The sequence below is a fragment of the Podarcis vaucheri genome (genome assembly GCF_965113315.1).
Source record: "Podarcis vaucheri genome assembly, chromosome: 13".
NCBI classification, from domain to species: Eukaryota; Metazoa; Chordata; class Lepidosauria; order Squamata; family Lacertidae; genus Podarcis; species Podarcis vaucheri.
Window position 1 is genome coordinate 36,871,110 of NC_138751.1, and position 121,857 is coordinate 36,992,966.

The 121,857-nt window shown below is 47.1% G+C and overlaps 2 protein-coding genes across 5 annotated transcripts; one reads left to right on the forward strand and one right to left on the reverse strand.

The window, feature by feature from the left end:
• Positions 1 to 12,339: 12,339 nt before the first annotated feature.
• On the forward strand, positions 12,340 to 27,234 carry TMEM92 (transmembrane protein 92). The gene is made up of 5 exons (XM_082194568.1): positions 12,340 to 13,669; positions 22,610 to 22,650; positions 23,634 to 23,687; positions 25,342 to 25,549; positions 26,802 to 27,234. The coding sequence occupies exons 1-5, from the start codon at positions 13,607 to 13,609 to the stop codon at positions 26,907 to 26,909; spliced, it is 474 nt and encodes a 157-aa protein (XP_082050694.1). The 5' UTR covers positions 12,340 to 13,606; the 3' UTR covers positions 26,910 to 27,234.
• A 7,822-nt stretch (positions 27,235 to 35,056) lies between these two features.
• On the reverse strand, positions 35,057 to 118,132 carry MPP2 (MAGUK p55 scaffold protein 2). 4 transcript variants are annotated; one of them, XR_014212741.1, is made up of 14 exons: positions 117,864 to 118,132; positions 102,062 to 102,170; positions 80,303 to 80,421; positions 73,210 to 73,362; positions 70,184 to 70,333; positions 68,951 to 69,178; positions 52,444 to 52,575; positions 51,911 to 52,016; positions 50,961 to 51,029; positions 50,703 to 50,864; positions 48,931 to 49,133; positions 48,164 to 48,292; positions 42,839 to 45,912; positions 35,057 to 42,766 (listed from the first exon to the last, which is right to left on the reverse strand). XR_014212741.1 is itself a non-coding variant. In XM_082194401.1 (13 exons), exons 2-13 carry the CDS (start codon positions 102,090 to 102,092, stop codon positions 45,736 to 45,738), a joined length of 1,659 nt encoding a protein of 552 aa, XP_082050527.1. In that variant the 5' UTR covers positions 102,093 to 102,170; positions 117,864 to 118,132; the 3' UTR covers positions 35,057 to 45,735. The 4 variants fall into 4 exon arrangements, 3 of the variants coding, with proteins under 3 accessions (XP_082050527.1, XP_082050529.1, XP_082050528.1); XM_082194401.1 differs by having other exon boundaries at positions 35,057 to 45,912; XM_082194403.1 differs by having other exon boundaries at positions 35,057 to 45,912; positions 80,321 to 80,421; positions 117,864 to 118,039.
• Between the last annotated feature and the right edge of the window lie 3,725 nt (positions 118,133 to 121,857).

Consider the following 121,857-nt stretch of genomic DNA (forward strand, 5'->3'; position numbering starts at 1 on the left):
CTGGGTTAGCAGAGTCTGTAACCTGAAGCGTATGTAACCCAAGGTATCACTGTATATGCTTTTTGTGCTGGTTCCTTGGCTGGAGAACTACATTGCAAAATTCAGAGAAATGCAAATTTCAGAAGACAGCTATGTTTCGGTTCACAATCTGTTTCAGAAAGTCAGTTTGCCTTTGAATGAGAACTGAGAAAGTTCGCCCCCAACCCTACATGGAGGCATCTAACACTGAATCGCCTTCTCCAAGGGCGGACCTTTCTCTTCACTGCTGGAGAAGAAGATCCAGGAAATCATGCACAGCCTTTGACACCTTTTGCCGTGACCATAATATTGTAGCCTTGATTCATTTAATTCATCGCAATTTACTAAGGTTGCAATCAATGACCATTTAACTAAAAGCAAGTCCCATTGAATTCACTTGGACCTAGTTTTGAATTAAGGTGCTGGAGGAGACTCTTGAGAGTCCCATGGACTGCAAGAAGATCAAACCTATCCATTCTGAAAGAAATCAACCCTGAGTGCTCACTGGAAGGACAGATCCTGAAACTGAGGCTCCAATACTTTGGCCACCTCATGAGAAGAGAAGACTCCCTGGAAAAGACCCTGATTTTGGGAAAGATGGAGGGCACAAGGAGAAGGGGACGACAGAGGACAAGATGGTTTGACAGTGTTCTTGAAGCTACCACCATGAGTTTGACCAAACTGCGGGAGGCAGTGGAAGACAGGAGTGCCTGGCGTGCTCTGGTCCATGGGGTCACGAAGAGTCAGACAAGACTAAATGACTAAACAGCAACAACTTCTGAGCAGGGGTGGAGGAGAAATGCAATTCAGTTTGCATCTAAAGGTGAACCAACATAACCTTCACTTTCCAAAAGACTACAAGAAAGCAAGCAGAGCCATCTTTCACAATTCACATTTCTCTGAATTTTGTGACATGGTTCTCCAAGCAAGTAAAATAAAAATGCGTATTTAGGAGTAAAGTGGGCCTAAACAGGCAAATATTAGTAAAATAAAACCATACAAAAACACTTTACATTAGGGGGAATCGTTCTACAGAAATGTGTAAATTAGGCAGAATTGCATGCAAGGATGTGTATATCAGGAACAGGTCACTGGTCAATTTTCATGATGACTTAAAAAAAAAACAGTGAACAGATGTGGAAAAGCTGAGACGTGAACTCAAGATTGGGGAAAATGTGGATCAATAAAAATAGTTTCAGTTCAGCAGACCAAACGAAGGCAAAACAAAAATATTTTAAAGGACCCATCGGCGCTTGCTGAATTTGCTGGTACTGCTAACTATTGATGGAAAACTTTAAGGCCTCTCCTACTCTCTCCCTTCTTTAGGAGTATCTTAAAAACTGTCCTCTGAAAACCAGGACACACATGGTCACCCTAGGTGGGGTGTGGAGAAGAGCACCGTCAACAGATCTTAATGAGAAGACAAATTCATATGGAAGAAAATGATCCTTTAACTATCCTGCTCCTTAAGCTATACCTACCTACCTATCAATTGATCTATTGATCTATCCGTATTCCAGTTCCATCCATTCCTATACATGCATGGAGAACTCATTCTGTGAATTTGGATCCTGCTGTAGCTAAACTGTATCTAAGCATCTGAAGTCCTCGTGAAAATTCAAGCAGAATTTTAGTGCAGATTTCTTCTAATGCACACATTTTGATAGCAGTTTCCCCTGATATACAATTTTTGCACAGCAATTCAACCTAATCGAATGTACTTCTGTATGTTATTTTCAATAAAATACACATTTTGTACAGATTAGTTGGCTGGAAAACTACTGCGTGAGATCTGGAGAATTTTCCAGGATAGCTGGGTTTTGGTTTTTTGCATTGCTTCCCAAAAAGGTACAAATTAGGTACATTTGCCTTTAAATGAAAATGAATAGAAATTCTCAACCATCCTTAGCCTCTGGCACCGCTGAACAGGAACATCAGAAGTAAACAAGATTGCTACCTATGGCTGTCCATGACTCTATCTTACTAAGAGGCATCAACTATGTTTTAGATGCCCATTAAAACCTTATTTGCCCTAATATTTTTTCAATTGAATTGTTCAGTATTTTGGTTTTGGGATTTTGGTTCATAATTTTTATCCAATGAAACTTGATTTGTATTTTGTTTGGATTCCAGTGTTGATTTTCTGGTTTTTACTTCATAAACATGTGTGTGTGTGTGTGTGTGTGTGTGTGTGTGTATACATGTACGTACAATTTTAAAAATGTCAGGACCAGGTGTGCCAAATTGAATAAAACATTAGAGGGGCCAGGTAAGCCCCACCCCACATAACTGATCACATGGCTTTGCTCACACACACCATTTGAATGACAATGCCCATCAACTTTGCAGGGCCCTGGTCCACTCAAGTATTGTGGGGGGCTGAAGGGACCTCAGACCCCAGGAAATGGCTCCTATGGTCAGGGCTGGTTTCAACTACCTGGTTCCACTAGTGGAAACCCGTACAAGACCTCCCAGTATAGCAACAGGACTCTCCCACACCTTCCTCCACACGCTCACCCCACACCAACCCCAAATCTGCCTTGGAGGGTCAGGAGAACCCCCAGAACAGCCCTCGGGGGGTGGGCAGAGAGAAGGGAGATTGTTCTACTGGGCTTACCCTAACACAACAGTCTCCTAAATACTACATTAAATTCCACCCTCAGCTTCATGGATTCCAAACATTAATGGAACAGGTCCATGCCCTTACAGCACAATCTCACACAGGTCTACTTAGAAGCAAGCCCCACTGAGTTCCATGGTGCAGCCGATGTTCATTAGGGAGATTTCTGATGGCTGAGGGTACTATAGATCCCAGACCCTGTTGATAGCTGGACCCCTTGAAGGCAGGGGCATAGCGTGGGTTGCTGGTGCCCGGGGCAGGGCAAATGTTGCACGCACGCACACACGGTGGACTGGGCAATGGCCAGTCCCTTCTCTGGCCAGAATCTAACCAAGGGAGTCTCCTCTTGCAAACTAGCCCTAACATGGAAGCAGAAATAAGGCAAGAAATGTGGAAGCCAGGGGCACCGCCGTGTTGCCCTGCCGTCCTGTCCTTGCAGTGATGTGCTCTGGGTTGTGGCAATGCTTTCCAACCTTCTCCTTCTTCCTCCCTCTTTGGTGGGCGGTGGCAACACCCACCCCTACCCCTCCCTCTTGGCTGGTTCAGGGGTGGAGCGCAAACAGGTGACCCTTCGCTGGCCACAAGGAGACAGAGGTGTCGATGCCGCCACAGGTCTGAAGGCCCAGCCCGGGTGTGATGGCCTGGGATTCGGACTCGGATTCGGACCTGAGGGATCACAGCCTGCACAGGATTCCCCGCCTCCAGAACCCGCTGAGCCGGGGCTGGGGCATGAGCCTGAAGGGTCCTCACCTGTGCTGGGTCCTCAGCTGCAGGCACCAGCTGAGTCTGCTCTGGCCCCTGAGGTGATGGAGGACCCATTGCCTGCAGGTGCTCCACTCTCAGCCCCGTCAGGGGAAGCTGCGGTTGCCTCTGGGTCTGGTAACCCTCCAGCCTCTCCTGAGCTGCAGAGGCTGAGGGCAGAGAGGCAGAGGGAACCAAGATCCCACAGGAGGAGTGCTCACCTCCAGGCCAGGAGAGGCAAGTCACCAGAGGATCGGGGCCACCCTATGCCTTGGGGCAGATAAAAGCCAGCCAGCCCCAGTCCCAAATTGCAGGAGCAACATTGTTGGTTGCTAGTTCTTGCCTGAACCCTGTCCTGTTTTTCTGTCAGAGCACCTGACCTGCCCTGGCTCCCTGCTTGCATGCCTGTTCCTGACTTCACCCAACTCCCTGAGGGAGCCTGCCTGGGGGCCCCTGGGGGCGTCCCCTCAGAAATTTGCACCCGGGACCATGCCCCTTCCCCACACTACACCACTGCTTGAAGGCCCTGTGCGGTTTTCTCTTGTGCATGGGAGCTGGAAATGGACTTCACTTCAGTCAGGTTTCGGTGGGTTCCAGCACCTGAAGATCTAGACCAGGCATGGCCAAACCTGGCCCTCCAGATGTTTTGGGACTACAACTCCCATCATCCCTACCTAACAGGACCAGTGGTCAGGGATGGTGGGAATTGTTTGGCCATGCCTGATCTGGAGGAAACAATTCCAGGTCAGAGGAAGGTGTGGCTTCCAGGAGGGGATGAGTTCCAGCAGAATGGGGAAGGGGGAGGCCAACCAAAAATCTGCTGCGACAGAGCTGGAACCAATTTTATGATTGTCCCTTTGACACTTCTCAGATTGTGCTGCCGTCTGATTCAGACTCTTTCTACGTTCAAAGCAGGGTTTGCTGTCTCCCGACCACAGAAAGTGTGTATTTTGGGGGGTGCGGGGAGAGAAAGAGCAAGGAACGCCCTCCTAAACCAAGCCTTTTCCAGGGGCCTCTCCATGGAAAAGCCAGCTTGCCAGCGGCCACAGCGGGGTGGGAAATAAATAAATAAATACATATCCCAGCTGCCACCAGCCTGGGAAAGCCATCAGCTTAGCCTCTTCCAGACTCCCAACCACTGGTGTACGTGGCAGCTGCAACTTCATGAGGTTTTTTTTATTATTATTATTTAAAAAAAGAAAAAGAAGCTGAGGCGGAGGAGATCCCTGCCGTTGTTATATTCCAGAAAGGAGAAAGGAATGGGGGCAAGTCAGGCCAGATGGAGTTTTGTGGAAATATTTTTTTTTAAAAAAGAATCTTCCCTTTGCTGTAAAATTTCAGGAGAGAGAAAGAGGGGGGGATGGACAATTTTAATATACATTGGTACCTCGGGTTAAGAATTTAATTTGTTCTGGAGGTCCGTTCTTAACCTGAAACTGTTATTGATCTGAGGTACCATTTTAGCTAATGAGGCCTCCCGCTGCCGCCGCGCAATTTCTGTTCTCATCCTGAATCAAAGTTAACCTGAGGTACTATTTCTGGGTTAGCGGAGTCTGTAACCTGAAGCGTCTGTAACCTGAAGCATCTGAAACCCGAGGTATCGCTGTATTTTTTGAAGACAGAAAGCAAAGGTTTGTTTTCAAAGCACTGTTGCATGCACCTCAGTCTCTGAGCTTTGAAAGACTTCCGGGGCGTCCCAACACTTACCCAGGGGTTGGCTTCCCCGGAATGAAGGTAAACAAAGACTGTGATGTCTTTGGGATACAGTCGTACCTCGGCGGTTGAATGGAATCCATTCTGGAAGTCCATTCTACCTCCAAAACATTTGGAAACCAAGGTATGGTTTCCGATTGGCTGCAGGAAACTCCTGCAGCCAATTGGAAGCTACGCCGGACATTCCGGTTCCAAACCAGAACACTCACTTCCGGGTTTGCAGCGTTTAGGAGCCAAAACGTTTGACTCACAAGGCATTTGACTTCCAGGGTATGACTGTTTATGAATTTATCTGCACATATGCGCTGTGGGTTAAACCACAGAGCCTAGGGCTTGCCGATCAGAAGGTCGGCAGTTCTAATCCCCGCAGCGGGGTGAGCTCCCGTTGCTCGGTCCCTGCTCCTGCCAACCTAGCAGTTCGAAAGCAAGTCAAAGTGCAAGTAGATAAATAAGTACTGCTCCAGCAGGAAGGTAAACGGTGTTTCCGTGCGCTGCTCTAGTTCGCCAGAAGCGGCTTAGTCATGCTGGCCACATGACCTGGAAGCTTTATGCTTGCTCCCTTGGCCAATAAAGCGAGATGAGCGCCGCAACCCCAGATTCGGCCACGAATGGACCTAATGGTCAGGGGTCCCTTTACCTTTACCTTATGTGCAACCTAAGGGCAGGGTGGAAGGGCTTGTGGCCTCCTTGATAGAGAAGCCCCAGACTCGGTTTTGGGTTCAGTGCAGAGAAGACATGTCTCTTTGTCTCCTGCTTCCGCATCAGCCAAAACTCACACACATGAAGTCCGCTCCTTGACCTACTGCTCCCCATCTTATGATGCCGTGGTGTCCATCCAGGAGGGGTGTGAAAAGGCCCTCTCATTTGTATCAGTGGCAACCTGATAGCATAGGTAAATAGCAATACTTAACTAGTGTTGCCATACACCTGGAATCTCCCAGATACACCTGCTATTCGGCCCTCATAAACAGCATCTGTTCGAAAACTGCTAAAAGCATCTGGGAAAATCCGGACGTCTGGCAGCCCACCATAGCTCAGAAACTCATTTTTGTTTGAGATTCTGCAGGAAAAGGCTCAACAGTTTTGGGCAAAAGCTCAACAACTTTTGTGTCCAGGTTTTCACCTTTTAAAATAGGAAAAAGGTAAAGGACCCCTGGATGGTTAAGTCTAGTCAAAGGCGACTATGGGGTTGCGGCGCTCATCTTGCTTTCAGGCTGAGAGAGCCGGCGTTTGTCCACAGACAGCTTTCCGGGGCGTGTGGCCAGCATGACTAAAGCACTTCTGGCGCAACAGAACACCGTGACGGAAACCAGAGCGCATGGAAACACCGTTTACCTTCCTGCCACAGAGGTACTTATTTATCTACTTGGACTGGTGAGCTTTCAAACTGCTGGGTTGGCAGGAGCTGGGACAGAGCAACAGGAGCTCACTCCGTCACGGGGATTCGAACCGCCGACCTTCTGATTGGCAAGCCCAAGAGGCTCAGTGGTTTAAACCACAGCGCCACCTGCATCCCTTACCTTAACTATTGAAATATGGGAACCCTAACATAACTGACCTGCTAAGGTGACAGGAGCAAAAACAGGATCTGCACAGGAAAGTCAGGCCTAATGAGCACAGCAACTCTGGTTTGGTAGGTCTTGCCCCTATGAGGCAGTTGTAGGGATTGACAGTTCCTGCTTTCCCACAGCTGCCTAAATCCACTCTTCTCAAAGATTTTTTCCCAAGGCAACCCGAGAAAAGAGAATAAAGGGGGGGGGGCAAAAAGTTTAAAAGAAAAAAGAGGCTTCCACTTCTCTATCTGCCAATCATTTATATATCAATTATTCGAAACATTTACCACATACACTCCAGAAATATCCAGCTTTTTTCCTATTCTGCTAGATGGTAATCCCAAATTTTCTTCCCAATCATCCATAATTTATAAAAAAAAATTGTCACTCAGGATGTCCAATGTAGCCCATCATTTATGTATTGTTATCTTGGCTGCTTGGCCTGCTTTAAATGGCTGTGCAAATCACCTTCAAGTGCAGAAACATATTGGCACTCACAATCTGTTAGCCTTATAAAGGTTTTTAATGAAGTGGCCCAGTCCATCCTCACTTTGTGTCTTCTTGGATATCCTTGGTGCAATTGCACACACACACACACACAAATGGAAAGCAGAATTCCTGGATTTAATAATAATAATAATAATAATAATAATAATAATATTTATACCCTTCCCATCTGACTAGGTTTGCCCAGCCACTTTTATATTCCAGCAGAATATAAAAACATAATACAATGTCAAACGTTTAAAACTTCCCTAAACAGGATGCTTTCAGATATCTTCTAAAAGTCAGATAGTTGTTTATTTCCTTGACATCTGATGGGATGGCGTTCCACAGGGCAGGCGCCACTACTGAGAAGGCCCTCAGAGCTGGACCTCAGTTTCCAGGCTGAATGATGGGGGTGGAGACACTCCTTCAGATATAAAGGTCAGCACCAACGCTTTAAAGGTCAGCACCAACACTTGGAATTGTGCTCGGAAACATACAAGTGCCACAGACATCCATCCTTAGATGTGAATGGCAAAGTTGGCCTTGAAGTGTCTGTCCTTCTGTAGCCCAAATGGCACTATCTATGCATAAGAGAGAAGTATCAGCAAGCTCAGGGGAATGCTAAGGTTTGCAGGAGTACAAACAAACACAAATCTTTAGGAGAAATTACCCAAGAGAGGAAGGGACGCAGGTGGCACTGTGGGTTAAACCACAGAGCCTAGGACTTGCCAATCAGAAGGTCGGCGGTTTGAATCCCCGTGATGGGGTGAGCTCCCGTTGTTCGGTCCCTGCTCCTGCCAACCTAGCAGTTCAAAAGCACGTCAAAGTGCAAGTAGATAAATAGGTACCGCTCTGGCGGGAAGGTAAATGGCGTTTTCGTGCGCTGCTCTGGTTCGCCATAAGCGGCTTAGTCCTGCTGGCCACATGACCTGGAAGCTGTAAACCTGCTCCCTCGGCCAATAAAGCGAGATGAGCGCCACAACCCCAGAGTCAGTTACGACTGGATCTAATGGTCAGGGGTCCCTTCACCATTACCTTTACTCCCAGTTAAATGTATATAGGATTTCAGCTGCTATCAATTGTCCTGTGTCACTTCATTTTTTCTAGATGCTTGCATTTTTTTATTATTATTTATTACATTTCTATCACCTGAAGATCACAGGGTGCTTTACAATATAAATTGTGTAACCAGCTGATCCCTGATTTGCCTGTCACCTCAATGCAATGACTCATCCTTTGCCATGGCAGGAGCCACTCAAAATACTGGTGTGTCCTTCAGCGTCATGGAAACGGCTTGAGGCGTCAGGTGCTTCGTGATAGTGAACTTTAGAAGGGGAATCCCGTGTAGTTCGATATCTTGCTGGTGACACGGGTACCTGTGGAGAAAACTGCTCGTCTTCCTGAAATGTGAGATTACTTCCTGTTTTAGAGGGAAACTGAGGCAGGAGGGGGAAGGCAAATCAACTCTTCTCTCCAGAACATGACTCTTACCATAGGAGCCAATTTCTAGGAGGCGAGGTTCCTTCAGGCCCCCACCTGAATAAAATATTTGAGGGGGCCAGACCCCTCACCAAATCCATGGGCTTTGCCATTCACTTGGTATCCGTGTGTCTCATCTTACAATTGATTATGTGGAATAAAATATTTTATTCAAGTTGGCACCCCTGACTGCTATCTTGAGCAGGAGGCAGCTGAATTCATAAGGAATGGGCTGAGTTAATTTTTTTTATTTTTTTTTTTAAAAAAAACCATTTTAAAGACTCAGTGCTATTTGGTTACTCTCAACTTTCAAGGCAAGCATTCAAATGTATATTCTTTTAAGGGGAGACAATATCTTAACACCCAGGAAGATCTGTAGGGAAGGAGGTAGTTTTTCATATACCTGAGGCCCAAATCATGTAGGGCTTATACATGGGCAATAAAATGCGCCAATAAAATGGAATGCTGACTGTTACAAGTGAATGGAAAACTGGGATGGGGGAATGGAATGGAATATCCTGAAATAGGGCATAGGAACCCTGAACAGGAGCCGAACTCCACACTGCAACATCCTGTTGCACCGCCATGTGAAACTTCCTGTGATGTCGATGCCATTTTGCAAATGTTGTGCAGAATATTCCAGAACCTATGGATTCTTTTGCTGGAGGCAAAGCCTATATAGGAATGCTCAGCTAGTCTCTCTCTCTCTCTCTCTCTCTCTCTTGTTCCTTTTAAAGGATGAGGTGCAAGCCATTACATGCCCAGGTTGAAAAGCTTCTATAGTATAGTGTTGAAAACTAGGAGCACTGAGCTGGGGATTTTTCCTCTTCCAGCTTCAGGACAGGCATGTATTAAAATTAAGCAAGCCATTATCTCTTGGTATCACACCCCAGCATTTATAATGTGTGTGGTGGGTGGGTGGGTGGGAGTAATAATATCTGCCCAGTATATCATGCTGTAATCGGGATTGTGGAATGAACAGGTGCGAAATGCTTTTAGTACCAAAGGGGGGATACATAGATCGTAAGGATCCAAAGGGACACAGGTGGCGCTGTGGTCTAAACCACAGAGCCTAGGACTTGCCGATCAGAAGGTCGGCAGTTCGAATCCCTGTGACGGGGTGAGCTCCTGTTGCTCAGTCCCTGCTCCTGCCAACCTAGCAGTTCGAAAGCATGTCAAAGTACAAGTAGATAAATAGGTACCACTCTGGCGGGAAGGTAAACGGTGTTCCCATGCGCTGCTCTGGTTCGCCAGAAGCGGCTTAGTCATGCTGGCCACATGACCTGGAAGCTGTACGCTGGCTCCTTCGGCCAGTAAAGCGAGATGAGCGCCCCACTGCCTGCGACTGGACCTAATGGTCAGGGGTCCCTTTACCTTTAAGAATCCAAAAGTTATGTGCTGTGCTTGGCATTGAAAAGAGGCTGGCAGAAGACCTGCACGACAGCACTGAACTCAGGTGGGTCACATTCTTAGCATCTTCGTTAACCATCAGGAAAGACCATTAACAGCCAAGGTGACCTTCCGTCGCCAGGCTTGGACTGACACCTTGTGGCTGAAACCCATAATAACCGCTGTCTATTTGGTGGGCTCTGCTTTACATCAGGGTGAGTGAATCTGTCCATTTTGGTTTCTCCCACTTTCACATTTTTCCACCCTTGAATTCAGTTCTCCGTATCTTCTTCTTTGGCGATCACTCGTAGCCGAATAAGATTGTCTTCCATAAATGCAGTTTTAACAGTGAGTCCGTAAGTGGCTGCGGAGGCCAATTCTGGGTCAACACGTCCTTCCACAGTGGGGACATAAATTTCTGGGTGGGAGTTGATCATGGTGTGGATTTGCCAAGCATGCTTTCCTCTCAGCACATTTCTCCCTTGTGTCCTGAGTTTGTGCGTCTTGAAAGCCCATTTACAGATAGGTAGCCGTGTTGGTCTGCCATAGTCAAAATAAAAAAATTCCTTCCAGTAGCACCTTAAAGACCAACTAAGTTAGTTCTTGGTATGAGCTTTTGTGTGCATGCACACTTCTTCAGGTATGCAGGTATCTGAAGAAGTGTGCATGCACACGAAAGCTCATACCAAGAACTAACTTAGTTGGTCTTTAAGGTGCTACTGGAAGGAATTTTTTTTATTTTGAAAGCCCATGACACCTTCGGTAAAGGCTGTTCTCCAATTGGAGCTCTCACAGGGCAGTGTTTCCCAGTTGTCGGTGTTTATACTACATTTTAAAAGATTTGCCTTGAGAGAATCTTTGAACCTCTTTTTTTGGCCACCTGCATTACATTTTCCATTTTTAAGTTTGGAATAGAGTAGTTGCTTTGGAAGACAATCATCAAGCACCCACACAACATGACCAGTTCAACAAGGTTGATGTTGAAGAATCATTGCTTTGACACTGGTGATATTTGCTTTTTCCAGTACACTGGTATTAGTTCACCTGTCTTCCTCAGTGATATGTAAAAAGTTTTGGAGACATGGGAGACACGGTTGATGGAATCCTTCAAGGAGTTGGAGATGGTGTTTATAAGTGGTCCACATTTCACAAGCATACAGTAAGGTTGGTAGTACAATAGTTTTGTAAACAAGCATTTTGGTTCCCCTGCAAATGTCCTGGTACTCAAACACTCTGCACTTCATTCGAGAGAAAGCTGCACTCACAGAGCTCAGGCGATGCTGGATTTTGGCATCAATGTCTGCCCTTGTATAAGCCCTACATGACTTAGGCCTCAGATATCTGAAAGACCGCCTCCTTCCCTACAGATTTTCCCGGGTGTTAAGATATTGTATCTCCTTAAAAGAATATACATTTGAATGCTTGCCTTGAAAGTTGAGAATAACCAAATAGCACTGAGTCTTTAAAATGGTTTTTTTAAAAAAAAAAATTAAAAAAATTAACTCAGCCCATTCCTTATGAATTCAGCTGCCTCCTGCTCAAGATAGCAGTCAGGGGTGCCAACTTGAATAAAATATTTTATTCCACATAATCAATTGTAAGATGAGACACACGGATACCAAGTGAATGGCAAAGCCCATGGATTTGGTGAGGGGTCTGGCCCCCTCAAATATTTTATTCAGGTGGGGGCCTGAAGGAACCTCGCCTCCTAGAAATTGGCTCCTATGGTGAGAGTCATGTTCTGGAGAGAAGAGTTGATTTGCCTTCCCCCTCCTGCCTCAGTTTCCCTCTAAAACAGGAAGTAATCTCACATTTCAGGAAGACGAGCAGTTTTCTCCACAGGTACCCGTGTCACCAGCAAGATATCGAACTACACGGGATTCCCCTTCTAAAGTTCACTATCACGAAGCACCTGACGCCTCAAGCCGTTTCCATGACGCTGAAGGACACACCAGTATTTTGAGTGGCTCCTGCCATGGCAAAGGATGAGTCATTGCATTGAGGTGACAGGCAAATCAGGGATCAGCTGGTTACACAATTTATATTGTAAAGCATCCTGTGATCTTCAGGTGATAGAAATGTAATAAAGGGGGAAAGGAAGAGCGGGAAAGAAGTCAAATAACAACAACAACAACAACAACAACAAAAATAAAAATGCAAGCATCTAGGAAAAAATTAAGTGGCACAGGATGATTGATAGCAGCTGAAACCCTATATACACTTAACTGGGAGTAAAGGTAAAGGGACCCCTGACCATTAGGTCCAGTCGTGACCAACTCTGGGGTTGCGGCGCTCATCTTACTTTATTGGCCGAGGGAGCCGGCATACAGCTTCCAGGTCATGTGGCCAGCATGACTAAGCCACTTCTGGAGAAACCAGAGCAGCGCACTGAAAAGCCGTTTACCTTCCCGCCAGAGCGGTACCTATTTATCTACTTGCACTTTGAGGTGCTTTCCAACTGCTAGGTTGGCAGGAGCAGGGACCAAGCAACGGGAGCTCACCCCGTCGCGGGGATTCGAACCACCGACCTTCTGATCAGCAAGTCCTAGGCTCTGTGGTTTAACCCACAGTGCCGCCCGAGTCCCTTAACTGGGAGTAAGTTCTGTTAAAAACAATGGTGCTTACCCCTAAACAACAACAACAATTCTTCCCCAGCCACTCTGGCTGGCTTAAAGCACATACAAAAACATAGTAAAACATCAAGCATTAAAAACTTCCCGATACAATCGCAGTAAAGGAAGAATGGATACAAAAACTTATGCAGAAACGGCGAAACTTACCAGAAGACTAAGAAATCAAGATAACAAACTTTTTATAAAAGAATGGAAATGGTTTATTGAATATTTACAGATAAATTGTAAACAAAAACATGAGCAGGATCATTGTAATAACCTGCAGTTTTATAGGAGTGTGTATTTACAGTAGACAATTAAACGAGCAAATGTAAAATGAATTTGAATATGCAGAAGATCTTAAAAACTAGCCGCCTGAGAAACAGTTTCTATCCAAATGCGATTTTGGTTTTAAACGCAGTGTAAGGAGTCTCTATGGGAGTGTATTTTTAAAATGGGGTATCAGAGTTTTTAGGGAGCTAACCAGGTTGGGATAGCTGGGATAGCAGGCTTGTTGGTTTTGAATGTCTTACGTAGATATTTCCACACCCCCCCCAAATTTCGTTGTTCTATATGGGACAATGACAATAAAGATTATTGCATCGTATCGTAATACCCCACGTCCAGTGGGTTGTAAACTCCTGCCTTGCTGTTTCACATGGAATCCATGCTCCTCCTAACATAGGAGATGCAAGACGCACAATTCTCTTATGCCTCACCTGATCGCCTTGGATATTCCATACAAAGTTTCAGAAATGGTAGCCCTGGTGGGGCGGGGAAACCCTCTGCTGGTCTGGGGAGCCCTGGCAAATGCCTGATCTCCTTCTCCACACCTTGCTGTGTGCTCAGCACAGCACATGACGGTGTCTTGCACCTGGTGGCAATGACCCTGTTCCCCACCCTCAAGCAAAGTCCACAGGGCGGCGAACGAGATAAGACTTTGTCTGAGCGATCCGAGTCGTGCACAGGGCACTGGACTGCAAGGCAAGAGGATGGCAACATGGCGAAACCAAGCAGCAAGGCTCTTGACTTGCCTCTTCGCTGTTTACCGGGAGGTGAGTTTGCCGGATGCCGTGGGACTCATAGGACAGAGCTGGGAACATTGCTGGAAGAGGCAACCCCAAGGAGCTGTGGAAGGGAGGGAACCTTATCCATGAGGAAAGGCTCCGACTTTGGTTGCCGAGAGGTGAGACATGCCATAGAGAGAAGTTGTTATTCTTCTCCTCCAGTATTGCTGTGTGTCTCCCCCAATGGAACCGATGGGCAGTCAAATTTGGAACAAAAGAAAAGCAGTACCTCTTTCCCTGGCACATTAAGTGGTTTACGGAACTCCTTGCTACAAGATACAGTGGTGCCTCTTAGTTTAGATGGCCATGAAGGGGTTTTTTTTTTTGCAAATCCGGTCTGATTCAGCACTGCTGTTTTTATATTTCTGCGAATTAATTGTGTGAAGAGTGTAAGGTGGTGAGAGCTCTTTGACTGTTAAAGGCAGGGAAATAGATTTCCCCTTCCTAACCTGTCCTTTTAACATTCAGAAAGAAGTATGAAAAAGAAAAGGGGCATTGGTTTGTGTCAGGGAACTGACCTCAGAGGGAAAGGAGGTGATAGGGCTCCCAGAGACTGGGAGAGACTCAACAGCCAAAGCAGGGACCAGCAGGGGGAGCGCGGGGTCTCTGGAGGAGGATCTCAGGGATACTGAGAGAGATGCAGCAGCGCAGGCAGGAAGCAGGGGGGAGAAAGGGGTGAGAGACACGTCCAGTGAAAATAGTGGGGAGGTGTCAGAAGCAATTGCAGGGAGACCCATGCTTCGTCGGAAGCTGTCACGTCGTGAGTCCAGGAGACGTGTTTCCGTTAAGGAACTTCTTTGTTGGAGGCGTTTCCGCAAACAGCCACTGTCGGACTCTAACAGTGACTAGAGCAGACATGTCTGAGGAGCTCTGTCACACACAGAGGTTTGTGGGGCCGCACAAACTCTGAAGGGGCACCATTTTAAGCACAAGCAGCTAATCATCCCCTAATAGCAGTCCGACAGTCTCTGTACGCTGCCTGTGCAGGAGAAAGCATCATGAGCGACCCAGCCGGAGCAGGGGGAGGAGCTGATCCAAGCTTGGAAGAAAGATGCCGAGCATTGGAGGTCCAACTGGCGCTGCAGACGGCGAGGCTCGAGGAGAGGAGGGCTCAAGATGCAGACAAGAAGGGGAGAACCACTCAGTTCCCCAGAAAGGTACCAGGATTGGTGCAGAAGTTTGGGGGGGACCCCAAGGATTACCATGCCTTTAGGACTGAAATGCAATATGCCCTGAATGTCCAGTTTGATGAGTTCCCTGATGAGGAATCTCGAGTTGCTTTTGTAATTGGGCATCTTGAGAAGGGCGCGCGAGACTGGGTTCGACCCCTGATGGCAACGCACAACGATATCCTAAAGGACACTATGAAATTTTTTCGTGCAATGGATATCATGTTTTCCAGCGACGTTGAGGAAGGGGCGGTGCGCAGACAGTTAATGGCTTGCAAGCAGGGAAGCAGATCTGTCCGTGAGTACTGGACTGAATTTACCATGCTGATTCACAGATTGGGGTGGGATTTATCGGCAGCACCCATTCAGATGCTATTTGAAGAAGGTCTTTCTTCAGCTGTGAAAGACGAGCTGGCCAGGAGCCCCAGGGCGGTGTCTATGGATCAGCTGACCAAATCTGCGCTGACCATTGGAGCGCGCCAGGAGGCAAGAGCCTTGGAGAGGCGGGAAGGGAGAGGGGAACGTTGGAAGGAGTTACGCATTCCAGACATTCCTGAGCCAGCTTTCCCGCCGGCAGAGCCGATGGAAATCGGAACAGCCCGCGCGCGCGCAGTTTCAAAGCCCAGTGAGGGGGCGAAGAAGGAGGGAAAGGGAGCCCGGAAATGCTATCTCTGCCAACAGCCAGGCCACTTTGCCAGAGTCTGCCCCCAGAGGAAGGAATGGCAAGGGATGGTGGGAACTGTTGAGGGGGAAGAGCAGGGAGAAACGGAGCAGGTAAAAGCCAACGCCTGGTTGCCATCAGGGCACTGCAGCCAGGCCAAAGAGCAGTGAAAGTGCCCCTTCCCCAAGTGCCAGTGCCAGAAGCTCCTCGACCGGCTCTAGTGATTGAAGTGTCGCTAGAGCTGCAAAATGGACACCCCTTAAAAATAAAGGCACTGTTGGACTCAGGCAGCTCCTGCAATTTTATGAGCAAGGAGTTTGCTGCTGAACACCAGATACAGACTATCCCTTTAAGCAACCCCCTGCAGGTGACCACGATCGATGGCAGGGAACTGTTGGGAGGAGGAGTCAGCTTGCAGACCATCCCAATGATAATGAGGGTGGCAAGGCACACAGAACTGATAGCGTTTAATGTGGCCACCTTGGGAGGTGCTCCCATTATTTTGGGAATGAGCTGGCTAGCCCTACATGATCCGCTGGTGGGCTGGCATCAAAGAGTGGTTTCCTTCGGTTCCGCACATTGCTTAGAACACTGCAGGGGGGAAAAGGGGTCAGCAGGGGCCCAAGCCACCCTGGCAGGGACTGAAGTAGTGGAGAAGGGGAAGGTGCCACCACAGTATGCTGATCTCAGCGACGTGTTCAGCGAGAAGGAAGCTGACCAACTACCTCCGCATAGACCCTTTGATTGCCAGATCAATTTACTCCCTGGAGCACAGCTTCCTGTAGGCAAGTTGTATGCCATGTCAGACAGGGAAATGCAGGAGTTGCGAGCGTTCATTGACAAGAACCTGAAGAGGGGCTTCATCAGAGAGTCCAAGGCAGCGGGGGGTAGCCCAGTGTTTTTTGTGGACAAAAAAAACACGGACAAGCCGAGGCTGGTATGTGACTTTCGGGCCTTAAATGCAGTGACAGAGCCGGCGGCTTTTCCTATGCCCAGGATTGATGATATTTTGACCAGGGTGCGGAAGGGAAAGATTTTTACAAAGCTGGACCTAAGGGGGGCGTACAACCTGATACGTATAAGGAAAGGGGATGAATGGAAGACCACCATGTTCACCCCTTTGGGGGCATTTGAATACTTAGTTATGCCTTTTGGATTACAAACAGGCTCCGCGTGTTTTCAAGCTTTCATGAACCACGTACTGGGGCCTTTGCTCTACAAGAATTGCGTGGCCTTCTTAGATGACGTGTTGGTGTATTCGGAGAATGAGGAGCAACATGTGAGAGACGTCAGAGAAGTGTTGAGCAGGCTGCAAGCCAACCGACTGTGGGTGAAACTGGAGAAGTGTCAGTTTCATACCAAGGAGGTGGAATTCCTGGGGTACCGCTTGTCAGACAAAGGGTTGGCCATGGACCCCGGCAAGGTTCAAGCGGTGCTGGAATGGAAAACACCCAAGACCAAGAAGGATGTGCAGAGGTTCCTAGGGTTTGGAAACTTTTATCGTAAGTTCATCCGCAACTTCGCCCACCTGACGGCGCCCATCACGGACTGTCTCAGCAGCAAAAAGAAGTTTGTTTGGACGGGGGAGGCGGAGCGAGCGTTTGAGGAACTGAAAAGGGCCTTCGCCTCTGGCGAACAACTTCTACATGTGGATTTACAAAAAAAGCTGAGGGTCGAAACAGACGCGTCGGACCGAGCCATAGGGGCGGTGCTTCTTCTGCAGCCGGGGAAGGAGGGGTCGGAGTGGCGACCGTGTGCCTTCTTTTCGCGGAAGCTGAACAAGTCTGAGAGGAACTACACGGTGTACGACCGGGAACTTCTTGCAATTTATGAGGCCTTCCGGAGATGGAGGCACCTACTAATTGGTGCACAACAGAAGGTGCAAGTGTGCACGGACCATAAGAATCTAGAGTATTGGAGAACTGCGCGAGTGCTCAACCAACGGCAGTTGAGATGGGCCCAGGAGTTCTCCAAATTTAACTTTGAGATTTGTTACGTACCAGGCCCGGAGAACGTTAGGGCGGACGCTCTCTCACGCAAACCTGAATATTTGGAGGGAGAGGGTGTACCCGAAGAGACCCATGTCATTCCCGAGGACCGCTGGGTGTGTGGGGCGGCATTGGTGGGGCAAAGGGAACTGGTAGAGGGAACGGGGCAGGATGTATACGCCCAGGACAAACTCAGGAGTCTTAGGAGGGAGGGAGACAAACCCGGGGGTTTTGAGGAGAGAAATGGGGCGTTGTACTACAAGGGAGCGTTATACATACCTGAAGGGGAATTGAGGGAAAAGGTACTCAAGCAACTGCACGATAACCCCACAGCAGGGCATTTTGGGCAACACAAAACCATGTGGCTGGTTACCAGGGAATTCTGGTGGCCCAAGGTCAGGGAAGATGTGCGTGAATATGTGAGAGGGTGTGACCGTTGCCAACGAGCCAAGGGGGAGAGGCGGGCACCGGCAGGTTTATTAGAACCACTACCCACGCCGGAAAGACCGTGGGAGGCAGTGGCAATAGATTTTATGACTGATTTGCCCAGGTCCAAAGGGAAAACAGCCATTATGGTGGTGGTAGATCTGTTAACCAAGATGGCACACTTTATAGCCTGCTCACATGCGGTCACAGCAGAAGAAACCGCCAAATTGTTTGTGGAAAATGTGTTTAGGTTGCATGGCGCCCCCTTGAGGGTGGTTTCGGACCGAGGGAAACAATTTACTTCCAGGTTCTGGAGGAAGCTCATGAGCTTACTGCATGTAGAGGTTAATTTCTCTACTGCCCGTCATCCAGAAACCAACGGGCAGGCGGAAAGAGCTAATGGTGTCCTCCAGCAATATTTGAGGTGTTATGTTAATGACAGAGAGAATGATTGGGTGGAGAAGCTGGCGTTGGCAGAATTTGCCTACAACAATGCAGAGAACGTGTCCACGGGAATGAGCCCTTTTTTGGCCAATCACGGGTGTCATCCCCGAGCCTTCCCAGGGGGGGAGGGGGAGAACTGGAGCGTTCCAGCAGCAGAACAGTTCGTTGAAGAAATGGAAGCGATCCATCGCCAACTCCAACTTAATTTAAACCGGGCGAAGGAGGAATATAAGAGGCAGGCAGACAAAACCAGAAGGGAAGGGGAAAGCCTTAGGGTGGGAGACCAGGTGTGGCTGTCCACCCAAGGGTTACCATTTAAAGGAGGTTGTAAGAAGTTAAGACCCAAAAGACTGGGCCCATTTGAAGTCACGCAACAGGTCAACCCAGTGGCTTTCAGACTCCGGTTACCGAACCACATGAAGTTGCACCCAGTGTTCCACAGATCGTTGCTGTCACCGTATATAGGGGACAGAGAGGGGAGGGTCAATAGGGGACCAGCGATGGAGGAAAAAGAACACAGCTACCATGCAGCGGAGATCCTAGATTCCAGGTGGAAAGGAGAGCAAGTAGAGTATTTGGTAATGTGGGAAGGGGAACCGGAGTCGGAAAACACCTGGGTCAGAGCAGAGGATGTAGATGACGAGGTTCTAATTGAAACTTTTCATCAGAGATTCCCTCGAAAACCCCAGCCAGTGGCGAGGTTCCGGAGGGAATACTTCGCCACCACAGACGAAGAAGAGGAGTTGGAGGGGTTCTCTGATTCCGAGGTGGAGGAGGATTCAGCGAGTCGGAACAAAGACCGATGGAGGGAGATGTTCGAGACGTCGGAAGATGAAGAGGATTCGTTTCGGGGTTTCAGCTCCTCACCGCCCAGAGGAGAGGGAGGGGGCGGGGGGGAAGGGGGCCCTGGAGGGGAGGTGGATGTCAGGGAACTGACCTCAGAGGGAAAGGAGGTGATAGGGCTCCCAGAGACTGGGAGAGACTCAACAGCCAAAGCAGGGACCAGCAGGGGGAGCGCGGGGTCTCTGGAGGAGGATCTCAGGGATACTGAGAGAGATGCAGCAGCGCAGGCAGGAAGCAGGGGGGAGAAAGGGGTGAGAGACACGTCCAGTGAAAATAGTGGGGAGGTGTCAGAAGCAATTGCAGGGAGACCCATGCTTCGTCGGAAGCTGTCACGTCGTGAGTCCAGGAGACGTGTTTCCGTTAAGGAACTTCTTTGTTGGAGGCGTTTCCGCAAACAGCCACTGTCGGACTCTAACAGTGACTAGAGCAGACATGTCTGAGGAGCTCTGTCACACACAGAGGTTTGTGGGGCCGCACAAACTCTGAAGGGGCACCATTTTAAGCACAAGCAGCTAATCATCCCCTAATAGTTTGCAATACATGATTGAATGGCAGTCTGCAACTGAGGGAGGGTAGGGAATCTCCATCCTTAGAAATAGTTCAGAAGGGGATAGGCAAGTTTTACTGATGCTGAAATGAATACTTTCCCTATTTGCCCTGTATTTTTTTTCTGTGAGAAAGTTTGAATTAATTATTTAAATTTGGCAGGGGGTGTTGGATGGCAAATGCTGGCTTCAAAATTTAGGCTCATGTTCCCTCACAATACTTTTGATTTTGTCAGGTTTCAAATATGAAATCTCGTGGGCTGTCAAATACTAAGTATTATCATTGCATGTGATCTATCAATTACTGAGAGGGGGCAGTCTTGTCGCCTGGGCAGCCAGACCCTCCAAGTGCCCTGATTTCACAGGAATAGCCCCCGAATTACAGAAACTGTTCCGGTTTCTGATTTGTTTCCAGATTGTCCTTTTTGAAGCATGTTCCCATTTTCCTTTGAGAAATATTGGAGGGGATGCAATACAATGGCCATTGTCTCTCATGACAGACAGATGCCAACAAGAATGAACCAATTACAGATATAAAACTAGTGGAAATAATTGCATCTATACAAACAAGGGAAAAAATACATGTAAAATGATTAATTTTATCAATTTACATACGCTCAACAACGTTGCGAAAGAGACTAGATGGCTCAACAACTAATCCGATTAAACATGTGCAAGTGTCAGCACTTGGTCTGAAGGAATTGGTGTCAAAATTTGCGACGGAAAAGGAGATGGGCCCCAAACTGAAACTTTTAAGACACTTACATTTTTTAATTACAATTCACAAGGTTGTTCAAAATAATTAGTGAGCTGTAAAACATTTTCTTTTCTATTTGAGAAAGGTGACCAAAGATGGTCGTATTCCTTATCCTCGCAATTAAAATAAAGTTAGCAGTTTTGAGTCCTTTTCCATTTCCCCCCTAAAAGGAACCTGTTTTTGAATATGGAAGTTAGCAATTTTCCTTTTTTCTTTTTGCGGGGAGTGCAAGCAGTGCACAGGGCACAGAATAGCCTGCCACCATCACTCAGGGGCATAGAAAGGGAGGTGGTCCGCTCTGAGTGTCATCTGGGGGGTGACAAAATCCCCCCATGGCAGATCGCGCCACTGCACCATGATCAGACCCCCCACTAGGAGGATCATGCTGCCGCGCAGAAATCGGATCCCTGCCGAAAGGATCGCCCCGCCCCTTGGGCGGATCGCCCCGCCCCCGGGTGCACATCATGTGACCACTCTGGGTACCCAAGCAGCTAGCTCTGCCACTGCCATCACTTACTAACCTCCCATCTTCCCATGCCATTTGCCAGGGCTGATGGGAGCTGTGTAATAACTGCTGCCAGGCCATGGGCTCCCCATCTCTGGCATTCCTGCTTCCCCTCCCATGTTTAATCTACACAACAACCCTGTGAGGTAGGTTAGGCAGAGAGAGGGTGACTAAATCACCCAGTGGCTGAGTGGGTATGTGAACCTGGTTCTGCCCAGGGCATCACTCTAAGCCAGGGGTCAACAAACTTTTTCAGCAGGGGGCCCTGGGGATTGGACTATATTTTGAAGGGAAAAAAGAATGAATTCCTATGTCCCACAAATAACCCAGAGATGCGTTTTAAATAGAAGCACACATTCTACTCATGTAAAAACACACTGATTCCCGGACCGTCCGTGGGCCAGATTGAGAAGGCGATTGGGCCGGATCCAGCCCCCGGGCCTTAGTTTGCCTACCCATCCTCTAAGCACTACACCCCTCCAGTGTCTCATGAACATTTAGTCAGACTCTCACCGAGACTGTTTGGTGCACAAAGCATCCCTGAACTCTTGGTCCCATGGTCCCCTAAGCTTCTTGCAGTATGGCAGGCATTCACACCAAGACTTCCAGTTCCTCTTTGGAATAAACCAGGAGTGGCTTCTGAGCATGGCATTGACCCTAGGTGGGAAATTTGTAAGCAAATATTTTGTCACTCGGCCTCATTTCTTCCTTGCTTGCCAACTAAAGGTGTGTTTATCAAGCAGATGGATAGAAAAGCAACATATTTTCCATTAATATTCCATCATTAGAGGAAGACAAGGGAAGCAGAAGTGGATTTGCTGCGAGACCAGCTGATTATAAGAACTTCACAACTTTGGAAACTACCGTATTTTTCTGTGTATAAGACTATGCTTTTTGCTAAAAAAAAAGTTAGGCAAAAATTGGGTGTTGTCTCACACAAGGATAGTGAATGCAGAGGGGGGACGTGCGATTAGTGGCAGCAGCATCAGAAGATTGGCAGCGGTGATTGGGCGGTTGATTGGTGGCTGCGGCAAGGCCTGCTGGTGATTGGATGTGGCTGCGGCAATTGGGCAGGCGATTGGCAGCTGTGAAAAGTGAGCGGGTGGGCTGTTGGTGGAGGTGAGCAGGCAGACAATTGGCGGCTGCAGTGAGGTGTGCAATCGGCAGTGGCTGTGGCAAGCGATCGGCAGTGGTGGGCAGGCGGGTGAGCGATTGACGGAAGTGACCTCCCCCACCCCCACCCAAAGCTAAACAACTTAATTTCTTAATTTTGGGTTAAAAAAAATAGGAGTCGTCTTATACGTGGGGGCACCTTATACACAGAAAAATACGGTAGTGCCCAAATTTGCTTTTTCCTCCTCCGTCCCCAACCCTCTTCCTTTCGTGTTGTGTTTTTAGCTCAAGATAGGGAACTTGGTTTTTTAAATAATTGGTCCACAACCTTCACTGGCAACTCTTTCTTTTGGTGAAGATCAAGATAAAAATATCTCACTGAAGGAAGGGTGGGATATAAACTAAATAAATAAATGCACTTTAAATAAAGACATATTTCTTTCCAGTCGTTCACTTCCAGATTCGTTCTCTTTCTAGGTTTCGACGTTCAAAGGAGAAGGAGACTGTTTGGATTACTCGTAAGTTACAGCTCCAGCTTCTTCCTCTGGCCTGTTCTCCTGTACTGAATATGCTAGAAGGACTTGCTCAGACCTTAAATGGACGAGCGTCCAACCTGGACGTGGGAAAATTGGGTAGATAAAAAAATTGGGTAGAAATTGGTGCAACGCGGGTGGCGCTGTGGGTTAAACCACAGAGCCTAGGGCTTGACGATCAGAAGGTCGGCGGTTCGAATCCCCACAATGGGGTGAGCTCCCGTTGCTCGGTCCCTGCTCCTGCCAACCTAGCAGTTCGAAAGCACGTCAAAGTGCAAGTAGATAAATAGGTACCGCTCCAGAGGGAAGGTAAGCAGCATTTCTGTGTGCTGCTCTGGTTCACCAGAAGCGGCTTAGTCATGCTGGCCACATGACCCGGAAGCTGTACGCCGGCTCCCTCAGCCAATAAAGCGAGGTGAGCGCCGCAACCCCAGAGTTGGTCACGACTGGACCTAATGGTCAGGGGTCCCTTTACCTTTAAGACAACAGGGGTGGAGGTGAGGAAAACCCAAGCCAAAAAAACTAGGCTTGAGAAGAAATCCAGACCCTCTCCAGGGTTTCCTTCCCCAGCTCTCGCTGCTGAGAGCTAGAAACTTGCATGCAAAGTTTGAGCCTGGAAACGTGCATGCAAAACACATGTTGTGCCACTGAGATGCAGCCTCTACCCACAAAGTTAGGGAAAATCCAGGCGCAGCTGGTAGGGAGGAGTGGTGGGCAAAGCGAGAGCGGCCTTTTCCTGTTTTATTATTATTTATTACTAACGTTCTACAATGTGGTTTTAATGGGGTACACCGCCCTGGGATCTATTGATAAAGGGTGGTATATTAAACAGAAATAATAATAATAATAATAATAATAATAATAATAATAATAATAATAACAACAACAACAACAACAACAACAACAACAACAACAACAACAACAACAGCTTTTGTTTTTCTAAACCTTTGCCTCTCTCCTTCTTCAAGGTGTATAGGCAGCTACTGCACCTGCATTGAATGGAAAATGCCTGGCTGGTCCATGTACGTATGGAGCGAGTGTGGGATCCCCTCCCTGGAGAGTGGATTAGGTGGCGGAATCACTGCTTGTGAATTGGCAGGAGAAGACTTTGGTTTGTCCCTGATCACACCAGTGTTGGGACTAGTCCATTATCAGATCGATGGACTGGAGGATTGCGTTTGTGTGCTGCCAGGGGTCGGGAACCAAATGTGGTCCAGGCTATGCCCCCTTCCCAGCCACACCCCCTCTCCCGAAGCCACACCCAGTGCTGGATTTACATATAAGCTAAACAAGTTATAGCTTAGGGCCTCACTCTCTTGGGCCCCCCCAAAAAAAATTAAAGAAAAAATACATAATGGGTCCCGTCTGCCAGTCTGCTCCCTAAAATATCACTGGTTTGCTCATTTCTATATATAGGGTGCCTACATTCTGCTATTTATAATTATTAGTAGTTTGCATCATATATTTACACCTATTATTATTTCATGTTATGGCAAGTTTCTAGAGACTAGATTATGAGTCTTTGTAAACTGTGTTTCTAAAGGAACTTTTGTTATTGCCAAATGCCAACGTGTTTGCATTGTTAAGTTTGTTATGAATAAAAAATCATTCTAAGTCAGAGCTTAATAATTATTTCACTATTAATATACTTCTTCTTAATTGTATTTCAGTTCATTAATTACTTTGATAAAATAAGTATTTTGTTATGTGCAAATGGCTTTAGATACCTATGTGGTCCAAAAATTACCATGTAGCATATATTCAACACACAAAAAAGTGACAATTTGTTGTTGACAAAGGACAGCTGGACATATAAAGGGCCCCATTACCTTCAGTAGCTTAGGGCCTCATCAAACCTAAATCTAGCCCTGGCCATGTGCCCGTCTGCATTATATAACAATTCCTTAAGCCTTCCTTAAAAACATTAAAAATCACGAGTATTGTACACTGAAAGGGTCTCATTCCTCTCGGCAATTGTGCTGCCACATTCTGCCCTCTCTGCTGCTTCCAGATCAAGCATGAGGGAAGCCCCACAGAGAGTGCATTGCAGTAGTCTAATCTTCCATTGCTATGCACATTTTCTTTGGGGGGGCAAGCATTTTATTCCTGATACAATGCATATTTGTATGCTCAACTTGCGGGGAGTGGGGGGCTGAGAGAAAAACAATGCCCTGGAGCAGAATGCAGCCTACAGAAGGAATGTCTTCTTGGTGGTGGGTTTCAGATATTCTGTATTAGCAGCATGATAAAAGATAAGGGCGCGGGTGGCGCTGTAGGTTAAACCACAGAGCTTAGGGCTTGCCGATCAGAAGGTTGGCGGTTTGAATCCCTGTGACGGGGTGAGCTCCCGTTGCTCGGTCCCTGCCCCTGCCAACCTAGCAGTTCGAAAGACGTCAAAGTGCAAGTAGATAAATAGGTACCGCTCCGGTGGGAAGGCAAATGGCGTTTCCATGCGCTGCTCTGGTTCGCCAGAGGCTGCTTAGTCATGCTGGCCACATGACCCGGAAGCTGTACACTGGCTCCCTCGGCCAGTAAAGCGAGATGAGCGCCGCAACCCCAGAGTCGTCCGTGACTGGACCTAATGGTCAGGGGTCCCTTTAACTTTTTTAAAGTTGATGGGGTTTGGTAGATCCAGGAGCTAGACTTATGCTATGCCTCTCCTTTGTCTCCATGCAGAGGTCTTGTCTCTGTCATTGGGATCGGCGTGGGCGTGAGCTGCCTGACGGTGCTTTTTAAGTGTTGCTGTGCAATTTGCAAAGACCCGGAGGAGACTGACCGAGATGAAGTGGCAATACACATGCCCACCTTGCCGCCTGCCTTTGCCCCACCTGTGCCCACAGCTCCTCCACAGCAAGAGAGCATGGATCCTCCTCCCTACAGTGAGGTAACCATCTCATGTGACTCTTTCTTCTGCTCGTGAGATACGGCAGGTATTCCTGCAATGACGACAGCTAGCCTGCTTCCGGTGAGCTTCATAGTGGTGTTGAAGAGGGAGTTCCACCGCTTTGTGGTGGGGAGCTTCACAACATTTGTCAATCTAGTATAGCCTGCACTGACAGGCAACAGTTCTCCGTGGCCTCAGGCAGGGTCCTTTCCCACCATCTGCCGCCTTCATTTACATGGAGGCACCAGAGATGGAGCCTGAGGCTTTCTGCAGGCAAAGCACGGTGTTCGTCCACTGAGTCCCTCCTGGCTGGAACTCACTTTTTGCAGATGGCCGTTGTCTTCTGTGAAAGCCACATCTGCCTTAAGGAGGAGGTGGGGTTGTGGGCTTCGCGGCCCCTCCACCTGCCCAGGGGGTGGGAAGCCAGTCCCTGCATGACTGGGGGATTCCCAGCTGCGTCACCCCCTAGCTGGCCAATCGGGTTGGTCTGGGGGTGTGGCCTGGCCCTTAAAGGCAGGGCACAGGTGGGGGATCTCCTTCTCTGTCCGCCCACCAGCTGCTCCGGTTTCCCCACCCTCCTGCCCTCTAAGGTTTGCTTTCTTTGACCTTGGTTGGTCGCCGCTGGGGGCACGTGGTAGGAATTTTTCCACTTGGCAAATTGGCACCAGCCACTTGGATTTCGCCTACCTCGTAGCAAATCGTCACAACTTTCTGGGTATTGGCGGTTAGGCATTGGTATAGTTCTGTAGCTGGAAGAGGGGAGGTAGCACCATCCCCTGCCCCGCATATTGAAGGGTAGTCCGATAAAGGATTCAGGGGGGCGTTGCCCTGACTGAAGCCTAGGAAGTTAGGGCCTAAGGCACGCCCCCTATCGGTGACCCTGGGGGAGTTCCTAGTTGATGTGCATCAGCAGGACTCCCCCGACTGGTGGTTAACCCTTCCCGGACTTCAAGCAGACGGGCTGGAGTCAGATGTAGTCAGTTAGGTCCAATGCCTAAGCCAATACCGCTCATCACCGGTAATCAATAAAGTTGTGACCATTTTTTAACCCACTAACCTTAATAATTGTGTCATTATTTCCACCTGGGGGGGTCGGGAAGTCGCCACACAACCTTCTTACCACCCTGGAGAAAATCTCCTTCCCTTTTCATTCCCGATGGTTGGGTAGGGTAGATGTGTGGGTTTAAGAGCCCCCCCCCCGCCCGAATTCTTCGTGTTTTGACATTGACACCGTTCCTATCATTCTCTCCAGGTTGCTTGGAAGCTACCCTGCTACCCAACTCCTGAGGGACAGCCGCCTGCTTATGACAACATAGCTCTGGATATCTCCGAGCCTCCTGCATACATAACTGAAAGATGACAGCTGAAGAGAGCCGTGTTTCTGCTGCTATTACAACCAGAACTGTGAGAAGAACATAAAAATAATAATAATGGGTGGATCGATCGAGGCTCGCATTCCCTTCCCAGTCTGCAAGGTGTCCTTATGAAGCACAAAAGCGGGGAATATAGATGATGGCCTTTCCCTTCCACAAACATTTGGTATTCACAGATATACTGCCTCATGAAGGTTCCATTAGGCATTATGCTGAATAGTTGTTGACAGATCTGTGCTTTATTATTACTTTGCCTAATCCCTGTTAAAAATCTGCCTGAGCTTGTGGCTACCTTCACATCTTGTGGGACTTATTCCAGTGTTTCCCAACCGGTGTTCCGCGGCACACTAGTGTGCCGCGGAACGTTGCCTTGTGTTCCGTGGGAGGGAGGCGGGCGAGTCGGGCGGCGAGAGGTGGGGCGGCGGCGGCGAGCACACACGGGGCGGCGAGCGAGCTCCCTCCCACATCCCATCGCCGCTCGCTTCGGCCGGCCTACTGGAGGAAGGCGCGAAAACCTCGCGCATGCGCAGGCCTTCCGCCTGCGACAGCCCAGTAGGCCGGCCAAAGCGAGCGGCGATAGGATGTGGGAGGGAGCTCGCTCGCCGCCCCGCGTGTGCTTGCCGCCCGACTCGCCCGCCTCCCTCCCACGGCACACCAGCCTACCTCCGTGGGAGGGAGGCGGGCGAGTCGGGCGGCGAGAGGTGGGGCGGCGGCGGCGAGCACACACGGGGCGGCGAGCGAGCTCCCTCCCATATCCCATCGCCGCTTGCTTTGGCCGGCCTACTGGAGGAAGGCGCGAAAACCTCGCGCATGCGCAGGCCTTCCGCCTGCGACAGCCCAGTAGGCCGGCCAAAGCGAGCGGCGATAGGATGTGGGAGGGAGCTCGCTCGCCGCCCCGCGTGTGCTTGCCGCCCGACTCGCCCGCCTCCCTCCCACGGCACACCAGCCTACCTCCGTGGGAGGGAGGCGGGCGAGTCGGGCGGCGAGAGGCGGGGCAGCGGCGGCGAGGAGAGGCCGCCCAGCGCGGGGCTCTCGCCGTCTGCCTGCCTGGCTGCCTGCGAGCTCAGCAGGCAGCGTTTCCGTCCGCAGCGCCCGCCTCGCGGCTCTCATTCCCTGCCCCTGCCAAAGCTCACCCAGCCAAGCCGCGCTCTCCTTCCTGCCTCGCTTTGCTGCCTCCTCCCCCCCCCCACCCCCAAAGCTTGGAGGTTCCCCGGCAGGAAGGAGGGAACTTAATCCTCTCCAAGGGCTGCGGAAAACAGACATGCAAATGGGGGCTTGCCAGCTCTTCAAGCGCCGCCGGCTTTCTTCGGGAATTACCGCCCGCCGAGCCCAGTAACGCTGACAGGCCGAGCCGCGGGGCTTGGCAGCGCAGCCGGCAGAGTGTGGGAAAGGGCGGCCGCCACGCGCCGGGCAAGGCGAGACTCGACGGGGAGGACACCGGCAGCAGCGCCCCCCCCCCAGAAACCCGCTCCGGGCAGGTAATTCACAGAGAGTGGACAGAAGGAAGCCTTAAAGGGTTTCAGCCTCCCAGAGTGGCGGGGAATAATAATAATAATAATAATAATAATAATAATAATAATAATAATAATAATAATAATAATAATTGACAGGTGGTGTTTTTCTAGGTGAGGCGGTGGGGACTGTAATAACAAAAAAATCAGCTGTATATCAACCGATGTTTTGCAATGAGGAATTGCAAATAAGGAAGATCAAAAGGAGAATGTTTTTTTGGGGGGGACTCTCTTCCTCTTCCTCCTCCTCCTCTCGTTCTTGCTCCTCTTCCTGGCAAAAGGGCTGCTGAGACCCCTTCTCTCTTGGGTGCCGGTGGGTGCTGTGACGTTGACGCTGCTGTGGCAAGTGCCTTTACTTAGCAGAGTGCATTCCCCTTTACACAGGAGGGGAGGGGGAAAAATTGAAACTTACACTTTCGTGCATCCCTCCCGGCGCGACGCTGCACGCTGACGTCACGGGGCTGTAATGGTGGTGTGCCTCGAGATTTTTTTCATCAAACAAGTGTGCCTTTGCCCAAAAAAGGTTGGGAAACACTGACTTATTCCATGCTTATCAGTTATTAACTAATCAGGCTAGTAAGTGTATTATTATTATTATTGTTGTTGTTGTTGTTGTTGTTATTTATTGAACTTATACACAGCCCTATACCCGGAGGTCTCAGGGTGGTTATGTGTTGAAGAAGCACCTTCCTTGGTTCATCAGATACAGAATACTCATTGCCTCCACAAGGGTCTTAATTCTAAGCTACTAACCTCAGCCACTGTTCCCCCCACTCCTTTTAATTCTCTCATCAGCTGAGGAAACCTCCCTGTTGTTGTTGTTTTAAAAATATATATTTATTGAATTTTCAAATTTTGCACATTTCCCCCTAGACCTTGGACTCTCCTTGTGACTTCTCATCCACCCTTTTATGATGTTCTATGTTTTCCCTTGTGCTGCTTATTATCTTTATAATTAACATCCTAAATTATTCATCTGACTATTTCTAAGCTGTTACTCGTATTTCAAATCCTGTTCGTGTTTTCATAACACTGTTTCTTTAGATATGCTATGAAATACTTCCATTCCTCCAAAAACGTTCCTTCATTTTTTATCTCTAATTTTGGCTGCTAACCTTGTCATTTCTGACCATTTCTCCATCATTCTTATAAACCATCTGTCTTTCATCGGTATCTCATCTTCTTTACATTCTTGAACTCTGCGTGTGATCAGACGGAGAACTGTCTGCACTACACACTCCTGAAATTTGGTTCCTGGGACTTCCAGGTCAAAGGGTTGTGTGTGACTGCCCAATACAGTTGTAGTTTGGTTCTGGGACGGAATCCATTCTGGAAGTCTGTTTGACATCTGAAAACGTTCTAAAAACCAAGACTCGGCTTCCAATTGGCTGCAGGAGCTTCTTGCAGCCAATCAGAAGCCGTGGAAGCCGGCTTCCAAAAAACGTCCGCAAACCGGAAGACTCACTTCCAGGTTTGCGGCGTTCAGGAGCCAAAACATTCATCGCAAGGCATTTGAGAACCAAGGTACGATTGTATAGAAATCAACACATGGGGAATTATATGGAGGATGTTCTCTGGTATGTCTGTTTATTTATTGACCTTTCCTCCACGGACCTCGAGGTGGAAAACGTGGTTCTCCCTGCCCACCCCCTCCAGCTCACCCACCTCCCCTCAGCCTAAACAACATAACAAGGTTATTGGGAGAACAAAATGAGGCTGAGATGAGGCTGGAGAGACAGGGACTAGCCCAAGGCCCCCCAAGTGGTTTTTTTTAGCCAAGTGGGGATGTGGACCTGGGTCTCCTGGATCCTTGCCCATCACTATACTACCCTGGCTTGTAGGCATACCCTCTGCAAGAACTCCTCCAGGAGAATATATGGCTCTTTCACTTCGTTTATAAGGTTCTACGAAATCCACCTCATGGCAACCTCCCTTTCGCAGCACCAGTGAGTATGTTGCTCAGAAGCAGTGCTTTTTTTCTGGGGGGACGCAGGGGTAACACATACCCCTAAACATTTTGTGAACCTTTGTGCTTTTGTCCATTTACTGTATTTATTTCCCCCGATTTGAACTATAACATGGTGATTTTCTTGAGTCAAAATGAGAATACGGTGGTACCTCGGGTTACGAAATTAATTCGTTCCAGAGGCCTGTTCTTAACCTGAAACTGTTCTTAACCTGTGGTGTGCTTTCGCTAATGGGACCTCCCGCTGTCACAGGTGCGCGATTTCTGTTCTCATCCTGGGGCAAAATTCGCAACCCAGAGCAACTACTTCCGGATGAGCGGAGTTTGTAACCTGAAGCGTTTGTAACCCAAGGTACCACTGTACCCTAAACATTGTATCATTGCCCGTCATGCAAGGCGACCAGAAATCTTAAACGGGGCAGGTCTGAGATTGAGAAAGTGATTATCGTTTGGGATTTCCAAGCAGAAGATCTGCACACATTTATTTCTTGCATATTAGTGGATTCCCAGGGACTGACTGGAACCAAATCTTTGAAACGTCTCCTCACTCCTTCCCCTGGTTCTTGTTATGGTTGTGTTCATCTGAAATGTTATCCAGCATATCACCTTGCTTGTGATTTCCAAAGCAATGCTACGGTCACTTGTAGGTAAGGAATCTGTACAAATCTCTCTCTCTCTCTCTCTCTCTCTCTCTCTCTCTCTCTCTCTCTCTCTTTCTCTCTCTCTCTCTCTCTCACACACACACACTTTGGCTTCCAGATCTAGCCCTGCTGGATGAGACCCAAAGGCTTATGATTGATTTATGTTGTAATTGCGATGTTCTGCCATGTTATTATTTATTGTATGTAAGCTGCTTTTTGACTCATGTTGAGTGAAAACCAGCACAGAAATAAAATAAAGGAAATGAAATGACTTGAATCCAACACACAGTTTTCCACAGTGATTAAGCAAATAGCCTTCTCCTGTTCTTGTTCCTCAATTACTATAAATTTAGGGTTGCCATATACCCATGATTTTTCAGACATTACTGGGATTTGGCAATGTCAGGAGTGTTGATTATCCCCGCTGAAGAAAAATAATAATAATAATAATAATAATAATAATAATAATAATAATAATAATAATAATATCTTTATTGTCATTGCCCCCTCTCGGGGACAACAAAATTACTTGGCTGCTCCATCCACCCAGGTAAGCACTCCACACAAAATCAAAACAACTATAAAAACACTAGTTAAAACAATACAGTATAATACAGCAAGGAAGATTAGATGATTTTCAAAGTCCAGGCTTCCCATTCAGGGCCAAGATCGCTCTGGAGAAGAAGCTGTTCTTAAGACGGCTCGTTCTTGTCTGCATCGTCCTGTATCTCCGTCCCGACGGCAGGAGCTCGAAGAGACAGTGACCAGGATGCGATGGATCTTTTACTATGTCCAGTGCCTTCCTATGGCACCTTGTGGCATAAATCTGCTCTAATTTTCTTGGAGATTTTGCCAAAAAACTTTTGTGTCCGGATTTTCACTTTTTGAAAATGAGAGTACCCCTAAATATTCTTTTTAGAAGAAAAAAAGCACTGCTCAGAAGTAACAATGCCAACTTTGTATGAATTAGCAAATGCAAATTTTACGCAAATGTGTGTCTTATTTGGGGGCTGCAGCGCCTCTTTGGAAAAGCAATGGCATTGCAATTCTGTGAAATATACCGTACGCACAACTAATGTCGCAACATTACATAATATGGTACATTTGAACTTCTGTATAAACATGACCTTCCATGTCTGTTCTGATATTAAAACATCTGCTGTGTCGGTCCATTTCCTTTAGTGTTACACACACCAATCCTTTCCTATTTTTAAAATTTGTGTACTTATTTCTCAAACTCAATAAGATTGGTCCTTGTGTTTCCAATGCTATTTTTCCAGGAAAAGAGGTGCAGCAGCTCTGAGAATGGCGATGGGACCCACCTGAGACAGGAGCTCAGCTCCAGCTGAAAAAAGCATTGCATATAGATTATACATATGCATAACAATTCTATTGAATTTTTTTAAAATGATTCTCTCTGTGTGTGGTTTCAGCACTTCTTAATTTGACCGTAAGCCGCTTTGAGTTTCCGTGAGGAAAAAAGGTGGGGTGTCGATAAATAGGTCATCGTCTCCTGTGTTTTCAGCCGCATGGAATTCCTGGTACACTGTCTGGCTCTGTCACACCCTGATTTCGCTTGGAGTCCTTTCCTTCCTGGCTTCACAGCCAGCGATGTTTTGCTCTTTGGACTGCACTGTGGTGATGGCAACAAGCTTGTCACCAACTACATCAGGCCAGATGCGAAGAGGGCACCGTAACCGGCGCCTGACACTGCTGAGGTGGTGAAACACTGCCATTCCTGGGAGAAAAGTGTCACGACGGTGCTTCACGACTGACTGAACTGCTCTGCAGACTTACATTGGAAGACAAACCAAAATCTTCGCAAAGCAAGGTTTTAAAGCTCATAAATTGAAGGCAGGCTTGGCACCAACACCCGGCGTCTGTGGGCAGTTAGGTAAAGGGGACCCCTGACCTAAGTCCAAACGTGGCTGACTCTGGGGTTGCGGCGTTCATCTCGCTTTATCGGCCGAGGGAGCCGGCCTACAGCTTCCGGGTCATGACTAAGCCGCTTCTAGCGAACCAGAGCAGCGCACGGAAACGCCGTTTTACCTTCCCACCAGAGCAGTACCTATTTATATACTTGCAGGAGCAGGGACCGAGCAACAGGAGCTCACCCCGTCGTGGGGATTCAAACCACCGACCTTCTGATCTGCAAGTCCTAGGCTCTGTGGTTTAACCCACAGCGCCACCCGCGTCCTGTCTGTGGGCAGTTACTGAGGTCCTAATGTAGCACCCTGCTTGTGGTTAACGCTTAGCTGGAATGAAATATTCAACGCAGCAATAGAGAAATTAAAATAATAATTTATTTGTCAGACAAATAAATGAGAGGCACAGTGGTATATGGTTACCAAGCTCTGGCCTGGGCTCCTGCCATTATGGCCAGCACTTATATTCCCTCAGCCCAGGCCCCTTGCTCCTCCTTTGGCTGCCTCTGTCCAATCAGCCTGGTTGAATTTCCTATTGGCTGATTGCTATAACCAATCCTAAAAGATACACCCATATCCTCCTGTCCTTATATGGAACACAAAGAGCTATATATTGTTACATCTATAAATGACAAATAAGTAGTAATATATCTTACATGTGTCTCAACAAGGAATCTTAATTACCAGCTCACCTCTTGCCCTCCTTACCCTCTTGCCTTCTAAAACAAATGGTTAATCTTAATTTTTTATCTTAAACATATGTCAAGGATCTTGAGTTTCACATCAACATTGAAAGATCTCCTTCATTTGAAGGTTTCTAAACAAATGTCTGACAACTAATATATCAGGACTGCTTGGATGGCGTCTCTTGTCTGGCAGGGGGCTAGACTGGTGGCTGACTTAATTTCAGGATAAATACAACTCTTACAACTATATGAAATAAGAATCTAGCATTTCTTAAATCCTTTGCATAATTACATTTAAGCCAGCATATTTCATATATTATAGATAGCTTTTTAGAAGGATAAACTTCCTCAAAGTAAAAAGGAAGGAACAGTTTACAGCCTCAAAATAAAATAGGGGGGGAAAAGCCTCTTCCCCTTTTTACATTCCCCCCTTTCTCCAGCCAGTTGCTTTTCCATTTGGTCTTGGCCTTTTAACCTTAGAAAGAAGATCTGGCTCATTTTACTGGGAGGCACATTGGTATTATTTTACTATTTACCAACTATTAATTATGTTTATCTCTGCCTTTTTTATCTTCTGTAACATGTAGGGTCAGTGTCCGTTCTCAGCCTGTAATTTCAGCTTTTACGACTTTGAGAATTGTTTTCTGCTATAAATCAAGGGGCCCCTTGTCTAGGAGGAAAACATTGCCAAGGTTCTGTAAGCTGCTGGTCTTCTGCCTGGCATGAAACTTTTGAAAATCTTTAAGCTCTCTTTAATATACAAGCCCTGATCAAACATTAATAAAATGCAGGCTTATGCCTGATGCCTCACTAATTCACCAGCAGTACATGGGCCTGACTTGTGTAGGGTTCCCCATATTTCAAGCTGTAAAAATCTGGACACAAAAAGTTGAGCTTTTTGGTGAAAGGTTTTTTGGGGAGGAATTGCCCCAAAAGATGGTAACCGGACATATGGCAACCCTAGGCATCTGGCTCATCCAGACTTGCCCTTGCCCTGCTCCTTTCCCCCAGGGAAACCCAATATTTACCACTGAACTGGAGCAAACCTCAGACAGTTTTTCTCCAGATAGATGTTTGCTCCAATTTATTGCTAAAGAATACCTTTTCCCGAGGAAAACAGCAAGGCCAAAACCACTCAGGCCCAAGCCTAGAAAGCATGGGCCCAAGTGAAAACCACTGGGACCCTTTGCAGTGTTCTTAAATCCCAATGGGTCTACTCTTGAGTAAAGCTTGAACATCGCCCATCACTTGCATTTCTCAAGAGTGGGGCAATCGGACGAGTTGCTATCATGCACGCTCTGTCTTGCTAACAAGCACAGAAAACCCTGGTGTTCCAAATTTCCCCAAAATGCAACGAGTTTCAGCCAGAGAAGCCGGAAGAAGACACAAGAAGACAAGTGCTTCAAATTTTGTGTGTTCTTTCTTTGAAATTTAATAAAAGTCAACAGGAATGTGTAACAAAAGGGGTCCGTTTCAGTAGTGGCTACAGGGGCACAACGTGCACCAGGGAGAAGAAAATAAGTTACAACAGCCTCCTGGGTTCTCAAAAGCAGCTACTTCTTTCTCCTATTAATTAGGAGTATAAAACAGCACGAAGAAAAGGGAAAGTGAGGAAAGTGTAAACATAAAAAACAACCAGGACAGCCACCGACGCCAGACAAACAGTTGGAGAGGTAGAAACAGATTTTTAGAAAGAGAGGCAAAGGTAACGTTCTTATTGTCTATTGCAGGGAAGGGGAAGGTTTAAGCCTTCCAGATGTTGCTGAACGACAGCTCCCAGGCCACTGGCCATGCTTGCAACATCTGGAGGGCCTAAGCTTCCTTAAACCTGTTCTCATGGAATCACTGAACTGTAGAGTTGGAAGGGACCCGAGTGGTCATCTAGTCCAACCCTCTGCAATGAGGGAATCGCAGCTAAGTGATTCCATTGAGGTCCAAGTCTTCCCCCAAGCTGGTAAATGTTTGGCAGTGTTCATGCTTTATCCTTGGGCAGTTACACCGCTAGAGAGATGGGCTTCTTTAAAAGGGCAGTTTATTTAATGAGCTTATCATCTCTCCCCCTGCCTCTGCCCCACCCCACCCCGAGCAGTCTGAATTTGATAAAGAAGCCAACCAGATTGGTTCCTGAATTTTACATCTGCATTGGCAGCAGGTCCTCCAACAACTTGCTCGCTGCTGCCCTCTGCTGCCCGTAAGCATCCTTCACGCGAGGCATCCTCCTCACTCTGCCTAACAGCAGGGCTGGACCCAGATTAATTCCAAATATCTCAGGCATATAGATTGAAGTGTTAAAATGAGAGCATGTGGTTTTTTTAGTTTCAGGGGCTGGAGTTTACAGTCCAGTTGAATCCTATCCTATCCTCTTGCCCAGCCACTGCCATCTCGTTGTTGTTGTTGTTGTTTTTGTTGTATTATTATTCCTCTGACTCCTGCTTTGGCACCCTGTTGTTGAGACCAAGCCTGCTTCCTAGCATTTAAAAAACCCTCTCATTTTACTAGAGCTCTTGTCTCCATGTTCTCCATGTTCTGAAAGCGGGGCTCTCAGGCCATGTCTAGCGGGAACACAAAGCTGAATTTTGGTCCGATCTATCAGAATCTTCTAAGTTTGGGGGCGTTTCAGTCCTTTGTTTCATGGTAAGAAGCCATTCTTCCATAGGTTGCTCTTCCCACATTTCGTTGCATGTCAGCACATAATATAAACATGTCTCTCGCCTAGCATAAACCAGTGCACCTACTGATGGGCGCGATTTCCCCTAAGATAACTCATTTTGGTATGCTGCTTTCACTAATTCATGCATTTTTGCAAATACTTTCCCCCTATAGATGCCTTTTTGTATATGTACTCATGCGTTGGAGAGCTGTATTGCTCATTCAAGGAAGTGCAGTTTCTGAAGAAGATGGATTTCGATTGAAGAATAGTTTCGGGGAAGAGCCAGCTTGGTTGGTTTGCATTAAAATGCAAAGGAAACCAAATCTCTTGCATACCACCAGGGTGCATTGTCTGCTGCAGCAACCACTGTAGCCAACAGCACCACTTTCGCCTTTATTCCACCTGAAATAAAATGGGGAAAAACCAGCCACATACTTTGCCAAACAAAGCTCAGCAACTTTTGTGTCTGGATTTTCACTTTTTGAAATACGGTAACTTTGTATGAATTAGCAAATGCAAATTTTACGCAAATGTGTGTCTTATTTGGGGGCTGCAGCGCCTCTTTGGAAAAGCAATGGCATTGCAATTCTGTGAAATATACCGTACGCACAACTAATGTCGCAACATTACATAATATGGTACATTTGAACTTCTGTATAAACATGACCTTCCATGTCTGTTCTGATATTAAAACATCTGCTGTGTCGGTCCATTTCCTTTAGTGTTACACACACCAATCCTTTCCTATTTTTAAAATTTGTGTACTTATTTCTCAAACTCAGTTAGATTGGTCCTTGTGTTTCCAATGCTATTTTTCTAGGAAAAGAGGTGCAGCAGCTCTGAGAATGGCGATGGGACCCACCTGAGACAGGAGTTCAGTTCCGGCTGAAAAAAAATCCCTGCATATACATTATGCATACGCATAACAATTCTATTATATTTTTTTAAATGATTCTCTCTGTGTGTGGTTTCAGCACTTCTTAATTTGACTGTAAGCCGCTTTGAGTCTCTGTCAGGGAAAAATGTAGGGTGTCGATAAATAGGTCATCGTCTCCTGTGTTTTCAGCCGCATGGAATTCCTGGCACACTGTCTGGGTCCGCCACACCCTGATTTCGCTTGGAGCCCTTTCCTTCCCGGCTTCACAGCCAGCAATGTTTTGCTCTTTGGACTGCACTGTGGCAATGGCAACAAGCTTGTCACCAACTACATCAGGCCAGATGCCAAGAGGGCACTGTGACCGGCGCCTGACACTGCTGAGGTGATGAAGCACTGCCATTCCAGGGAGAAAGTGTCGTGATGATGCTTCACGTCTGACTGACACAGCTTCCACTTGAGTGCAGGAAGCTCCTGCAGCCAATCGGAAGCCACGCCTTGGTTTTCGAACGTTTTCAGGAGTCGAACGGACTCCTGGAACAAATGAAGTTCAGGAACTAAGGTAACACTCTATAGTCCAAAACCAGTCCATATCGTCATATCAGTGTCATAATTTTTGACCTGGCGATATATCGCAAATCATGGTGTGTATGTGTGTGCACTGTGCAAAAGTCACAATGTGGGGAAAACTGTGAAGCCAGCCAATGCAACACAAAGCCATCCTTATTTCAGATATCATATTGATATATTGCGATGTTTAAAAAGGTAAAGGTAAAGGACCCCTGACAGTTAAGTCCAGTCGCAAACAACTCTGGGGTTGCTGCGCTCATCTCCTCAGGAGTGCGAAAGGAGAGTAAGAGTTACAACCCCTTGGCCACCTCAGATGTGAAGCTTTCCTTCAAAGTTTTCCTTGGCGTCCTGCTAAAAAACCAAAACCAAGGGGTTCGCAGCACAGCAATAACTTGAACACTAACACCAGAACTAGGGTGGCAGGGTAGCTGCCATAGATCATAGGTGACGTGAAGTTTCATCTGCTTTAGCATTTTAATGTTTTGTATCTTTTAAAGTGTCGTATTTTTCCCCTGGTTTTCTTTTTTTATCTTTTCGTTAACTGCTTTGAGGCTTGTTTGGTTTTGCAAGCGAGAGCTGTAGAAATGCTTTGAAATAAAATAAAGTAAAATAGGTACAGTCAAACCTCGGTTCTTGAACGGCTCCATTTTCGAACATTTTAGCTGCTGAACAACGAAAACCCGGAAGTAAATGCTCCGGTTTTCAAACGTTTCTTCGGAACCCGAACGTCGGAAGTGGCTTCCGTTTTGAGTTTCCCTATTGAACTGAGGCTTCCTCTTTCAGTTTTCAAATGTTTTGGAAGTCAAACAGTATTCTGGAATTATGGATTATGTTCGAAAACCGAGGTTCCACTGTATTGGAATCTAAACCTCTGTACAGTGGTACCTCGGGTTACATACGCTTCAGGTTACAGACTCCACTAACCCAGAAATAGCACCTCAGGTTAAGAACTTAGCTTCAGGATGAGAACAGAAATCGTGCTCCGGTGGCGCGGCAGCAGCAGGAGGCCCCATTAGCTAAAGTGGTGCTTCAGGTTAAGAACAGTTTCAGGTTAAGAACGGACCTCCAGAACGAATTAAGTACTTAACCCGAGGTACCACTGTATTGGTCCAGTTTGTACCTAGATATTGTTCTGGCCACAGCACCCTCTTGAGTTTGCCTGCAGCAGCTGCAAGGGAAAAATCCGAACGCTCTTAATCGGAAAGTGTTGTTCTTATCGTTCTTTATAAATAAATAAATAGATAACTATAATAACCATAATAAAAATTCAGAACAGGAAAACGTGTACAATGCTTCTCTCCCCCACCCTATAGCAATGACAAGAGGAAAGGACCCACCAAATCAGTTAGAAGAGAAGCTACCGAGCTTTCGAAACATCCAGGACAAAAACACCATCTAAAATGTGGCGCTACTGAAAATAACACGACACTCTCAAGAGAGACGACTTTTCTATCACACACACACAATAGACAAGATACTGAACTGTTCATCTTCTTTAAAGTAAAGGTAACAGTAAAAATACATGACAGCAGAGTGCACCCCTTTCCAAAAGAGAGGGAGAAAGAGAGAAATTAAGAATGTGACATTTCCAGTATGAGACTCTGTTGCACAGTATAAACAGTTTTAAAAAATAAATAAAGGGGAAAGAAAGCCACTATATGCTGCCAGGTCCGTGAAGTGGGGCTGTTCTCCAGACTTTCCACTTCTTGCGATTTCATCGTGCATTTTAAGCGTGTGGTGTTCTTTATGCCTAAAGTTTCACTTTAATAACATATTTAGCCCTTGTAGTCGTTGATATAATACTGGAAGCAAGACTTGTGAGTGGAGCCCCAGGCAAAACCCGCAGTTATTATTTTAAAAACAGAGATAGATGGAGGGAATGTGTTAGGGGGAATGTTAGCTCAACCGGAAACAGGGGAAAGATAAAAAAAGCGATGGAGGAGGCCAAGGACACATTCATGTCAAAAATTTAAAAGCACTAGGATTCCACTTTAAATAGTTGTGGCATCCTCTGTGGAATTCTGGGCGCTGACATTTGTCAAGGACATTGAGAATTGATAGGAAAACCCCAGGTCCCTTCCCAGAGTGGTTTAACAGTCCATCCCTCTTCCCAGGGAATTCTGGGAACTGTAGCTGAGGGAGTCTTCTAACCACTCTTGATAAACTACAGTTCCCAGAATTCTCTGGGGAAAGCCATGACTGTTTAACATGGCAACACAGTGCTTTAAAAGTATGGCACAAATGTGGCCAAAAAGGAATAAAACAGGGTCGGTGCTTGTCCAAGACATTTCGCTACCTGAAGCTGAACCCCAAAAGTGCCCCATCCCCACTAAGCCCAAAGCTTTAAAATACCGGTATTTGTGGTCCCATTTAGATGCAAGTCCCTGACTTTATCTTTCTCCCAGCTAAGAGACGCATGTAAAAGAAAGAAAGAAGGGAACAGAGGCACAGAACTACTACGGAGAGATGGGCAGGTACAAAGATCCAAACCATGAGAAGTGGGTGACAGGACAAAACCGCAGGAGCATTTGCAGTAAAAAAAATTAAAAATTTAAATGATTCCAAGCAGAAATGCAAATATAAGCAAAACCCTATTAGGAACGAACCTAGGAGTCATTGGTGGGAATGCACACAATTAATGTCACCAACAGCTCAACCCCGCACATGTATCTACTTTGAATTAAGTCCCACTAAGTTCAGTGGGTGCCACGGCCCCACTGTAAATCCAGCAATTCTGCTATGCCACTGCAGCCACAAGGCAGTATAATAATTGGCAAGTTTCTGCCAGACACCCTCTACAAAACCCATGTCTGGATTCTGAGTGACCACTACGTAGCTACGTCTGTGAGTCAGCTGGGCCTCAGAGGAATAGGAAATGGTGACTGCTCCAAAAGAGGCAGCCCCTCCCCCGCTCTGTGACTTAATCCATGTAAACAATAGCATAACTGCTTTTAAATTACTGCCTCCCCCCCCCAAAAAAAAATCTGCTTTGATTTTTAACGCCTGTTTTGCTATAACATCAGGCGTGTCCTTTTGGCCATTTCTAGCCAGTGTGCTACAGTTAATAATAATACTTGTTTGCTCTTTGCGCACCCGTAACTGCTACCAATTTATATAGATTTTTCTCACTTTAAATATATGTTTTCCCCGCCCCAAATAAAGGTACATAAATCTCTCCTCTATTTTAGCTATCTGTACAAAATTAAAAACTCATGCACGCATACATTTTGTGGGATATCAAAAGCACATGAGAAAGATTTGGAAGCCACTGATCATGAGAGAGTTAAGATCCCAAAGAGTGGTTATTTGAGAAGCTAATAAATAAGGCGTGCTTCTTGGGAGGGTGGCAAGAAGGAAAGGGCCGCAGATCAAACCATTCCCACTGTGTCTGGAGAGAAGGCATTGCCATAAGGCAAATTCAAATGAGGATTTTAGCCCGTGCCGGATTAAACTCTGTGGAGGCTTCTAGGGAATTGAAATCTCATGGTCCCCCTCACAAATTATCTCCTAACACGTTTCTGATTTTAAAGGGATGACATGGAACTAAGAAAGTTTGATCGTAATTTTCTTTCAAGATCAAATCAATATTATTTTGATCCATTGTCCCTAAAAGGCATGGGGCCGGTGCCTACGATGCCCGTTTGGTAATCCAGCACTGATTTTATCTTGCCAGATTTGCATCCACGCCGCAGCACAATCCTTAATATGTCTACTAAGAAGTAAGTCCTGCCACATTCAACAAGGCTCCCTTCCTTCTGGATAAGCAAGTAGAGTGGTACCTCGGAAGCCGAACGGAGTCTGTTCCGGAAGCCCGTTCCACTTCCAAAACCAAGGCATGGCTTCAGATTGGCTGCAGGAAGCTCCTCCAGCCAACCAGAAGCCGCGTCAGATGTTCGAGTTCCAAAGGACGTTCACCAACTGGAACACTCACTTCCAGGTTTGCGGCATTCGGGAGCCAAAACGTTTGACTCGCAAGGCGTTTGGGATCCAAGAGGGGAAGGGGGAAGGCTTGGCCTTCCCAGATATTGGTGGGTTTCAGCTCCCATCACTGCTCAGTGTTGGTCATGGTGGCCAGAACCAATGGGAATTGGGTTTTGACAACATCCAGAGAACCACGGCTTCCTCATTCCTATGATTATATGATGGCAGTTTCGAAGGAGACGTCTACCAATATTCCAAAGCCAGAGATTTGTGCTTTTTCCTCCTCCTGGGGATGAGCAGGTTTATTCTGAAACCCCCGTTTTATTGTTCTTGGGGGGGGGTTGCTTTGCCTCCTTGTTCCACAACTTCTCCATTTCAATTTATCTAGACCCCTACTGGGGGGGGGGGTACTGGGTGTGCAGTCTGCAGCAGCTTTCTGCATCGTCCCCTCTTTATATTTGTGGAGCATAAGAAGCAGTCCCTGTTAGAATTCCTGCTCCACGATTGCAGTCATGGGATTTTTGTCTATCACATGACGGTGTATGTTTTGACTCCACAGAGTGGGAAGTGACAGAGACAGGATGTTTGTGTTACTGTGTTCCATGAAGTGGGACTATGTCCTTTGTTCTTTCTTTTTGCTGTCTGATGCTAGAGAGAGAGGGAGCCATGTTGCAGTGCTCCATGTGTTTATATGTAAATAAAGTAGATTAGCCAAAATGCTGAGTTGCTGAGGTCTGTTACACAAGCTGCAAAGACTGCGGATCCCTACGTGTGCCAATGTCTGTTGGCATCAGTCGCAGTGATGTTTGGGCAGAAGAAAGCTTTTGAAGCTCCTGATCGACCAGGAGGGAGGGAACATGCCAGTCGGGCATGTGTCTCTGCCAGGGTCCTACTCAAAAGTAGGACAAGCTCCTGACAGTCCCCACCACATCAACAGCAACCACTCACAGAGTACTGCCGGGCAGCGGGTGGGTGAGAATTGAAAATCTGAAGTTATCAACAGATGTAAGAATCAGAAACGTGTTTGTGAGCAAGGAGGCGCCTGCAACTCTGGGCTGGGTGGAATGTCAGGTCTGCATAAACTGATAAGCGCAGATGTCCTCCTCACGTAGCCCTTATCTCCAGACCTGCTTATCTCCCAAGGAAGGTTGTTGAGCAAACAATGAGGGGACAACGGATCCTGTTTCGCAGCCTTGCTATTGTGGAGTGGAAAATCCTGACTCTCGCCATGTCTGAAACACATCTTAATATATGTTTGGTAGAAATAGCAGTGTGTTTCAGCTCTCAGGGTCCCGCTTGCCCCATCAGCACGGTGAGAGTAAGCCAGAACGCACTGCGGTGATTTAATAAATAAATGTTCTGTTTGGCAGACAATTGGACTCTGCGTATTATTGGCTGTCTAGGGTCTTGGGTACTGAACCCCAATATTTCCCCCAACAGTATCAATGCACTGCCTTTTCCTTGCAGTTTTGTCCGTGAGCAAGTGGGTTTTATAGTTACTGGGAAAGCACACAGCAGGTCACCAGCAGGTGGAGTTATTGCTATTTTTTTTCTTTTCAAATTAACGCTGGGTGTTGCAAGAAACAGGAAACCTGGCCAGGGACTTTAGGTGCTACCAGGTTGCCCCTGGCAAATTCAGGTAGCACACTCTTGCAGTTGATTCGTGCTCTTGCACAACAAACCTGCTGCCCCTTCCCTCTCCCCAAAACTGAACTTCTTGCAACCAGGATGGGGAAGTGCATGAGAAACATGGCCTAACCTTTCCACAAACAAAAAAAATTGCTCCATAAATAACCAACAGTGTCTACCTTTCCCCACAAACTTTCTGTGAACAAATTAGGAGGAATGTTCATAATATAGTGGGGGGGGGAGAGAGAGAGCTGGGGCAGTGACCCAGCTATCCTCTCTCCTGACATATAAAGGAAAATATCCCAGCTCTATAACCTCCTCCCTCTCCTGACCCCATGAAAGTAGCCTGATAACCGCTGGGCCCGATGCATAAGTGTGGGTCTGCCTGAGATGGGTTCGTTTTGTTCTGGGTTTCTCTCCACCCTCCTCCCTCGCAAAGATACAGTGGCAAATATACTGGTTGGGCTCTGCCCCATGTTGCCCTGATGACCAGCTCCCCACGGACTCAGCATCATCTCAGAGGTGGGTGATGGGTGGGAGGAAATCGGGTCTCATTTTTTTTAAGGTGGGGGGAGAAAGAAATTGGCATGTGGGAGAAGCACTGCAGAGAAGCTTTTTTACTTTACCTGGAAATAAAAAAACTCCCCAACTCCAAGGTTCTGCCCTTGCCCTGCAGCGGGTAGTCCCGCCAGTTAACAGCTGCCATAGAGTTGTGAGGTAGTGATTGTTGGTCCTTGGCAGGAGAAAAGGAGAACCCTGAAAATTGAGGGAAGCAACTGCAGGTAACGGGAAATCCGGGAAGCGGAATCCGCGAGGGGAGTGGGCTTCACGTAAGCAGCCCGCATTTCTGTGCTACGGATTTTAAATGCCTGATCATCTGTTTTGTGTTTTGATGTTGTAAAAAGGGACAAAGAGAGCTGTGGGCAGGAACAGCAAGGATTAGGATCAAAGGTGACTGTAATTGCTATTGCTTTCTCTGGTGGTGCTTTTAGGGGTTTGTTTGCAAGGGGTGGGGCACCTTGGACAATGGGTCTCATGGTGCCCCCCCCCACTTCCCCTCTAAGGTGCCCACTCTTCCCCGGGCTAGATCCATGCATCCACCTACAGGGAGAACATAAGGCAGCATGCTATAGCTCTATGCTCTTAATGTTTACATGCTTGGAGGCAAGAAGTCAGCTGAGGAGCAGGGAGGTAGTGGTGCCCCCCTTGCAAAGGTGTGGGCCGTGGCAGGTGCCCACCAACACTGATCCCTGATGCCAGCCCTGGGTTTCCCTCGCAGCCTCCCTGCGCTGCTTTCCTACTAGCGGGTCAGCTTCCCAGAGGCTGGAGAAGAACGACTTCCTTGCTGGTACGACGACGCTGCCTTTTGCAGAGTCGAACCATAAGCCCACCTTGCCCAGTGTTGCCTAGGAGAGTTGAAAGAGCTTGGGGCAGGGAGAGAGGTCTTTGGGTCTATGGGGAGGCCGAGGGAGACCCAGGTTGTACCAGACACAATGCGCCCAACAGCTCTTTGGGGATATTTGCAGCGAAGGAGCCCGCAAACAGCGTAAAACAAAAACAAACCATATTAAATAGCCCCATTTTACAGACAGCTAAACTGAAGCCGAAGGATCTCGTTCAGCCGCCGGCCACCACGGCCCAGGGGAACAAGTCCAAGTGTAAAGTCCCCACCACCTGGCTATCTTCCAATCACATTCTTCCTTGCCTCGCTTACAAACCTTTTCAGGCGTCCCTCTGCCGTTTTTCCAACACCCCGCAAAATCTCGTGCTGACCAAGGTTGGCAAGGCATTCGCCACTCCCCTCCTCCAATCTACTCAGCGTGGTATGTTCGGTGGGGGCAAGGGGGGGCAGGAAGGGGCAACACCCCAAGCTACCAGTTCTTTTGGCAATATTGAGATTGTGGTCCATCGACAAAGCAGTGATTTTGGCAGTGAGTTAGCTGTGACTGGAGAGGCATTGTGTTCCTGCCCACCCCTCTTCCGCCTGACCCAATCAGAGGACCCAATTGGGTGGAGCCGACGGGGCAAGGCATTGTGGGTAACTGGTAGCCTGGCTTGACCCCTCTGACCAACCCCCACGTCCGCCATGAGATGAATTCTTCCTGCGTTGCCAGCAATGGTAGGAGGGGGGGACAGCAGCCCCCCCTCATTTGTGGCAGAGTTCTTGGCTGGTTGGGGGTGATCTGGGGCTGGACCGTCAAGGAAGCACCTTTGCTTTTCGAATCTAATAAAGCCAACTTTTTTGTTGCACCTGATTTGCCTGGGCTATTCAGGTGGTGCCCGGTGGGTGGGGAAAGGAGAAAGACGTCAAGGGATGGGGGCATGTGCTGGGTGCTGCAGGTTAAGAGATCTGGGATTCTTGGCCAAGTGAGGAGGACAAAGCCGACACTCTTGAGGCTGTGGGGAGGAGGAGGAGAAGGAGGAGAGGCGGGGCGTCCCTCTAGTAGACCCAGCTGACGGGGACCCATTGCGGTTCGCTGTGCAACTTCTCCAAGGCTTCCTGCAGCTGCTGGAATGTCTGCTCCATGTTGTCGTTGACCAAGCAGAGGTCAAAGTAGTGACCGTAACCCCGCTGGATCCGGCAGCTCTCATCAACCGTCCGCTTCAGGTCGGCATCCTGGCAGGACATGCAAATTATTATTATTAGTAGTATTATTATTAATTGAATTTATACCCGGAGGTCTCAGGGCGGTTCAAAGAACAAACTCAATACAGTGGTACCTCGGGTTAAGTACTTAATTCGTTCCGGAGGTCCGTTCTTAACCTGAAACTGTTCTTAACATGAAGCAGCACTTTAGCTAATGAGGCCTCCAGCTGCCGCCGCGCTGCCAGAGCACGATTTCTGTTCTCATCCTGAAGCTAAGTTCTTAACCCAAGGTACTATTTCTGGGTTAGCGGAGTCTGCAATCTGAAGCATCTGTAACCTGAAGCGTATGTAACCCGAGGTACCACTGTATATAAAACCTCAAAATATAAAACCTCAAAATAAAAACAATAACCCAATACAGTCATACCTCAGGTTACAGACGCTTCGGGTTGCGTTTTTTCAGCTTACGGACCAGCAAAACCGGGAAGTACCGGAATGGGTTTCTTTCGGGTTTCGGCGGCTGCGCATGCACAGAAGCGCTAAGTCGCACTTTGCGCAAGCGCAGAAGCACCAGATTGCAACCCGCGCATGTGCAGATGCGCAGATGCGGGTTGCGAACGCTGTTGGTTGCGAACATGCAACCCGCACAGATCACGTTCGCAACCCGAGGGTCCACTGTAATCCAAAAAGTCTCCTTTCTTCTAACTTGAAGCCGTCCTACCCTCAAGAGCAGGCATCCCCAACCAGCAGCCCTCCAGATGTTTGGGCCTACAACTCCCACAATCCCTAGCTAACAGGACCAGTGGTCAGGGATGATGGGAATTGTAGTCCAAAACATCTGGAGGGCCGAAGGTTGGGGTGCCTGCTCCAGATCATGAGAAAGCAAGCTTGCTACATTTTCTATGTGGCAACGAGTCCTTTAGATATTTGAAGATAGCTATCTCATCTCCCTCCATCCCAGAGAGGTTTGAAAGGTAGCAACAAGAGAACAGGCCTTCTCTGTGGCGGCTCCCAATCTGTGGAATGCTCTCCCCAGAGAGGCTCGCCTGGTACCATCATTACATGTCTTTAGGAGCCAGGCAGAAACATTCCTCTTAACCCAGCCCTTTGGCCATTACATAATCTATGGCCTGTTAAAGCTGTGCAGCGGGAGGCTGTTAATTATGATTCTTTTATTATTATGCTGTCTATTATTATGTTTTTGTTTTTATGCTCTGTGTGGGTTTTTTGAATTAATTTTATTAGAATATAAAGAACAGAGAGGTTATTGTAAAACAACAGTAATAATAATAATAATAATATGCTACATAACCCTGTGATCTTTTGATAAAGGGTGGTGTCAGGGAACTGACATCAGAGCAGAGGGGGGAGGCGAGGCCTCCAGACTCTGCAGGAGAGGGAACGAGTAAGGGTAGAGAGAGAACGTCATCTGGGGAAGAAAGTCCAGGTGACACCAGGAAGAAGGGAGAGGGAGACAGCATCTCGGAGGTGAGGCTCCGAGACTCTAGCAGTGAAGTCAGTGAGGAGGGTGGAGGACCACCACTCGGCACACCCACTCTGCGCAGAAGGCTTCCGCGCAGAGAGGCGAGGCGAAGGTTGTCCGTTAAGGAATTCTTATGCTGGAGGAAATTTAGGAGACGCCCACTCACGGATTCGTCGAGCGACTGAGCAGCAGCAGCACCCAGGCTGCTCAGTCAGGGAAAGACACAACCGCCCCTAAGCAGTTTGGAACAGCTAGAGGTTTACACACAAGCAACCCCAATTCCCGTGACAGGTGGTATATAAATTGAATTATTATTATTATTATTATTAAAGACAAAGAAGAAGAAGAAGAAGAAGAAGAAGAAGAAGAAGAAGAAGAAGAAGAAGAAGAAGAAGAAGAAAGGAAAATTGAGCAGGAACACTGTCAAATAACTGGACCATTGAATACATCAGCAAGATTTCCATGCCATAGTCTCTCTCCCTAAGTGGATGGCTGGAGGTCTCTCATTAACAGCATTTCCATTAACATAGCTGATATATTTATGAGGACCACACCTTATATCAAAATGATGGTATTTAGCTTAGATTGTAACAACCCTTCTGTGTTACGCTAGGGGTTATTGTGGAGGGACTGGCTCCCTGCCCAGGCCAACTTCTGTGCAGGAGGTGTGCTTGGCAAGGCCACCTCCAGAGGCCTCCTTCCTTGCAGCCGCTAGCCCCAGCTGCTGCTGCTGCTACCCCTCTTCCTCGCCACTGCTTCTGCCCGCTTGCCTGCCATGTGGGCGTTGAGGGGACTCACCGCAAGCTGCTTGGTTGCCACACCGTTCTCCAGCGCTGCCTTGTTCATGGCTCGAAGGGTTTCAAAATCCGGTGCCTCAATGAACACCACGTAGGGGACGAACTCCGCTGTCCTCAAAACTTTCACAGCCTTTTGACGCATCAGAGAGAGAGAGGAAAGAAAGCGGAAAGAAAGAGAGAAAGAAGAGAGAGAGAAAGACAGTGAGGGGAGAGAGAGAGAGGGGGGGGAAAGAACGCGAGAGAGGAAGAGAGAGAGAAGAAAGAAGAAAGAGAGAAAGAGAGACAGGAGAGAGGAGAGGAGAGAGGGAGGGAGGGAGGGAGGGAGGGAGGGAGGGAGGGAAAGGAAGGAAGGAAGGAAGGAAGGAAGGAAGGAAGGAAGGAAGGAAGGAAGGAAGGAAGGAAGGAAAAAAGAAAGAGGGAGGGAGGGAGGAGGAAAGAAAGAGAGAAAGGAGGAAAGAAAGAGAGAAACAGAAAGAAAGAGAGAAAGAGAGAAAGAGAGAAAGAGAGAAAGAGAGAAAGAAAGAAAGAAAGAAAGAAAGGAAGGAAGGAAGGGAGGGAGGGAGGGAGGGAGACTGACTTCCAGTACTGCAACACTGATGAGAGTCGAGTTGCAATTCTGTACTTACAAATTATGTGACCTGAATAAATTATGCAATCCAAGACCTAGCATTGCAACCAGGAAAGGTTCCTGGCACAGCCGACCAAGGGAAGACTCTCTCCCCACTCCTCCCTCGGTCCCAACCCTTGGAGTGAGAAAAGAAGCAGTACCTGGGGGTTCACATCCAGAATGCACATCTTGCCTGACTCTACGACTTCATGGATGGAGTCAATCTTGGTCCCATAGAGGTTCCCTTCATACTCGCCGTGTTCCAGGTAGCGGCCTGCTTTGATGTCTCCCTCCATCTCACTCCTGGTCACAAAGCAGTACACCTGCCCGGTCTTCTCGTGCTCCTTGGGTCTCCGTGAAGTATCTGCAGAAGCACAGATACTATTATTTATACCCCACCCATCTGGCTGGGTTTCTCTAGCCACTCTGGGCAGCTCCCAACAGAAAAATAATTCGAAATTTGATCTTCCGGTGGGGACTGACCTCATCTGCACCACCCAGACTAAAGTGTGGATGGAAACTTACAGTATGCATTTTGTCAGATTTTGTGACGCAGTTCTTGGCTCTAAACGTATCAAAATGCATTTCATAGTCCCAGATAAAATGCATTTAAAAATGCATATCACAAGTGAAAGTGTGTTTATAATTGCGCATTCTGTGAGAAAATACGTTTTGTGAAAAATTACAGACTGACACATATAGATTTTTTTTAAAAAAGTGCACATTGAAGTGTTCAACTACGACTTGGGAAACCTGAGTTCAAATCGTCACTCAGCCAGGAAGCTCGCTGGGCGACCTTGGGCCATTCACTGCCCCTCAGCCTAACCCAACTCACAGAGTTGTCGTGAGGATAAAAACGAGGAGGGAGAGAACCATAAATGCCACCCTGAGATCCTAGGAAGAATGGTAATATATAAATGTAAAAATAAAGGAATAAAAGATAACAAGCATCTGGATTCCATGATGGAAACAAAGTGGGACACAACTTTAAGTAAGTGGGATTCGATGGGCACTTTCTGTGCCAACTTTTAAATGTTTGCCTGATGAAAACTTTTCTATATCTATTTTTTGCAGAAAATTAAGAATCCATCCCCCCAGAAGGGTCTACTAATGTTTGCTTTTATAATGCCTTTGCTTTCAACTCTTTTTGTTAACTCTTTACAGTTTTATATATCTCCATTGTTGCAAACCACTGTGATGTATTTTCATGATACAGTACTATATGAATATTTTTTCCACAAACAGGGATTTTAAATAAAGTCCCAACCAGAGAAGAACGGCAGATCAAGTTGGTGGATTATGCCGAAATGGCAGAAATGATCGGAAGAATCAGAAATCAGGAAGACCAAAATTTTAATAAGGAACGGGGAAAATTGATTATTTATCTTAAAAACCATTGTAAACAGTTAAAATCTTTAGTAGGATTGGAATATCACTTGTAGTTTAATGGTGAATTTTGGACACAATGGAGAGGTAAAAGATTTGGATTTGTAAAAGATGGCAGGGGGAAATGATTAATAATAAGAACCGCAAAGTTCTTATTGACCCTTCTGAAGACTGCTTCTGGCCACGACAGAAGATATTGAACTTACGGCTCTTACGCCTCTTGTTTTGCTTCCTGTCTAGCAACCCTCCCATTCATCAACTCCTTGGACTTAGTGGGTCAGCTCCAACCTCTTCCTGGTCTGAGAGGCTGAGTCTATTCGTACCTATTTGTGCTTCCTGCGAGCGTTGGCTTAGCCTGCTCTTAGCTACTGCCTTATCAGCCAGCCCATCAAGGTCAGGAAGAGCGGAAGTCTGCAGCTGCTGGCTCTCCCCTGCTTTGACTAACACCTAAGCCTCTCTGTTCCTGGCTGCTTTCTGCAGTTGGCTGCAAACCTTCGCTGGGAGCTGGCTCATTCCTGACACCCCGTCTGCAATCAGCAAGACTCACATGGGATGGTGGTTCCATACTGTGACTGGTCAGACATGATGAGCTTGTTCTTAAGACTGCGCCGGCCGACCCCCTGAGCCCCAATCAGCACCAAGGTTTTTCTGCGGAACGGAGGCATGCGAGCCACTTCCTCATAGATCAGCAGCTCGTGCCGGTCAAACTCTGAAGAGGGAGGGAAAGAAATCGCCATCAGCCATTAATGCAGAGGAAGCGCGGTCAGGCGATGTAGAAATGTGAAGGCACACTGGGATCCCTTGCCTGCATTTTTTGTGGTCAGATACATCATCCTCTTCTTCTTCTTGCCGCTGAGGCTTCCACACAAGGCACCTGCCAGGAGGGGGAAAAGGAGGCACTAAGCAAAGCTGCAGAGAGAGAAAGCTATCGCACGTGTGGAAGAAGGTGGGAGTAGGGGCACATTCACATGACGCACCTTGAAAGCACCACAATGCCACTTTAAATGGCCATCGCTTCCCCCAGGGAATTCTGGGAGCCGCAGACTGTCCACAGTTCTTAGAAGACCCTTGACAGTGGCACCTTGGTTCTCAAACTTAATCCGTTCCAGAAGTCTGTTCCAAAACCAAAGCGTTCCAAAACCAAGGCGCGCTTTCCCATAGAAAGTAATGCAAAATGGATTAATCCGTTCCACACTTTTTTTAAAAAAAAAAAAAACTAAAATAAATGGCCAAAACAGACAGACTTGAATGTAGCACTCAGAAAAAAGTGTGGCCCTCAAATCGGAAGTTCGAGAACCAAGATACCACTGTTATTCCCCACTCAGAGCAAGTTCCCAGAGTTCCCCAGGAAGACAGATTGACTGTTAAACCACTCTGAGAATCTGAGAATTGTAGCTCTGGGAGGGGAACAGAGGGTCTCCTAAGAATTCTCAGCGCCCTTGACAAACGGCAGCTCCCAGAATTCCTTGGGGCAGCGGTTCTCAACCTGTGTGTCTCCAGATATTGTTGGACTACAACTCCCATCATCCCTGAGCTCTGGCCTTGCTAGCTAGGGGTGATGGGAGTTGTAGTTCAACAACATCTGGGGACCCACAGGTTGAGAAAGGCTGCCTTAGGGGAAGAAGTCACGACTGTCTAAAGTGCTGAGAGTTGTTAGGAGAGTCCCATTTCCCTCCTCAAACCATTTCACAATCTATGTCTCTCTTCCCAGGAAACTCTGAGAATTGAGGCTCTGGGAGGGGCTGTGCCTTTTACCTGATGAGGGTGTGACTTCGAGGTCTCGCTTCACAAAGGCCTTGCGTTTCTCCTCCAGCAGCTGGCTTGGGATGAGACCAGCACTGCCGCCTTCCACGTGGCAGGCCTGAAAGAACCAAAGGTTAGTTCTGAGCACCCGGGTGGGGAGATAAATTGCGGGACCCGAGATCACGTAAAAAGCTTTCCCCCTCCCACAAGGACACGCAACCCATTTTCTTCATTCTGACATTTTTAGCAGTTGCAGTATTAATAAAAGAATTGCAGTAAAGTAGAGGTGGAGACCCCCTCATACAGACTTCTGGTTTTTTGCCTAGAAATTGCATTCCTTTCTAGGACACCTAAATGTGCAGATGTCCTATTCTGTCTTGCATGGGGCCACTCTGATTTCCCTGGCTAGTTCTGGCCTAGCTCCCTACAGACTGATTTCTTGGTGGCAAACAGCTCTCCCTGAACGCCACCCATGCCTAATCCCATGAACATGCACCTGGGCCTGATCCAGCCCATGGCTCATTTATTTGACACAAGGTCCATACCTGCCACCAGTTGGGGTCATCTTGGTTGACGATCTGGAGGAGGTCTCCGGCAATGAACTTCAGCCCAGCTTCCTTACATGGAATGAGGTTGTCAGAGGCTGGGTCATAGTCAAAGTGGGCCTTCACAAACACCTAAGGAAGGGGAAGCAAGGTGAGATGAGCAGGGAGGCTCTGGAGTGGGAGAGGAGACTCAGAAGGACCGATCCGAGAGGGGTTGACATCATGAGCCAGCTAAGATGGAAACAAAGTGGGCTTGCAGGTCACGGTAGACTGTGGCATTGACACCAGAAACCATGGAATTGAAAACAGGAAGGGATGAAAGATTCTACCCATCTCAAGTCTCCAGTTCTGCGGGAGATAGCTATGCCTGTCCCAACCCTGCAATAATAAAATAGTAACAATTATGATTATAATTTGTTATCATTGATTATTTATACCCCACCCATCTGGCTGGGTTTTCCCAGCCACTCTGAGCGGCTCCCAGCAGAATACTAAAAACACAATAAAACATCAGACATTAAAAACTTCCCTAAACAGGGCTGCCTTCAGATGTCTTCTAAAAACCAGATAGTTGTTTTTCTCTTTGACATCTGGTGGGAGGGCATTCCACAGGGAGGGAGCCACCACTGAGAAGGCCCTCTGCCTGATTCCCTGTAACTTGGCTTCTCACAGTGAGGGAACTGCCAGAAGGCCCTTGGAGCTGGACCTCAGTGTCCGGGCTGAACGATGGGGGTGGAGACGCTCCTTCAGGTATACTGGGCCGAGGCCGTTTAGGGCTTTAAAGGTCAGCACCAACACTTGGAATTGTGCTTGGAAATGTACTGGGAGCCAGTGTAGGTCTTTCAAGACTGGTGTTATGTGATCTCGGTGGCCGTCCCCAGTCACCAGTCTAGCTGCTGCATTCTGGATTAGTTGTAGTTTCTGGGTCACCTTCAAAGGTCGCCCCACGTAGAGCGCATTGCAGTAGTCCAAGCAGGAGAAAACCAGAGCATGCACCACTCTGGCGAGACAGTTCGCCAGCAGATACAGTAGTGTAGTTTTTGGGTCACCTTCAAAGGTAGCCCCATACCACCAACCCCTAAACCTTCCCAGAAAACTTATAGCAGAGCAAAAGAAGAAGTGGTGGCATCAGGTATTGGTGTGCCAGCCTAAGCTGGGAAAAAGCACTCCAAGCCCTCCCACTACTCCGGCATGTTGGGTCCAGCTGAACTCCCAAACAGCCAACATGGTTCTTCAGGAGTGCAATTCCATCTAGGACTAGCTGCAAACAACAACAGCAGCAGCAGCAATACACACACCTGAACATCAGCTTGACCTGCAGAAACCAGTGAAATAAATAACTTGCAGCACAGAGATGAGCAAACTTAGCCTGCCCATTTTTGCAAATTAAACCACAGCTCAGAAACTTGGGGGAGGTGGGGAGTTGGCAACACGAGGCTTCCTAGCCGAACTGAGGCCTGGCACCCTTTTCTTTAGCAATAAATTGCTGGTTTTCGTTTTAACGCTCTAACTGCAAACACCTCCTCCCTCCTTGTGGACTGAAAAGAACAATCCGGTAGTCAGGAGACGAACCCAGCAATTTGCCAGAGAGACTGCAGAGCAAGAGCCTGGCCAGTACAGTACTCATTTTGCCCTGTTATCTTCGAACAATAAATCCTGGTGGTGGAAGGCAGCGAGTTAAAAACACTAGCCTCTCTCTCTCTTCATTATAGACTCCTTTTATTTGCATTCGCAGGAGACGCACACTGCTGACGTCTCCTGGGAAACGGATCATATCTGAGCCTGTCTGTTGAGACCTTTCACTCGTCCCCCTCCCTGCCCAATCCGAACGCTTGCGGGGACGAAAACACAGAAGGATGTTTGCAAAGAAACTCAGGGGCTCAGCGCTTGAGCAGTAGCAAAGGGAGAAGAGAACCCCAGTTCAGGCTCTCTCGATCCCCACCCTTGCAGCCCCACATTGAATCTCAACAATGAAATGTTGTCGAAGATCAAACTCGGCTCCACTTCTCACGGATCAAGGGAAATGGGCTAAGACACTGGCTGGCCGGGGATGTGGGAGAAATGTGATTCCATTAAAAATGTGTTCCTTGAAACATTTTAATGGATAACAAAGCCACATAGAGTCTCTGCTTTCAGTTTGTAGAGACCTTTTCTACAGCTCAGTTACATATGGAGCAAGACATTGCTATCGTAGGAATCGTGAGTCTGGAGAACTTAAATCACTTGCACTTTCAGGAAACAATACGCAAAGTGAAACCCAGCCATCCTTTAAAATGTGCACTGCTCTGAATGTTGCAGTAAAGCACCCCTGGACTGTTAAGTCCAGTCAAAGACGACTATGGAGTTGCGGCGCTCATTTCGCTTTCAGGCCACAGACAGCTTTCCGGGTCATGTGGCCAGCAGGACTAAACTGCTTCTCACGCAATGGGACACAGTGATGGAAACCAGAGTGCACGGAAATGCCATTTACCTTCCTGCTGCAACGGTACCTATTTATCTACTTGCACTGGTGTGCTTTTGAACTGCAAGGTTGGCAGAAGCTGGGACAGAGCAGCAGGAACTCACCACCGTCAAGCGAATTTGAACCGCTGAGCTTCTGATCAGCAAACCCATGAGACTCTGAGGTTTAGACCACAGCGCCACCTGCGTCCCTGAATGTTGCAGTAAAAGTTAAAGGGACCCCTGACCATTAGGTCCAGTCGTGGATGACTCTGGGGTTGCGGTGCTCTTGCTTTACTGGCCAAGGGACCCAGCGTACAGCTTCCGGGTCATGTGGCCAGCATGACTAAGCCACTTCTGGCGAACCAGAGCAGCGCACGGAAACGCCGTTTACCTTCCCGCCGGAGCGGTACCTATTTATCTACTTGCACTTTGATGTACTTTCGAACTGCTAGGTTGGCAGGAGCAGGGACTGAGCAACGGGAGCTCACCCCGTCACAAGGATTCAAACCGCCGACCTTCTGATTGGCAAGTCCTAGGCTCTGTGGTTTAACTCACAGCGCCACCCGCATCCCAAATGTTGCAGTACAGTCCCACAAATGTGCGTAAATGCAATCTAGGATCATAGAGTCCTAGAGTCGGAAGGGACCACAAGGAAACCTGACAGGTGATGGTGGACTGTGTCTTCCACTGCCACCTGAGGGCCGAATGCTGTTCTTCCCCCCTCCCTCCCATCCCAGCATTTGCCTTCTGAAGCAGCCTCCTCATTCTACCTAACAGCAGGGCCAGCCCTGAATACATCCTTCCCCTGTTGCTTCTGTGCTCTAAATTGTTCCCTCCCAAAGCCCTTGAGCAAGTTATATATTATCTCTCCAGACAGAGGGAAAGATTGAGGTGGGGAAGCAGAGGAGAATTGTGTAATAAGTTAACGTGCCTTCCCAAGCGCGCACACACACACATACACACATGCCCCTGCTGTCGTTTTTTTAGGCCGCTATTTGGGCTTGTTGGTGTGAAATAATCCTCTTTGCTTCCACAAAGCAGCAGGATTATATTCACATGAAAACAAGCAGTGCTCGTCTCCATCACCACCACTCACGTCATACTTCCCCCACCCCTCTGCCGCTCGCTTTGGAATCAGCATGGGCTTTGTGACAAGGAGCTGTTGCTAACTCATTACACAATCCCTCCCTCTGGAATGCTTCTAGCATCGCCAGACATTACTCTCAAATCCCCGCCCGCACCATCGCAACAGGAAGAACACTCGAGTATTCCGTACAAAACGCACATATGCCCTCAAATCGTCCCCCCCTAAGTTTTATTCCCTGCGTTTCACGTTTCATGCTGAAGTGTTTCCACTGAGCAATCCCAGATGTCTGGGACATCCCAGATGTCCCAGATCTCAGAAGACTGGTGGATAGCAGAGGGACGCTGCAAGCATTCTGCTACCCATGCTCGGAGGATAACGTCTCTGACACAGCGGCCTGCAAGCAGGGCTTGAAATTTGCTCCAGACTTTAAGGAAGAATCAAGTGTTCACGTTTACCAGGAACAGTTCCCCTGTAAATAGATCTCTATTTGTTATACTTCGTGAGGGTGAGGCATTGGCATCGTTCTTCGGAGTTTAGTTCCTCGCCAGTGGCATCTAGAAATTCAGTCTCCCAGTGGATGAGTCAATGCATACCATCCTATACTGGGAAAGCAAGGCACCATGCACTGGTTTTTTACATACGTTTTGACATTATATACCATGACCTGTGCTACCCAAGGCTATGTCATGCTCTGGCTGAGCACTACATCTATCTATCTATCATCTATCTATCTATCATCTATCTATCTATCTATCTATCTATCTATATCTATCTATCTATATCTATCTATCTATCTATCTATCTATATCTATCTATCATCTATCTATCTATCTATATCTAATCTATCTATCTATCATCTATGTATCTATAGTTTTTCAAAATATTCATTTAAACAACCTTAAATCCATGACTTCCCTTCTTCTCTTTCCGCGGTTCATTTTGCATACCACACATCCCTGTATATTTTACATGAACTAAACCATTCAGTAATCCATTGTTACATCCATTAAAACTTGCTTTCACTGTAGAATTTATCTTACTGCTACCAACATTTTTAAATGAACACAATTTTCACCCATATATACAGTAAAGATTTTCCAGTTTTCTTTAAACATACATTCTTCTTGTTCTCTTATTCTTATATGTTAAATCTTGCATGTATTCCATCAGTTTTTAAGTTGCCATTTTTCTTTGGTTGGGACCTCGCTCATTTTCCATTTTGGGGGTAACAAAACATGGGCCACGGTTGTAGCATACACAAATATAGTGGCACCTCGGGTTAAGAACTTAATTCGTTCTGAAGGTCCGTTCTTAAGCTGAAACTGTTCTTAACCTGAAGACCACTTTAGCTAATGGGGCCTCCCGCTGCCGCTGCACAATTTCCATTCTCATCCTGAAATAAGTTTTTAACCTGAGGTACTATTTCTGGGTTAGCGGAGTCTGTAACCTGAAGCATCTGTAACCTGAAGCATCTGTAACCCAAGGTACCACTGTAGTCTTTTTTGACACCTGGGAATTTCCCTCTGAATTATTCCCAACAAAAAAAGACTCTGGTTTGTTTGGGAAAGGTACGTTTAAATGTTGTTTTTTCAATTCATTATATATCATTTCCCAATACTCTTACCCTTTTACAAGTCCACCACATATGATAAAATGTACCCTCAACCTCTCCAGCACTTATCTGATTCAGACTTATATATTTTAACAAGTCTGCTAGGAGCGGGAAAATGTTGTTTCTTTTGCTTGCTTGAATGCCTAAGAAGCATTTTACCCTTTTACAAGTTCACCACTGAGCACTACAACTAAACCTGGGCTTGCATCTGCAAAAAAACCCATAGGCAGGAAACCACGAAGAAATCTTTGTCTGCAGCAAGCAGAACCATGAGACTGGGCCCAGACGACATGCTAAGCCAAACCATGGCTTAGTTGGCACAGCAGGACTGAGGACGGCCACAATTTTTTATTTGGCTAAGCTACGGTTTGGCTTGGCATTACGTGAAAACTGCATCACTGGGAGAGTGAGGATATTTCACCCCTCCCATTGCAAGAATCTGACAATGTTTCAGAAAGGAGGGGGCGGATTTTGCTCATCGCTTCTTCCGCTCCAGCCTGTAGGAGTCTGAGTGTTTTCTGTATATAGATAAGGTGACTGCTCAAGCAACTGTAACACTCATGCAGTCCAGCGTCTCCGATTAGTCTTTAGTTACAGTGGTACCTTGGGTTGCATACGCTACAGGTTACACACTCTGCTAACCCAGAAATAGTGCTTCGGGTTAAGAACTTTGCTTCAGGATAAGAACAGAAATCGGGCTCCGGCAGCACGGCGGCAGCAGGAGGCCCCATTAGCTAAAGTGGTACCTCAGGTTAAGAACACTTTCAGGTTAAGTACGGACCTCCGGAACGAATTAAGTACTTAACCTGAGGTACCACTGTAGTTTATTTTAGTTCTGCAGTAGCTGTAAAGAATAAAATAAGTTATACTTCAGAGCCGTCGTTCATGTGGTCCATACTCTGCTGTGCTCCGCTTACTTTTGGAACTGAGTTTGGTGCTCAGTCCACAGCACTGAGTTTGGTGCTCAGTCCACAGCACTTAGACCTGCTCCCTGCTGTGGAAGGTCTCTGGGAGTGCCTTTCCAGCTCGCCTGGCCCAGACGGGGCAGAAGAGGTTGAGCCCAGTCGGTGGCATCGGCTCAAAGGCGAAGCTGACAGAGAGTAGACGGTGAAATCCCAAAGGAAGCCTCAACAGTATTTACGTGCACATGTGACTACAGCAGCAAGGATTCTACACGCACAGAAATGTAACGAAGAGAGAACACCCTCCAAGGAAGAACGTTTGATGAAAATCTTGGAATGGGCAGAGATGGCAAAACTGACGGCACTGATGAAAGATACAAATTTTTGTTGTTGTTGTTTAGTCATTTAGTCGTGTCTGACTCTTTGTGACCCCATGGACCAGAGCACGCCAGGCCCTCCTGTTTTCCACTGCTTCCTGCAGTTTAGTCAAACTCATGCTGGTAGCTTTGAGAACACTGTTCAACCATCTCGTCCTCTGTCATCTCCTTCTCCTTGTGCCCTCCATCTTTCCCAACATCAGGGTTTTTTCCAGGGAGTCTTCTCTTCTCATGAGGTGGCCAAAGTATTGGAGCCTCAGCTTCAGGATCTGTCCTTCCAGGGAGCACTCGGGGCTGATTTCCTTTAGAAAGGAGAGGTTTGATCTTCTTGCAGTCCATGGGACTCTCAAGAGTCTCCTCCAGCACCAGAATTCAAAAGCATAAATTCTTTGGCGATCAGCCTTCTTTATGGTCCAGCTCTCACTTCCATACATCACTACTGTGAAAACCATAGCTTTAACTATGTCAGCAAGGTGATGTCTCTGCTTTTTAACATGCTGTCTAAATTTAGAATCTTTTAAAGAAGACTGGAAACCGTTCCTAGTCTATATAAAAAGTTATTTTCCACACATGAGGACCACAGCGGTGTCTGAAGTGTAAGAAAACAGCGGAACATATTGAGAAATATGTCACAGAGGATGGAATCAGATAAAGAGGAAACCTAAAATGCAATTGTATGTGATTTGGGTTATAAGCATTGATGCTGGCTGAGCGGGAAATCAATAAGACAGAGTAGCAAATGTAACTTTCTGTACGGAAAAAGAATACAATATTATTATATGTATTAAAGAAGACCTGCTTCACTGTAGGGAAATGATGTTTCCTTGTGCAGCTTTAGTTTAGCCAAAATAACAACCATCAGCTGCTAAGGCTGCTTTTAAAAGGCTGCAAAACACAGCATAGATTCTATGGAATAAAGAAGGGGTGGGGAACTGGATGCAGCTGGGGGGGGTGGATTCTTATCTCCACCCCCCTTCTCCCCTTGCAGGGCCAGCCACCTGTCAATCACCTGATGTCACCATGACATTGGGTGACCCATTTTCCTTTGGCTGCGCAGTCTGAAATCAAAACAGCTGTAGGCAAAGACACAGCACTTTGCAAGCCCCCCACTTGCACAGCGCAGGGCCCTGCAGGCACTGAGGATCAGCGGATTGTCGGGACTCGCAAAGGGCTGTGCCTCACTCAGCTGCACCAAGGAGTTCCTATTGGAAATAATCGGGAGCTCCTTTCAAGCTCCCAATTGCAGCTACTTTCTTATATGTCTCCCCGCCTCACGTATGATATCAGGTGAGGGGCAGATGGGGCTGATTTTGGAAAAATAACCTCATGGGCCAAACAGGGATGCATACCAGGTTTAACTGGTCCTGTAATAAATAAAAATAAAAATAAAAATAATTTATATGCCGCCCATCTGGTTGGGTTTCCCCAGCCAGTCTGGGCGGCTCCCAACAGAAAATTAAAAACACGATAAAACATCAAACATTAAAAACTTCCCTAAACTTCCTCTGGTCGGAGGCTCCCAATCCAAGTGAAATGGTTGGTGGTGGGAGGTGCTGCAAAGTGGGGAGTGTAATAATAATAATAATAATAATAATAATAATAATTATACCCCGCCCATCTGGGCAGCTCCCAACAGAATATTAAAAGCACAATAAAACATCAAACTTTAAAAACTTCCCTAAACAGGGCTGCCTTCAGATGTCTTCTAAAAGTCACAGATAGTTGTTTATTTCCTTGACATCTGAAGGGCGGGAATGAGAATAAGGATGCTGGAGGTAAGGATAAGAGTATCAGTTTACTTCTGCTCCATGTCACTTTCACTTCTCCTAATCCATAGTTCCACTCTACCCCATTCCTATATTAAACTACATTTTTTAAAAAAATCTGCACAAAATTCTGCATTTAAATATGCAATACTAAACATCTTTCCCCTTGCAATAGACACATTTCCTCTCAAAAGACACATCCCTATATGTATTTTCACTCGACATGCACAATTCCATATGGTTTTCTAAAGGTATTTTGGTTTCTGCCAGGTTCCAACCACAACATTAGTCCAAGAGGTACAGAGCAGGTTGATTCCCATCAAAACTCGCAAAGATCAGGAGTCTTTTGAGGCACATTTCCAGTTCAATGCTGGAGGCTACAGAAGCAGCACCTCTGCTTACTGTGAAGCTTGTTTGACTTCCTTTTACCCTGCCCACCTTAAACTTAAGTGTTCTGCAGCTGGTTGCAATTTGATGCAGAATGCAGCCCTGACTTTGGCTGTAAAACAATACCTGCTTAATTGGGTGTTAACTCCCGTTGGTCCAGCGCAATGGACCTTACTTCTCAGCAGTGTCTGTATATATGAATGATTCAGAGTGTCGGTGCTGACCTTTAAAGCCCTGAACGCCCTCGGCCCAGTATACCTGAAAGAGCGTCTTCACCTCCACACTGAGGTCCAGCTCCAAGGGCCTTCTGGCAGTTCCCTCCCTGCAAGAAGTGAGGTTACAGGGAACTAGGCAGAGGGCCTTCCTGGTAACAGTGCCCACCCTGTGGAACGCCCTCCCATCCGATGTCAAAGAAATAAACAACTATCTGATTTTTAGAAGACATCTGATGGCAGCCCTGTTTAGGGAAGTTCTTAATGTTTGATGTTTTATCATGTTTTTAATGTTTTGTTGGGAGCCACCCAGAGTGACTGCAGCATTCTGGATTAGTTGTAGTAATAGTAATAGTAATAGTAATAATAATAATAATAATAATAATAATAATAATAATAATAATAATAATTTATTATTTATACCCCACCCATCTGGCTGAGTTTCCCCAGCCACTCTAGGCGGCTTCCAACAGAACACTAAAATATAATAAACTATTAAACATTAAAAGCTTCCCTAAACAGGGCTGCCTTCAGATGTCTTCTAAAAGTTTGGTAGTTATTTTTCTCTTTGACATCTGGTGGGAGGGCGTTCCACAGGACGGGTGCCACTACCGAGAAGGCCCTCCGCCTGGTTCCCTGTAACTTGGCTTCTTGCAGTGAGGGAACTGCCAGAAGGCCCTCGGCACTGGACCTTAGTGTCCGGGCAGAATGTTGGAGGTGGAGACACTCCTTCTGGTATACTGGACCAAACTTATTTTGTAGTTTCTGGGTCACTTTCAAAGGTAGCCCTACGCAGAGCGCATTGCAGTAGTCCAAGCGGGAGATAACTAGAGCATGCACCACTCTGGCGAGACAGTGAAGTGGGGAATCTTCTGTAACTGCAGAAGGGAATTCCACAATTCGTTCAGTACCTTGCACGGGGAGTGACTGTGCTTCATGAAGGCACCCTCTGACTCACGGAAGATGGTAAGAATGACACTGAGGAGAGGAGGGAGAAACTTGTTCACCTCCGGTCCCCCTGCCTCAGGCGTTCCTGCTATACACCGTAGCAGGATGCCTGGAGAGCAGGTCTCAGGTAACCAATCTTATGTGGGAAGCAGAGATGGGGTGGTCTTAAGAAGCAGAAAACCTTTCCCCATCCTTTTCTTGCACCCCAAAGGACTAATGGCTGTGCCAGGGTCCCCTCCAAGGTGTGAAGTCCTGGTTGGTTTAGGCCAGAGATGAATGCCTGAGGTAGAAAAGCGCTACCTCCTGAGCAGAAATTTGCTCGTGTCGACTTAGGCCTCACCCAGAGCCAAAAAAAAAGGGCTGTGTGACACACCTACACAGCTTCCCATGCTCGGAGCCTGAGACAGCTATGTGTAATTGATTTGACACCTGCTCATTAAATTCTTACGCCACTATACCCAAAGCACCCAAGCATTAAGTCACTTCTGAACTCCGCCGCATGAGACAAAGAGAGGGGACGCGTGACAGAGCAGAATGGAAAAGTCACTTGGCAAAGGAGGGATGGAACAGAGGGACACGGACATTGGCTGAGGCAGCAGATTTCTCTCTCTTTCCTTCCCAAAGAGTTGTGAGAGATGAGGAGTTACAGCCCTCAGCCTGGGAGGGACAAATCGGTATTTCTGTTTTTACCCATTAAATCTGTTTGTGCCATTTGTGAATTAATCTGTGATTTAAAAAAAAACAAAAAATCTCCATGTAAGTACTCATTTAAATTTCTACTTCCTTTAATATTCAAAAATGCATATTTTTTTATCTCCAATAAAGCATTTAAATACGTACAGTCGTACCTTGGAAGTCAAACAGAATCCGTTCCGGAAGTCCGTTTGACTTCCAAAACGTTTGGAAACCAAAGTCCAGCTTCTGATTGGCTGCAGTAAGCTCCTGCAGCCAATCGGAAACCGCGGAAGCCCCGTCGGACCTTCGGCTTCCAAAAATAGTTTGCAAACCAGAACAGTCACTTCCGGGTTTCGATCATTCGGGAGCCGAAACATTCAAGAACTAATCAGTTCAAAAACCAAGGTATGGCTGTATTTTGATATGTTTATGTCGCAACATTATAACTTCTGGTTTAAAGGTGGCGAATGAGTTGTTTTAATAAATGCACAAACATTATGAGAAGCATGAAATCTGTTGAGTAGATGCAATCTGCACACTTGTCCAAGAGATAGAAATCAAACCAAGAAATACAGTTATGAGGAAAGCATTTCCCCGACTGCACACTTTCTAATTTTGCGCCCCCACAGCAGCCATTTTGTGACTTGTGCCCTCAGAACTCTCAATATTCAAAATGTGCCCCCTGGTCCGAAAAGGCTGGCGACCCATGTGGCCATCAAATAAATAAATATAGATAGGGATTAGGAACATCTAAGAAGATATACCAGGAGGTGGTATGTCCAATTGTGTAAGAACGCTGCCAGAAGTAATGGTTGCCAGATCATAATTCAAAGAAAAGTGAGGAACAGGGAGAGAGTATACAGGGAAGAGCCATGTACTCAACTGTGGCTGGAATGGGGATGGTTTCTATTGGGTTCCTTAGATTCACTATTTTATTTTATTTTATTTTATTTTGTTTTATTTTATTTTATTTTATTTTAAGTTGGAATCTGCACACCATCTCAGGCGAGCTGAAAATCTGAGATGCAAACACAACAATGCATTGGTTATGAAGAAATCTTCTCCTGAGTCCATTGTGAGATTGACAGCAGGAGCCTCTGAGCAAGGCCATCTGTCATAACTCAGGACACACGAGAAATGCTTTATGCACCAAGAGTCATGGAAGATGGAGAAATCCTCTCCTTGGACAATCTCAGGAAGCAGCCAGAGTGTCAAATACTTTGGCATGTACTTCCAGGAGGAGAAATCCAAAGGATCTGCGATGAGTCCACCCCCTGCTCCTGAGATTTGCTTGCCTACAGGCTGTAACACTAATAGCTCTTCTCCAAAAAACCTCCCTTTGGACACCCGGCCTTCCATGACTGTGAGGGGAGAGACTCCATCAGGCAAGGCCTCTATCCACCTGCCTCACCCCACCCTCCAACCCTAGGAGTCCTCATAAGGGAACTGTTCCTGTAGGAAGAACTGTGAGGGGAGAGACTTCGTCAGGCAAGGCCTCCTTCCATCTGCCTTGCCCCACCCTCTAGTCTCTGCTTCTCAATTTGTATTGTATTATTTTATGTACTATTGGGATGCGGGTGGCGCTGTGGGTTAAACCACAGAACCTAGGACTTGCCGATCAGAAGGTCAGCGGTTCGAATCCCCGCAACGGGGTGAGCTTCCGTTGTTCGGTCCCTGCTCCTGCCAACCTAGCTGTTCGAAAGCATGTCAAAGTGCAAGTAGATAAATACGTACCGGTGGGAAGGTAAACAGCATTTCCGTGCGCTGCTCTGGTTCGCCAGAAGCGGCTTAGCCATGCTGGCTACATGACCCAGAAGCTGTATGCCGGCTCCCTCGGCCAGTAAAGTGAGATGAGCGCCGCAACCCCAGAGTCGGCCACGACTGGACCTAATGGTCAGGGGTCCCTTTACCTATTTTATGTACTGTGGCTTGCTGTTGTTTTATTGATTATAGTTTAGAAATTATTTATTGCAACTGTTTAACTTTTATATGTTATTGTTCTTTAATATGATTCTAATGATTGTTGGGGACGCGGGTGGCGCTGTGGGTAAAAGCCTCAGCGCCTAGGGCTTGCCGATCGAAAGGTCGGCGGTTCGAATCCCCGCGGCGGGGTGCGCTCCCGTTGTTCGGTCCCAGCGCCTGCCAACCTAGCAGTTCGAAAGCACCCTCGGGTGCAAGTAGATAAATAGGGACCGCTTACTAGCGGGAAGGTAAACGGCGTTTCCGTGTGCGGCTCTGGCTCGCCAGAGCAGCAATGTCACGCTGGCCACGTGACCCGGAAGTGTCTCCGGACAGCGCTGGCCCCCGGCCTCTTGTGTGAGATGGGCGCACAACCCTAGAGTCTGTCAAGACTGGCCCGTACGGGCAGGGGTACCTTTACCTTTACCTTTAATGATTGTTGACTGTTACTTTTTTGATGTAGGTTGCCTATTTTAAAGTTTTATTGCCACATTTTTGTATTGCATTAGATTGTTATAAGATGTAAATTTTTTGTTTCTTCAGCTTGTAAACCACCTTGAGGACTGTAAGATAGAAAGATGGTACTGTGGTACCTTGGATTAAGTACTTACTTCGTTCCGGAGGTCCGTACTTAACCTGAAACTGTTCTTAACCTGAGGCACCACTTTAGCTAATGGGGCCTCCTGCTGCTGCCGCGCCGCAGGAGCACGATTTCTGTTCTCATCCTGAAACAAAGTTCTTAACCTGAGGTAATATTTCTGGGTTAGCAGAGTCTGTAACCTGAAGCGTCTGTAACCTGAAGCATATGTAACCCGAGGTACCACTGTATACAAATTTAAAAATGATGATAATGATGATTAAGCGTCAAGTTCCAGGGAGACAAAGAGGCACTGCAGCCTGCCTCGCGTACGCACTGTGGCCCCTTCGGTTGAAGACGGAGTTCCTCCAGGGAGGTGAAACCTGGGATTTTTGCACCCCTGACCAAAGAACAAGACTATATCAGCTGTCATTAGGCTTCGGACTGGTGCTGGGGCAAGACTTCAGTTTGCTGAGCGAGCACTGCTTGCAAATGCAAAATCTTGTCTCTGGCTCCAAAGTGCGCTGACCAAGGTGCTGAATTTCATTCCACTCTGCTGCCTGCCTGTCCGAACCTATTACCCATCCTCGGCTGAGACTGATGGTTGTTCCCCAGATGACCCCCCCTCGCGACAGCTCGTTTTAGTTACAGCATATAGAAAGTTTGGCCAACTTTCCCAATACAGTTACAGATAGGTAGCCGTGTTGGTCTGCCATAGTCAAAATAAAAAAATTCCTTCCAGTGGCACCTTAAAGACCAACTAAGTTAGTTCTTGGTATGAGCTTTCGTGTGCATGCACACTTCTTCAGATACACAGATGTATCTGCATTCAGATGTGTATCTGAAGAAGTGTGCATGCACACGAAAGCTCATACCAAGAACTAACTTAGTTGGTCTTTAAGGTGCCACTGGAAGGAATTTTTTTTTATTTTCCCAATACAGTATTACATAAAACAAAAGGAAGAAATCACTGGCAACAGCTTCAAACAGAAAGATGGGCAGCTTGCTGAGGTTAGAGTAAGGACATTAAGAAGAGCCTGATCTGGTCCAGGATCCTGTTTTCACTTTGGCCAACCGGATGCCTGTGGGAAACCATCAAGCAGGATGCGAGCAGAAGAACGCCACTCTTCCCTCCTGCGGTTTCCAGCAGCTGGTATTTGGAAACATGGTTGCCTCCAACTGTGGCAGCACAGCATAGCCATTGTGGCTAGTAAAAAGGTAAAAGGTAAAGGACCCCTTGATGGTTAAGTCCAGTCAAAGGTGACTATGGGGTCGCAGCGCTCATAGTAATAATAATAATAATTTATTATCTATACCCGGCCCATCTGGCCGAGTTTCCCCAACCACTCTGGACGGCTCCCAATCGAGTGTTAAAAACGACACAGCATTAAATAATAAAAACTTCCCTAAACAGGGCTGCCTTCAGATGTCTTTTAAAGATAGTTGTTGTTGTTTAGTCGTGTCTGACTCTTCGAGACCCCATGGACCAGAGCACGCCAGGCACTCTAAGATAGCTGCTTATTTCCTTGACATCTGGTGCGAGGGTGTTCCACAGGGCAGGTGCCACTACCGGGAAGGCCCTCTGTCAGGTTCCCTGTAACCTCACTTCTCGCAATGAGGGAACCACCAGAAGGCCCTCGGCGCTGGACCTCAGGGTACAGGCTGAACGATGGGGGTGGAGACGCTCCTTCAGGTATACTGGGCTAAGGCCATTTAGGGCTTTAAATGTCAGCACCAACACTTTGAATTGTGCTCGGAAACGTACTGCGAGCCAATGCATATCTCTCAGGACCGGTGTTATGCGGTCCCGCCGGCCACTCCCAGTCGCCAGTCTAGCTGCCGCATTTTGGATTAATTGCAGTTTCCAGGTCACCTTCAAAGGTAGCCCCATGTAGAGCGCATTGCAGTAGTCCATCTTGCTTTCAGGCCAAGGGATCTGGCATCTGTCCACAGACAGCTTTCCAGGTCATGTGGCCAGCATGACTAAACCACTTCTGCACAACGGGACACTCTGACAGAAGCCAGAGCACAAGGAAACACTGTTTACCTGCCGCAGCGGTACCTATATATCTACTCGCACTGTTGTGCTTTCAAACTGCTAGGTTGGCAGGAGCTGGGACAGCGCAGCGGGATCTCACCCGATTGTGGGGATTCGAACCGCTAACCTTCTGATCGGCAAGCCCAAGAGGCTCAGTGGTTTAGACCACAGCACCACCCACTAGTAGCCATCGATAGCCCTCTATTCCATGATTTTGTCTAATTCTCTTTCAAAGCCATCCATCCAAGTTGGTGGCCGTCACTGCTTCCTACATGCTGCATGGAGAAGTACTTTCTTTTTAACAGCATCACAGCATTCAAAACAGACACACGGGAGGGGGGATATTCATGCTATAAGGCTGCAGATATTGCTGGAGGGCCATAAAGGGTCTTTTGTGGTTCTCTTGTAGGCGCCGGCTATGAACACGAGAGCATCTGAGCAACACTTGCAAATGCCAAGAAAGTCTCCATGCTCAGCACTTACAGAGTCTTATCAGGCAATTTTCAATGACCTAAATAATTATCACGCGGCTACCGAAAACAGGGGGGCTTTTAAAAGCACTTTGAGCTTTCAAATGTTTAATCGGTACTGACTCAACGTTTTGTTGATTAACTGGTGGTGCTGGCCAAATTTAAATTGGTGGCCCTGCAAGTTAAGAGCATGCTTTTTTTTGTGTTTTTTTTTAATTCTCGGTGTGCTCCTCCTGCAACAGGGAATGCAGAAGAAAATACTCCTGACGGCCTTTCCTTTTCGGAAAAAGAGCTTTGGGACGTTATCATAGACTTCCCCCCAAGCAGCTCTGAAAGGCACCAATATGGATGTTCTGATAATATCCAAAAAAAGAAAACAGATAAATAATTGATGAATTCTTTAATCAGCCGACAGCGTAATCATTATGATTTTAGGACGGGGGATCTTTCTGAAAGGAAGAGAGAAGCAAGAAAGGAGTGGAGAAAGAAATGAAAGAATAGAGTGGAAAGCCTGCCTGTTTCAGTCAAGAGATGATGATCACATTTTATCTTTGTTCCAGGCAGAGGTGGGGTGGAGGGGGGGTGGCAATTAGCAAGACCTTATTTAGCACAGGGGAGACAAGTAACTAACACCCTCAAGGTCCCAGGCCTCAGAGAGGTTAGGCTGGCCTCAACTAGAGCCAGGGCCTTCTCGGCTGCGGCTCCAACCTGGTGGAATGCTCTGTCACAAGAGACTAGGGCCCTGCGGGACCTGACATCTTTCCGCAGGGCCTGCAAGACAGAGTTGTTCCACCAGGCCTTTGGTCAGGGCGCAGCCTGACTCCCTCCTCTGGCAACCTGCACAGAATTTTGTTTAATCGGTTGCCATCAATTTGATTTTAACTAATTTTTATAATGAAATATTTTTAGAATGTGTTATTATTTGATTGTTTATTTGATTGTTGTTAGCCGCCCTGAGCCCGGCTCAGCTGGGGAGGGCGGGATATAAATAAAAATTATTATTATTATTATTATTATTATTATTATTATTATTATTAAATGATGGCTCCTCCTACCTGTCGAGGTGGGTGTGGCTCCTGGTAGCTGGGCAGGATCTTGAGCACGACGCTTCCGCTGGCGTTTTTCAGCACCTCTTGCAATGCCCGTGGGTCACTGCCCACCTCCTGCCCGTTCACCTCCTTGATGATGTCACCCACATGCAGCAGCCCCTGCTGGTCAATCATGCCACCGTGCAGGATGCGGGCAATGACAAGCTCGCCGCGCTCCACCCGGAACGTCACACCCTGAGGGAGAAGAAACCAGAAAGAGTGCAGGGTCAGTGCAAAGCAGTTATGGGTAATGGGGACAGGGCCAGCCCAACCGTGAGGCAGGCTGAAGCAGCTGTTCCACCGGGGGCACCCAATTGCTATGCACCATATTTTTCGCTCTAGAAGACGCACCTTTCCCCTCCTAAAAAGTAAGGGGAAGTGTGTGTGCATCTTATGGGGTGACTGCAGGCTGCACAGCTATCACTGAAGCCAGAGCAGCAAGAGGGATTGCTGCAAAGCCTCTTCAACAACATTTGATTCAGAATATTTTTTTTTCTTGTTTTCCTCCTCTAAAAACTAGGTGCGTCTTATGGACGGGTGCGTCTTATAGAGCGAAAATTGCGGTACATGGCAGGTTGGTTGGTTAGTTGATTAGTTGGTGGGTCACAGGGCCGGATTTAGGTTTGACAAGGCCCTAAGCTACTGAAGGTAATGGGGCCCTTTATATGTCCAGCTGTCCTTTGTCAACAACAAATTGTCACTGTTTTTTTGTGTTGAATATATGCTATATGGTAATTTACGGACCTAATAGGTATCTAAAGCCATTTGCACATAACAAATAGGAGCCTACACAACACAAAACAGTTGCTGTATGTAGGTTTTATTTCATTTATTTTTAAATCTTATATTTTGGAAATGTACATCCAGGGTTTTTTCCTTTAATTTTTTTTGGGGGCCCCAAGAGAGTGGGGCCCTAAGCTATAGCTTGTTTAGCTTATACATAAATCCAGCACTGGTTAGTTAGTTGGTTGGTTGGTTAGTTAATTAGTTAGTTAGTTAGCTGGTTGGTTGGTTGGTTGGTCGGTTGGTTGGTCGGTCGGTCGGTCGGTTGGCTGGCTGGCTGGTTAATTGGTTGGTTAGTTAGTTAGTTAGTTGTTGATTAGTTAGTTGGTTAGTTGGTTTGTTACAGGTCTGCTCAGTACACTGGCCTTTAAACTAAAATATGGCAAGGCCATGACAGTGGAAAAAGACTTTACTCACCAGGTGCTCCCCAGCAGTCTTACGAATCCCCACCATGCGCACGGCATCCGGTGGCACCGGCTGGTTGTTGAACATGGGGTCCAGGACTGGACTGGGTGGTGGCGTCTCGTAGCTCTTGGAGGCAACGGAATCGTGGGTTTCCAAGAGGGACTGAGAAAGGGGCGCGGCAGGGGTGGGAAAAAGGAGACAACAGAAAGACTCGCTCAGCTGAGACCAGAGACAGATTAAGTAAAACATAACGGAGGGGAACAGGCCTCATTACGGGGGGTCATGAGGATCAAGTCTTTTGCAGTAGGTCCTGGATCTCCAGGCCTTTGTCTCCAAGCAGCACACTCATGATACCCCCAGAAAGCACAGTGATGGCTTGCCTAGAGGCATCCCTTCATATAGGAAGCCTAAGAAACTGCCCTATGCAGAGTCAAACACTTGGTCCATCTGGCTACACTGACTGGAAGCAGCTTTCCAGGGATTCAGACCTTCCCACTGGGAGATGCCCATGAATGAACCCAGGACCTTCTGCGTGCACATAAACAGGTACTCGACCACTGAGCTACAACCGTTCTGCAGCTAATATGCAAATTTGTGCAAATTTGTGCCATGGGCCTGTGTCCAGAGACCTTAAAGTCCCTAGTCACAACACTGGAAGCAGGGGCAAATCTTCCAAGCCGTACCCAGAATGTCAAAAATCAAGGGGTGTCTTATACACAGATACATCCCCTCCATTTTCTTAAATCTGAGTCCTCCAAAATAGGGGGGGTGTCTTATACATGGTGGCGTCTTATAGATGGAAAAATACGGTATGTTCTTGATCAGAAGAGGATCTATTCCACGGTGATTTCCGAAATCACTAGATTCAGCCCAGCAAGAACATACACAAACGCACAGCGTCCTGGGGAACTATTAGGCCATATATAAATGGTTAGATATATAGTACAACAGGTGTAGAGGTGCCTATCAAGCTGGGACTAGGGAGTGGACCAGGCTTCAAATCCCCACTTAGCCATGACAGTCACTGGGTAATTGTGGGTCATTCATTCTCTCTGAGCCCACAGGATTATTGCAGAGATAATACCATGTGTGTCACCTTGAACTCTTTAGATCACAACATCTGAATGACATTGGGAGGGGGGCAGAATCTAAAGAGCAGAATTCCAAGTGTATTACAACTTGGCTTCTGATACCTGACTATTAAATTATTATTATTATTATTATTATTATTATTATTACCCCACCCATCTGGCTGGCATTCTGAGCAGCTCCCAACAGAATATTAAAAAACGTTAAAATATCAAACATTTAAAACTTCTAAACAGGGCTGCCTTCAGATGTCTTCTAAAAGTCAGAAAGTTGTTTATTTCCCTGACATCTGATGGGAGGGCGTTCCACAGGGCGGGCGCCACTACCGAGAAGGCCCTCTGCCTGGTTCCCTGCAACCTCACTTCTCGCAGTGAGGGAACCGCCAGAAAGCCCTCAGAGCTGGACCTCAGTGTCTGGGCTGAACGATAGGGGTGGAGATGCTCCTTCAGGTATACTGGGCCAAGACTGTTTAAATATTGTTTAACTATTGTCTTAAGCTTTTAACTGGGGTGGGCAATAAATGAAGCTTTCACTGTTAATAAGCTTCTACTTCAGTTTCCTGTGAAAACTGAAGGCAGCCCTGTTTAGGGAAGTTCTTAAAGTTTGATGTTTTATTGTGTTTTTAATATTCTGTTGGGAGCCACTCAGAGTGGCTGGGGAAACCTAGCCAGATGGGCAGGTATAAATAAATAAATGATGATGATGATGCATAAACCTACCAGTTAAAACAAGACAGGCAAATCCTTGTGAGCCTTTAAATCACTCCCTCATGCCACCTTAGACACAGACACAGAGAGGCAACACTAGCATAGAGAATCTACACTTTGCGTATATACATCAACAGTCTGAAGTTACACGATCCAGGAAATTTGCTGAAGCTAAGCAGGTATTCATCTGGTCAGATCCTAAGTGGGAAAACACCTGGGAACTCCTGGTGTGTTGCCACACAGCCCATACAGAAGAAAGACCTGATGCAAATGCAACAAGGAAGCAAGCAAATAAACCCACAGCATTAAGCCGGATGCCTCAGGTGTCTCTGCAAAAAAAGAGGACACAAACCATGTCTTTCTTATACACACGGAAAAAATTAAATCTTGCTGTTGCATGTTGTTGAGCAAAGGTGCCTTGCCCCTCAGCCTGGCATGAAGCAGAAAGCTTTATCCATCGCCAAGTCGGAACCCTCCCCCCAACTCCTGCTGCCAAATAGGGCAAATCCACAGATGTCCCTTATTAATATCCTGGCCCTGTGGGTCTTTGTGCGAAAGGGCACTTCTCCCAACACTTTTCTCTCTGTGTGTGTCATGCACAGGCAAAGCTGATATGCGCTGGGATTCCTGCTGAGACCTCCTTACGAGAAACTAGCCCTTCGTGAATTGTCTGTCCTCCTTCCTGGGCCACTTACAACGAGCCCGGGCTCCAGGGTCCATGCGAAATCAACTACCCCAGTTCAGGTCTGGAAGTGACACCTTTTTCTCACTCCCTGGATCTTGAGAGACAGCTGCCTCTCACCTGGAAGTGAGGCTCCCTTCAGATACAAAACTTCACAACTTTTAGAAGACATGTGAAGGCAGCCTTGTATCGGGAAGTTGTTGTTGTTGTTGCTGATTTTAATTTTTTATTCATACTTTTCAAATTTATACATTTCATTAGTTTTACAATCAATCTAACATTTCAAAATTTGACTTCCTTCTCCCTCTTTCTGCGGTTCCTAAAATTTATTTTTTTAAGATCCAAAATACATTTCACTTGCTCGTTTAATTGTCTGCTGTAAACATACGCTCTTATAAAATTGCAGGTTATCACAATGATCCGGCTCATGTTTTGGTTTACAATTTATCTGTAAATATTCAATAAACCATTGCCATTCTTTTATAAAAAGTTTTGTTATCTTGATTTGTTCTGGTAAGTTTCGCCATTTCCCCGGATCTTGAGAGACAGCTGCTGCCTACCTGGAAGTGAGGCTCCTGGAGAATGCGAGCCAGTTCGGCGGCCGTGCTGTCTTGCTGAGCGATGGAAGTGATGTCTTTGAGTATCTCCTGGACCAGCTCCAGATTGTTGTCTCTCACGGCTTCCAGTTTTGTCTCCTCCAGTCGCTCGTGAGCCTGCACAGTGGGCGGGTGGCAAAAGGGCGAAGGAGGGGGGGTGGATTAGAGAGGCACATGTAAATAAACCAACAAAGCCCCGCGAACCCTTTGTCCTTCTGACACTGTGGATGCTGGAGACCTACGGGGGTTATGTTTATGTGGATGCCCATGGCCCTGTCCCCCAAGTTAAACCAAAAGCATGTGTGTGTGGTTGATAGAGCTCTCCAAATTTTAAATATGGGTTCCTGCAGAGCTTGGGAAAACTCGTCAGCACTTTCCAGAGCCAAAAGGGTAAGGTTGGGGGGGGGGAGAGAGAGGGTGTGTTGTGAACTGTGTAAAGGAAAGGGGATTGGAAGAATTACTCACACATGCCGCTCTCACACAAACACACAGCCCACTTGCTCAGAGCAGCATCCCCAGAAAGATCAGAGCCTCTCCCAGCCTTTGACAGGGAGCGCAGCAAAAAATCAAGCAGGTCTTTGCTGCAAAAGGGGTGAATCGCTGGCTCTGGAGGAGCCTCGAGAAAGGCTGCCCAAAGGGAGGCAGACACAAAAGAGGAGGAATTAAAAATAAGAAGGCTCTCAAGGAGTTGCCTGCCTGAAGTCAGCAGGAGGGCGGTGGGACGGAGAGCTAAATATGAGCCAGTTCTGGAATCCAGGGCTAGCACTGGGAAATAGCGAGGTGGGATGTTTCTGGATAGCTTTAGCTGAAAAATAGGACAAAAAAATCCTGACTCTAGCCCTCTCGAGAGCAACTTTCCCAGACTCCACTATTTGACAGGGGCTGGGTGAGAAGGGAGAATGTGTTTGGGCCCTCAATCCAGGAAACATTAACATACAAGTTTCACTAGGTTTCTGCGGCCAGCTCAGGGCCAAACTAAAGGAAAACAGGAGATGTCCAGTTTTCTTACAGTATCTGAAGGCAGCCCTGTTTAGGGAAGTTCTTAATGTTTGATGTTTTATTGTGTTTTTAATATTCTGTTGGGAGTTGCCCAGAGTGGCTGGGGAAACCCAGCCAGATGGGCAGGGTACAAATTAAAATTATTATTATTATTATTATTATTATTATTATTATTATTATTATTATTTCTACTATTATTAAAAGGGGAAAATGGGTGTGGAAGGCAGAGAAGCTGCCGGATGCAGTGATTGGGATCAGAGGTACAGCATGAGGGAGGGTCTGCTTAACCCTTACCCTTCCGGCCATTTCCCTGCTCAAAATCACTCCCCAAGCTCTTTTTTCAGACTGTGGCTGGAAGATATGTGGTCCCTGTATCTTCTCCCTCAAGGAGAAAAGCGGCTTGGGGTAAGGATGTGGCAGAAGAGGAGAGAGAGAAATTTGGTTCAATTCACATCAAAAGGCAGATCTACCTAATATGCAGTTTCCTGAAACTGTATGTAAACGGAAAAGCAACAATCCTTCAAGATTTGCACTTCTCTGAATTCTGCCATTCTCCAGCCGAGTAATGTGTACAAAAATGCATATAACTGAGGTAGTGTGTGCGTGAAAATGCATATTAACTGTGAAAGCATACAAACGAAGACAAATATGTTTTACAGAAATGGGTAAATGACATTTAAAAAATGTGCATCTTAAACACTGGTGAATTTTAATGGGGACATTTTTAAAAATCAAACTGAAGTGGAAATGCGAAGGACTGAAATTAAGATTTGAAAAGCGAGAAATCAAGAAAATTGAAAGACTATGGGTTACAGCTAGCTTGGTTGGAAATGAATTCAGCATTTCAGACTGAGAGATGCAGCCCATTTCATTTTCAATTACTATTTCAGTTATTGTTACTTGATTATAAATAAATTAAATTTCGTTATTATCTGAACTTGGTTGAAATAAAATGTATTTTTCAGATCCTGCTTATGCATTCCCCATTTCAAAAGCAACCTGGCTCCAAATGACTAAAAATTCCAAAGCCAGAAAAAGGTTTGCTGCGAACTGCCCTGCCATCTTCGGATGGAGGGTGGTGTATTAATGATCTAGGCAGCAACCATTTCGCATGGGGGTCTGTTTCCGGGTCCCCACGCCTGTCAGCAGAGCATGTATAATTCTGCCTCCATTCTTCCCTCTTCTGGATCATTTGGACGCACCTAAAGTGGTCATCACTAATAACAATAACAGAGATCAGTTTGCATTTCTTAGTGCAGAAAGCACTGATCTGATGTATAGAAATATTTCCTATTCTAATTCATTCAAGAGAGTTCTAGAAGCTTCTCTGTGTGAAAGAAGCATGCAGAAAGTGTCTGAAGTTTGGGTTATTCCTTCAGAGAAGCTGAATACAGCTGGTTAAAACTGGCTCTGTTATCTCTTTCTGCCAAGGTCATGCTGACTAAAATAATAGGCCAGAAGGAGCCTCGGTTTCACTTTCTCTTTCTGTCTCGCTCCCTTCTGGTGTGGTGTTCTGTACATAGTATGCTGTGTTAAGGTTTAGACTTCTTATAAGTTATTGTAAGTTTAAATTAAGTGTACTGCAACTGGATTTCTTTTTTTATTTTAATTTCTTTTTTAATTTTATTGAATTTTAATGGTACAGGGGGAAAATAATAAAACAAAACAAAAAAGAGACAAAAGGAAATACATAGATAAGACAAAAATAAATTACTATTTACACAAACAAAAGTCATTCCCACCCCGTGACTACCCATCACCACACCACACCGCTTCCCTCCACCACACCTCGACTACCATTTATTTTGAATTTCGTATAAAACTTTGCAATATTTTAAGTTTTATATTTTGATCTTGTTATGACATGACTTATTAATGGTTTCTGTTCCACTTTACTCCTTTAATCTAAACATATCAGCATATTCTTTTTTGGACAGTGTTTATCCATATATTCTTCAAAACATTGCCATTCTTGTCTAAGTTTTTGATTTGACTGCATTTTTATATTTGCAGTTAGCTTGCCATTTCTAGAAATTCGCTTAATTTGTGTAGCTAGTCATCTTTTGTAGGTATTGTCTCGGAACTGGATTTCTTATGGACGGTGCCAATCCTGAATGTATTGGATTTGTGACCATTGTTCTCATTTGCCTTCAGCAGCAGTAAAGCTCTGCCTCTGGTCTGTTAAGTTTTTACTCTGCTAACTATACGTTGGAGTTCTGCTCTGGATCAATATTGAGTAGAATTCCATGACAATAACGACTGCACACACTTGAGAGCAGGCGCTGTTGGCTGTCTACTCTTCCTGGGTTGTTTGCTTATATTATCTTTCATTTTAATGGCTAATTTTCCCTAGTGGCTGCAGTGGAGAGAATGAGGGACAATTAGCTGCCAGAAGAAAGATAAGCAGAGGTAAACAACAGAAAGGTGGCCAGGGATTAATGTCTCTGAGAGTGTGTGTGCACCCGCAACTGTGAGCATTTCTCACACACCCCATCTTCCTCTGCCTGCCTCTAGGGGAACTGCCTCTGTAACCTGAAGTGTCTGTAACCTGAAGCGTCTGTAACCTGAGCTACCACTGTACTTGCACTGGTGTGCTTTCGAACTGCTAGGTTGGCAGGAGCTGGGACAGATCAACAGGAGCTCATTCCGTCGCGGGGATTTGAACCGCCGACCTTCCGATTGTCAAGCCCAAGAGGCTCAATAGTTTAGACCACAGCGCCACCCGTTCCCATTATGGATATATAAGCCCTTGCAGGTTCATCAGGCTATTTCCATGGTATCCCATATTCTAACAGGGAACTCATTCTTCAAGTGTGCATTCTTGTGCAGCCAAAACAATGCCATCCAATCAGAAGAGGGATGGATCAATGGAGTGTGGGGACTCAAGATTTGCAGAAGTAACCAAAACAGCCCAATGAGGAGGAATAAGCAAGCTAAGTAGCGTATTTTTCGCCCTATAGGACGCACTTTTCCCCCTCTAAAAATGAAGGGGAAATGTGTGTGCATCCTATGGGGGGAATACAGGCTTCAGGAAGCTCTGCGCACCGCGCCGGCCTCCAGAGGGTCGCGCAGAGCTGCCTGCATTCCGAGCTGCGCACTCTTCAGTGCGCCCGGTCTTCGCACAGCTGTCCGCAAGCCTGGGGAGACCGGGACAGCTCCCTAGGCTTGCGGATAGCAGGCTGTTCTGGGGGCTGGGGGCGGGGGGAAGCTCGGGCTTCCCCCGCGCCAGCCCCATACCTGGGGGGGGGAATAATTTTTTTCCTTTATTTTCCCCCCAAAAAAACTAGGTGCGTCCTATAGGGCGGTGCGTCCTATGGGGCGAAAAATACGGTAGGTGCAGAATACTGCCTGCCTGTTCAGGGAAGAAAATGGAAAACTATGGACAGGGAGGATGGAATGAATTCTTCTGGAAAAGCACATCGCTGGCTGGAAGCCTGAACAGGAGTTCTCTGCACAGCAATGTGTGCTGAGACAAAATTATCCCCTCCAAATTCTAACTAGTGAATGCTTTTCTCAAATACTCTCCCGCTATTCTCTAAGTGGCTGAATATTTGATGGCTGCTTTTGACATCCAGCTACACTGAATTTTGTTGTTTGATGCCTGACAGGTTTTGACAATAATTTATTGGTTGATGCTAGCAATTGTGTTTGATAGTGCAGGCTGGACAGATAGCAAGTACACAAATTGTATTATTGAGCTTCAAACCAAAAACCACACTCAGATTATGGCTAATTATATCTACTAATAAGATGGTTATTATCTTCTTTTGGGAAAGCCCCACTGAAGGGTGATCTGTAAATATTTTAAATAAGAAAAAGTAAATGAAAACATTTTATACTAGAAAAATAAAAAACCACTTTCCATCCCAGAGTAGTTAAGAAAAAAACGTGGGAATCAGCATTGGTATTTAAACTGGCACACCAAGCAACAGCTGGAATAAATGTTCAAGAAAGCAAATTTCTTGAAATGTGGGGTTTATTTATACATTTTTGGAATAATAGAATTGGGGGATAGTATCCCACCCTATGCTAAACAAGAGTTGAAAGCTCATTCTAAAACTGGGGGTAAACATGTTTGGGCTCTATTCAATTACTGTATTTTTCCGTGTATAAGACTATATTTCCCCCCAATTTTTTTAAGTTTAAAATTGGGGGTCGTCTTATACACAGAATGTTGCAATTCATTATTTATTAATTTTGGGTTCAAAAAATAGAGGTCGTCTTATACGTAGGGGCATCTTATACACAGAAAAATATGGTAAGTCCTACACAGAGTAGACAAAATAAAATATGAATTTTGTTAGTCATGTCCATTAGCTATAATGGGTCTACTCTTGAGTAAGACTAGCATTGCCCCCACCCCCACCCCACAGTTTATCCTAACTGTGTTACACCTTGTTTGTAACATTTTTTCTTATAAAAACACTAAATGAAAAACCCATTTATAACCGGGCCTTTCTGCCTCAGCTTGAGGCAGCTTGCAGCAAAATCAATAAGTCTGATCAATAAACATCAACAAAAACAAAGAATATGAACAAGCAGAGGAGAGTAAATAATACACAAAACTACTTAGCAGCAGGGAATCAGGCAAAGGTCCCCAGCTGATATGCAATGGCTTTTAAAACAAACAAGAATACCAGCCAGCCCACATGATGGACAGCATGCAATGGTAGTTAGTACTTGACAGCGTTAGACAGCTGGACAACTTAAGAGATTTGTTTTTTTGAAAAACTACCCTGAGAGACACTCGCGGCTTAAAGCGGTTGAATTTTGAGGAGGAAGTTTTTCCTGCTTAAAATGGCACTTTTAAACTTAAAATGCCTTGTCCCAAAATTGCCAGAGTTTTATATTTCTGCAGATTCTGACTACCACCTCTCTCCTGGAACATGAAAGAAAGAAAGAAAGAAAGAAAGAAAGAAAGAAAGAAAGAAAGAAAGAAAGAAAGAAATCTTGAGCCTGCATACAGGTAGTTCATGTGTCTCAGGCCTGTGTCCTGTATAATGCAAAGCTGGAGCTGTGCTGTGATGAACTATGGCTAAAATGAAGTTGTCTGTAATAGCAGAAATAGGCTAGGCAGGGGGGATGGCCCCCAACTGGGTGGATAAAAATCAATGATTTTTTTTAAAAAATAAGATTTTAAAAAATAAATAAATCAGATTATTATTATTTTTTTAAATTGGATTTTTAAATAAAATGCTTTTGGAGGAAAAGTCTTTCTAAAGATAGTTTTCTGTTTAAGTTACATTATAGCCCAACAAAATATTAAAATACAGTGGTCTGTTAAACATTAAAAGCTTCCCTAAACAGGGCTGCCTTCAGATGTCTTCTAAAAACCAGATAGTTGTTTATTTCCTTGACATCTGGTGCGAGGATGTTCCACAGGGCAGGTGCCACCACCAAGAAGGCCCTCTGCCTGGTTCCCTGTAACTTGGCTTCTTGCAGTGAGGGAACTGCCAGAAGGCCCTCGGCGCTGGACCTCAGTGTCTGGGCTGAACGATGGGGGTGGAGACGCTCCTTCAGGTATACTGGACCGAGGACGTTTACTTTAATATCAGATTCTATTATTTCTCTTTGGAATTTTGAGATTTTGTGAGCAAATCTCTTTTTCCCTTATCATTTTTAAATCATTCATTTATCTGGACGTGTCGTAACCAATTTAGAATGGAATCTTCCATCTTCTCACCGACTTCTGCTGTGTATTCCTCCTGAATCTCATTTTAAAAGAACCACCTTGCACTTGGCAAGACACCATCATCCATTCTGTCACACCACATGGGACCCATTCAGCTAAAAAACACGGAAGAAGTCATATATGTGTGTGCATTTGTGTGTGTGCGTGCATTTGTATTATGTGTGTGCGGTGTGAAGGCCGGATTGTGTATCCAGGTAAAGGGGAAATAAAGCGAGCAGAGAATAGGTTGTCAGCTAATCTATTCGGCAAAAGCGTTAAGGGCAAGATTAAGAAGGAGTAAGCGATGCAGCAGAAGTGGGTGGAACTGGAGAAGCAGGATCTGTTGCAGCAAACTGCCCCTCTCCCAACTACCCCATGTAACTGTACCTTAGCCAATGATCTTACTATTGGACTCTCCATGAGGCCACGGAGAAAGATGAGGTCCAGGTCTCCGGCTCCCATAGAGTTGGGGAGGTCACTGAGGTTGTCTAAGACCTGCTGCATTGCTGTGTAGAGAAACAACAGGGATGTTATTTCATTTTTTATTGGGGTGGGGACAGAAATCATAACAAAACAGGTGCAATCAGGGCAAGCCCAAGACATTCCGGCACCTGAGGCAAGCCACAAAATGTAACCTACCTCCCCACCATAGCCTACAACATTTCTCCAATGAAAATAGAGATGTCCTATCCCATAATAATTTTACTATTCCTGCCCCACCCATCTCACTTGGTTGCCCCAGCCGCTTGTGGCATACAGTGGTACCTCGGGTTACAAACGCTTCAGGTTGCAGACGCTTCAGGTTACAGACTCTGCTAATCCAGTAGTACCTCAGGTTAAGAACTTTACTTCAGGATGAGAACAGAAATCGTGCGGTGACAGCACAGCGGCAACAGCAGGCCCCACTAGCTAAAGTGGTGCTTCAGGTTAAGAACAGTTTCAGGTTAAGAATGGACCTCCAGAACGAATTAAGTGCATAACCAGAGGTACCACTGTATATACAAACATAATAAAACATTAAACTTTTTTAAAAACAAAAAAACATAAAAAAACCTTCCCTATACATGGCTGCCTTCAGATGTCTTCTAATGGTTTTATAGTTATTTATCTCCTTGGCTCCGCAGTCGGATAACTCCATACCTTCCAACATTTCTCTGAAGAAAATAGGGATGTCCTAAGGAAAAGCGGGGCATTCCGGGATCAAATCAGAACCCAGGGAAGCTTTTGTAAATCTGAAACTGTCCCTGGAAAAGAGGCCTTCTAGTAGCACCTTAAAGACCAACTAAGTTAGTTCTTGGTATGAGCTTTCGTGTGCATGCACACTTCTTCAGATACACTGAAACAGAAGTTGCCAGATCCTTCTATATAGAGAGAAGGTGGGGATGGGTATTACTCAGAAGGGTGGTGGGAATGGGAGATTGGCAGATAGCTGAGATGAGCCTGTTGACGACTCTTAACGACTGCAATAGGTCTTACAGGAAAAGGCAAGGAGTGAGAAGGTGAAAAATGGCTAAGTCATGTATAATGAGATAAGAATCCAATGTCTTTGTTCAGACCAGGTCTCTCCATGGTTTTAAATTTGGTAATGAGTTGCAATTCAGCAGCCTCTCTTTCCAGTCTGGAAAGAGAAGCTGCTGAATTGCAACTCATTACCATTTTTCACCTTCTCACCCCTTGCCTTTTCCTGTAAGACCTATTGCAGTCGTTAAGAGTCGTCAACAGGCTCATCTCAGCTATCTGCCAATCTCCCATTCCCACCACCCTTCTGAGTAATACCCCTCCCCACCTTCTCTCTATATAGAAGGATCTGGCAACTTCTGTTTCAGTGTATCTAAAGAAGTGTGCATGCACACGAAAGCTCATACCAAGAACTAACTTAGTTGGTCTTTAAGGTGCTACTAGAAGGATTTTTTTTATTTTGACTATGGCAGACCAACACGGCTACCTATCTGTAACTGGAAAAGAGGGTCTGTTTTCAGCTGCTCTGGGGGCCCTTTTATCTTAGACAAATGCCCTAAATAAATAAAGAATCTTGCTTCATCGGAATACAAATAGGAAGGGGGGAAAGCCATTTCCCTTCACAAAATTTAACCAAACGGGGAGGTATTTGGCACAGCCTAGTCAGTAGTGTGCCCTATATTTCCAGGCCCACTAGCTAATTGAGGAGAACGTTTCATTAATGACGGACGCTTTTGTTGATCAATTTACTGACTGGATCACCAGTCCTACTTCATTTGCTGTGTTCGATGGGGGGAGGCGGAATTCCCCCTCATATTTGCATTCCCTGAGAGGGAAGGGAAAGCCAGACTGCAGCCTCTGTGCCTTTGTCCACATGCGCACACAGAGCGCAAACAAACAAACAAGCAGCATTTGTGGGTCTTGGCAGACAGCCACAAACATCTGCTTCATCCCCAGATGATAAATTCATTAACACAGGATATAACTGGGGTTCCTCTCTTGCCTGTCAGTCCACAGAGCAGGCAGAGAGGCCTCTGAAGATGACTGACCGCTGTGGGGCAAACGTTTGAGAGGCTGTTGAAAACATTGTGACAGAAATAGCCACACACAAACGCCAGGCACTAACTGCTGAGAATTGTGAGGCTCTCCCAAAGACGGACGGCCGTTCTTCTTGTGTATCCCACCCCCCACTATAGTGGCCAATTGTCCCTGTGAGTTATGAGGGGACAGGGCAGAGACAGCAGATGGAGAGGGAGAAGCGAGCCAGCAGTTCCCTCTCCTCATGAGGGGGTTTTGCCTCAGCTGGAGTCTCTGCCAGCCCTCGACGGGAGTTTCGGGATTCTCAACCCTGAGGGGGCAGCTTAGATCGTACGACAGTGGCAACCTCGGTTCTCGAACGAAATCCGTTCTGGAAGCCCGTTCGGCTTCCGAAACGTTCGGAAACTGAGCTGCGGCTTCCCACTGGTAGCAAGAGCTTCTTGCACTCAGCGGAAGCCGCGTCGCACGTTCGGGTTCCGAAAAACATTCGAAAACGGAAGCATTTACTTCCGGGTTTTCAACGTTCGGGAGCCAAAAGGTTTGGGAACCAAGGTTCCACTGTACTTCAGACTGCAGGGTTCCGCATGGCATCTTTTAAAACACTGCTCCCTCGATTAAAAACAAAAAAATCCTGAAAATAAAAACTATCACACCAGGGAGAAAGGTTCTGAAACAGCACCATCCTTCCGCCCAGAGTGGGCGGGGTATAAATAATAATTATTATTATTATTATTATTATTATTATTATTATTATTATTCTGCAATGGGATATTACTGCCATATTCTGCTGCACCTGTAGCAGACCAGGCTTCTGAGGCTGCCTTGCATGCTCAGGTTTGGGGGCTGGGGCTGGGTTGCCACCGCTTCCCCCTTGTTGGCAGGAGGCCTGGATCCAGCAGGCCCCCAAAGTATCCATATTTTCCAGGGGCAGTCCCAGATTTACAGAAGCCATCAAAGTTTCTGATCTGATCTGATCCAGGAATGTCCCACTTTTCCTTAGGATGTCTCTGTTTTCATTGGAGAAATGATGGAGGGTATGGAATAGGATGTCCCTATTTCCATCAGAGAAATGTTGGAAGATATGGAATAAAGGTAAAGGGACCCCTGACCATTAGGTCCAGTCGTGGCCAACTCTGGGGTTGCGGCGCTCATCTCGCTTGCAGGCTGAGGAAGCCGGCGTTTGTCCACAGGCAGCTTTCCAGGTCATGTGGCCAGCATGACTAAACTGCTACTAAACCACTACTGGTGCGGTGGGGCACTGTGTCAGAAACCAGAGTGCACGGAAACGCCATTTATCTTCCCGCCGCAGAGGTACCTATTTATCAGCTTGCACTGGCCTGCTTTCAAACTGCTAGGCTGGCAGGAGCTGAGAGAGAGGAAAGGGAGTTCACTTCACTGCAGGGATTCGAACCGCCGATCTTCTAATGGGCAAGCCCAAGAGGTTCAGTGGTTTAGACCACAGCGCCACCCGCCACCAATGCTTTTGAATCTACTCCTTTCCCCATCCGATGGAGGGAAATGGGCAGTCTTCATTGTGCGTTAAGTGAACAAGAGGATTCAAAGCATGGTTCCAAAGAAGCCAAATGCATTTTCGAAATGTCCAGGGGCACATTTGGAAAGATCAACCCGAAATTGTACATTTCCCTAAAACGCAGAAAGCCGCCCCCCCCTTTTGCCACAACCAGAGGCTATGAATTACCACTTCTTAGTCGTTGTCAACACACACTCCCGATAACTTAAAGAAGGCTGAGCTGTCAGTCTGTTACCAAGATAGGAACGTGGCACCTGCAATAGCTCAACAGGCAGCTGGTGGGTAGCAGCATTTGTGAAGGAATTTAGCTGCCACCAGTAAGCAGCACTTAGTGACAAAAGAAGGTACATATTAACCATGTTCAATCATGGATGTGTGGAGAGATGCCAGGGATGAGGGGTTGGGGTCAACCCAGTTTCAAATGGGAAGTGTAGATAGGTATGCATTAGCACATCCTAACCAGGGGGCTGGGCCCCTATTGTCCAGTTGGCTGAACTGTTAGTTCAGCCAGAGTCAGAAAAGGTATTTGGAAAGCTCAGTTGCTTAGAGCGTGGTGCTGATGACACCAAGGTTGCAGGTTCGATCCCCGTAAGGAACAGCTGCATATTCCTCCATTGCAGGGGGTTGGACGAGATCAGTGGTTCCCAACCTTCTTTGGGCCATGCCCCACCTAAGCATCTCTAAATTCCTGATGCACTGCCCGCCCCCCACCGGTGGCATATAATTCTTATTAGTCAAAAAGGGAACTCCTATTCACGTGGAGGAAGCCTAAAAGGCCATTGGCTTGGTCTAAGCAAGCTTCCAAATTGCCCCCCTTAAAAATTTGCTCCCCAGTGGGGCATGTGCCCCATGTTGGGAACCATGGGACTACTTAATAATAATAATATTTTAATAATAATTTATAATTTCTATAATAATAATTTGCTATTTCTGCCCCACCCATCTAGCTGGGTTTCCCCAGCCACACTGGGCGGCTGCCAACAAAAGATTAAAAACACATTAAAACATCAGGCATTAAAAAACTTCCCTAAATAACAATAATTATTCCTCAGGATCCCTTCCAGCTCCGTGAATGCAAAGAAAGGAGGGGAAAGCGGACTTTTATTTCAGTTTATTATAAAAAATTTTATTGGTTTTACAAAGGTTTTTTAAAACAAACAAACACATAAAAAGACATACAAACAGGTATAGTTTCATAACATTTTTTCCATAAACCTCTCTTCTCGGACTCCCCCATACCTCCCCTTTCTGCATCCCAATGTCCATAGTTTTTTTAACAACTTAAAAATATTTCTTTCCAACCTCTGTCATCTTAATCTTTTCCTTAATCTAATCTTATATCACTGTAACCCTTTCTTTCTGAAAACCTCGACATTCTAGCATTCATCAAGTTTATAGTAGTCCTTAAGATAGATTTTAAATTTCTTCCATTCTTCTTCCGCTGTCTCTTTTCCCTGTTCACGGATTCTGCCAGTCATTTCGGCCAATGTCATATAGTCCATCACTTTCATCTGCCATTCTTCCAGGGTGGGTAAATCTTGTGTCTTCCAATACTTTGCGATAAGTATTCTTGCTGCTGTTGTTGCGTACATATTTCAGTTTAACCAAAACAGGCATGATGGCATCTTTCCCTACACGAATGCCACTCAGAACATTCACAAAGCTTCCAGGTTATGCAGAACACTTTCCTTGCACAGAGCCTAGATGAAGAAGCAAAGCTCAGCGGTTTTGCATCTGTTTTGCATGCAGAAGCTCCTAGGTTCAAGCCCCAGCATTTATGGCTGCCCATCTGAAAGCTGACATAGAATCACAGAATTGTAGAGTTGGAAGGGACCCTGAGGATCATCGAGTCCAACCCAGAGGCAGAGCGAGGTGGGTGTGGTGGGTGTGGTCCGCCCTGGGTGTCATCCCTGGGGGGGGGTTGACATCACCACTGCCCCCGGGACACTAGCCCCTCCCTCCAGGTGCAAGCCCACCACCGGTCCAACCCTTTGCCATTGCAGGAATTGTCATGGAATTCTACTCAATATTGATCCAGAGTAGATTCCAGTGTATAGTTAGCAGAGTAACAACTTAAACACATTGCAGGATTCCCCCCCAAAATAGAGCAGAGGCAATCGTATTTCTTCCAGAAGAGCTTTACCGCTACTGAAAGCATATGAGCATTATGGTCACAAATCCAATACATTCAGGATTGGCACAGTCCATAAGAAATCCAGTTGCGGAAGACTTAACTTAAACTTCCAATAACTTATAAGAAGTCTAAACCTTAACACTAAGCATACAGACCACCACACCAGAAGGAAGAGAGACAGAAAGAGAAAGTGAAACCCAAGCTCCTTCTGGCCTTACTATTATAGTCGGCATGACCTTGACAGAGAGAGATAAGAAAAACTAAGGCCTGGGGGCCAGATCCAGCCCAATCGCCTTCTAAGTCCAGTCCATGGACGGTCCAGGAATCAGCGGGTTTTTACATGAGTAGAATGTGTGCTTTTATTTAAAATGCATCTCTGGGTTATTTGTGGGGCCTGTCTGGTGTTTTTACATAAGTAGAATGTGTGCTTTTATTAAAAATGCATCTCTGGGTTAATTGTGGGGCATAGGAATTCGTTCCTCCTTCTTTTTTTCAAAATATAGTCTGGCCCCCCAAAGATCTGAGTGGACCAGCCCCCTGCTGAAAATGTTTTCTGGCCCCTGGATAAGAGAGCCAGTTTAAGCCTGCTGTACAGTGGTACCTCAGGTTACATACGCTTCAGGTTACATACGCTTCAGGTTACACACTCCTCTAACCCAGAAATAGTGCTTCAGGTTAAGAACTTTGTTTCAGGATAAGAACAGAAATCTGGCTCTGGTGGCACGGCGGCAGCAGGAGGCCCCATTAGCTAAAGTGGTGCTTCAGGTTGAGAACAGTTTCAGGTTAAGACCTCCAGAACGAATTAAGTACTTAACCTGAGGTACCACTGCACTCAGCTTCTCTGAAGGAATAACCCAAACTTCACGAACCTTCTGCTTGCTTCTTTCACACAGAGAAGCTCCCAGAACCTTCCTGAATTAAGTAGAATAGGAAAGATATCTACACATCAGATCAACACTTTCTGTACTAAGAAACGCAAACTGACAGAAATATGCATTTTGTCCCATGCAAGGATCGAACCTGCAACCTTGGCACTATCAGCACCACACTCTAACCAACTGAGCTATCCAGGTCATCTTTGCTACAGCAGAATGTGTGGCTTGGCTTTACACCTCTCTCTCTCTTTCTGTCTCTCAACTGGCTGCTGTTGCTTCCACCCCTGGGTAGACAGAAAGCAGCTTCCACAGAATTAACCCTACTAAATATTTCACACATATCTAGGACGGAGCCTTAATCTGGAACACCAGGGAAGTGGGCAACATTATCATCCCCACAGTCCCTTGCCTCAGGGACAGCTATCTCCTACCTCCTCTATGAAGCTCTGATTTCAGAGAGGAAATGAAGAACCTCTCTTCCGAAAAGAGGTCACTCACTGGGCTGCCATTCACAGCTGTCTTCTGGAAAGATGCTGAGGGCACTTCTTCCTGCTGCCGTGGCAACCGTCTCAGGGTACCACAACCCTGCTAAGATTGCTCTCAGCTCAGTTTTGCAGCGGAACCAAAGGCAAGGGGAGGCAGTTCTTCCCCACCTCTTTTCTAACAGTCTCAAATGAGGCAAAAAAGAATTGCCAGACAATGAGATGCAAAATATATAAACACTGTGTGTGCGCGCATGCATTTGTGCCTGCTTACGAGAGCAAGGAACACTTGTCAAGGGGGTTGGCTTTGTGAATTGTGTTCTCTCTTGTACTGCCAGCAAATTTGGACTGAACTCTGATGGGGCAACAAGTGAAACTGGCAGATTAATTATACGATCTGAGGTGAAACCAGAGTATAATACTGGTGAGGCTTGGCGACCTCCCACAAAAGCAAAAATTTGACCTTTTGCTGTTAGGCAAAGACCAGAAGAAGACCTGGATGGTCGCCAGATTCTGTGTGCAAATCTGTAGACACAGACTATCGCTCAACTCAAAATAGTCCAGTATGAAAATCCCCAAACCTGGTTCCATAGGTGACTCTGAGTCAACTCCCTGGGATAGTTTATTGTTGCACAGTGTGTCTAAATTCATTGTTGTACATTGTTTTAATTGTCTGTTTTACTGAATGTTTTTAATTTGTTTTTAGTTTTTTATGTGTTTTAATTATCAGTTTTGTTTTTTATCCACTTAATATTCTATTCTCTGACTGCTGGTCTATGACTGTAATAAACTGATTGGAAAGGGCAGGTTAATTGATTTGGACCAGAAGCTACCGCCCTTTAAATGTGATATAAATGTGCTTTGCTGCCATGAACCCTCACTACTACTGTGCATTAAAAATGGGCTTTCACCACCCTGAATGTCTAGCTAAAAAGATCGCTCAGATTTTAAACCAAATATGGAACCTTCCCAAACACTTGCATCCCAGACACCTAGGAATCTATTTTTAAGTACATATATCCCACTTTTAGGCTACAAACCCTCCCAAAGTGGCCAGAAATCAAATAATTGTGTTGGTTCTCAAAATTATAATGTTGTCTCTTTAAAAGATTGCTGCCAGTGTTTTTTAGGAACTGGGTGCCACTTCCAGCTACAGAGTACTTAAATCTTATAAGGGTACTTAAATCTTATAAATGGTACTTAAATCTATCAAGCCTGTTCAGGCTGGAGTTGAGTCAAACTTTATCAGCAAAAGTTACCAGAGAACTTTCAGTCTCCCCTCAAACTGTTGGAAAGTATCAGCACAGGAGAAAATTTGGAAAAATGCCTCCCCCAGCCTACACACACACACACACACACACACACAACCTGAGCCTACAACTGGGGGGGGGGTCACAGCACTAACACCCCAAGAGTGCCTTGCTTCCCTCATAGTCACAGCCTTGGATTCAAACAGAAATCAAGCATCCCTCTGACTTCCCAGTCTACCACTTTCCTTCTAGCTTTTAGTTCACACCACCCAACTCTCTCCACTCTGCCCTTTGTCCTTCTCACTATTCGAGAGTTGAGAGAGGAACCCCACCCATTTGATCATCCGGCACAGACCCACTTCCTTTGATCCCTTAATGGCCCATCACCCAGGCTATCGCCTTGCCAGAAAGCTAGCCTAGCTTATATTTTAACAGTTGCTGGATAGGATGGGGAATTCCATGTGCCAACTACGGATGCAACACAAATTTATCTTGACTGTTGAAGAAAGGAGTGGTCTTGATTCCTGCCACCTCCCAAGCCGGTTTGCTAGGACTCTAGAGGCTCACATTCTGAAATTTAAAGGGTGGAGCCTGGTGAGGTTGGGGCAGAGCCTGGTTAGCATTCAAATATGGAGCAGGGCATAAGAAGTAGCTGTCTTGCCAAGATATTTTGACCATCTACTCTAGATGATGATGATGATTATTATTATTATTATTATTATTATTATTATTATTATTTATACCCCGCCCTCCGTGGCCAGAGCTGGCCTCAGGGCAGCTAACACCAATAAAATTTCAGTAAAAACATAATAAGAAAAAAGAAAAAGAGCAATTTAAAATACAGGTTAAAATGCAATTTAAAACGCAGCGTCATTTTAAAAGTCAAAGCCATAAAGGGGAGGGAAACATAAGGGTCAGACTGAGTCCAAACCAAAGGCCAGGCGGAACAGCTCTGTCTTGCAGGCCCTGTGGAAAGACGTCAAGTCCTGCAGGGCCCTAGTCTCTTGTGACTGAGCGTTCCACCAAGTTGGGGCCAGTACTGAAAAGGCCCTGGCCCTAGTTAAGACTAACCTAACCACCTTGTGACTCGGGACCTCCAAAATGTTGTCATTTGTGGACCTTAAGGTCCTCCGTGGGGCATACCGGGAGATGGGTCTCCACTACAGCAGAGTGTCTTTCCCATCACCTGTTATGTGATTCTCCCAGCTGGAAGTGCCAGGGAATGAATGGGGGACTTTATGCACACTCCCCCTGAGCTATGGTCCCTCCATAGCTGGTGGGCAGCGCACTGGCAGGGTTTGGAGTGGGGATTAGAGGCTGAAGGCTCAGAGGCGAGGCTTGATCAGCATGGGCAGAGCTAAGGAGAAAAGGGCTAAAGCCAACCAGATAACAGCTTCGCTGCTGCCACTAACTCAGGGGTCAGCAAACTTTGTTAGCAGGGGGCCGGTCCACTGTCCCTCAGACCTTGTGAGGGGCCGGACTATATTTTGGGGGGGAAATGAATGAATTCCTATGCCCCACAAATAACCCAGAGATGCATTTTAAATAAAAGCACACATTCTACTCGTGTAAAACCACGCTGATTCCCGGACCATCTGCGGGCCGGATTTAGAAGGCGATTGGGCCGGATCCTGCCCCCAGGCCTTAGTTTGCCTACCCATGCTCTAACCAATCACCCCAAGACCTACTTCTTTCACCTGCAGGTGCTGAGAAGACAACCAAAACTTGAGAACCTGAAAACCATCCTGCCAAGTTCAGCATCATCCACAGTGTCTCCTTCATATTAACCAACTGGAGGATCTGATGATGATGATGATGATCAGCATTGCTCCTCATCCAGATGTCAAATGTCTAAAATATTCCATTTCTGACAAGCCTGAAATTGTTAGCTGTTAGGTTATTTTGAAGTGTTTTCCAATATTCTGAAATGGTTTAAAAGATTGTATGTTTGTGTTGAATTCTATTGTTTTGCTGTTCTGTTGTCTTCCGCCTTGGGCTCCTTTGGGAGCAAGAATAGGATACACACACACACACACACAGAGAGAGAGAGAGAGAGAGAGAGAGAGGTACCTTGCATCTCGAACAACTTGGCTCCCAAACAAAGCAGCTCCCAGACAATCGAACCCCGGAAGTGACTGTTCCAGTTTTCAAACAATTTTTGGAAGCCGAACGTCCGGCACTTTGGTTTCTGTACATTTTGGAAGTTGAACGGACTTCCGGAATGGATTCTGTTCAAGAACCAACGTACGCCTGTATATATATTCAAACATTTTCACTGAAGCATGGCAATCATTTGAATCACTGTACTTCTTGAGGCTTTGAAAAGAGGCCAAGATGCTTGGGGGGGGCGTGTTTGTTCATTCCCCCCTTGCCTCCCTCATGAGCTCCACCTGATGCAGGGTTTTTGCACAGGAAGCCATCAGTTTTCTAATCTCTTTAAGATGCTCCCTGATTTTCCCCTACTCCTCCCCTTCCCCGGCGCCTGCTCTATTACATCCTCGTTTCTGTGGCAACGAGGGGAAGAGATTTGCATCCAAGGTTACGCTAAAACTAGGGATGGATGAAAGAAAGATTTAAAGAGAGAAGCAGAGACAGAGAGAGACAGGGAGACAGACAGAGGGAGCACAACTCTGGCTGCAGCCCTGAACCAAAATCCCACCAGCACATCAAATCTCTCAGAATGGGAGAAGTCACAAACAGGAAGGGGCAAATAAACCCAATTTCTCATTTGTCCAATACTGAATTCAGTTCTCAGCATGTCCATGTCAGTTTTGCAATGTGTTACTTAAAAATAAAAGCACCCTCATGACAATTCATCAGCATTTTAGTGCAAAGTTCTCCATATATATATATATATAATATGCAATTTTGCCTGATGCGCACATTTTCTGCAAAGCAATTTCCCCTAATATAAGGTAAGGCAAAAGGTAAAGGATCCCTGGACGGTTAAGTCCAGTCAAAGGTGACTATGGGGTTGCAGCACTCATCTCACTTTCAGGCTGAGGGAGACGGCGTTTGTCCAGAGACAGCTTTGTGGGTCATGTGGCCAGAAGGACTAAACCGCTTCTGGCACAACGGAACACAGTGACGGAAACCAGAGCACACGTATTAGGGGATGATTAGCTGCTTGTGCTTAAAATGGTGCCCCTTCAGAGTTTGTGCGGCCCCACAAACCTCTGTGTGTGACAGAGCTCCTCAGACATGTCTGCTCTAGTCACTGTTAGAGTCCGACAGTGGCTGTTTGCGGAAACGCCTCCAACAAAGAAGTTCCTTAACGGAAACACGTCTCCTGGACTCACGACGTGACAGCTTCCGACGAAGCATGGGTCTCCCTGCAATTGTTTCTGACACCTCCCCACTATTTTCACTGGACGTGTCTCTCACCCCTTTCTCCCCCCTGCTTCCTGCCTGCGCTGCTGCATCTCTCTCAGTATCCCTGAGATCCTCCTCCAGAGACCCCGCGCTCCCCCTGCTGGTCCCTGCTTTGGCTGTTGAGTCTCTCCCAGTCTCTGGGAGCCCTATCACCTCCTTTCCCTCTGAGGTCAGTTCCCTGACATCCACCTCCCCTCCAGGGCCCCCTTCCCCCCCGCCCCCTCCCTCTCCTCTGGGCGGTGAGGAGCTGAAACCCCGAAACGAATCCTCTTCATCTTCCGACGTCTCGAACATCTCCCTCCATCGGTCTTTGTTCCGACTCGCTGAATCCTCCTCCACCTCGGAATCAGAGAACCCCTCCAACTCCTCTTCTTCGTCTGTGGTGGCGAAGTATTCCCTCCGGAACCTCGCCACTGGCTGGGGTTTTCGAGGGAATCTCTGATGAAAAGTTTCAATTAGAACCTCGTCATCTACATCCTCTGCTCTGACCCAGGTGTTTTCCGACTCCGGTTCCCCTTCCCACATTACCAAATACTCTACTTGCTCTCCTTTCCACCTGGAATCTAGGATCTCCGCTGCATGGTAGCTGTGTTCTTTTTCCTCCATCGCTGGTCCCCTATTGACCCTCCCCTCTCTGTCCCCTATATACGGTGACAGCAACGATCTGTGGAACACTGGGTGCAACTTCATGTGGTTCGGTAACCGGAGTCTGAAAGCCACTGGGTTGACCTGTTGCGTGACTTCAAATGGGCCCAGTCTTTTGGGTCTTAACTTCTTACAACCTCCTTTAAATGGTAACCCTTGGGTGGACAGCCACACCTGGTCTCCCACCCTAAGGCTTTCCCCTTCCCTTCTGGTTTTGTCTGCCTGCCTCTTATATTCCTCCTTCGCCCGGTTTAAATTAAGTTGGAGTTGGCGATGGATCGCTTCCATTTCTTCAACGAACTGTTCTGCTGCTGGAACGCTCCAGTTCTCCCCCTCCCCCCCTGGGAAGGCTCGGGGATGACACCCGTGATTGGCCAAAAAAGGGCTCATTCCCGTGGACACGTTCTCTGCATTGTTGTAAGCAAATTCTGCCAACGCCAGCTTCTCCACCCAATCATTCTCTCTGTCATTAACATAACACCTCAAATATTGCTGGAGGACACCATTAGCTCTTTCCGCCTGCCCGTTGGTTTCTGGATGACGGGCAGTAGAGAAATTAACCTCTACATGCAGTAAGCTCATGAGCTTCCTCCAGAACCTGGAAGTAAATTGTTTCCCTCGGTCCGAAACCACCCTCAAGGGGGCGCCATGCAACCTAAACACATTTTCCACAAACAATTTGGCGGTTTCTTCTGCTGTGACCGCATGTGAGCAGGCTATAAAGTGTGCCATCTTGGTTAACAGATCTACCACCACCATAATGGCTGTTTTCCCTTTGGACCTGGGCAGATCAGTCATAAAATCTATTGCCACTGCCTCCCACGGTCTTTCCGGCGTGGGTAGTGGTTCTAATAAACCTGCCGGTGCCCGCCTCTCCCCCTTGGCTCGTTGGCAACGGTCACACCCTCTCACATATTCACGCACATCTTCCCTGACCTTGGGCCACCAGAATTCCCTGGTAACCAGCCACATGGTTTTGTGTTGCCCAAAATGCCCTGCTGTGGGGTTATCGTGCAGTTGCTTGAGTACCTTTTCCCTCAATTCCCCTTCAGGTATGTATAACGCTCCCTTGTAGTACAACGCCCCATTTCTCTCCTCAAAACCCCCGGGTTTGTCTCCCTCCCTCCTAAGACTCCTGAGTTTGTCCTGGGCGTATACATCCTGCCCCGTTCCCTCTACCAGTTCCCTTTGCCCCACCAATGCCGCCCCACACACCCAGCGGTCCTCGGGAATGACATGGGTCTCTTCGGGTACACCCTCTCCCTCCAAATATTCAGGTTTGCGTGAGAGAGCGTCCGCCCTAACGTTCTCCGGGCCTGGTACGTAACAAATCTCAAAGTTAAATTTGGAGAACTCCTGGGCCCATCTCAACTGCCGTTGGTTGAGCACTCGCGCAGTTCTCCAATACTCTAGATTCTTATGGTCCGTGCACACTTGCACCTTCTGTTGTGCACCAATTAGTAGGTGCCTCCATCTCCGGAAGGCCTCATAAATTGCAAGAAGTTCCCGGTCGTACACCGTGTAGTTCCTCTCAGACTTGTTCAGCTTCCGCGAAAAGAAGGCACACGGTCGCCACTCCGACCCCTCCTTCCCCGGCTGCAGAAGAAGCACCGCCCCTATGGCTCGGTCCGACGCGTCTGTTTCGACCCTCAGCTTTTTTTGTAAATCCACATGTAGAAGTTGTTCGCCAGAGGCGAAGGCCCTTTTCAGTTCCTCAAACGCTCGCTCCGCCTCCCCCGTCCAAACAAACTTCTTTTTGCTGCTGAGACAGTCCGTGATGGGCGCCGTCAGGTGGGCGAAGTTGCGGATGAACTTACGATAAAAGTTTCCAAACCCTAGGAACCTCTGCACATCCTTCTTGGTCTTGGGTGTTTTCCATTCCAGCACCGCTTGAACCTTGCCGGGGTCCATGGCCAACCCTTTGTCTGACAAGCGGTACCCCAGGAATTCCACCTCCTTGGTATGAAACTGACACTTCTCCAGTTTCACCCACAGTCGGTTGGCTTGCAGCCTGCTCAACACTTCTCTGACGTCTCTCACATGTTGCTCCTCATTCTCCGAATACACCAACACGTCATCTAAGAAGGCCACGCAATTCTTGTAGAGCAAAGGCCCCAGTACGTGGTTCATGAAAGCTTGAAAACACGCGGAGCCTGTTTGTAATCCAAAAGGCATAACTAAGTATTCAAATGCCCCCAAAGGGGTGAACATGGTGGTCTTCCATTCATCCCCTTTCCTTATACGTATCAGGTTGTACGCCCCCCTTAGGTCCAGCTTTGTAAAAATCTTTCCCTTCCGCACCCTGGTCAAAATATCATCAATCCTGGGCATAGGAAAAGCCGCCGGCTCTGTCACTGCATTTAGGGCCCGAAAGTCACATACCAGCCTCGGCTTGTCCGTGTTTTTTTTGTCCACAAAAAACACTGGGCTACCCCCCGCTGCCTTGGACTCTCTGATGAAGCCCCTCTTCAGGTTCTTGTCAATGAACGCTCGCAACTCCTGCATTTCCCTGTCTGACATGGCATACAACTTGCCTACAGGAAGCTGTGCTCCAGGGAGTAAATTGATCTGGCAATCAAAGGGTCTATGCGGAGGTAGTTGGTCAGCTTCCTTCTCGCTGAACACGTCGCTGAGATCAGCATACTGTGGTGGCACCTTCCCCTTCTCCACTACTTCAGTCCCTGCCAGGGTGGCTTGGGCCCCTGCTGACCCCTTTTCCCCCCTGCAGTGTTCTAAGCAATGTGCGGAACCGAAGGAAACCACTCTTTGATGCCAGCCCACCAGCGGATCATGTAGGGCTAGCCAGCTCATTCCCAAAATAATGGGAGCACCTCCCAAGGTGGCCACATTAAACGCTATCAGTTCTGTGTGCCTTGCCACCCTCATTATCATTGGGATGGTCTGCAAGCTGACTCCTCCTCCCAACAGTTCCCTGCCATCGATCGTGGTCACCTGCAGGGGGTTGCTTAAAGGGATAGTCTGTATCTGGTGTTCAGCAGCAAACTCCTTGCTCATAAAATTGCAGGAGCTGCCTGAGTCCAACAGTGCCTTTATTTTTAGGGGGTGTCCATTTTGCAGCTCTAGCGACACTTCAATCACTAGAGCCGGTCGAGGAGCTTCTGGCACTGGCACTTGGGGAAGGGGCACTTTCACTGCTCTTTGGCCTGGCTGCAGTGCCCTGATGGCAACCAGGCGTTGGCTTTTACCTGCTCCGTTTCTCCCTGCTCTTCCCCCTCAACAGTTCCCACCATCCCTTGCCATTCCTTCCTCTGGGGGCAGACTCTGGCAAAGTGGCCTGGCTGTTGGCAGAGATAGCATTTCCGGGCTCCCTTTCCCTCCTTCTTCGCCCCCTCACTGGGCTTTGAAACTGCGCGCGCGCGGGCTGTTCCGATTTCCATCGGCTCTGCCGGCGGGAAAGCTGGCTCAGGAATGTCTGGAATGCGTAACTCCTTCCAACGTTCCCCTCTCCCTTCCCGCCTCTCCAAGGCTCTTGCCTCCTGGCGCGCTCCAATGGTCAGCGCAGATTTGGTCAGCTGATCCATAGACACCGCCCTGGGGCTCCTGGCCAGCTCGTCTTTCACAGCTGAAGAAAGACCTTCTTCAAATAGCATCTGAATGGGTGCTGCCGATAAATCCCACCCCAATCTGTGAATCAGCATGGTAAATTCAGTCCAGTACTCACGGACAGATCTGCTTCCCTGCTTGCAAGCCATTAACTGTCTGCGCACCGCCCCTTCCTCAACGTCGCTGGAAAACATGATATCCATTGCACGAAAAAATTTCATAGTGTCCTTTAGGATATCGTTGTGCGTTGCCATCAGGGGTCGAACCCAGTCTCGCGCGCCCTTCTCAAGATGCCCAATTACAAAAGCAACTCGAGATTCCTCATCAGGGAACTCATCAAACTGGACATTCAGGGCATATTGCATTTCAGTCCTAAAGGCATGGTAATCCTTGGGGTCCCCCCCAAACTTCTGCACCAATCCTGGTACCTTTCTGGGGAACTGAGTGGTTCTCCCCTTCTTGTCTGCATCTTGAGCCCTCCTCTCCTCGAGCCTCGCCGTCTGCAGCGCCAGTTGGACCTCCAATGCTCGGCATCTTTCTTCCAAGCTTGGATCAGCTCCTCCCCCTGCTCCGGCTGGGTCGCTCATGATGCTTTCTCCTGCACAGGCAGCGTACAGAGACTGTCGGACTGCTATTAGGGGATGATTAGCTGCTTGTGCTTAAAATGGTGCCCCTTCAGAGTTTGTGCGGCCCCACAAACCTCTGTGTGTGACAGAGCTCCTCAGACATGTCTGCTCTAGTCACTGTTAGAGTCCGACAGTGGCTGTTTGCGGAAACGCCTCCAACAAAGAAGTTCCTTAACGGAAACACGTCTCCTGGACTCACGACGTGACAGCTTCCGACGAAGCATGGGTCTCCCTGCAATTGCTTCTGACACCTCCCCACTATTTTCACTGGACGTGTCTCTCACCCCTTTCTCCCCCCTGCTTCCTGCCTGCGCTGCTGCATCTCTCTCAGTATCCCTGAGATCCTCCTCCAGAGACCCCGCGCTCCCCCTGCTGGTCCCTGCTTTGGCTGTTGAGTCTCTCCCAGTCTCTGGGAGCCCTATCACCTCCTTTCCCTCTGAGGTCAGTTCCCTGACAACACGGAAAAGCTGTTTACCTTCCTGCCGCAGCGGTACCTATTTATCTACTTGTATGGGTGTGCTTTTGAACTGCTAGGTTGGCAGGAGCTGGGGCAGAGGAATGGGAGCTCACCCTGTTGCGGGGATTCGAACCGCTGACCTTCTGATCGGCAAGCCCTAGAGGCTCAGTGGTTTAGAGCACAGCGCCACCCACGTTCCCCAATAGAAAACATTCTTGTCCCCCTATTATATGCACACAGAGCCACGCTTTACCCTAGCAGATGGGTTTCTGTACTTGGCTAGAGAAAAGGAAAGGAGAGAGGAAATAGGGGCTGCCTAATATCCAGACTGGGACGCAGGTGGCACTGTGGGTTAAACCACAGAGCCTAGGACTTGCCGATCAGAAGGTCGTCGGTTCGAATCCCCGCGATGGGGTGAGCTCCCGTTGCTCGGTCCCTGCTCCTGCCAACCTAGCAGTTCAAAAGCATGTCAAAGTGCAAATAGATAAATAGGTACCGCTCCAGCAGGAAGGTAAACAGCGTTTCCGTGCGCTGCTCTGGATCTCCAGAAACGGCTTAGTCATGCTGGCCACATGACCCGGAAGCTGTATGCCAGCTCCCTTGGCCAATAAAGCGAGATGAGCGCCGCAACCCCAGAATCGGTCACGAATGGACCTAATGGTCAGGGGTCCCTTTACCTTTACCTTTAATATCCAGTCTAAGAGGGGCTGTGGGTATGTATGAAGGCTGTTTGGAAGTCTAGCCTGCAAACTTCATCCACAGTTGTGGTAGCTGTCAGCTTAGGGCAAGACCTGACACTTTCACTACCATGTGTGGTAAACCGGCTTATGCAGAGATGTGAGGATTACAGGCTGCGCTCCCTGTGTAATCAGAAGATTCAGAGAGGAGATATAATTGGACAGGCAAGAGCTTAGAAATCGAGACAAGAGCTAGCAGGTAGATGCTGAGGATGAGTGCAGAGACTTGAAACCAAATGGCTCCTGTGGTCCATGAGATGTGCCCCCTGGGAGCAGAGGCATACGAAGGGGGGCGGGGGGGCCCCGGGGGCCATCCCTGAGGGGGTGTGACAAAAAGGAACACCACGGGGGGCTCTTGCCACCACCCCCGTGCACGGCAGCTCATCACTGCACGTCCGGCGCACTCATGTCCCCAAAGCTGTGTGAAAGCTCCTTTTTTTCCTTGGTTTTTTTGTCAGCATCACTTGTGTGGGTTCTCTTACTATTGGCTTGTTGTATTTCCTTGGTGGTGAGAGAGGCTGCTGTTGTTGAGTTGTTTAGTCGTGTCCGACTCTTTGTGACCCCATGGACCAGAGCACGCCAGGCACTCCTGTCTTCCACTACCTCCCGCAGTTTGGTCAAACTCATGCTGGTAGCTTCGAGAACACTGTCCAACCATCTCATCCTCTGTCGTCCCCTTCTCCTTGTGCCCTCACTCTTTCCCAACATCAGGGTCTTTTCCAGGGAGTCTTCTCTTCTCATGAGGTGGCCTCAGCTTCAGGATCTGTCCTTCCAGTGAGCACTCTGGGCTGATTTCCTTCAGAATGGAGAGGTTTGATCTTCTTGCAGTCCATGGGACTCTCCAGAGTCTCCTCCAGCACCATAATTCAAAAGCATCAATTATTCGGTGATCAGCCTTCTTTATGGTTCAGCTCTCACTTCCGTACACCACTACTGGGCAAACCATAGCTTTAACTAAACTAAACGGTAAGAGAGGTTAGTGGTGCCTTAGGATGTGGTTGGTTGTCTTTGGTTGGCTGTAGTGAGGTTTGTTTTTGTGTGTGAGTGGGGGTAGGGGTGGGTGTTTGGATCAGGTTAGCCAAATTGACCCGTATGCTGCCAGGGGATTCTTGTTGTTGTCTTGTTGGACTACGTATGTGACAAAGGGGAACCATACCAGGGTGAAGGCGTCTTCTTCTATTTGTCCCCATGTCAGTTTCATTTTATTGGTTAGTTTTTCTAATAAGGCTGTTTCCCATACTATTTGATCCATCAGGGATCAGCAACCTTTTTCAGCCAGGGGCCGGTCCATCATCCCTCAGACCATGTGGGGGGCCAGACTATATTTTTGGGGAGGAAATGAATGAATTCCTATGCCCCACAAATAACCCAGGAATGCATTTTAAATAAAAGGACACATTCTACTCATGTAAAAACACGCTGATTCCCGGACCATCCATGAGCCGGATTTAGAAGGCGATTGGGCCAGATCCGGCCCCCAGGCCTTAGTTTGCCTACCCGTGATCCATGCTTACTCCCAACAGGTCTCTCCAGGGTCTGCTATGATGTTTCTGGCTGCTGAGAGTAGGTGGGTTATGAGCTCTTTATGATGTGAGTGGGCATTATTATCTTGGGAGATGTTTAGTAGGGCCAGTTCTGGGGTGACTTTTAATACTTCTTTAGTTATTTTGCATATTTCTTGTAGGCACCACTGAAATTTGAAAGAACAAAGGCCGCCTCCTTCAAGGGACAAACCACATTATGATGTACAGCTGTGTTCGAAGTTATTCAACCCCCGTCGCAAACCACGTTTGTTATCAAAATTCACAGACTTTGGGCTGTTTCCAAATCAAACAAAAGCAACTGAAGTAGCCCAACAGCATTTCTGAAACAAAGACCACATGGAACAAACTGCTGTGTGAATGCAGCTGCAGTTTCTCTCAAAATATGCACCTTTTTGAGTCAAGATGAGAGTCGGAATATTTGGAATGGTGAAAATCCCAAAAGTTATTGACAAGAAGTCTGTGCCATATACACAGCACCCTGACTATCAAGTACTTCCAAAACGATGTTATAGTTTTGTCCTCAGCGCCAAGAAAACAAAAGCACAAAAGATAGTTTATGAGAAACTCGTAGGAATGACAACAAACTCTGAGAGCCCCACTTAGACTAAACACCTCAAAGAAGCTGGAGGGAAATTAAGATACTCAGCACTGTTCACGCTCCTGCTTATATTTCCCAGCAACAATAAGAACTTTTGATGCAAAACACCACGGAAAATGAAGGCCACGCAAACCCTGATACAAAAAGCAGAATGAGTCAGGATCATGTTACACCATGGGAAAGTGCACTCGGCTTCGCAGCAACAAAAACAAGGGCAAAGGAAAGCAAATACCTGCACAGGACCTCATTTTGATGTCTGCTACCTTCTCCCCCCACTGAATCACCAGGGCTGGGTGGTACGTGGTTTTCAACATCACAACGTATCATAACCAAATGTCGCAATATACTGATATATCACAATGTCTGGAATAAGGATGGAGCTATCACGCTTTCTCCCACATGGTGAGTCCCAAGACTGATGCCAGTTCTCGGATCTGTTGTGGACTGAGATATTTCTGCATCTGGAATCTGTGGTGCAAGATCTGCAGCTGTTTTTGAGAGAAAGTGGTGCGAGTTTTGCTCTTCTTTCCTCCTTGCAGTCAGAACTGGGGAGGGGGCGGCTTGTTGGGGCTGTTTGCAGAATCTGGTGTATAATAAGTGAATAACCCAGAGCTGCAAGACCACGGGGAGAGATCTGGGTTATTTCTGGGGCCCTTCCCTTCCGGGCTGCTAACAGCCTTGGGGGCAGGGAATCCCCCAGAGCAGCTCTCCTTCTCCATCTCCTCCTTCACCGAGGGCCAGTAGTAACCGTCGTAGCCCATGTCAGCCGCCGCCGCTGCCACCCCTGCAAGGTAGACCCGGTAAGAGGCATTGAGGGCCAGCGGGATGGTCATGAATGGAGGAGCCGGCAGGACCCTTCGGAAGCGTGACTGGATCACCCTCTCCCACATGGTGATTTTTGCATAGCAAAGACACATCATGATTGGTGGTATATATCGCCAGGTCAAAAATTATGAAACCAATATCTTGATATGGACTTCAAAACAGTTTTGGACGGTATATTGCCCAGCCCTAGAGGCAGACTCCTTGGCTTCAACATCAGCCCCAAAAAACAACAATGAAGTCTTCCACCTCACATTGCTCCGTTTACCATCTAGCCCTGGTGCAGGAAGCCTGTGGCCCTCCAAATATGCCTGAACTACAACTCCCATCATCCCTGGCCGTTGGTCATGCTTTCTGGGGCTGATGGGAGCTGGAGTCCAGCAACATCTTGGGGCCTTCCCCACACCTGATCTGATGAAGAGCTCTGGAGAACTCAACAGCTTTCCCACTGCTTTGTGATATTTTGGTTGGGCTAATTGAAGGTACCACCCTACCGTAGATTTTAGAATTTTCTTATATACCTTTACATATAGGCACGTTTGTTTTCTATAGCTGCTTTTGCGAGCTCCCCCCCCCCCCATCATCAAGGAAACTTTTCCCACCTGGATTCATCTGCCAAGGTGTGCTCGCGAGCAAGTGTTTGGTTCCAGCCATAGCCCCGCATACTTGCAGGCAGTCGTAAAATGGTACAAAGCAGATATTTGAGGAATAATCCGTAGCACAGTCGTACCTTGTAAGTTGAACAGAATCCGTTCCGGAAGTCCCTTCGACTTCCAAAATGTTCGGAAACCAAAGCCCAGCTTCTGATTGGCTGCAGGAAGCTCCTGCAGCCAATCGGAAGCCCCGGCGGACATTCAGCTTCCAGAAACAGTTCGCAAACCGGAACAGTCGCTTCTGGGTTTGCGGCGTTCGGGAGCCAAAACGTTCGAGAACTAAGCTGTTCAAAAACCAAGGTACGACTGTACTCGGAGTGGAGCAGGTTTGGGGATGCTGAGATAGGAGCAAGTCTTTACCTGTCTCAGAGTCGGTGGAAGCAACAGGCATCTCAGCAGCTGGGGATGTTTGCGCAGTGTCAGAAGTTCAGGTGGCTGGCGTTCCTTCTGGTGAGTCTTCTTGGCGGTGCTGTGAAGAGGAGAGAAATGAAACAACTGATAGATGGTGTAGGGCAGGCATGTCCAACTCCCAAGAGATTGCGATCTACTCACAGTATAAAAGAAACTGACAGTGATCTATGCTTTTAGGGAGCCAAAGTTCTTGAGCTTTTTTTAGGAAGCCAGAGTTTTTGAGCTTTTTTTTTTGGCAGAGAGATATAACTAGGGGACCACAGATTGACCTGTTCGACATGCCTAGTCTAGGGCATGAGGAGGGCAGCTTGTCTTGTCTGTGCCTACAACCACAAGATCTACCAACTGCAGAAAGGCACCTAAAATTAGAGAACAGGGAACTCCGAACATGTTTTGAATCTAGGGCCAGAACGGAGCTGAGCTTAAAAAACCAGCTCTCATTTCCAGAAAGCTGGGGAGGAGTCAGTCGAGGCCACAAAGAGGCGCATTCAGAGGGTCTACTGTACTGAACCCAGGGACAGCAAACGCCTGTCATGGGCTGGCTGGACACAGAGGAATGGTGGGAGGCAACAGCTGGGGAACCCCCAAAGGAAGAAGGCTCAGATACTGGAGAGTGGTAGTGGGATGACAATGAGTGGTCAGAGGGAGGAGATTGGGAGAAAGAAGTGTCAGAAGATGAAGGGGTGACAGGGCTTAGTGAGCAGGGAGAGTCTATGGCAGAGAGAAGTCCAAAATCAGCAGGGAGAGTCTATGGCAGAGAGAAGTCCAAAATCAGCAGTGGAAGCAGGAGAGGAGGGAGGCAAGAGGCAGAGATGAGTCAGACTGGTGAAGAAGCTCCCCTCCCACCAAGTCTCCCAGAACCAGAAGAGGTATGAAGAGAGAGCAGCAGAGACAGGCACGGCGGCGTAGTCTCAGATTGCTTGGGAAAGACCCAGGGGAGGAGAAGATTTAGGCAGCCGGGGACCTTCTGCTCCCACAACTGCCTCATAGGGGCAAGCCCTACCTTGAGAAGAGCTGGTGTGCTCATTAGGCCTCGCACCCCTGAGCAGGCATTGTTCCTCTTTCACTTACTCTATGTGATTTATTGCTGGCTGACTCCCTGACCATGCCCTGGTCTCTAAGCTTTCATTGTTGAGGACCACTTCCCCTTACTGGTAATTGGTCGAGGACCTAATGTCCATAATGGGCGGAGCCAATGTCAGTGGTGGGCGGAGCCAGAATTAAAGGCAGGTGGGTCTCTCTACGCTCTCCGCTTAAGCTTTGATGTTGGAAAGCTCCTCTTTAAGAGCCTTTTAAAACCATTAAAAAGCAGGCTGAGATTGTCTACCCACACTGCTAACAGGATCAGGCCTAGGTTTCAGGAAGCTCTTGGCAAAACATCCCTCCCAATGTACCCACTACCTATGTTTTGAAGATCAGCACTCCAGGAAAGGGAGCGAACACTTTCTTCCCTTAACCTTTTACAACCATAGGAATCTGTAGCTCCTTAGAAACTAGTCGGCTAAGAAATCTCAATAATCATCTAATGGAGACCTAATTGGGAGACCCCAAATGGGGGTTATATGACATGAGTTCCTAAGTCTGCCTCCTGCATCTCCCCCTCCCATTTGATTCTGTTTTGGGATGCTGTCCTTTTGGGTATATTCCATTTGCGGAGTTGTGACTGCTGCTTGCAAGCCTATGGAGACGCTTCTGACGGAAGCAGTAGACTCAGGATGCTCGGGATAAGGCATTCGACTCCATTGAGGGGATTTGCCTGCAGCGGCGCTTCTCACTACACTGCTTATGATTTTTGGATTGTTTTCTTTTTGCATCTCTTGGCAGTTCTTGGACTGCTCCCTGTGCTTTCCCTGCACAGGATGGCCTTTATTCGTTGCATCCTCTCCCTTCTCGAAACTGGAGCTGAACAGCTCAACAGATGCTCACACTCAAAGCATAAAAATAGTCCTAAGCTAGCTACTAACCATAAGCAGGCGAAGCGGCTTTTCAAACCTCGTGCAGCTTTACCTATTTAAAACCAGGTTGCTACAAGGGGTTGAGCAGCCTGCACCAACATGCTGCCCTCAAAATATTCTTGGATTCCAGCTCCCAGCTGGCCAATGGTCAAGGATGATGGGAGTTGTAGTCTGACAGCATACGGAAGGCACCAGAGTGGGGAGGCTGGGGTACAATAACAGTGCTGGATTTGGATCAGGGAGGCCCATGGTTCAAATGAGATGCTTGTGTTCTCTAGGCTCAGGTCCAGAAATGAGTGTTGTGGGCTTGGCAATGCTTGCCTCCTAGAAGAAGAGTTGAGCATTAGATGCCCTCAAAGATAGTCTTCCCACTTCGATTAAAATATGAACGGCAAAAATCCATTTCTAGACTTACACATCCTTTGGGAGTACAGTGGTACCTCGGGTTAAGTACTTCATTCGTTCCGGAGGTCCGTTCTTAACCTGAAACTGTTCTTAACCTGAGATACCACTTTAGCTAATGGGGCCTCCTGCTGCCGCCGTGCCGCCAGAGCACGATTTCTGTTCCCATCCTAAAGCAAAGTTCTTAACCCGAGGTAATATTTCTGGGTTAGCGGAGTCTGTAACCTGAAGTGTATGTAACCTGAAGCATAGGTAACCCGAGGGACCACTGTATAACGCTGAGGACACTGCCTCTGTGGGGCAAAGGCCCACCCCCAGATGGGACCACATGCCATCTCCAGGCAAGGGATAGATGAATCTGTCAACCTGGATTCTCTCTCTCTCCCCCCCCCAATCTTGAGTTCTTCACATTTCTGCATCAGTTTGCAAATTATTCGAGTTGTTTGCATTTAAATGCAAACTGAATTTAATCTCGCCCCTGTCCCAACAGTAAGGAGGCCTCCCTGTGGAGAGCATGCCACAAATGGGGAGCCACTGCAGAAAAGGCCCCGCTCTTGTCTTGCCACCCTCTGAACCTCTCGTGGAGGAGGCACACAAAAAAGGGTCTCAGAGGATGGTTGCAGAGTCCAGGTCGGTTCATATGGGGAGAGGCGGTCCTTGAGGTATTACGGTCCCGGGAAGACCATGAGGGAACCCAAAAAGATTCCCAACCCCTTCTCTGTCAGGATAATATTCCGCAACTAGGACTGATCAAGGCACATGAGCCCAGCTCTCCCCAAAGTGACACATGTTAACCACTGCATCGTCCTTTGCCAGCTCGCCATCTTGTAAATGTTAGCGGAACATAATAAACTGGGGAGCAGGTACTACTCTTTCAGATTTATATCTGGAACGGGGAACCTGTGACCCTCCTGCTGTCATTGCACTCCAACTCCCACCAGCCCCAGTCAGCACAGGCAATGGTCAGGGATGATGAAGGATGTAGTACAACAACAACTGAACATTCCAATTTGTATTACATATGATCAACATATGGAAGTGAGAGCTGGACCATAAAGAAGGCTGATCGCCGAAGAATTGATGCTTTGGAATTATGGTGCTGGAGAGACTCTTGAGAGTCCCATGGACTGCAAGAAGATCAAACCTGTCCATTCTTAAGGAAATCAGCCCTGAGTGCTTACTGGAAGGACAGATCCTGAAGCTGAAGAAGAAGAAGAAGAGTTTGGATTTGATATCCCGCCTTTCACTCCCCTTTAGGAGTTTCAAAGCGGCTAACATTCTCCTTTCCCTTCCTCCCCCACAACAAACACTCTGTGAGGTGAGTGGGGCTGAGAGACTTCAAAGAAGTGTGACTGGCCCAAGGTCACCCAGCAGCTGCATGGAGGAGCGGAGACACGAACCCAGTTCCAAACATTACAAGACTACCGCTCTTAACCACTACACCACACTGGCTCTCCAGGCTCCAATACTTTGGCCACCTCATGAGAAGAGAAGACTCCCTGGAAAAGACCCTGATGTTGGGAAAGATGGAGGGCACAAGGAGAAGGGGATGACAGAGGATGAGATGGTTGGACAGTGTTCTCAAAGCTACGAACATGAGTTTGACCAAGCTGTGGGAGGCAGTGGAAGACAGGAGTGCCTGGCGTGCTCTGGTCCATGGGGTCACGAAGAGTCGGACACGACTAAACGACTAAACATCAACATAGTTGTTGGTATTTGGGGGCTATGGGGGCTGCAATGATGAGCTTCTCCTGAGCTTCAGGTTTCACTTCTACACCTTCCAGGGTTTCAGCCAACAGAAGCCACACAATTTGCAGGCTTCTCTTTACAAGCAAGCCACTTAAAAAATAAATAAAACCACAAGCCAAGGAAATTGCCCTGGCCGGTCACCCCTAAGACGCTCCATTATTAATGCAGCCCTCGCTGACAGCTCGCAAGAGAAATCTCAACCTGGTCTTCTGGCAGCAGAGGGAAATAATCCATCACACAGCCAACATGCCCTCGAGCAGGGGCTCCATCAATAAGCGAGGGATCAATAGTACTCTGGGGACGGAGGAGTCACATCCCTTTTGCTAATGGACTCGTAGATGTTTGGTGGGGCCCGAAGGCAGACCCGGATCCAGAATCTGAGAGGGAGTCAAGTGTGGTCTCCTCGGCAGGACCCAGTTAAACTGGAAGAGGTTGAATGTGCAAAATGAGAATTCTCTCGGGCTGCATCTTATCTGATTGGGATACTCTGTGCAAAGTTGAAATGGTGAGCTGCTTTCAGAAGCCCCACTCGTTTTGGAGCTTCTCCATATTGTAGAGATGGAAGGGACCAAAAGTGTCATCTAGCCCAACCCCCTGCAATACAGGAAGCTTTTGCCCAACATGGGGCTCGAACCCACAACCTTGAGATTCATACTCTACCGACTGAGCTCTGGCAAATGCCCCCCTCCTGGAGCTGGCCTTCTGCACATGCCCAGAGGCGCCTATATCACCTCCTTACTCACAGCTTCCTAGGCTAGCAGATTCCAAGGAAGGACCCTGATGAACATTTCCTGACTACTATCCTCAGCCACTTAAATTAGGCATATTGAAACCTGCAAGGAAGAATTTTGTCTTTCGATCTAGTTGGGGGTGGGAAGCACAATGGATTTCTTTTGGAAACCCTTTTTGATCTTTGGCCTTGAATTATCAGAGGATTGCTTCCATTACAGTGGGGCCTCAGATATAATCACACATGCATATTCCATCTCCAGCTACGCTGCATCATGGATCTGTAGTCTAAAGACTGCGTAAATATCTTGAGCAGGTATTTTTCCATCCTTGCTGCCTGAACTAAGCAGCTAGAAACGTTACAACATTTTGCAAATGTTTTGTAAGCGTTTTAAAGATGCCAGTTTTATAAAATCTTAAAATCCCAATGGGAAAAACTGTAAAGCAAAGAGCAAAACTTTTTCTGGCATCAGAGGAAGCCAGGAAATTTCTAGAACACTTTTTATGCACTGATTTGATGATCTGGGCTATACATAAATACAACCGTACCTAGGTTCTCAAACGTAATCCATTCCGGAAGTCCGTCCGACTTCCAAAAACATTCAAAAACCAAGGCACGGCTTCCGATTGGCTGCAGGAATTTCCTGCACTCAGTTGGAAGCCGAGGAAGCTACATTGGATATTTGGCTTCCGAAAAGCGTTCGCAAACCAGAACACTCACTTCCAGGTTTGCGGCGTTCGGGAGCAAAAACATCCGAGTACCAAGGCGTTCAAGAACCAAGGTACCACTGTAGTTTGATCATGGAAATTGCCTGCAATAGAATGTTTTAATCTGTCTGGAGCTGGAAATGGAGGTCAACCTCCTTCTAAAATTCTTGCAAGCATATAAATAAAAGCAATTGGCTATTTACGATCCGTGGCAAGGCATCCCTGGAGGAAGGGACAGAAAGAAACAGGTTGGCTGCAGGAAGTACCTTTGTAAAGTAGGCTATGTGACAGGCACACACAGAATCCAAAGGTTTCTACATACAGTACACATCAGCACACACCATCTTTCCATCTTCTAGCCAGCCGAGCAAGAAATATTCTTTACAGCAGGTCAAAGGTACATTCTGCTAGCCAGGCAAAAGCACTCTAAGAGGGTGTGGAGCAACGCTGGGGAAAATATCACCTGAGGTATTTCCCAAGGGCCAGACAGAGAGACCTGGGGGTCACATTCAGCTTCCAGGACCAAAGATTGCCCATCTCTGGTCTAACAAGAGATGGAATTTATTGTAGGGATGAGAGCATGGAGAGCGAGCCAGAGGGATTCTGAGCTGGCAGAGAGGCTAGCTGGAAATCAGGGTAACAAAAGACAGTATGAAAGGCATGGACCTCAGCCCAGTATACCTGAAGGAGCGTCTCCACCCCCATCGTTCAGCCCGGACACGGAGGTCCAGCTCTGAGGGCTTTTTGGCAGTTCCTTCATTGTGAGAAGTGAGGTTGCAGGGAACCAAGCAGAGGGCCTTCTTGGTAGCGGCGCCCGCCCTGTGGAACGCCCTCCCATCAGATGTCAAGGAAATAAACAACTATCTGACTTTTAGAAGACACCTGAAGGCAGCCCTGTTCAGGGAAGTTTATAATGTTTGATGTTTTATCGTATTTTTAATATTCTGTTGGGAGCTGCCCAGAGTGGCTGGGGAAACTCAGCCAGATGGGCAGGGTATCAATATTATTATTATTATTATTATTATTATTATTATTATTATTATTATTATTTATTAAAACTCAGATACAGATAATCTAGGTGCCAAATGACTCCTTAAACCATGGGTAGGCAAACTAAGGCCCAGGGGCCGTATCCGGCCCAATCGCCTTCTAAATCCGGCCCACAGGCGATCCAGGAATCAGCATGTTTTTACATCAGTAGAATGTGCCCGTTTATTTTAAATGCATCTCTGGGTTATTTGTGGGGCCTGCCTGGTGTTTTTACATGAGTAGAATGTGCCCTTTTATTTTAAATGCATCTCTGGGTTATTTGTGGGGCCTGCCTGGTGTTTTTACATGAGTAGAATGTGTGCTTTTATTTAAAATGCATCTTTGGGTTATTTGTGGGGCATAGGAATTCATTCTTTTTCTCTCTCTCTCTTCAAAATATAGTCCGGCCCCCCACAAGGTCTGAGGGACAGTGGACCGGCCCCCTGCTGAAAATGTTTGCTGACCCCTGCGAAACAAAGGTTTCAGTCACCAAAACAGAATCCCTACTTGCCATCTGGGGACAAGGCAAGGATAAAGCCTTATTTTTGAAATGATGGACTGGTTGTGATTGAGTTTCAGTTAAACATCTGGAGAGTTCAGGTGACAACCTTGAGCTAGGTACAGAACTTTGAGTACTTAAAGAAGAAAAGTCACTTTATCCAGGGACAGTCCACATATATATTGGCCTACACTGACCTCTTTTTCTTAATGGCGACACTGACCATTCATAACATTAAGAATATCATTCACAACTGTGAGCAGGGCAGTGGGGTGGGGCAAGCGAAGACAAACTGCAACAATTCACTATAACCTTGTTCACTGCTCCTGCTCAGGCTGCACTGGGGCAGTGGCGTAGCGTGGGGGGTGCCAGGGGTGCTGGCCACACCGGGTGCAACATTTGGGGGGGCGCGTTTGGCCGGCCCCCCTCAAGGAAGCGGGAACCTCTCCAAGGCGGGAGAGACCTCCTCCCGCTGCCAGCCTTCGGAAGGCTGCTCCGAAGCCTGGCGGTGGGGCGGAGAGACCTCCTCCCGCCGCCAGCTTTCGGAAGGCTGCTCCGAAGCCTGGCGGTGGGGCGGAGAGACCTCCTCCCGCCGCCAGCTTTCGGAAGGCTGCTCCGAAGCCTGGCGGTGGGGCGGAGAGACCTTCTCCCCGCGCCAGCCTTCGGATGGCTGTCCTGAAGACTTGTGGTGGGAGCAGTGGCGTAGCGTGGGGGGTGCAGGGGGGCTGTCGCACCTGGCGCAACATCTGGGGGCGCGCAGAAGAGACTCGAGTGCTAAAATCCATGGGTTAGGGGGCGCAAATTACTTGCCTTGCCCCGGGTGCTGAGAACCCACGCTACGCCACTGCACTGGGGAAGCATTTTGGTTCCTGAAATTCATTCTGATTGTGCACGTAAAATATAACTGATAGAAGTCTACAGGATGGGGCATTGATGTATGAAAACAGTCCAGATCCAATGAATCACAGGCATGCACCTCCAGATGGTGGAGATGTCCGCTGACATCCTGGCACTCAGGCAACTCTATGTACCTGGTCACAAGCATCTGGTTTTTGTTGTTTAGTCATGTCCGACTCTTCGTGACCCCATGGACCAGAGCACGCCAGGCACTCCTGTCTTCCACTGCCTCCCGCAGTTTGGTCAAACTCATGCTGGTAGCTTCGAGAACACTGCCCAACCACTTCATCCTCTGTCGTCCCCTTCTCCTTGTGCCCTCCATCTTTCCCAACATCAGGGTCTTTTCCAGGGAGTCTTCTCTTCTCATGAGGTGGCCAAAGTACTGGAGCCTCAGCTTCAGGATCTGTCCTTCCAGTGAACACTCAGGGCTGATTTCCTTAAGAATGGATAGGTTTGATCTTCTTGCAGTCCATGGGACTCTCAAGAGTCTCTTCCAGCACCATAATTCAAAAGCATCAATTCTTCAGCGATCAGCCTTCTTTATGGTCCAGCTCTCACTTCCATACATCACTACTGGGAAAACCACGGCTTTTACTATACGGACCTTTGTTGGCAAGGTGATGTCTCTGCTTTTTAAGATGCTGTCTAGGTTTGTCATTGCTTTTCTCCCAAGAAACAGGCGTATTTTAAGTTCATGACCGCTGTCACCATAGCCAGGTACGAAATACACCTGGCGCCTGGCTAATTTTGAACACCTGTTGCTTCTGGGGCAGACAGCCAAAGCTGGGTGCCAGGAAAACTCCAGCATATTTCCTTAGTAGTGTGTGGCATTGTCTACAAGTTTTCTGACGCCATGTGCCAGCCATAAAGCAGAGCTCGTGAATTTTGCCAGTGGACAAGAGGATTGTCAAGGAAAGAGAATTAAGACCAATTGACTGCACAACTGTGAGCAACATGCTGGCTGGATGAGGCCCTTACCTGTGCTTAAGGGACAGGAGGACTGCAAGGAGAACTGGAAAGTGTGTGAGTAGGGTAGAGATTGGTTCCTTAGGGCAAATGGGGCACTGCCCCACCAGCCTCAGCCTGCTCTCAGCCAGTTCCCACCTGCCTGTCTGCATACTTACAAGCAGTCCAGGGTTGGCGAGAGATTTGTTGCAGGCTGAGACATTTTATTTTAGAATCAATGGAGATTGAATACTTGTTTATTCCACATAGTCCAAACACCATCGAGATCTTGCGTATTTTTAGTCCCTGAAAAGTGCTTCTTGAGGAACTGGTTTTGTTCCAAAAACTACAGATTGATTCTGCATTACCCCACAATGTGTACATTTGAAAACAAATGAAGGTAGTCTGTGCATTGTGTGGTGTGTGTGTGTGTGTGTGTATCCATACCTGCCCCACGATGTTATGGCTGGGTGTGTACCAAGATCACAATCACAACCAGGGTGGATTAAATCAAATCGATTTAAATCATGATTTAAATCACTAGTCAGTAAGACTTGATTTAAATCTATTTGTTTGTTTTTACAGAAAGACTCATTCTTGCTGGTATAATCTTAATATTTACAACCAGACGAAGGTTTCATTTTTGGACTAATAAATTTTCAGAATAGTTTTTACAAGTTATATCCAAAATTACTGACTTGGTTATACTATTAGAAATACATAGATCGATAATTACAAAATTATTGCGAGGTTTAATAAGTTAACTGTTTTAACTTTTCTGCTGTACTTTATTGGAAGGAGAAAAACAATCATTTCCTTCATAACAATTTAAACAATTTATTTAACTACAACAGTAACATTATAGCATATGTATCCATGTTTGTTAACTGTTGTGGTTAAACATTTTTTTAAAAAAAACTTAGACTGAGTTTTAGCACACATGAAAAACTTAAAACAAATCCTTATTTCCTGATGAATAGCCTTTGGACTATAAAGTAACTTAAACAGAAAACTATCTTTAGAAAGATTTTTCCTCCAAAAGCATTTTATCTTAAAAATCCGATTTACATTTTAAAAATCTGATTTATTTATTTTAAAAATATCATTGATTTTTATCCACCCTGATCACCACTTCTTCCTCTTCTGTTCACTGGGGCACGAGCAGCGAGGAAAAGGAAAACCTCATCTAAGAGTGGACTTTCAAGCAATTATCAAGGAACCATCGAATCACAGAACTATCGAGCTGCAAGGGTACCCTCAGGGTCATCTAGTCCAACCCCTGGCAATACAGGAATCTCAAACCTAAGCATCCATGACAGATGGTCATCCAACCTCTGCTATAAAAAACAAACCAGTGAAGCCCACCAGTTTTCGAGGGAGTCAGTTCCACTGCCCAACAGCTTCCGCCACCAGAAAGTTCTTCCTGGTAAAGGGACCCCTGACCATTAGGTCCAGTCGTGGTCAACTCTGGGGTTGCAGCACTCATCTCGCTTTATTGGCCAAGGGAGCCGGCGTACAGCTTCCGGGTCATGTGGCCAGCATGACTAAGCCGCTTCTGGCGAACCAGAGCAGTGCATGGAAACGCCTTTTACCTTCCCGCCAGAGTGGTACCTATTTATCTACTTGTACTTTGCTGTGCTTTCGAACTGCTAGGTTGGCAGGGACAGGGAGCTCACTCTGTTGTGGGGATTCGAACAGCCCACCTTCTGATCGGCAAGTCCTGGGCTCTGTGGTTTAACCCACAGCGCCACCTGGTAGTTAGTCAAAATCCCCTTTCTTGAAACTTGAATCCACCCCAACCATTGGGGATGGCAGGATCCAGACCATAGCTGTCAACTTTTCCCTTTTCTTGCGAGGAATCCTATTCGGAATAAGGGAACTTCCCTTTAAAAAGGAAAAAGTTGACAGCTACAATCCAGACTCAATCTAGGCTGAAAGCAGCGCACTCAGGATGAGCATGCACGGATTCCGGATTGAGGGGAAAATGACATTTTTGCGCTGCAAGCAGGTTAGTGCCTACGCCGCCATGGTCTCCAGGGAAGCATCAATCTCATCGTAAAACAGCTCTCTCTCTCACACACACACACAGACACAAATCCTACCTACTCACTCAGCAGCCTCCTCCAGCCTTTTTCCCCCTCCCCAGCAGCTGAAAAGGATTCCGACATCATCCATTCAAAAGCAGAAGCCTTCTGGATTATAGGAGCCTGATTTCACGTGACAAGCTAGGACCTGCCATGGGGCTGAGGGAGGGGAAAGGGGGGAATCGTAGGCTGCTGAGCTGCTCTGTGCTGCCAGCCTATCACCACATTCCCCCTTATGTAAGACCCTGCTCCACTCAGGCTGATGGAAAGCTCCAATGTTTGCGGCTCTTTGTTTTCAAAGAAAAACACACAAATGCCCTCTTTATTGTCAGCGGTTTTCGAAACAGGCAGAAGCCGTACCATGGAGAGAGCCATTTTGAGGATGAGCAGAGCACAGCTGAAATAAAATTTCATACGCATTTTTTAAAAAAGAACCGCTGAGATTTAGTTTCCATTATTTTCCCACTTTTGTTAACACCATACTTAAATGGTTGCCTTTTCTCTCTCTCTTTTTAAAGTCCTATTATCCTTGGGAATTCTTAAGTATTCGTTTTAGGTGTCAACGTGCAACTCATCCCTCCCCCACCACAACCCCCCCCCAGTCCAACCATTCTTATAACTATCTTGAAACTGCAATTAGAATACAGTGGTACCTCGGGTTAAGTACTTAACTGATTCCGGAGGTCCGTACTTAAGCTGAAACTGTTATTAACCTGTTATTAACTACTTTATGAGCTTTGATTTGCAAGAAAACTGTAGGGTTGTGCCACGGCTGCTCCTGCCCCGCTCCAACCCTTTTCACCTCTAGAATGCCGAAATCATGGTAAATCACTTTTGTGTATTATAGAATCATAGAATTGTAAAATTGGACCAGGGGTCATCTAGTCCAACCCCAACATGGTTCTCAAACCCACAACCCTGAAATTAAGAGTCCCGTGTTTTACCAAGTGAGTTATATACAAAGCTATATAAGCTATTATGATTTAAATAATACTTAAAACTATTTCTTTAAAAGCATGGGACATGGGTGGCACTGTGGTCTAAACCACTGAGCCTCTTGGGCTTGCCGATCAGAAGGTCGGTGGTTCGAATCCCTGTGATGGGGTGAGCTCCCATTGCTCGGTTCCTGCTCCTGCGAACCTAGCATTTTGAAAGCACGCCAGTGCAAGTATATAAATAGGTACCTCTCTGGCAGGAAGGTAAACAGTGTTTCCATGTGCTGCTCTGGTTTCGCCAGAAGCGGCTTAGTCATGCTGCCCACATGACCCGGAAAAACTGTCTACGGACAAACGCCAGCTTCCTCGGCCTTTAAAGCAAGATGAGCGCTGCAACCCCTGAGTCATCTGCGACTGGACTTAACTGTCAGGGGTCCTTTACCTTTTCCCCCCTTAAAAACTAAAGACTAAAGACTAAACTAAAGTAACACCGCGTTTGCTAATCAACTTTCTAAAAATATGCAATGTCTGTGCCTGGACCGCAACAGGGGCTAGGACATCTGCAACTTTGAAAATTGTGCAGAAGAGAGAATTTTGGCAGGTGAAACTTGTCGTGTCAATACCAGAGGTGGGGAAACGATTTCAGCTGAAAGGCCACATGCCCCTTCTGGGCAACCATTTGGGGGCCACGTGGGCGGGTGGGAAGGTAGGCGGGGCCAGGGCCAAAAGTGGGTGGAGTAATAATTGCAAATTTTACCTATGTAAGTAGGCTCATTTCTACACACAGTCACATGCGCCTCTTTCATTCTAACTAGGCAAAAATATTTGGGGGTGCAAATCAGGACCAGTGAAGGTTGTAACCTGAGGGGGGGGGAGAGATCTGAGGGCCACCTAGAGAGCGCTGGTGGTTCTCCTCTCCTGCTATAGAGTCGCGCCAACCCAGTTCCCTCTTTGCCTCTCTTGCATCTACCTAGCGAAGGTGTGCTAATCTCACACATACGTCCGCAGACTATTGTTTTCAATCATCCCTGACCAATGGGCATGCTCCCTGGGGCAGATAGGAGTTGGACATGAGTAAGCAAATCCGGGGGCCGGATCCAGCCCAATCGCCTTCTACTCACAGCTGTCCATGGAGGTGTAGGTAAATTCTGTGTCCAGGGCAGCTGTCTACCAGCTCCATCTGGTACGCAGGCTGAGACCCTACCTGCCTGCGGACTGTCTTGCCAGAGTGGTGCATGCTCTGGTTATCTCCCACTTGGACTACTGCAATGCGCTCTACATGGGGCTACCTTTGAAGGTGACCCGGAACTGCAGTTAATCCAGAATGCAGCAGCTAGACTGGTGACTGGGAGTGGCCGCCAACACCATATAACACTGGTCCTGGAAGACCTGCATTGGCTCCCAGTATGTTTCCGAGCACAATTCAAAGTGTTGGTGCTGACCTTTAAAGCCCTAAACGGCCTTGGTCCAGTATATCTGAAGGAGCGTCTCCACCCCCTTTGCTCTGCCCTGACACTGAGGTCCAGCGCCGAGGGCCTTCTGGCGATTCCCTCATTGCAAGAAGTGAGGTTACAGGGAACCAGACAGAGGGCCTTCTCGGTAGTGGTGCCTGCCCTGTGGAACGCCCTCCCATCAGATGTGAAGGAAATAAGCAGCTATCTTCTTTTTAAAAGACATCTGAAGGCAGCCCTGTTTAGGGAAGTTTTTAATATTTACTGCTGTATTGTTTTTAACACTTGATTGGAAGCTGCCCAGAGTGGCTGGGGAAACTCAGCCAGATGGGTGGGGTATAAATAATAAATTATTATTATATTATTCTAAATCTGGCCCGCAGACGGTCCGGGAATCAGCGTGTATTTACATGAGTATAATGTGCCCTTTTATTTAAAATGCATCTCTGGGTTATTTGTGGGGCATTGGAATTCGTTCATTTTTATTTTATTTTTTCAAAATACAGTCTGCCCCCCCCCACAAGGTCTGAGGGACAGTGGACCGGCCCCCTGCTGAAAAAGTTTGCTGACCCCTGGAGTTGAAGAATAAGGGCATCTAGTGGACAACAGGTTCCTGTCCAGACCCAGATAGTAAGTATGATACTGATATGATACTCACCAGCAAGAACCAGGGTAGCAGAGGGGTCTGGGGGACAGACTAGAGGCCGATTTACACCTTGCACTTAAAGCACACCCAACACACGTCTAAAGCAGATGGCTACCCCACAAGAATTCAGGGAACTGTAGTTCCCAGCAGCGCCGGATTCAGTTCCCCCGCCCAGGGCACTGAGAGCACGCGCAGAATGGAAGGTGAGAGAGGGGAGAGCACCAAATTGTGTCCTTGCTCAGGGTGCTGTGTTACCAAAGTCCCACCCCCACCCCGTTCCTAGGATTTTTTGGGGGGTGGGGGGTTGCTCATGTGCTTTAGATGCATGGTGTGAATCTGCCCTAGGACTGGAAAGACCTGGGTTCAAATCCTCACTCAGACATTTAAGTTCACTAGGAGATATTGGGCCAATATCTCTTTCTGCCCCTCTGTCCGTCTGCCTCTGTCCCTGCCTTTTTCTCTGCCTAACCTACCTCCCAGGGTCGTCGTGAGGATAAACCAGGGAGGAAAGAACTGAATATGTCACCCTTTTTTCCTTAAAATACAGTAGTACCTCTGGATACGAACGGGATCCATTCTGGAGCCCCGTTCGCATCCAGAAGCAAACATAACTAGCGATGGCACGTCTGCACACGCACGCGTTGCTTTTTGCCGCTTCTGCGCATGCGCGTGATGTCATTTAGAGCGTCTGCGCATGCGGCAAGCGGCAAAACCCGGACGTAACATGCACCCCGCCCATCTGGCTGGGTTTCCCCAGCCACTCTGGGCGGCTTCCAGCAAAGGTTAAAAATACATTAAAATGGGTTAAGAGTGTAGGACTAGCACCTAGGAGGCCAGGTTTCAAATCCCCACTGGCCGTGAAGCTCGCTCGCTCGCGGCCTCCCTCACAGGGTTGTTGTGGGGATTAAATGAGGGGAGAGAGAAGAACCATGTATGCCCCCTTTGAGCTCCGTGGAGAGGGGAAAAGGATGGGGTCAAACGCAATCCATCAATCAATATGGCCTGTGGGGGGGTATAGGGTGGTATACAAATTTAATTAATAATAAAAATAATTAAATAATTAAAATAAAAAATAATTAAATAAAATAATTAAATAGTTGAAATAAAAATAAAAATAATTAAAGAGAAACCGGATTAAAAGCCCTCAGTAGCACCCAGGGCATCACCCTCCTCCTGTTCCGGGGTGGGGAATGAATTGCAGCGCCGGATCTCCACGCGCGCAGCAGCCATCATCAAAAGCAAGGAGTAAAGCAAGAGTAGGGGGCGGGGAGGAGGATGCAATGAAGAGAAAAGGGACCCACTGCAAATATTCAGATCATAAAGGGGTTGGGGGGGCTGTGTGAAAGGCGCCCCCCGCGACCTAGCGGCAAGAATTAGGGGGTGGGGTGGTCGGCGAGAGCTTTAAAATGAAGAGGCGCGTCTTCGCCATCAAAGACGAAGGTCTCTATTCCGCACAAGAAGAGGGGGGTGTTAAAATCCGAATTGGGGGTCGCGGAATGCAAGCCTGAAATTGATGGCGTTGTAACTGACCTGTGTGTTTAGAGGAGGCGGGGGCGGGGGTAGAACGGAGAAGAGGGGAGGAAGATCAAAGACCCGGCAGGGGGGAAACTCCCACGTTGTTAGGCGCGCTCTGATTAAACACGCTCCATGGTGTGTAGGAAGGGGAAACGGCGTGAATGAATAGGGGAGGCAAAGAGGGAAAGGAACGCGGCCGCCGCTCACCTGCTTCGGTGCACAGGCGACGGATACGTCGGAGGAGCGAGCAAGCGAGCGAGGCTGGGATGCGATGGGATGGATGGATGGATGGAGTCGCTGCGCTCCGAAGCCGCTGCGAATTCCCGCGGCTCTGGATCTGGCGAGGCGAGGCTCAGGACTGGCTGGCGTCGCTCCTCGGAGCGGCCTCTAGGGGGCAGCACCTCCTTAAAAGGGCGACGCTCCTGGTAAACGTGATTTCTCTGGGTCCCACCAGCCTTTATTTGTGCAAAAGCAGGGTTTGGGTTAAAGCAGAGACATCACCTTGCCAACAAAGCCAACGAAGGTCCGTATAGTTCAAGCTATGGTTTTCCCAGTAGTGATGTATGGAAGTGAGAGCTGGACCATAAAGAAGGCTGATCGCCAAAGAATTGATGCTTTTGAATTGTGGTGCTGGAGGAGACTCTTGAGAGTCCCATGGATTGCAAGAAGATCAAACCTATCCATTCTGAAGGAAATAAGCCCTGAGTGCTCACTGGAAGGACAGATTGTGAAGCTGAGACTCCAATACATTGGCCACCTCATGAGAAGAGAGGACTCCCTGGAAAAGGCCCTGATGTTGGGAAAGATGGAGGGCACAAGGAGAAGGGGAGGACAGAGGACAAGATGGTTGGATAGTGATCTCGAAGCTACCAGCATGAGTTTGACCAAACTGCGGGAGGCAGTGGAAGACAGGAGTGCCTGGCGTGCTCTGGTCCATGGGGTCACGAAGAGTTGGACATGACTAAACGACTAAACAACAACAACAACAGGGTTTGGGTTCTCCCACCTGTTAAGTTGTGGGTGAACATATCAAACGACACAGCGGTTCTTCAAACAGCTCTTGTTTATTCACAGGCCCAGAAAAGAACTGGGCTGAAGGGTTCAGCCAGCCTGCCTATATAGAGCTCAACTACAAAGCAACAGTAACAACTTTCTGTGCTTTTCTTCTTTTAAAAAAATGTTTCGGGGTACTCTCATTTTGACTCAAGAAAATCACCTCTTCATAGTTCAAATCGGGGGAAATAAATACAGTCAATGGAAAAAAGGACAAAGATGTTTAGGGGCAGTGCATTTTTTCTATTAAAAAAAAAGTTTAGGGGTACTCTCATTTTCCTACTCATATTGAAACCCTGCCTCTCAATGAGGCCAAACTTAGATTCACAAAATGTTTAGGGGTATGCGTACCCCTGCGTCCTCCCTAGAAAAATTCACTGAGTACCCCCTCCAAAGCGTCTGGACCAATGTAATGCAGCTTAAGGTGCTCTTGAGCAGATAGCACTATTTCTGGGTTAGCGGAGTCTGTAACCTGAAGCGTATGTAACCTGAAGCGTATGTAACCTGAGGTACCACTGCCCTAAATCCAGGGCCGGATTTAGGTTTGATGAGGCCCTAAGCTACTGAAGGTAATGGCGCCCTTTATATGTCCAGCTGTCCTTTGTCAACAACAAATTGTCGCTGTTTTTTGTGTTGAATATATGCTATATGGTAATTTATGGACCTAATAGATATCTAAAGCCATTTGCACATAACAAAATAGGTAGAATGTAGGCACCCTATATATAGAAAAGAGCAAACCAGTGATATTTTAGGGAGCAGGCTAGCAGGTGGCGCCCATTACTTCCATCATAGGAGCCTACACAACACAAAACACTGTTGCTGTATGCAGTTTTGATTTTATTTATTTTTTATCTTATATTTTGAAAATGTACATCCAGGTTTATTTTTTTCCTTTACATTTTTTTGGGGGGCCCCAAGAGAGTGGGGCCCTAAGCTATCGCTTGTTTAGCTAATACGTAAATCCGGCACTGAGTGGAACCTTGGTTCTCGAACTTAATCTGTTCCGGAAGTCCATTCGACTCTCGAAACTGTTCAAAAACCGAGGTGAGGCTTCCGATTGGCTGCAGGAGCTTCCTGCACTCAAGCGGAAGCTGCGTCAGATGTTCGGCTTCCGGAAAATGTTTGAAAACTGGAACACTTACTTCCAGGTTTTTGGCATCCAGGAGCTGATGTGTTCATCAACTAAGCTGTTTGAGAACCAAGTTTCCACTGTATATATTGTCAATGGCATTGTCTATGCATAGCTGCAACCTCGTTTGTCATTGGTGAGTGTGTGAGGGGTGTAAAATAGCCACCCTAAGCCACAATTGTAGGGCAAAGGCCAGGACCCCACCTATCTCAATGAGGAGGGTGCAATCCGACTTTCAGAAGACATGTGAAGGCAGCCCTGTTTTGGGAAGTTTTTAATGTTTGATGTTTAATCACGTTTTTAATATTCTGTTGGGAGCGTCCCAGAGTGGCTGGGGAAACCCGGCCAGATGGGCAGCATATAAATGTTATCATCATCATCATCATCATCATCATCATCATCATTTTGCCACATTTTGAAGGAAACAGAGTAATCCAGGTTAGCATCTAAAGGGACCACCACCATCAAGCCCAGAGTCTAAAACAGACTTATTCTCATTTTGATAAGTGTTTTCAATACTTTTCCTAATGATTTTTAGCATGAAATTTGGGGGGGGGGGTTGCAGCTGTCAAACACATGGCTGACATTATCTAGTAGGTCAGGGATTTCTTATTCCCGTTATGGAAAATAATCCCCATTGGATATGATTTCAGATCTAACAATCTGAAAAGGGAGGAAATAAAAGAAGCGACAAAATGCAGTTTTCACTTCATTTAAATTCTAATTATCTGATTGAGCCATAATTAAGTGAGGAAGACAGAAAGGGTTTCTGTGGGCAGCACAGATTCGCATCTGTGGAAAAGGAAACTGGACAAAATCGAAAAGAGATCACTTTTCCAACATGTCCACTATGGCAGTAATGTAGTCCAACTTTTCTTGGCACAGACCTGGAGAAAAAAATGAAAGTCTCGTGAACTATTAATGTTGGCTGCGTACACAATAAACCTTTACAGCACATTCAAAGCACGCTTTTCCTTCTCCCCAAGGAATTCTGGGCCATGTAGTTTGTTCAGGGTAACTGGGAATTGTAACTTTGTGAGGGGTGAACTACAGGGCCCAGAATGCTTTGAGGGAAAGGATGTGCTTTGAATGTGTTTTTAAAGACATAGTGCATACGCATACAGTAGTACCTTGGTTTTCAAATGCCTTGGTACTCAAACAACTTGGAACCCAAACACTGCAAACCCGGAGGTAAGTGTTCCGGTTTGCAAACTTTTTTCAGAAGCCAAACATGCTGTTTTGAGTGTTACGCTTCCGTTTTGAGTGCCACACTTCCATTTTGAGCGTTACGCTGAGGTCTGTCTGCTTTTGCTATTTATTTTGTTGTTGCTTTTTGTTTTTGTGGCTCTTTTTTTCTAACTGTGTGGAACCCAGTTCAGCTACTGATTGACTGATTGTGTGACTAAAGTACATTGTTTATTGCTTTCATTTCATGGATCAATGGTATTGTTAGATAGTAAAACTCATGCTAAATGGCTGTTTTAGGGGTTGTTTTTAAAAGTCTGGAATGGATTAATCCATTTTGCATTACTTTCTATGGGAAAGTGCGCCTTGGTTTTGGAACGCTTTGGTTTTGGAACAGACTTCCGGAATGGGTTAAGTTTGAGAACCAAGGTACCACTGTACATAGTTATTTACCGTATTTTTTGCACCATAACACTCACTTTTTTCCTCCTAGAAAGTAAGGGGGAATGTCTGTGCGTGTTATGGAGGGAATGCCTACGGGTGGCATGCCTACGGATTTTCCTCCTCTAAAAACTACGTGCGTGTTATGGTCGGGTGCGTGTTATAGAGCGAAAAATACGGTAGCTTATGAATTTGTACCTCATTCCCCGCTTCAGTGTAAAAACATTTCATTTTTAAAAAAAGTAAATATTTTTCAGAGAAATTTTGACATAAAAACAATCCAATATTTCCCAAAAAATATATATATTGACTCCCCTGCCGCCATCGCCCCCCCCCCACTCCATGTAAAAACATTTCCAGGAACGACCTGACAGCCTCTCCAACCACCTC

Bases quoted from the DNA above. Each gene is read 5' to 3' on its own strand.
- TMEM92 (XM_082194568.1), top strand. From the start codon at position 13,607: ATGGCAACATGGCGAAACCAAGCAGCAAGGCTCTTGACTTGCCTCTTC. The intron at 23,688-25,341 runs GTACGTATGGAG...GTCTCCATGCAG, and splicing joins AAAATGCCTGGCTGGTCCAT to AGGTCTTGTCTCTGTCATTG. The intron at 25,550-26,801 runs GTAACCATCTCA...CATTCTCTCCAG, and splicing joins ATCCTCCTCCCTACAGTGAG to GTTGCTTGGAAGCTACCCTG.
- MPP2 (XM_082194401.1), bottom strand. From the start codon at position 102,092: ATGCCTGTTGCTTCCACCGACTCTGAGACAG. The intron at 73,363-80,302 runs GTACAGTTACAT...CCCACTGTGCAG, and splicing joins TAGTAAGATCATTGGCTAAG to GCTCACGAGCGACTGGAGGA. The intron at 50,865-50,960 runs GCAAGGGATCCC...CTCCCTCTTCAG, and splicing joins TCTGACCACAAAAAATGCAG to AGTTTGACCGGCACGAGCTG.